General features: G+C 31.9%; 3 protein-coding genes across 7 annotated transcripts; 2 read left to right on the forward strand and 1 right to left on the reverse strand.

Annotated features, from left to right (window-relative positions):
* Positions 1-11577: 11577 nt before the first annotated feature.
* Positions 11578-59299, forward strand: LOC118197681 (uncharacterized). Of its 4 annotated transcripts, none has more exons than XM_035369216.2 (6): positions 11578-11734; positions 20151-20448; positions 27263-27377; positions 37722-37797; positions 46087-46211; positions 59201-59299. In XM_035369216.2, the coding sequence occupies exons 2-6, from the start codon at positions 20152-20154 to the stop codon at positions 59260-59262; spliced, it is 675 nt and encodes a 224-aa protein (XP_035225107.1). In that variant the 5' UTR covers positions 11578-11734; position 20151; the 3' UTR covers positions 59263-59299. The 4 variants fall into 4 exon arrangements, with proteins under 4 accessions (XP_035225107.1, XP_035225105.1, XP_035225104.1 ...); XM_035369214.2 differs by lacking the exon at positions 11578-11734 and adding an exon at positions 12014-12322 and having other exon boundaries at positions 37725-37797; XM_035369213.2 differs by lacking the exon at positions 11578-11734 and adding an exon at positions 12017-12322.
* A 384-nt stretch (positions 59300-59683) lies between these two features.
* LOC118197682 (uncharacterized) lies at positions 59684-95664 on the reverse strand. The gene is made up of 3 exons (XM_035369219.2): positions 95442-95664; positions 69743-69904; positions 59684-60100 (listed from the first exon to the last, which is right to left on the reverse strand). Exons 1-3 carry the CDS (start codon positions 95515-95517, stop codon positions 59892-59894), a joined length of 447 nt encoding a protein of 148 aa, XP_035225110.1. The 5' UTR covers positions 95518-95664; the 3' UTR covers positions 59684-59891.
* A 110-nt stretch (positions 95665-95774) lies between these two features.
* On the forward strand, positions 95775-121531 carry LOC118197683 (uncharacterized). Of its 2 annotated transcripts, none has more exons than XM_085818670.1 (3): positions 95775-95967; positions 107655-107819; positions 116992-121531. In XM_085818670.1, the coding sequence occupies exons 1-3, from the start codon at positions 95925-95927 to the stop codon at positions 117186-117188; spliced, it is 405 nt and encodes a 134-aa protein (XP_085674796.1). In that variant the 5' UTR covers positions 95775-95924; the 3' UTR covers positions 117189-121531. The 2 variants fall into 2 exon arrangements, with proteins under 2 accessions (XP_085674796.1, XP_035225111.1); XM_035369220.2 differs by lacking the exon at positions 95775-95967 and adding an exon at positions 103719-103897.
* The last annotated feature ends 22648 nt before the right edge of the window (positions 121532-144179 follow it).

Below are 144179 nucleotides of genomic sequence, written 5' to 3' on the forward strand. Positions count from 1 at the left end.
TGTAGAATGTTTTTCAATACTGACATGTAACGTTGAAAGCCTTGTGAACTTTCTTCTTCTTGTTGCTTTATTTATACAAGATAATCCATACTGTACAATGGTTTTATCTATAACGCATTTTATTTTAGAATTTCATTCCCTTCTCTATATAACATTGTAATTTGTAATTTACTACTCTTGGTATTCTGAATAACTATTTACAAGAAATTACTCTTGGTATTATAAAAATTTCTAAAACTATTAATCTCAATGTTTTTGAAAAAGATAGCTTTCTCCCCCCCCCTCCTTGAATTTTGCATTTACGGTAAAAGAATTTTAAATGCGAGTTTAATGCAAGACATACCAAAGTGTCATCAATTATAATACAGCAGAATTTATTTTACTCAGTGTAAATGACAGCACGTCTTATAACTCACAGGTAACCAGTGGCTGAGTGGTAAAAAATCACTGAATACGGGCAGTTCCTATTCGATTTCAGAAGAATTGGGTTGGCTGCATGGGTGTTTTCATGGTTTTCCCTACCTGTACCACGTATATGAGCTAGTTTCCCCGAAAAAGTCCTCCACGAAGGCATCCTCCCCTTAGAACGAGAACCCTAGTTTGCTTTGCAATAATCAACTAAACCAAACCAATTATGACTCACAGTTCAAAATACCTTTAATATATTAAAAGTATACCAAGTTTATGAAATGAATTTAGTTACATAATGTGAATGTGCCTAATTTCTTATTAACAGTTTCAGATATATACGTACCTTAAAATTTATGATATACTGAGATTTATAATAGCCTGAGATATCTCAAAAATTACTTTTGTAAAAATTAAGTAAGTTTAATTAATAAACTGATCACTAAAATTTTGAAATTCTGTAATAAATACACTTTTTTAAAATAATGAATGATAAGTAATAATTAAGCAAGTAATAAATGAAGGTCCCATTTTGGAAAACGTGCTCTGAAATGAAAATATATTTGAAAGCATAAGATTGTATATGCAAAATAAAGTGCGACTCATTAGCCAATGGTCTTGTATTTATCTTTTTCTATCATCGGCTGCTCTAGGAAAATTTTGCTTCAACTAGAACTTAGGTCTGTTTAAGCCAGATATTTTTAGCGACTGTGAAGTAAAACTGCCACCCTATAGGCAAATTTAAAGTTCCTCTGAATTCAGATTACTGTACATAACTATGAATATGATATGAAAGCACACATTGACTTATTTTATTGCACTACGATATGAAAGCACACATTGCAAGAAAGAAATTACAAGAAAATGTTTATAGATTACTTGCAATCAATGCGCATAAAATAAATACATGCCAGAAAGAATATGACATTCACGCCTTCTCTGAGATTTCATACATGAAACTGAACTAGGTTGAAGTGACAAATTCTGTTTGACTATTAGGATTATCTGGGTTACTTGTAGAAGGCTGACTGCTATCTTGAGGTTTAGATGAATCAAGATGACAACCTTTTTTTTTACTAGTTACATATTTAGTAGCATTTTTTGGAAGTTTTCTTCTGGCAATTTTAGAAAACCTTTAGGAATGAATACCTTCAGATTTTCTTCATTTATACCAGAAAAAGTATCTGGTTTCCTTTTAAGATGCAAGATTTCATTACTTTGTGTACTTAATTTATCTATTGTCAGGAAGTGTAGCCTGCTATAGAAATAAAAACCTATTCCTTTCATTGCATAACATTAAGAATTCTCCACTTTTTTTTGTTAAATATTTTTGGCAGTTTTCAAAGGTGAATTTATGCAATGATCAGTCTATGGAGACATACATAGTATTTCTTGATTAATGATTCCATACTCTGATCCAATTCTTGTACTACCACTTTGATAGTTTCAGTATCTATATAATTCAGTAGTATTCTTCAATAAATAAAGTATGTATCTTGTTATGAAGTATTCACGCACAGGCTCATTCCAATCAATATTTCCAAATGGAACAACATCACTCGCTGGCCTACTAAGGCTGAAACCTGAATGTATGATATATACAAGGTATGTCTTATTAATGTGTACAATTAATGATTTTTATGAAGGGAAACTGAATACTTTTAAACTGAATACTTTGCATAATAAGCATTGAGCAAGTTTTTAATTACACAAGTATTATTGGGGGCACACGTATGACTACAAAGAATTTGCAAAATGACACCACAATAGTCTCAATATCACAGCTTAAAAACAGAAAATAAGTCCATAACTGTTTCAAAGAAAAATGTAAAAATACAATGCAAAAATTTATTTCATCATAACAAAAATGTGCCCACCAGTGCTTGAGCAGTAAAGATGCTCAAAGCTGGTAGTTTGACCTGACTGCAATTCTAGGTAAACAGATTGGCTGCAAGTGTAATGAGGATACAAGTGAGTGTCTTTTAGAAAGTCCTCTATGAAAGAATGCTTCTGCTTATGCAAATAGCTCTCACATACTTTGCCATAAACAAATCATGCAGACCAAGCCAAATCAAATTAAAATAAAAATGAAAATCACAATAAAATAAGTCTAATAAGTACTAAATAAGTAAATTATAAAGTATGTAATTTGAGTTTAGCTGTAATTCAGTAAAATGTCCTATGAATTATATGTTTTTTTTTTCACGAAGGGGGGCAATTAGCTAATCTAGAATCAATATTATTGTTAAACATATTAGTTGAATAACTGTATTGCTCTTACATGAATAACAGATTTTACATGTTTCATTATTTACATGCCTTACAGATTTTCTATGCCTCGTTACTTACATAGCTTACAGGTGTTAAATGCCTCATTTTGTTTTTATTTGGTAAAAAGGGGGATAATAAATTTCATTGCAAAACATTTTGATAGGTAGTTATGTATATGACTTATGATATGAACTCTATATTCAACTATCATATAAATACTATTCCTAATATACAAAAAATTTAATTTTTATTTGCCTCTATAGTCAACCCTCTAAGGTATAATATAGCATGGCTTAAGTAATAATGTGGAGGACTTTCTAAGGGAAACTGGCTCATGTTCACATCACCCGTTAATAAAAGCAGGAAAAGATCTTTATTTAATTGAATGCAACGAAACGTTTAAGAAGAATGATGTACTCATAGAGAACTTTCTAAAATAAAATGATTTGTATTCATCTTACACATAAGGAAATCCACGGAGCTATCTAAACATTTAGATTGTTTGCCAAAATGGGCATCCGATTTGAACTAGTAGTATTCAAATGACGACTTATTACTCTGCTGAGCGAAAAATCTAATTGCTTTGGAAGTTATATTGCAATTCGAACAATCATTGTATTACAATTATTATTATTATTTAATTTTTTCCCCAAGGGCAGATTGGGAACAGTTACAGTGCAACACAGTCCATTAGTCTATACAAGGCCAGAAGTTGCAGTCACTTTATTATGGAAGCATCTAATATGTGGGCCACTATCGCCTTCTATGAAAGGACGAACAGTTATAACCATGCCTTCTCCGGGATTCGAACCCGGGCCCTTCGGTATCGCAGTCAGGCTTCCCTAACCACTAAACCATCTGGGCGGCACAATTACAATTATAACTGCATTAGTTGTAGTTTTAACTACAGAGTAACTACAATGAATTACCAGCTTTTCTCAGTCAATAACAGATAGCTTAAACTTTAAAGATAAATGGAAGGTCTTATAATTTGTCGAATGGCAATATTCTAAGAGAGTGTAGTCTCCAGGATGGTCGAAGTTTAATTAGAGTCTTACATTTCGTATACTTGCAGCACTTGCCCAAAGGCTGTTCCAAGATTATTTCTGTTCACCTCATCCATTAATTTTGGAGACAGAATCATGTCTAGAGACATTTTTTTCTGAGGACAGTATTTTATATAATAGAAAAAAAAAAATAATGCTTCTCCCTCAAGATGCAGGAAACAACGAGTACTGATAAATTTAATTGAAATTACAATTATAATTCTAGTTAATACAAATACAATGTTACTTTAACGGTTAGAATTACATTATAGTTCTAATGGCAAAAATATCAAATGAGTGTTATAGATTAGTATACTTTTACTTATCACAATATTAAACTTTTAATACCGTTTTATTTTATTTAGCTTATCACAATATTGAGCTTTTTAATACCGTCGGCACTGAAAAAATGTTTTACTACTGTCATGAAATGTATATTCGATAATAGTTTCTCATTGATGTTTTTCTTATATATTTTTCTGCATAATTCATAAATGTTTGCAATGGAAATAATTCTGAGGCTTTTATAATACTTCTAAATTTTCATGAAATAAAGTTCCATTAAGGTTTACTTGAAGGAGACTCTCAGTGCAAGCACTCGAAAAGAAGTTATGCTACATTTACATATTATGAAATGGTTGAATGTACAGTATTTACTTGTAACAGCGATGCTCAATATATCGCGTTTTCTAAAAGTATGCATATGTTGCCTAAAATCGAATTTAAATCACTATAATCAGAATAATTGGCTAAAGTATTAAATTGTAATTTTTACAGCATCAATCGAATTAGTGGATTTTATTGAAGATAAAAATGTGTTGATATTGACAAGCTATATTAGTTTTTGTACTATAATGAAGTAGCTATATGAATATAGTGAATGTACTATAATGAATGCTACCTAGTAGCTACTCTAGCTAATAGCTAGAGTAAAACTCAGGATATGGTAACATTAAATAAATAAATAAATAAAATTAAAAAAAAAAAAAAAGAAGCAGAAAACGAAAGCGAAAAGGAACTGAATACATTCGGAAAGAGAAGGCTTACTATGGTGAAACATTAGAAACGTGTAGACAAAGTGTTAATACTATATGTGAGAAAATACTAAGGACAAATTGAAATACATCATAGCTACGTTTGGTGCTTTCTATATTATTTGTATCAATATTAATATAAGTACCGAAAAATACTTAAAAAATAGGTATTTTCGAAAATTTAAAGGAACAAAATTGCAGTCTGAAAATTTATAGCAGCGGAAATTTTGAAGTAATTTGATGCCTTCTGAAGGTCGCCATGAACATAACAATTTATAACTGTCAGCTTTTACAACTAGGAATCAGATAAACTCTATTGTTTGATAAACCGGACTGTCTAGTAATGTTTTCGGTACTGTCTAGTTTCCGGGAATGGCGATGTATGCAAGCTTTTTCCTCTTCCTGCCGTAAGAATAAACAGCTCATAGGGAAATTCTGAAAAATATATAACCCTTTCATATATGTACTCATACCCTGATATTCACAATAACGTTTCTTTATTTAGATAGCTTTGAGCATGCAAATTCAGTAAAAATCAGAAAACAAGTACCATACTTATAACAAAGGAGGTTATCTCAGTAAACGAAGGGAATTAAGTACCGGCGATGGCAAGATTTTCCCATGGTTTGAAGACTAAGTAATTTATTCCTTTCAGAAAATTTTCTCGGAAAGCAAATCATCACTTACGGATAGAAGAATGTTCTAAGAACTACGAGATAAATTTATAATGGGAATAAAAGAATGAAAGAAATCGGAAACTCTTTTCTAGTAATCATTTTACTCCTCGAAAGTTGGTTTCAGTATCACCTTTTCAAGGAAATGACACATGAAATGGATTTCAGAAACTGAATCTCGAAATCATCAATAACTATCCAATATTCTGCATTTGTAAATATTTATTTAATTTGCATTTCAACCAAATGTTGAAAACAAAGCGGAAAAAAATCTCATTACAAAAGGAAAAAAAAAAAAAGATTCCCATTCTTTTACAGTGATATTCCATTAAATTATATCAGAAAATCATATCACTGTTGGATGCAATAAATACTAATTTCAGACATGTTGCCTGTTTATGTTGTTAACTCTCTTTTGCAACTGAACACTGATAGTTTTGCCTAAGTTTGAATTCCGGCGAATGCGTTCGTTGCTTGGTATTTTGGTGAATTTTAGGTTGAATATATCAAACCAGTTTCTCTGAAAAAGTCATCTACAAACGCATCCTTTTCCTCAAGCAGGTGCCCATCGTATGCTGCCTGACGAATGTGCAAGAATTTTTCTTCTTTTACACAGCTTTCATAATCATATATTACCCAGCAGCGGCCGAGCGGTAAAGACGCTGAACACTGGTAGTTCGGTCCGAGGTTCGAATCCCGAACGGGCTGGCTGCATGGTCGTTTTCGTGGTTTTCCCTATTTCCCCATGTGTAACGTGTATACGAGCCAGTTTCCCTTAGAAACTCCTCCACGAAGGCATCCCTCCATTTAGGCAGATAACCCTCGTGTGCTTTGCCTTGAATAGTACAATATCATAATCGCATATTATATTATTGAACATTTTTAATTTGCGAAACTATAAGTTATGGAAAACTCAATGACATATTTATTTAGATTAATAAAAAGATAAAAATTAAATGCGTCATCGGCATCATTTTGTTAGTAATATCATTATATAATGTATTGTAGTAGTTTTTTTTTTTTTTTTTTTTTTTTTTTTTTTTTTAGTGTACTGGGGAATTAAAGAAAATTTCTCAAAAGTATCATCATGTTTTCGCAAACTGATATATAGTGTTAAATTTCAGTTTATTATAGCAGAAATCGTAAATAGCTGCATTATGTATAGCTCTTGCTTCACTGAGCTTTCGGAAGTTAATCTGCGTCCATCCGCATAATCGAGAAGCAGGTCGATTTGTTTCTCAGTGCAATCGCTGTGGGATCTTAATTCTACTGACCGATGTTCTATAAATTTAAAATATTTTACCCTGCCTAAATTCTATAGCTCTCTACATTCTAAAACTTTTGCCGTTGTCAAGTGCCAAATTCTTATAATTTCGCCATCCCTAAATTTTCTTGTTCGATGCCTCTTTAAATTCTAAGAATTTTTCAGCCATTAATCTGCCTCCTGGCCAGATGTGTTTTTCGATGCCACCTATGTCACTGAAAACGGTTGAAAAATCGGAATTTTAAAAGCAAACTTCCTACTTTTCATCAAATAAATTTTATCGATTAGCAGTGCTATGAAAGCATTAAAACATTTATGTAATAAATACACAAATACTTCAGAAACATTTTTTTTTCTCTACTGAAGAAAGGCCTGTCTCTGACTACCTGCGAATTTGATTAAGTTTTATCCAAAATCTACGTCAAAGCGTTTCTTTTTGGCCTAATATTAAATTTTACATTGGCATGTTCCTGTCCCTGCTTGGTTAAATGGAAATCCTCAGCTTGCTTTTATTTATTTAAATAATAAATTTGATAATGTGAATTGAGATCTCTAAGTAATTTGCGTATTTGAACCCAAAAAAATGTTAAACACCAATTTTGAAGCTTTTGTTTTGGTTTGTTTTATTTTTCCTTCAAAGCACGCGAGAGCTATCTGCCTAAAGGGAGGACATTCTAAGAAAAACTTACTCGGCCCCACATTATGCACAGAGAAAACCACAAAAATTGCACTTTGAAAGGTAAAAGTGTCTAATTTTTAGAGCGAGATTTTCCTAACAATGAATTTTAGCAATTTAATACAAGTGCTATATTTAATTAAGAATTAAAACAATGTTCTTTTGTGATTTACGTAAGGTAACTCTTTCTGTCAAAAATAATCATATGAAAATGCATCGAATTTCAGTACCATGTAATTTAGTTCGGAAACTGAGAGGTATCTGTGACATCTTGTCTATAAGTAGAAAATTTTTAATAAGGTTATTATGACTGAAATTTGTTTCAAAATATTCAATATTTCATAACTTCTATCAACCAATAAATGCGATAAAGGTAAACTCCCCTTTTATAAATATGAAACAAGATAAACGAAATAAATTTGTGGTAAAATGAATTACAAACATTATGTCGAAATGACTGACACTGAGCATGTGTTTATTATTTTAATAGTAATTTAATTATCAATTACATGTAGCTTTCAATAGGAATTAGGTATTTTAAGCCTCTTATAAATTTTTTTCTTAGCGTTAAAGCTCGATAACATGAATCAAAAGCAGAAAATTAGTTAAACTACACTGTCTCACTAGTCGTAAGATTATATTACTGAAATATGCATATAAAAACAAATTAACATTCTATAAACGTACATTAAAATACCGAAACGCAATAAAAATCAATAACATTTATACTTAATAAGCTACAAAGCCGGGAAAAGGATCAGGCATGTGAATCACTAGAAGAGAGGCCAAATTGGCTATACGAATTCGAAAATTACTTTAATTATTAGGGGAAATAGGCTTCGTCAAACTTAAATCAATAAAACAAACCAAAACAAATTTGCAAGAAAACCTGGAAATTAATGCAATATGCATTTCAGTGTTATTTCTTATTTATCAAAAACGAATTTTTTAACGTTTTCATTTGAAAATTATAAATAATTGGCTACATTATTCTTTGAATTTATAAAACTACGATTAAAAAATACTTCAAGAATTATGGTATAATTATGCTATAAGAGTTATGACATTTTGATTTAATACAATTACTTTTGCTTAATACAAGTGTAGCTATTTTTATATTTATATGGACGCGCATTGACCTTTCTGCCTCAGATGAAAAAATATCTTGGCACGGCTCTGATAAGCAATTAAGATTAGAAATATGCACAAAATTAGTAACAAGGCAATACAAAACTTCCTTTTCTGTTTTGGATTTCCAGAAAAAAATATCTTTTTTCGTCTAACCAAAGCATGGACACAAAACGTGTTCCTTCCTCCGTAAGGGGCAAAAGCAGCCCATCTGCTTAATCGCCTCTAGGCGGTAATCAAAGGACAGTAGGAAACCATCACTTAAGTGAAACGACTTGTTGATCGCCCTACAAGGAGGGGGAAGAAAATCTAACAAAGGCCGTTTTCAGGACAATTTTGGTTCACTCTAAATGAAAAAAAAATTGTAAACATGTTTAATTTTTACTGCAGTTTTCGAGACGTAAATAGATTTGAATGCGAGCCGCCCGGTGGGTTAAAAAATGAAATACAATACCATTGCATTTTGTTGAATTTTGAACAATTAAGACTTGAGAGCATTACCATGTCTAACAGCACACAAATTTATCGCATACATATTTCTAAAAAGTTATTACTATTTCTAATTCGTACAATAAATACCAAAAATATTAAATGTGCTATAAACTAAATATCAGACTGAGGCTACAAGTGTCCCAGAACAAATATACTGCAAATATGTTTAGTCTGATAACTTAGGTCTGTTTAAGCCAGATATTTTTAGCAACTGTGAAGTAAAACTGCCACCCTATAGGCAAATTTAAAGTTCCTCTGAATTCAGATTACTGTATATAACTATGAATATGATATGAAAGCACACATTGACTTATTTTATTGCACTACGATATGAAAGCACACATTGCAAGAAAGAAATTACAAGAAAATGTTTATAGATTACTTGCAATCAATGCGCATAAAATAAATACTAAAAAGCTATACAATAAACCATGTTTGAACATCGATGAGTACAGGGAAGCATAACAAAGCAAATGAAAACAGAAAATAAAGCATTAAATAAATATTTACAGGTGCAAGACACTTATTTTTATATATATTATCAATATTTTATTCCATTATGTGCTATTTCTAATTTAATAGTGTGTGCTTGATAAGCAAACAGCAAACATACTAATATTTTGCGAATACCTATCCCGATCTTCTGCTACAGATAATCCCTTAGCAGGGAAAAAGTATCACGCAGTCCTCCTAGAAGAAGTACGTCATCGGATGACAACCATCAAGTGGTCTACCATAATAAGCTGTTTCTCCCCGTTTTGGCGTTAAGGCTGTTCTCCGGACCTTATCCGAAAGATGTAATAACACAGGTGCTGAGACATGCTACGTACAACTCCAGCATTCCATAAACCGAAAAAAAGCACTCCTACCTACATTGCTATCATATCATGAGCTGATGCTCAGCTGAAGCAAGGAGAACCTCCTTGAGCTGAAGGGTTTATTTTTCCGTGTATACCTAATATTTATCTTTATTGTAATGCGACCACGCTAATTATATGCAGTGTTAGTAACTGCCAATAGCTCGACACGTAGTCAAGCCATAAAAAAAAAGCACCATAAATACACTCTGTTGAAAAATGAACAGTCTTTTTCTGTATTTAATACCCCCACTGCTTCAGTAATTATGTTTGACACATTCACAAGTACATATAAACCACCATTACGAAATATCGGCGATCAAGTACCACGCTACAAAATACGACATATCAACACAATAGTTCGTCCACCTCTGCGCATGCGCTAGTCACACAATTTCGCCAAGACCTCGTAAATCGCCAAATTTAGTCGCGGGTTGTGTTTCCTAGGAAGGAAAGAAAAATACGCTTGAATCCAGGGGGTGCTGGTTTTAGCCGCCCGTGCTTATAAGCTGCTCAAAGCTTTGGCATATCCAAGGAGGTTAGAATAGAAGGAGGGAAGGTTCAACTCAAACGGTGAAGCTTGGCGGCCATCTTCCTGTTATCACCGTGACTTGTGCAAGGAAGTCTGTCATTGCAACATTTTTTTCTTTTCTTTTTGAAGCATGTTAACTTGTATTGCATATGGATGCACATTTAGATTCTCGAAAAAAATTCCGGCCCATTATTTTTCACACGTAAGTATTAATTTTCTTTTTTTGTGTAATATGACAACTATGTCAAAAAATATCACAATGTCATGTGGTTTTCTTTCCAGATGGGAAAAAAGGACTTAAAATAGGTTATTTAATATAACTATAATCAAAATATATTAAATACATTTTAATGTTTCTGTTTATAGCTGGTATCTTCGTTCCTTAAGGTACAATGCTATATGGTAGGATTTAAATTTTATAATTTGAACGTTTTAGTTAATTCGTTTTATAACTTTCATGAAAAGTAAGAAATCAATTGTTACTATTTTTATTAATTGTAAAGGTGTTAAATAAAGCAATGCTTTTCTTTATATATTAATTATTATTCATTTTCTTAGGTTAAGATAAACTGTTCTGTTGTTAAAAATTTTTTGCATAAACTTGCAAATTTCTGAGCAGTATAGTGATAAAATTAAGTAAAATATTTACACAATTGAACATGTGGAAAGATGTATCCAAAAACTTATATTTCTGTGTATTTCTGTAATTCAACTTAATTAAAGGCAGTTTCGAGATTAATAAATATGAAATGCGCATAAACTGAAATCAATGAATTCACATAAATCTGTTTTATTTTATTAAGATTTATTTTCTAACCTAAGCAAATCCGTGAAATATGCAGAAACATCATTTTTTAAAGGCTTTAATGTTATGCGCATGCATTTAGATTTCGAACTATTTCTTAATAATTTGCTGTGCATAGCAAATTATGGATATCATCTTTATTACTGTAAAACAAAAATTCAACAATAGCGAGGGATTTCATTATAAATTTAACATATTTTTACTGGAAAATAAATGCACGGAACAGGTTAGAAACACGTACATATCACTGCCGTAATGCAATGTTTTGAAGTCACAAACATGGACGCCGCTTGTTGGGCGAAGTTTCATTCCCCGATTGTGGAGGAAACCGCGAACGGTCCCTCCTTCTATTCTAACCTCCTTGGGCATTCTAACCTCCTGCCCAGTTAGATTACATGCTTGAAATGAAGTGAAGCAAATGTTACATTTGTTTTGATATTTCCGCGATTCACGTGTATTTTGCGTTAATAGTATTTGTTGTTTACTGTGTGAAGGTGAAGTAATTGTCTGCTGGGATTTTATCAGTTGAAGTTATTTTGAACTTAACGTATGTTGAAAATTTCTTTTAGTATTTATTTGAATTAAATGCTGATTTGAAATAAATCTAACTGTAATTTTCGTTATTAGTAATTACAAATAAATAACGTTGCTTTCAGTATGCAGTATCTGTCATTGCGGGCAGGTATGCAAATTATTCATCTGTTTAATATAATCTTCAGTACATGAAAAGCTATTGTCCTTTACAAGAAGAAAGGGGTTTTCATCCGCAGAGAACCCGTTGGCGCTTCGGGAGCGAACCCGTTGGCGCCGTTCCATTTTTACTCGCCAAGCTCGCGTTTCATTGACACTGAGGCGAGCCGTAAACGTGATACTTTGTAAACGTGATTTTTAGTGCATGTAAATTCTAGTTAGCAGACTAAGACAGAAGAAAGAATTAGTCGTTTACGTCATGATGTGAATCATTTGGGCAATAAAATGTAACGTTGTACTGGAATTGGGAGTTTTAGGGCATGAGGCTGGAATTCTGAAAAATGCCGTTTTGCTGTGGAATTGTATGCAATTATTATGAAGTTACTTTAGATAGGGCTGACCAGACGTTTCGTTTTGGAAGCACTTCCGCAAAGAACCCGGTAATGTAAACATCGCCAACTTTGTTAAATGGTTTAAATAAGTTTGTTATTTAAATAGGTTGTTCCCCCCCCCGCTTTTTTTTCCCCCTGCATTTTTCAGCTTTCCGTGACCTTGATAAAAATGACAACTTTATTCCATTTTTATAGAAACTGCAAATATGATTTTACTAAGGAAACATAAATTAATGTTCATAAACTGTAATCCTTTATCATATGTACGAAAATAACTGTGGAGTTGCATTGTTTGATTAGTATAGATATTTATGGTATTCAAAGAATTTTTAATATTGTGAAGTAGTTGAATGCATAGAATAAAGAGAACAAACCTATACATGATAAGTGAGTGCAGAATTTATCTGAAATGAGCAGAAGATTTTAGATTGTCAAGATTTTGGTTGATCTTTACATTATGGTAACTTGGCGTTTTTTTGGCGAAAATTTGGCGACCAACTCTTCTACAGCAACCCTCTATTTTTTTTTCCCGCCGCCATTTTGTCTTCACGAAGTAAAGACATGTTTTCTTTTTATCTACTGAACACTTCTTCCAACAATCTACTAGCTGAATTACACTTATGCTAGAAATTTTATCTAACAAAACTGCTTAATCATGACAAATATTCACTGCAAAATTGGGAAAAAGTGCACAATACCATACTCCTTACGCGTTTTTCAAAATAACACATACACATAAACCATGTACACGCCGACTTATTTTTACTTAAAAAAACATCCCAGAATTGCACAAAAATGGCATTGCGCAGACTCTTCACTATATCCATGTACACTGCTTTTTTCTCATAAATTAGAAAAATTTCACTAAAATACATGACAATTTAATTTTCTCAATCTTTAAACCCGGTAAAAAGAACATATATGAAATTACCTGATCACGAAAAAGTATTTACCCTTTCCAAATATGAACATTTCCACATATAAAATAAATAAAATATCCAAAAACTTTTACCTCTAAATCATCTATTATATTATAAACGTCACCAACGAATTCATACCGCAACCATTACAAATACTTAGTGTCAGATATTTAAATTTCCATGCACGTTTACTTCAACTAAAACGTATACCAAATTCCTACAAACATAAAATTCACAAAATAACTATCATTTCATTAAAATATAATTAAATTCAAAAACACTACTTAAAATATTAATGAGCACATACATTAAATTAATAAAAGTTACCTTACAATCCTAATTACTTTAAACTAAATCATTGCTAATAACAATTTTCCCAATAATACCAAATTCCTTTACTTCCACCTTACATTTAGAACAATGCATAAAAATAATATCCTCAAATAATTAAAAATACTAATTTACCTAATCTTCTTCAGAATCTTGATTACGTGTCCGATAAACTTTTCTTCTTTCTGTTTCAGGATCTTTAAAATCATACTTATATTTCACAGCAAGGTACCAGAATAAAGCCAAATACAAAATTTCCAGATTTTTTCCCGATTTCCCCCCTTTTCCGATTAAAGAACCGTAATTCGTCCATTAATATCACATGACATATCCCATGATCTCTCATTTCCCTCACACAAAGTAATGCGTAATCGGAACTGAGTACTGCTCACATTATTACCAAAGTCCCAGGTAGTAACCTTTATCGCCTCCAAAATGTCGCCAAGCTACCAGTTACCATATTGTAAAGATCAACCAAGATTTTTTACAATATTTGAATGTTTGTTCTTTTCAGAAACTTAGGAACTATAGTACCTGATAAAAAATACTATTTTCTGTTATTGACAGATTGTAGCCAAAAGTCATATCTCGGCTAAGCATTGAGACAATGAAAGCTTGTGATGCCAAATTAAGTTCTGGAATGTGAAAAGATTTATGATAAGGTATAAAAAAATCAAAATGTAATGCAAGAAAACTTCACTAGAGAATTAATTGGCCAAAGTGGAGCAGCAAGTCGCCAAGTGGTGCCAAATCCAAGCAATCTCATATTTTTATTGAATTTATGCTAACCTGTGAAAACTGTTAGGTTTTAGGGTTACCATTTATAGTATTTAATTGAGCTTTTTGAATATTCGTCATTTCACTGTCCTCATCGTGGATAATTGTGTGCTGGTGTTGAATTTATGGATTTTATTTATTTGAATTGATTGCAAGATAAGGGTGAAAGGTGTGTAATGGAATGGTTCAGGAATTATGGTTTGATTTTGAATGTGTAAGAATGTCATAAGTGCAGAAATAGTGTGAATTTAATTGAAAGAAGAGCCGCAACAGAATTATATGAGTGGTGGTGTCATGCCTTCCAAGCATGAGGTGACAAGGTGTGTGAGAAAGGCTCTTGGTTTTTCAAAGGACCTGCGAGTCTGATCCTTTAGCTAGCATGTTTGTGCAGTCAGAAATGCATGAATTAGTGTATTATGGATGAGTTGCTTGTGGCTGACCACAGTGTAGTAAATTAGAAGATGTTTTGCTGAGGGTTGGGTGTGGAAATGTGCTTACAAGAGAATGACATATTTGGAGGGCCCAGAAGTGTGGTTGAAATTGGTGAAAGTAAGTTTGGAAAAAGAAAGTATCACTGTGGAAAGCACGGAGAAGGGAAGTGGGTGTTTGGAGGTACTGTAAGGTGATCGAATAAAAGCTGAATACATTTATATCATAAAAGTACTTTTTGATGTCCATTTTTTTTTTTTTTTTTTTTTTTTTTTTTTTCTATTTAAAGTATGATCATCCTAAGTATCTCATTGCAGTATTGCTGTTTCAAAATTCAGTATGGCTAGTGCCCTTGCCAAGTTGTTGTTTCATTTATGGAAACCTGAGTAAAGGCTGAACGTTGGATTATCGCCAAGTTGTTTCATTTATGGTAAACTGAGTAGTTGAATGTTATGAAAACCCTATTATGACGTAGTTGGTCGCGTGAATTTGGCTGATGGAAAAGGATTTGTAAGGTCTTGTTTGTGTGTTGGATGTTGGTTAGGAAGTTGCTTATTTTGTGGTTTACACTATAAAATGGCTGAATGTGGTAAGATTAATTTGAAATTTCTATAGGATTTGGAATGAATGGGGGGGAGAGAAGCATTACTTAACTGGTGTGTAAATGAAGGTGGCTAATCTTTGGATTATGGTAACTTGGCAAAAATTTGGCGACCAACCCTGCTACAGCAACCTGCTAGTTTTTGTTTGGACGCCATTTTGTTTTCATGAAGTAAAGGCATGTTTTTTTTTTACTCAACATTTTTTTCTCACAATCTGCTAGCCGAATTACGCTTACGCTAGAACTTTTATGGAACAAAAGTGCTTAATTATGACGAAGATTAGGTGCGAAATTGAAAGAAAGTGCCGAATCGCCCACTGCTTGCCGCGTTTTTAAGAATTGAATATACACGCTATCATCCACGTACACATCGACCTATTTTCACTTAACCTGGGTTTGATCGGGTGTGAGACACCCAGTGACTCCTTTTTCGCAACCTTTTTTAAAAAATGAACGAGTTTTCGTGTAGCTGCCTCAAAGGTCATAAACTTGGAAGGGGAGAATCGGCGAAAGAATTCTAAAAATAGATCTACTTAAATCGCGGGGCTTGGGTATCTCACACCCAGAGCGACATTTCTGTAACTGTTCTCAGTACAGGCAGACATATCTAAATCGTTCTTTCGTTATGGCGCGTTACCGCACTTATGGCGAAGAAATGCGGTATTTGAAAAATTTACTGGATACTGTTTCTTCTAATGAAGAAAATATAGAGGAAGATAGTGATTTTGAAGAGCCAGATGACGAAGAATATTGTAGTGATCATGATTCTTCAACAGAAATTGAATCTGATTCTGAAAACGATGTTTCAGATTCAAGTGAAGATAATTATTTTATCGGAAGAGATAACATAATGAAGTGGAATAAAGAGAAATTCAAAGCTAATGTTAGAATTTCTGTGAAAAATATAATATCAAAACTCCCAGGAAATACACCCGTTTCAAAGAATGTAACTTCTCCTGTGGATGCTTGGAACCTCCTTATATCTTCTGATATGATAAAGAAGTTAGTGCATTGGAGTAACAGTTTTATAGAATCGATTCGAGAGCATTTTTCACGGGAAAGAGATGCAAAAGGAACTAATGAGGCTGAAGTTAAAGCATTTATTGGATTGCTTTATCTCGTTGGTTTGCATAAATCATCACATGTGTATATACGAGATCTTTGGGCAACAAACGGCACTGGAATAGAAATATTCCGTACAACCATGTCATCAACACGTTTTTATTTTTTATTGAGATGCATCCGATTTGATGATATACAAACTCGCCAGAGCAGAAAAGAATTATTCAAACTGGCCACGATACGTTAGTTCTTCGAAAATTTTGTAGAAAACTACCAAAAAATGTACAACGTTGGAGAGTATGTAACCATAGATGAGAAATTAGAATCTTTTAGAGGGTGATGTCCATTTCGCCAATACATGCCAAAGAAACCATCAAAGTATGGAATAAAAGTTTTTGTGCTCGTCGATTCGAGAGTGTTCTATACTTGGAAAATGGAAATATATGCCGGTAAACAGCCGAAAGGTCCATTTCAAGTAGATAATTCTTTCAGTAGTGTCGTAAAAAGATTGATGGATCCTCTGTATAATTCAGGAAGAAATCTAACAGTGGATGACTGGTACACTTCTTATCCACTTTCACAAGAACTCCTGAAAAAAAAAATGTAACAATTGTTGGAACATTGAGAAAAAATAAGAAAGAAATTCCTCCAATATTCTTGAGTGCAAGAAAAAGGGACGTTTACTCTTTCATGTTTGAATTTCAGAAAGAAACGACTATTGTTTCATATGTACCAAAGAAGAGTAGAAATGTTCTTCTGCTCTCAACAATGCATAACGATAATGCAATAGACGATGTTTCGAGACTACTGGAGAATCAAAGAAACCCGAAATAATAACTTTCTATAATATAACGAAAGGAGCTGTTGGCGTTGTCGACGAAATGGCTGCAACATATTCAACAACTAAAAAAAACAAATCGATGGCCTATGATTTATGCAATGATATTTTATGCAATGTTGAATGTAGCTGCTATAAATGCATGCGTTAATTTGCTATCCACTGAGGAACCACCAACTCAGAATCGAACACGACGTTCTTTTCTGAAAGTTTGGGATTTAAAGTAATCGAAGACTACAAAAAGATCAGAAGCCAGCAAACAATGCTCCTGCAAAGTTTGAGAGTAAAACTGGTAAAGAATGAGGACTCTCAACCATCTGCTAAGAAGGCAAAAGTAATAATTAAAAGATGTGCTGAATGTGGATCTAAAAAGAACAGAAAAACAAAATATATTTGTGAAAAATGTCAAAAATATGTATGTATGGAACATATGGCATGTATTTGCAGGAAATTTACAGAATAATTGTAAGTAATATTTTAAATATATGTTTAAAACTGTTTCGACTTTTATCTTTTTCTTCTGTTTTACGTTTTGTGTAAATTTTCTAGTAGAAAATAGGAAGAAACCACCCTGGGTATGACACACCCAGCGCGTGTAATGCCGGGTTAAAAAAAACATCCCAGAATTGCACAAAAATGGCATTGCACACACTCTTGACTGTATTCATGTACACTGCTAAAGTCCTAGCTAGTCACCTTTATCGCCTTACCAAAATGTCGCCAAAGTACCTGTTACTATATTCCAAAGATTAGCCATGAAGGTTTACTTAGTAGTAGTTATAAGTGTCCTGTTTGTACAAAAGGAAATGCATATGGTCGAACGTAAAGATCGTTCAGATGACTTTCAATGAATTTGCCGCAAGAGAGGTTCAAATGGTCACCATATAAAGCATTTCATTAGAATGGGAACATGGTTTGAGGAAAGTTTTGGGTTGCTGTTTAGGAATTTTGTGTGCCACAGACTGAAGACACACTGAGTAATTTCTAAATAAAGTAGGTGGCTATTTCCTTTGTGTAGTGCTTATTTTATGTTATTTCATTGTTTGATTTAAAACACAGTTTATTGAGATTATATATTTTTTGTGCGCACTGCCAAGTTTGTGCAATTCTGTGATGTTTTTTTAAGTGAAAATAAGTTGATGTGTACATGGATACTGAGTTTGTGCATTTCTTTGACTTGTTTAGCGGCGATTTTTGGCACGAAAATCGCTGCTAAACTAAGCTAAAATAACTAATCAAAGAATTGTATAAACTCTGTGTCCATGTACTGCTAAAAATCACCAAGGGGCACCGTCAAATATAGTTTTACCTTCAGTATAAATATATAACATTTTATATTTGTTTTCAGACATTTGTATTTTCAAACTTTATTTGCAAGGTAGACTGCGCACACACACAAAAAAAGGGGCAGATCTGTATCTCCCATTCTACTGGGCCAATTAATGAAATTCAACTTGCATTTTTCATGTCTCGAAAACATGACTTAGGATATGTATTAGATTTATCTATACCATTGTTTTAATATAGCTATTTTGATACAAAATCAGACTTTTCTGAAACAGCATACAATTTTTTTTCCCATATTTCCATTCTACGACTCAAATTACGCCAAGCTACCAAGTTTTGTAAAAATCGCACTAGAAATTTTTAAAAAATTAGCTCTCAAAATTTTAACTCCTGAATGTTAATTGAATTTGGTATATATTTATTATTCTATCTTTTTTTATTGAACTTATTTGATTCTTCCTTTCACATTATGAATAATTTTTTATAAATTTTTCAAAAAAGTTTTGAATTATAATCTATGAAATTTGTACCATCATCTTAATAAGAAATAACCATGTAACTATAATTTCCAGCATACATTTTGCCCACATGAATTTTTCATCAGTTATGTACCTCTAATTAAAAATTAACTAAACAATCTTTGTTGGAATACAGAATTGGGAAAAAATATATTTAGGGGTGTCCCTTGACGAAAAATGGCGATTTTTGGAGGTACATGGACACAGTGCAATTCTTTGACTTGTTATTTTGGCATTGTGTAATGGTGATTTTGGGCACAAAAATTGCCACTACACAAAGCCAAAATAAAAAGTCAAAGAATTGCACAAACTGAGTATCCATGTGCACATCGACCTATTTTCACTTAAAAAAAAAAAAAGTGGATTGCACAAACACAACATTGTGGCCCTTGACTTTATCCTCATAATCTCAATAAACTACATTTTAAATCAAACAATGAAATAACATAAAAAAGAAAATTCATCTTGTAGCATCTAAGCACTCTGTATCTTGCCACATAAATTCACAAAAATAAGAGTAAAAAATATTCTCTGTTGTACAGGACTGTCAGTGGCATTTCTTGTGATAAACCCATTCAAAGCCATCTGAATGATCTTTACATTCAACCATACACATTTCCTTCATACAAACAGGACATGTATAATGGCTACTAAGTAAACCTTAATTTACATACCAGTCAATTAATGCTTTTTTGCCCTTTTGCTCCAAATCATGCAGAAATCTTAAATTAGCCTTACCACATTCAGCCATTTTACCGTGTAAACCGCAAAATAAGCTACGTACTTCCTAATCGACATCCAACACACAGAAAGTCCTTAAAAATCTTTTCCCATCAGTCAAATTCATTGCAATCGCACAATTACATCATAATAGGGTTTCCATAGCTTTCAACTACTCAGGTTACCATAAATGAAACAGCTTAGTAATAATCCAAGGGGCATTCTTAAATATAGGCTAACTCAGAATTGTTTTTCAGTTATAAATTAATATGTTTGTATTTGATTTATTTTTTCATTCTGTCTAATATAATAATTATTGGTAGAAAATGTATTAAAATTTTAATATTTATGATATTACAAGACGAGTATATAATAATAAGAAGAACATGTCAATTTCAGAATGACTCGTAAAAAATTAATTGAAAATGAAGACAAAATATCTTTACCTTCATCATCAGAGGATGAACTACTGTTTGCAGGTAATAGTAGTGATGATGATATTTCATCTGAAGATGATTCTAAAGGAGAATCTTCTGACTCTGATGGTGCTCCTGAAATGGTATCTTTTAAATCCGCACTTGAAAACTCAAAGTTACTAAGAAAGCATACTGCTGAAGTAATAAAAACTCAAAAAGAAGAACGGAAAAGGAAGAGGAAAGAAATCCAGGCTAAAAATTTATTACAAAAAGAAGAAAAGGTATATTATTTAATTTATACTAATAAACAATGATAAATTATTAACCATACTTGAGTTATTTTAATCCCGCAAGTTTGAGTTACATTTTTTATTTCTATTTAATCATTCTGTACATCATGCAAATTCAGTTCTCTCTTTCCTTTTATAACTTATGTCATGTTAAATATAAAAACATTTTCAATACCTCGATTCATCTTCTTGTACAATAAAAAATCTAACTACATTATTATAGTTAACAAGTCTGTAGAAAATGCAGATATGTATGTATAATAATAAAAAAAAAATACTAGTACGGAGGTAATACGAGGGCCATCCAGGAAGTAGATTACGTTTCCGTCTGTGTCCGCTAGGGGCGGGGCTAGCGCGGCCATCTTGGGGTCAGAGCGTTGCGCAGCTCAGTCTGCATCTAGCCGTGCTAGTGAGAGGTTCGTGCTGTGCTCCGTTCAGATACTGTGACGGTTTGAAATGTCTGCGTTAATTGAAAATCCCGCGAGCTGCGAGGTGCGCTCAGTAATAAGGTTTCTGACTGCAAAAAACTGTAAACCGATAGAAATCTATCGGCAGCTTCGTGAAGTGTATGGGGACAACATTATCACTGAAGGTGGAGTGCGTCAGTGGGTCATAAGATTTCAAAATGGCCGAACCAATGTTCACGACGAAGATCGAAGTGGGAGACCCAGCATAGTGACCGCCGAACTTCTCGAAAAAGTCGATGCTAAAGTCCGTGAAAATCGAAATTTCACAATAACGGAACTTTCTTTGAGTTTTCCACAAATTTCGCGAAGTTTGTTGCACGAAATCATCAGCGAAAAGCTTGGTTACCACAAGTTTTGTGCAAGATGGAAGGCAAGAAGAGGTAACGAAGTGGTTGAAGGCGCAGGCGGCCGAATTTTTCGACGAAGGAATTTCCAAGCTCGTACATCGCTACGATAAATGCCTTAATTTGTATGGTGACTATGTAGAAAAGTAGTATTTGAGTGTGGCTTTCATCTGTATATAATAAAATTTGTTTCCTATACTTTGTTTATTTTTTTATTCCAAAACGTAATCTACTTTCTGGATAGCCCTCGTATATCCCTCGATTGTGAAATTAACTGGCTATGTCATTCTGAATTTAATCTTGGTAATTAGTGGGCTCCTACCTCTTGTTTTTCTATTGTCAACTGTAATTATGTTAAACATAATTTATAATTGTGAAACAAGTGATGCAGCTATCAATGAATACATGTATATGTTTTTATGTATTAACAGAGATTTACATTTAAACATGTTGTTTAAATGTAGTGTAAATATATAATTTTAAACATAAACTATATATTTATGTTTATACGAGGGCCATCCAGGAAGTAGATTACGTTTCCGTCTGTGTCCGCTAGGGGCGGGGCTAGCGCGGCCATCTTGGGGTCAGAGCGTTGCGCAGCTCAGTCTGCATCTAGCCGTGCTAGTGAGAGGTTCGTGCTGTGCTCCGTTCAGATACTGTGACGGTTTGAAATGTCTGCGTTAATTGAAAATCCCGCGAGCTGCGAGGTGCGCTCAGTAATAAGGTTTCTGACTGCAAAAAACTGTAAACCGATAGAAATCTATCGGCAGCTTCGTGAAGTGTATGGGGACAACATTATCACTGAAGGTGGAGTGCGTCAGTGGGTCATAAGATTTCAAAATGGCCGAACCAATGTTCATGACGAAGATTGAAGTGGGAGACCCAGCATAGTGACCGCCGAACTTCTCGAAAAAGTCGATGCTAAAGTCCGTGAAAATCGAAATTTCACAATAACGGAACTTTCTTTGAGTTTTCCACAAATTTCGCGAAGTTTGTTGCACGAAATCATCAGCGAAAAGCTTGGTTACCACAAGTTTTGTGCAAGATGGATTCCAAAAATCTTGACAGAGGACCACAAAAATCAGCGAATGGCTGCAGCGTTGAACTTTTTGGACGCTTACCATAAGGATGGTGACTCTTTACTCGATCGCATCGTTACTGGTGACGAAACATGGGTGAAACATGTGAACTGTGAAACGAAATTGCAATCAATGCAGTGGGGGCACACAAATTCTCCCCAAAAACCCAAGAAATGCATGCAAACAATGTCGGCAAGGAAGATGATGGCGACTGTTTTTTGGGACAGAAAAGGTGTAATTTTGGTGGACTTCCTGGAAAGAGGCACTACAATAAACTCTCAAAGGTATTGCCAAACTCTTCAAAAACTCAGAAGAGCAATTCAAAACAAGCGCAGAGGAATGTTGAGCTCTAAGATCTTGTTGATTCACGACAACGCCCGGCCCCACACAGCAAATGTCACTCGTAAAGTTCTTGAATCTTTTAAGTGGGAGTTGTTTCCTCATCCGCCGTACAGTCCCGACCTGGCACCGAGCGACTTCCACCTATTCCCAGCAATGAAGAAGTGGCTGGCTATGCAGCGTTTTGATGACGACGCACAGCTGCAAGAAGAAGTAACGAAGTGGTTGAAGGCGCAGGCGGCCGAATTTTTCGACGAAGGAATTTCCAAGCTCGTACATCACTACGATAAATGCCTTAATTTGTATGGTGACTATATAGAAAAGTAGTATTTGAGTGTGGCTTTCATCTGTATATAATAAAATTTGTTTCCTATACTTTGTTTATTTTTTTATTCCAAAACGTAATCTACTTTCTGGATAGCCCTCGTATAACTTTATTATGCAAAAAAGATAAGAAAGATTTGTAAGTATCTACAGCTGCCTGATTAAGATGATGTCTAATGAAGATGATGCAGTGTCATCTTCTAAATTAACACCACATCAAAATATCTTAGTATTACACACAACACACACATACATAAGTATCTCTCTCTCTCTCTCTCTCTCTCTCTATATATATATATATATATGCATCGAAGGGCAATTACATTATGGCCACTCTGTTAATAACATGGATGACCACCTTTAGCCCTCAAAACTGCCAACACGCAGCATGGCATTGACTCCATCAGATGCTGATATGTAGTGTTAGGTATCTGGTGCCAAGCACTCACCAACTGTTCCTGCACATTGTGAGGGGGTAGTGTGGCAGCACTAATCTGGTTTTCCAGTGGAACCACAAATGCTCTATTGAATTAATGTCAGGTAAATTTAGAGGCTAAGACATGACTTGAAAGTCACTGGTATGCTCCTCAAACCATTCCCTGACAATTTGACCCTTATTGACATAGTGCATTATCCTGTTGGTAAACACCATCCCCAACTTGAAATACTGTTGTCATGACTGGATGAACCTTGTCTGCAACGATGTTCACGTAGTGCACAGATATCAGGGATTGTTCCATGGTGATTATGGGTCCTAATGTACTCCATGAGAACATTGCCAATGCCATAATAACCCCCCCCACACACACACACTGGCTTGTATCCATCCAGTTGAGCATCCGGGAGCCAGGGTGCCGTTTGGAATTTGGGGTATTAGCACACGCCTCTCAACGTGATGGATCAGAAAATATGACTCGTCACACCATGCAACTTTTTTCCATTCTTCTAATGTCCAATTCCGATTTTTCTTGTCCCATTGCACACGCAGCTGGCAATGACATACCATCAGGGCAGAGACGTACTTCGGCCTCACTCTGCCTGTGTAAGCGCATACGCAGCAATGTACACTGCACAGTGTGTTGAGAAACACTGTTCTGGGTCACCACTGGTGGTGATTTTGGCTGATGTAGACCTTCAGTCATGGGGAACAATATGTAGCAATCTCCTCCGCACCTTCGATGGCACACTGCTACCCAGCATTGTTGTTTCACTATCCATACACCACTTTCAACATGTGTTAACAACAATTGCACATGAACAGCCCAATAAACTTGCCATTTCTGATATTGATGTTCCCAGTTGCTGAGCCCAAGTCCATTGTTATAGATGGAGGCTGGTCATAATGTAATGGCTCTTCAGTGTGTATATATTTAAACATAAAATTTAATGTGTGTTTGCATGCATTGATGTATTTAACTTATTACTAGTAAGATGAAGTTTCAGTTCTTTGAGTTGGTTTTGCTGAATACATTATTAAATTTATTTTATAAATTTTTGTTTTATATACATGCAAAGCAGAGCCATGCCTACGTATTTTTTTACCTGAGACAATAGGTAACCATGCTCCCCTATATGCAACGCTAAGTGTGCACCCATTTAAAAAGAAAACATAGTCTTAATATATATATATATATAGTCTTTCATAGAAAAAATATTCCTTTCTTTAATAGCAAGTTAAGAATTTAGAATTTCTTATAATTCAGCTTCATTTAATGAAAGATTTTGTTTTAGGATTAATTTGCATCTTTTTAATAAATTATCAATTTGAATAATGTTTTTGAATCTTTTCTGCACAGTTTTTCAAGGTTATCTCATTTTATGAGTATTGTTCTTTGTATAAATTTTGCGTTTCAGTTAAGATTGTTTTTTGTATTACATTTAAGTATTTGGGGCACATCAGGGTAGTTTCATGTCATTTTGAGATAAAAACGAAATATTGTTTAACATTTTTGGACAGTTAGCAGTGGTATGGTTGCATGCACTCCTGAGTCACTTAGAGAGGCTTTTACATCTCTAGAGGCTGCAGCCAGCAAAATGCATCTAGCAGTCAATCAAAATAAAACTAAATACATGCCGTGTGGTAATAACAGCAGCACTTATTTTGAAATTGGGAATTACAAATTTGAAACTGTTAGCAAATGTAAGCATTTAGGATCAGAAGTTAATACTCTCAATGATTTAATGCCCGAGATCCCTAATAGAGTCACAGATGCTAACCGATGGCTTTTGGTCTAAAAAAATACTTAAAGTCTAACTTCACTAGCAGAAAAACGAAGATTTTAATTTACGAAAACTTAATCAAACCCATTCTTACATACTCTGCTGAGACTTGGGCAATGACAGAAAAAGCTAAAAGTATCATTTCTGTCTTTGAAAGAAATATAAGGATTCAGATAATTAAATGGGCAGGACACCTGTGCAGAATGATGAAAATTGAGTAACTAAAAAGATCTTCTCGGCCAGACCATTCGGCACCCAAAAAAGAGGGAGACCTAAACTTAAGTGGCTCGACTGTTTGGAAACAGACTTGAGAATTTTAAAAATAACCAAATGGATGTCCATGGTCAGGGATAGAAGAGCTTGGAATTCGTTTCTGAGAAAGGCAAGGGTCCCTTCATGGGCTGTCTGACCATAGAAGAAGAAGAAGCAGTAGTATGGATCTCGAAATGACAGCAAGAAGGAAATGTGTATTCAGCACTCATTAATTATCCAGGTTTAATATTTCAAATGCAGAAAAATTCTATTTGAAGTATTAGAAAAAAGGATGATTAACCCTTTGCGGCACATCTAAAAATTTCCTTCTGTATGCACAAAAAAATTGAATGAAAAAGGATTTATAGGTTACTATAGGCTACCTTTGAACCTTCTTTATTTCTAGTAGATGGCAGCTCAACACAAACCAGTCCATATATTTTAGCCATGTTTAGTTTTTTAAGACCCTCATTTTTCAAAGAAATTTCTATGTTATTTTTTGGCTGTATTCTAATTTCTTTATTCTATATTAGTTTTAAATTTTTACCTTGAAATTTTGCTTAAAATCAAACAGCGAACCCTAGGTGTGCCCAGACCAGGCTCACCGATAATCTAAGACAACTGACAGTCTGCATTCTTTGTTTCTCCGCATCTCATCTGTAAGTTCATTGACAACAATGCTCGTTTCAGCACTCTTTTCGAAGCTCTATTCAGTGTGCCACTTTGGGCACACCCACAGAATTAAAGCGATAAGTGCTATCTTCACAAAATTTTACTTGTGTACTCCTCTAGGCCTAATTAGACTGCCTACCTTTTTTTTTTTTTTTTTTTTTTTTTTTTTTTTTTTTTTTTTAAATCAAAACTCCGACTTTAAAAGGTAGCGTTCCGGAAAGAGTTAATAGTTTTTATTTTCATTATCCGAATTTATATTTTTGACACTTTAATTACTTTTCCTATTTCCCTTTTAAGAATCGAATTTGCCAAATATTTTCCAACTTTAATAACATAAATAATAGCATAAAATAATAATGCGTTCTCACTTTTAATTGCCTAGTAGCACTTCTAATTCCTTATATAATTTCTTCTTAAGGTTCTTTTCTCCATGGTCAGTGTTATATATAGGTCAAATTGAATAATAAGATAACTATGCATAAGATAACTATCTTATATATGTTTACTTATTAATTTAAGAGAATTTTAAGTATTCAGATTAAAACTTCAGTAACTTTTCACTTCATATTTAGTTTCAAAATAAATGAATAGGCAAGACTTCAGAGCACTTTGTTCTGGATTTAGTTGTTAGCAACCAAATGGGCTGGCTTGTATGGGATTTTATGATTTCCCATCACATAAAATAAGTTGTAAATATCAAGACTGAATTCAAACACTTAAAACAAAGAAAAAGTGCCACATTTTGCTTTATTTGAATTTCATGGACTTTAGTATTTGATATTTGAGCCACTCTGATATCAAATACCACTTTATGCCACTCTGATGTTCAAAGTGGCTGAAAGCTAAATTCCATTAAAACCTTAACAAAAGCATTCCTTTCAAGGCAGAATCTACAAAGGTGTTGCCATTGTGGGTAACCTCAGCATTGATTTCAAAACAAAATCTTAAAAAAATTTAAATTCCAGAATTATGTTTGTTTCTAACAGTGTAAGACATAATGATAATTAATGCCTTGCATTATTTAATTGTAATAAATTATTATCATGTCTTGTATTAATTACTTTAGCTTTCCTTGTTGTAAGAGTTTTTTTCCTCCCTTCTTTTCCAGAAGCAGGCTATTCAACAGAAAAAGTTACCTGATGATGTTTTAGAAAATTTAGAAGACCACTCTGTTCTGAAACCTAAAGACTTATCTTTTGAAAATGAACCAGATAATTTTGAAGGTTAAAAGTTTACTTCATATTGTTATATCATATTACTCTCTCTCAAAATTGTTAAGGTTTTATTTAAAATATTTCATATAGTTTTAAAATGCAAAAATAATAGAGTTTTTAAATACTGTAGAAGTCCTAAAATGCATTTAGATTACTGTGGAAGTCTGGAAATTGCTCTGTAGTAGATTTTGTCACTAAGTCCTAGTATTTACCATAATGAAGTGTTAAAGGTCTGAAAAATGCTTTTAAATGATTCTATATAAATGTTTACCCAATCATTTTTGTAAATGATAACCAAAAGTAACAGTAAGAGCCCAAAGCACAAGGCAGATTATTATGGTATATTTGTTTAATGAGGCAAAATATATAATTTCATCTTGCCATTTTATTTAAGTAAATGTGATTACTCAGTTTTTAATTTTAAAAATTGATAATTAAATTACATGGACAGACTTTCTATGAATGAATACCGCTATTAACTAAAAATCGAATTTCGTTATGCTGAGTAATTGATTTTTGAATGTTTTAAAATTTGTATTTCCTTGCTAAAATGCACTTAATCACCGTTGTTCTTATCCCACTTGATCGACAGCAACATCTAGGTCAAGTGGTCAAGTCCATAAACCCGTAGATTTTTAAACAATGAAAACCCACATCTGGATTGGAGTACAGTTTGTTCTTCAGGAAACAAATGCATGATAAGACATGGGCAGGAGTGGCTTGGGTAAAGTTGCATTTTAGGCAAAAGGGCTAAACTTTAAGGCCAGACACATGTCACTGAGCATGAAGATGAGCACTGCAGAACCTAGCGAGAGCTGCCTGTTCACATCTGCTGTTTGACCCAATCATAACAGCACCAAGACTATTACAATTGTAAGACTCATGAATAGGGGCCTTGCTCCAGGTAGAGTTAATTTCTAATTTGACTCAGGAGGCGAGTTCCAAGAAAGAAAGACAGCCACCATCAGTAGAACTCTTAAGACTGACCTCTCTGGCTAGTTGATCTGCAATCTCGTTACCATAAACATCTACATGTGATGGTACTCACTGGAAGAAAATCTTAATATGGGCACTCAAGCAGCCCAAGTGTTGAACAATATTAACAGTCATACTGTCACCATGTTTCCACCATCCAGCCAGGTGCTGAATAGAATTTTGGTTATCTCTTAGAATCCCGATGTCAGTATTTGACACCCTCATTAACACAAAAATTCAAGGCCTCTTCAATAGCTATTCAGCACGGAAAACGGAGCAGTAGTCAGGGTTTCTCCTACGGATTCTCATGTCATTCCCCTGCTTGATAAACACTCCACTACCTGAGATAGTGCCATCACCTCACCTAATCACTAAAAGTGGCAATTTAATTACCCAGTCTGTAAATTGCAAATCTGAAATGTGGTCAGAAGTTGTGGTGATCATTTTAATAAGGACTGATTTAATAATTAATTTTAATTATCAATATATTCAGTGAATTATTAAAAATTTAAGCACGGATACCTATAATTTAATCGAATAAAACATAATTTCACTAGTTGGTAGTTGCTCATTTTTACTGCAGTCTAAAATTAAAGCATTTGCTAGAAATTTTTGGATCTATATTATCTTATATATAATAAATGATGTCATTTTATTGATTTTTCAGACTTTTATAATACTATTATATACAGTACAAAGTCTTTAATCCGGACTCGTTGGGACTTTGGTTTTTCCAGATTATAGATCAATAATTTAAATCTGGTAAGATGGCATGCAGAAATTATAAAATTAAAAATATGAAATTTTAATTTATGAAAAGAAGAGCAATTGTGATCTAAAGGGTGTCAAAATTTACAAAAAAGAAAAAGCTGAATATTTGTTTGTTTACTTTATTAAACATTTCTTTCAATGTAAGTTGTTTCGTTTTTTGTGCTAATGCTTTCTCTTTAATTCTTTCTTCTATGGATCTTATCTTTACAGCTGGCATTAACTACAAAGAGTTCTAACCAGTATCCTGAAAATTATAACCATTTAAACATTTGCTTGGTATTAAAAGAAATCAAAGATGTACTTCTAGTACATCATCGCACGAGGCGAAAGTTCAAAATGCGAGTTCATGAGTATGTAAAATAAGAACAAAAGGTGTTCTTTGTCTTGTGCTACGCTGGCGTGGAGGCAGTCAGAGGAGAAGTCATGTGATCTTGAGAAGGCACCTGGTTGATCGAAATCAATAAAGTTCATTAACAGTTCTTAATTTAACAATAAAAACACTTAATATGTAATAAATTTATGTATATTCCTTTAAAACATCTCTCTTCTATAAACAGTATCACTTCTCTTTACACGCATGCATAGCGAACACGTGCATTAAACGCGCATGAGTAAACATGTAATGTGTTTACGCATGTGCATAAAGTTTGTAGCTTTGACGTCCAGATTATAGATCATTCCGGATAAGGAATATATGTACTCTATATGTATTCTACTGTATATGCACATACTAAATAATAATACATACTAAATAATGCGCATACAGTATGCTCATACTACAGCATAGACATAGTGTATTATGGACATCCATTTTAAGCTTTCATTTTTTACTTCCTTGTACGAAGTAAAAAGGAAGTATTGTAATTGCGAAAAGTTTCAGGCAGCATATTTCAATGAAAATATCCTTTCGAATGCAATTTAATGATGTATTTGCATGATATCTGTACATAAGGACAGAATAAAAGTCTCTTTTCGTCCAAAAAAATTATAAAACTGCTTTAAAATGAATTCTGAAGAGAATTTTTCGTGACGTCTGTACGTACGTATCTCGCATAATTCAAAAACGAGTAGCCTCAGAGCGTTGAAATTTTGTATATAGGACTACTATAACATGTAGATGTGCACCTCGTATTTTGGTTGCAATCGGCCGCGCCAAACATATATAAATATATTTATATATCCACTCTGTTACCCGGCTCAATGATCTAAATTTCTTTACTCTTATATGTTTGTAAATTGTACATTTTTTGCTTTAAAAATGATTCAATTATGTTGTTCTTATCTTCTGGTTGAGGCTTTTATGCCTTTAGTAAATCTGTATGCAATATTTTTACAATTATCAACAATTTTAACGTTGTTCAAGTGCCGCTAAGCCTAATAATTTTTCTGATGGCGGCCATTGCTTGTTTACATTTGAAACAGCAGAGTAGTGGATCTGTTGCCAATCTAGAGAAACAACAAAGACAATGCTTAATCCTTTCTGGAATTTTTTTGAGGAAATAAGTGTTTAAGATTTACTTCGTAATTTTTAATACAGATACTTTGAGGTTTCATGCATTTTTTCCTTGTCGTGAAGTGAGAACTGAATTAATTAAATGAGAAATACTCAATCGTCTAAAAAAATTGTTTCTTTTTTGTTTTGTTTGCTTAATTTCTTTTATACATCATTCTAGCTTTATTATAGTATTTGAATAGAACATGTGGCAACGATTAGATAATTCTTTAAATGATATAAATTTTATGCATTCTGAATTATAATATGAACGAAATATAATACTGTTAAGTGAACCTAGCGCCAGAGTGTCGCTATGGTAAACAAATAAAGTAAATTTTAAAGAATGCATTTATTCTATTGTGGTTTATGCGCTGTCAGAGAAGTAGGTTTAATTCAATCCAATAAGTTTAAACGAAATGCAAGAAAAGATGCATATAATTTAATATTCCATACAAGGAAGTCGTGGTGTATACATCAGATTTTTTTCAAAGCAACAAAAGTCTGGAATAGTTCAAAATATTTGTAGATGCTTTTTGTTTTAAACTGCATACTGAAGATTATTTAAGTAATGATAAAATAGTATCCCTCCCCCCCCCCTATTAACATTTGTTACACACTCATCCAGTTTGAGAAAAAGGCTTCTGAATTATCTGTAAGATATTTACACTTTTGTAGATCACATCAGAAACTTCTGTAATTCAGTTTTATGTCATGGGAAATAAAATGCATTATGTAGATTTTCAGCAAAACATTTTTTTAACAAAGCAGAATATCAACATACAAAAGCTTAAAGGCTGGCTGTGATCAATGAAGTGTTACTTTATTGACATGCTTTTATATGATATTAAGCCTTTTTCGTATAAATTTGTAATGTCTGTTGCCATTCTTATTCTGTTTTGACATTAGATACGTCTATAACAGAGACTTCCCTAAGTTTTGGGCCATTTATACAATAAAATTCCAATAATCTGTGTACTTCAAAATTCCTTATTAGGCATTTTGTGGATTATATGTCATGTCTTTCTGACTTTAGTTTACTTTTCTTCGATCTTAATTTTTACATGCATAAATAACCATGTTATATGAGAGATTAACAAGCGATATGAAATAGAGGGATGCATGCCAAAAACTTAAAAACAAAGTACTTTTAATGGTTCTCACTGTTGCATCATTTAAATTAAGAATTTTTGCAACAACACAATACCATTTCTCCTTTTAACAAATGATTAAAAATTTGTATTTTCATTTTCAAAGAAATAAGTTGTTTTCTTACTTTCAGAGATAGTTTGGGACTGAAATATAATTTTACAGTAATTATTTCTAGAAATGAGAAAGGTAACTAGTAATACATATTCAAAAATGTTTTAAATATCCTTCCAAAATCACAATTGTATGATTCATGTAATCTTCCAACTGAAGGATTTTAACACAAGATACATACTGCATGACTTAGAGAAGAATTTCACTGTGAGAGAATGTGGGTGTTCCTGGAATTTATTATATTTTTGTTGTTTAAGTGAATAGTTGTTATTGTGTACTCTCACAACAGCATAAAATGCAACTTAATTTTGTAAAGGTTTAGAATAAAAATCATGTTTTTGAAATATGTACAGTGCGCAAAAAAAAAGTGGGGGACAGTTCTATATCTCCAGTTCTACTGGGCCGATTGACAAAATTCAAATTGCGTTTTCTATGTCTCGAAAGCGCGATTTAGGATATATATTGGATTTATATATAGCACCATTCTAACATAGGTATTTGGACACAAAATCGGACTTTTTCTGAAATAACATGCCAATTTTTTTTACATATTTTGATTCTACAACACAAATTATGCCGAAATATGAAATTTTGTAAAATTTGGTGCAAAATTTACAGAGAAATTCACAAATTTATGTTGGGACTTTTTTCAGTTGCGCCAAGAAGAGTTCACTTGGCGAACCTCTTAATATATGGCAACCTATTTTCCTGTTCCATGAGAAGAAAAACAATCACAATGTTCTTTCTTTGAAATAATGTTCTTTATACTATATTTTTATGTTATTATTTTAAATATTTTTTTTTCTTTTTCGAATTTCATTTTAATTGTTTAAGTTGCATGGTTTCTTTCGAATAACTGTTTTAAAAATTTCTATTTACCATTTCGAACCACGTAGTTTAAATATAAGGTGCATCGTTTATATTTTTCAAATAGTTTTCTTTATAATTATTATTTTTTTTTTTTTTTTTTTTTTTTTTGTTAACAGTTATTATTTTAGGCAATTTTTAAATTCTTAGACTTTTATTTTAATTGTTTGTGTTGCATCATCTCTTTAAATTTACTATTTTTTCATTTGAATTGAGCATTTTAAATATATTTATTAATATAAAATTTTCAGGATTTTATTTTATTTATTTGAATTGCTTTTCTTTCGAAAGGATACTTTGTGTCTCGGACTACGATGCATCTGAAAACTGAATACATTAAAAGAGAAAATACAGTAAAGTACAGTTAACACGCCTTTCAATGTTCCGTTCAGAAAAGATATATAAATGAGAAAGATATATAACCGACATTTTAACTTAGGAGGACTTGCATATATTGCTTTGCTGTAACTTAATAATCCAATTCAATCCATTTCCTCAGTACTTGGTCTGAGCCTTTATCAGTCTTTAGAGGCTAAGCATTTTAAGGCATGAGATGAAAGGAAAGACTAGTTTCATCAAGATGAAAAACGTCTTTAGGTGACATCCACATACATCACTGGATTCCTGAATATTCAAATATTTTGACTAGGAAATCATGGGATTCTCTGTTTATGATTATATGATGTTCTATAATGTAATTAATTTAAATTTATACAAACGTATAGTCGAAAACCAGTTGCTGTTCACTTTAATCTACAATGATATCGTTTTTGTTTTTTCCGTTAGTACTAACTCAATTGCTGCTATTTTCTGATGTGCACATGCAAGTGTTTTCTCTTTCACCCAACTGCCTTGAAATCCAACTTCCCCCCCCCACCACCACCACCACTAATTTTCTTCTTTACTTCTACATTTGTTTTCAGTTGACCCAAGAAAATTAAGATTTTTTGATTGTTACACTTCCATAAATTTTGCATTCTTGTCATTTTTTTTAAAAAACATTTGTTGCATCAAATGTGTTTCAGCTGAAGATAGCTTTTCATTTTCTAGACATTTTAACTGTAAATAAAGTTTTAAAGCAAAGTCCAAAGAATAAATATTTGAATTAAAAGATTTTTTTTTTTTTAATGAGGAAGAAATAAACCACTCCAGCAGTGCTTATCCTGTACCACGGAGTGGCCCGATTTTTATATCGATGCAAACAATCTAAATCGTTTTATTTAGAGTTTTTAAACCTAATAATTTCTATTTTAAAGGATATGTTTTTTATATAATCTACAACATGAGAGAAAATTACTACTTAAAACATTATTTAAGTGGATTTATATAAAAATTATATAACGGGTGGCCATAATTAAACTGACAGTGCTCACAGTGTTCTGTAGCGCGATCTATTTGCGAGAATGACGCCTCATTTTGTAGGAAGATTAACCAAGATGGGGGACGAAGGATTCTGAAAAAACAAATTAGTTCCAAAAGTCACCGCTAGGGGAATATTTGGCTCTGTGTAATAGAAAATATAGTGTTAACAAATGCAAATCAATACGGAAATTGCCTTTTTTTTTTTTGCATTCAAATGAGGTTCAATGTAGCTGCCGTTATTGTGGACCACATATTGCATTCTGTGCACAGTATGCACAACAGCAGAAAGTAACATGTCTGCAGGAATCTCCCATACAGTCCCAGATATGTTATCCTTCAACGTAAACAGGTCCTGGACCACTCCTTGATAGACCTTGGACTTAAGGTAACCCCATAGCCAGAAGTCACATGGGGTAAGATCAGGTGACCGAGGTGGCCATGCAGTTGGAAAGTAGCGGCTAATGTCTCTTTCTGTTGTGAATTTCTGTCATAGCATCTGTTGCACCCATACAGCAACATGTGGAGGGGCTCCATCTTGCATGAAAATGATTTCCCCCAGGCATTGGCTTTGATGAAATGCCGGAATGACAAAGCTCTTCAACATGTGGCGATTTTTCTCTCCGGTAACAGAACAGGTTTCTGGTCCTGTCGGGGTAATGTTCTCATAGAAGAATTGGACTTGCGATAAATTCCGCTGTGAACCCACTCCAAACAGTTACCTTTGGTGAATGTAAGGGAATCGCTGTGACTGCATGGTGATTCATCATCCCAAATTCGGAAGTTCTGGGTATTCACAGTTCCATTCAGGTAAAAGTGGGCCTTGTCTCCCCATAAGATTTTCCACGGCCAAGCATCATCCACCTCCATTCTGGCAAGAAAGGTGAGAGCAAAAGTCAATCACTTATGATGGTCAGGGTACAGTAACTCCTGTACACGACTGATCTTGTACAGATAGAAGTTGATAATCTTTCGTAAGATTTTCCATACCATACTGTAAGGCATATCCATATTCCGAGCTACTCCACGAGCGCTAGAGGTGGTCCTCTGTATACAATCGCCGTGGCAACTGCTTCGATTGTATCCTGTGGTACAGGTTTTCGTCCTCTGCCTGACTGAACCTTCAGAGAACCTGTTTTCTCAAACATCGCAACCATTGCTTTTAGCCCATTAACTGACACAGGACCGTTACCTTTACGCATTTTTTTGTGCGTTCTAAAAGCACGAAGAGCGGCTGACACATTGCACTGGTTGAGTTAAAAGAATCTGACCAGTAACGCATGCTCGACTAAAGAAGGAGACATTGCCCATAAACTTTCAATCCAATTGATTTGAAACGTAATACATTGCCTTTTAAAACCCAAGCAGCTGGCACTGTGTGAATGGATGTAACGTGAAATTTGAATAAAGAACTTCTTCTACTACTCAGCATACGTGATATTGCAGATCACGAGACTTTATTGGTGTGTATGTAGATTTTAGGCTTTTTTAAAAGTGTTGCCAAATGTGGATAATAAAAGGTAATTTTATTCCATATTAATTTGCATTTGTTAACACTCTATTTTCTATTACACAGCGCCAAATATCCCCCTAGCGGTGACTTTTGGAACTAATTTGTTTTTTCACGGAATCCTTCGTCCCCCATCTAGTTTAATCTTCCTACAAAATGTGGCGTCATTCTCGCAAATAGATCGCGCTACAGAACACTGTGAGCACTGTCAGTTTAATTATGGCCACCTGGTATATTTTTTAAAACTGGGACATGACCCAAACTTTCAATGTCCCATTTGCTTAAGAACATTGTGAAAATAAACATCAAACGGCCTTTCTTGATTTTAGACAATTCAATTTAAATGCAAAGTAAAGTAGCAGACGATAACACGGTGAAGGTAAAAATTTACTCTTACAAATAAAATTTTAAAAAAAAGAAAGAAAAAATGAAAAGAAAAAAAGGAAGTCAGAAAGAATTTTTTTTAAAAAATAGCTTTTCATAAAGTATTAATAAATATTTATTGTGCATCACTGAGGGGAAAAATTCATATAATTAATTCTGTAAAAATTTATTTGAAATTTAAAGTTAAAAATAGCTGTGGCAATTAACTGTAACAAAAATCCATAAACCACATTTGGTGTTATTATTGCTCAAAAAAAAAGATGCCAAATTTCAATACGCAAAAATAGGTAAATTATTGTATATCTTACAGAATTTTGAATAAAAAACTCTAATTTTTTGCAGATATGCTTAGAACTACACCTACTTTAAGATGATGGTAAAAATTTTATAGGTTATAATTCAAATTCTTTTTCAAAAAATTTATAAAAATTATTTAAAAATAGAAATTTTAAAAATAAAACTCAAAAAATGGCTGAATTTTATTTGGAATGAACCTAAGTTTCGAAATGTGAAAGGAAGAATAAAAAAAGTTTAATAAAAAAGAGAGATTAATAAATATATGCCAAACTCAATTAACATTGAGGAGCTAAAATTTTGAGAGCTAATTTTTTAAAAACTACTCGTACAATTTTTACAAAACTTGGTAGTCTGGCATAATTTGAGTTGTAGAATCGAAATATATAAAAAAATTGGTATGCTCACAAAAAGTCCTTATTTTGTGTCAAAATACCTATGTTAGAATAGTGCTATGTATAAATCTAATATATATCCTAAGTCACGCTTTTGAGACATTAAAAACGCAATTTGAATTTTGTCAATTGGCCCTGTAGAACGGGAGATATAGAAATGCCTCCCTTTTTTTTCCTGCGTACTGTACATTCATAAAGTGTTATAAGAAGGTTTATGCATGTTTATTAATTTGCTAGCGTGAAGGCATGTTGCCATGCTGTATGAAGGTTTCTGCAATTTTCTTATCGTGCAAAAGTGAAACCTTGCTATGAGAGATTTCTGCTTTGACCAATGTATTTAACATTGTATCTAACAATGTATTAACATATTTAACATTAATAAAAGTAGGAATTCTCCAGTTACCCTTTAATTCTTCTGGTAGATAAAATCTCAGATTTTCTTTCAAATTATATTAAATTTAGTCTTTTGGAATCCATACTAAACTGAGGTTAAAATTTTCCTTTTGTAAAGTCAGTGTATTTTATTTCAATGTATTAAATTATGAGGTGGCATAGAACAGCTTTCAGCTAATGATTAGAGATCCCTTTTAGATTTTATTTTGAAGCTCATGAGAATTTTTTTGAATATAGGTTGAATTTCACCTGTTTTAAAATGCTGAAACTTTGTGAAACTTCTTTTTCATTCTGAGGTGGAATATAAGGACATTTTGTATTTCAAATTATGATCTGTTTCATGAATGTCTTAATACAAAGGCAATTGTTATAAATAATTTATTAATTGCATATAGAATGTTACTAAGTTTCTAATTTAAATTGGAATAATAATTGTATGCCTTCTCTCCCCAAGCAGCCTAAAATTTTAAATGTGTAAAAATCATTCATTACATCAAAATATGGTAGCTGTTTTAGTTTTTATTAAGTTTTATGCCATTCTTTTATTTTTATTATGTGTTGATGCATCTCATTATAAATTAAAGAGTCAAGAAAATTATATTCATTTATCCATGACAAAAAATTTAACAACAGTAATTTTTTTCATGCAGTAGAAAATTACGAAGAAAGTGGGCTTGAAAAAAGTACAGAAAATCCAGGTGATGAGGATACAGTTGCAGTTCATGGGTAATTAAATTATTTTTCGTATTTTTACTGTTTTAAAATGTTCATATTTTAAACTTAAATTACACTGTTGTATTTTACAATTTATACATGTGTGAATATATTTTTCCTTTCACAGGAGTGAATATTAAACTTTTGTGTAATTTGGTTGTTTGATCATTAATATTGATCATTTGTATAATTGCATTATACATTCTATTTAATTATAGAAGCATTTTTATGTCTGTTTTTTTTAACTGTATATGACTTTTAAAAAATGACAATATGCTTTTTTTGTGCATTTAATAATCAAATAAATATTTGTGTTTACGTTCCTGTGTTAGAATGGTGCTGAAATGGATGACGTAGTTTCGATTTTAAATATACTTGATAAATTCAATCACTCTCGGTCTATTTAAACCAAACTGAATACATTTAGTAATAAAACATTATACGTAAACATTTAGTAATAACTCAGCAATACAGATAAGCATTAAAATAAGATTTACAATCATTACAAGTCAGCTACGCTTTTAGTGACCGTATTCTATGAACAACAAATCTCAAAAGCGTGTTGCCAATGCAGGGCAACAAAAAGGTGGAAATTAATTGGATAGGCGTGAAACTGAACAATTTGCAATAAGGATAGGAACATAGAGTATTTCCTTTTATGAAGCTGTGATTTACAAGGAGATTCAAATATGACCAGGATTGTTGCTGTTACAAATCAGTATACCCATGCACAGTTTTTTGAGTGAGTACAGCTGCTTTCCCCACCATACCTTCTATGCAGCTTAGAACTTGCTCACTCTTGTCTGGAAATTGTAAGAATGATGAGCTAACAATGCCTAAGGCATTGTTAGGCTTGGTAGACAGAACATAGCATCATGATCAAATTTTTCTTTTGTGAGATTCCCATTATCTGAATTTTGGCAAAAATCCAAGCATAATATGTAGAAGAGTGTTTTTCTAGAACCAATGTGAATTAAGTGGTGCAAGTGCTTCATGGAGATACAAGAGAGCTCTGTGAACATCTATTGATTTGGCAAACACTGACTGTGTGAATGTAGTTATTCATGAGAATAGGCACATCACTATAAAAAAAACCTTGTATCAATGCTTTCAGTTACTGATGATAGTGTATTTTAATTGAGTGTTCAAGTTTTAATAATCTTCGTCAGAAATATTTTAATAGCTGTGACTTACCTCTCGACCATTTAATCAGAAGAGAAGTCAGTTGTAATTTATTTTATTATTTAAAAGAGACTGGATTTTATTATCTAATGTAATCTGTTTTGAAGATTGTGGATTGTATTTTATTGTGTGCATTTACCACTTGTGTGCTTTTACCTTTTTTTTTACATTACTTCATCCTCTGGATTTGTTTGATTTCTTCAAATTAGAACATCCTATCTCGTGTTTGGCGCATTATAATCATCTTTGGTTCTGTGCCAATAATCTTTCTCTCACTCACTCATGGATGATAGTGTAGAAACCATTGTCAAAAAACATTGCACTGTACTAGGTGTATGCCTTGTGGATTTCACATAAGCTGACAGACAAGAACAAGTGATGCATATGTGAACAGTCGTTTCTTTCCTATGATGGTGTAAGATGAAGGGGATGCATTTTTTTAAGCCTATAGTGGCCAGCTACGAAATGTGGGTCCAGTATTCCAACTCCAGGTCCCTGGCTTAAATCATACTTGGAAGGCATGCAGTTGGTAGATAATGATGGCTACACCATCAGTGTTCAGGAGTGGTTTCACAGCCAACTGAAATACGTCTGTGAAAAGGGCATGAAAATGCTTCCAGAATTTGACAACTAGGGGGAAGTGTGTTAGAGGGACTCTGTTGACTCTAGAGGGAAATGTGTTAGAGGGACTTTCTGTTGATTCTAGAGGGGATTATGTTAAAGGGTGACATATTTAACTGTTTTATTCACAATAAAGGCTTTGGGAAATAAATTTAAAAAAAAAAATCAGCTCTGGTTATATTTGAACCACAGTGTATTTGCACTGTCAAGAAAGTCTTCTAAAACTGTATTGAAAATGTTTTAATTTTCTTTTCTTTGGAAAGGAGTACTTTATTTCTAAATATTCTCTGTAAGACATTTTGTTTAGAATAGTAAATATTTTCATTTGTATTTAGAGCGGTATATGTAGTCAAATGTATAACTAAGAAAGCATATTCGTTTTAAAAAGCAGCTTAGTTAAACATCTTCTGTTCTGAATATTGCAATATTATAAACTATTTATGTCATTGAATGTAATTATTTTGCAAAAATTAAATGCTGTATTATAACACTTTAAAATATGTTTTAATATAAGGCATTTTGATGCACTGTTTATGGAACATGTGATAACATTAATAATAAAATTATACTAGTAAAAAGGCATGCAGTAACTAAAATCCATATAAAAATATGTTGAATGTCAGTTTTTTATTCCTAAACTATTTTTTTAATATAAACCATCTATTTTGCTTACATTAATCTGTGCAATAATGCTTTCCTAATTCTGCAAACTGCACAAGGTTTAATCAGTAATTCTACATTTGATGTTGGATTAATGAGTAAAAAATATTGGCAATGATTTCTTTTTAAAATATGTTTATGCAAGAAATAACTTGCAAAATTTTTTCAGCAGTTGTTTCGTCCACATCTGTTAACATGCGATATTCTTTCTTCTTTGCTTGTTTGGAAATAACTTTGTTTTTAATGAATGAAAAATATTATTTTGCCAATTTGCCAAAATTAAAAGTATAATTCAGCGAAGAACATGCATTAAATGTTATTTATTTTTGTAATGAAATTTTTGCTGCAAAATTATTTGAAATGTTGTGAAAAGCCTTTAACAACACTTTATCGAAAACAGGACCTTTTTTTAGTGGTATAAGATATTTAACCAAGGCAGAGAATGCATCAAGGATGAACTATACTTATGATAGACCATCCATTGTAACTAATATGCAACAAATTGTTCAGATCGGAGATCTTGGTATTTAGAGACTTTTGTTAAACAGTTAGCAGAGGCCCCAATCTCTGTTCATAATATGCATGCAGCACATGCCTATAAATTTAAAATTTTGAAAAAAAGAATTTTGTTTTCTCACTCATGTAGAAAATCCTTATTAACTGCTTTTAATCTGTCGTTAGGCACTGAATCATTAATTTTAGAATTGAAATTTTTTTTTTAAAAGTTGTGTGCTGGGCATTAAGAAAATGCCCTGGACTGTGCATGTTGACAAAGTATAGCATCAGGTTAATGAAACATTTTACATGGGTCTTTCTTTCTTCATCTCCTTCCCTCTGTAATTGTGTGAAAGTGGGTAAATTGCATGTTGTCATGTTAAGATTCAAGAAGAGAAAGCCTTTGAATTTATCATAATTTATTATTATTTCTTGTATGTTAGAGACAATTTTTCTGCTCTGAGGTTTTTGTTTTACTATATATCTAATTTTAAGAATGGCTTATCCTTATTTTTGGGCTTTTGAGTTCCATATAATAGTGTGATCTATTTAGAGAACTAAGTATCTTTTCTAAAAACGTGAAGCATGGCTGAAAACAAAAGTGAGAGACTCATAAATGGCATAATTCAAGAAATATTTAGCTTTTTAATTTCTCTGAAATAAATATATTAAGGGTGATATACTTGTTCTCTAACAGGCATGTGCAGTAAATATAAAAACAGCAGCAGAAGGAATTTTCAAATTACATTATGCAAAAATATTAGCCATTTAGTAGCTTATGATGTTAAAAAACATTTTTTTGGGGGGGGGGATCTTTTCAGTCATTTAATTGTGACAGAAAAGTTAGTAACTTCATTGTGCTATTAGTGTCTAACTTTAAATACAAAAAATTTCACTGTTATATTAGGATAAGTTTAGAGCTTTCCGCACGTGAGAGATATAAAAGATATCTTCTCTTAAATCAGAAAATGAAGTACCTGCAAAGCTTTATAAATGTGTAGTATTAAAAATAATAAAATTTTTAAAAATAAAATCTGCCACTTGGTGATTTTGATTAATCCATTCATTCCACAATGAGGTAAAATTACATAAAACTGGTAAATCTAAATAAGAGGAGGAAAAATAATTGGACTTCACTGTGGATATTTCCTACTGTTCAGAATGATATGAATTCTAGTCCAAAGGTTTATGAATACCATAAAAGCAAAACAGTGATTTTTTTTTTTTTTTTTTTTTTTTTTTTTTTTTTTTTTTTTTTTAGTTTGTTCCAATTACAAAACATAGCCAGCACGTAATTGTAAAATGTATCCTTCCCTAAGAGAATTTATTATGAAAAATTTGAAGTTTGAATGTATTGTAAAATTACATTAAACAGAAATATCCTAAGTCTGATTGTTACAGTTCCCTAACTTTCTAAAGAAATGAAATTTTCTTCCTCAAATTTAATTTTCCCAAAAGTTTAATTTTTAAAATTTAGAAAATACTGAACTTTAATTATTTGTTAAATAAACTTAGTACTACTCCCTACTACAAAATATTTGAATTGATTCCTCTTTATTCTCCCTTCTGAAATGATCAGTAAAATATGAATGAAATATGCTTTTCACCACTAAGGTAAATCAACACTTGGTTAATATGAACTAATATATTATATATGAACATGTGTCATAATGCAGTGTTCGTAAACTAAACAAAATTGAATGTGATAAGCTGTTTAGCAATTGTAACTAATTTTAAAATTCTGTTGTAATGATATCCACTTTAATCCATAAAACATGCAAATTTTAAACTTTTATCATGTGCATTTCATTATTTTATATGGTATGCAATATTCAACAAAGTTAATGTGCAAATGATGCAGCCAGCTTTGACATACATATAATGTTAATTCCTGATAGCATATTAATATATATTTTGAATTTGGCATTAAGAAGCATGTTGTTTGTGGAAATTTAGGATACACCCCTGACAACTAGAGGTATTATAGAGCAGGTTCCTGTATCATTTAGATCTTGTTGGGAAATTTTGAATATCATTTGGTCTTGTATGCAATGCTGCTCAAGTTGTTTAGAAAAATATTGAATTTTTTCCCATAAACCAACAGATATATGTAGCAAGGAGATGCTTCCTCAGGGTAAGTTTTTTTTATGAAACAAATTATTACTAGCAATGAAACATAGATCTATTCTTTCACATAACAGCTCAATGATATTAATGGTCCTTCATATGAAACAATTTGAAAATGATTCATACTATGAACCAATAGTGCATCTGCTCACAATACTTTGTAGCCATCCTGTTTGATGTGGTTTTTAGTGATGCTGTTATGGTTCTGTAACATCCGGTATCATTGTTAGTTAGTGCCATATTTTAGAGCCCAAGTTTGAATCCTAGAGAAAGTATGGATGTTTGTAGTTGTTCTCTTCTCCCTTTTTGTGGGTGTAAAGTTAGCCCACACCCAATTGTGCATCCTCTGAAGTATTCTCAGTGATGATATGTCTAAACAACTGTCAATTCTGCCGTTCTGGACCAGTGCTTAACAACATGCATACAGCCATTGGGGGGGGGATATTCTTGTATGGGAATTTTTAGAATTGTGTTGGTTCTCTTTAAATGTCATCCACTGTAAATGCGTTGCTTCATTTTTCATTCAAGTCTGCTGTCATTCAGCAAAATACAAGATATTTATCTTTCATATTTAATCTGTTTGTTATTTAACCCTTTTGAGACAGTGTGCCTTTGTTTAAGATGTTCCCTCTGGACGGGTCAGAGTCGAGAGGAATCATCCCACAGGCCAGAAATTTTACGTTCACTAAGCCTAACTTAAGGGGGGACTGCATCCTAATGTCATAGGGTACTGTTTTGGATTATTACTTAAGCTATTATATATGTTTAAATTAGCATTTAATAAACTTTTCTCTTTATTTTACATGAAAATCTGTAAAAAAAATTGCTTAGTTTGAGAAATAATTTACAGAAGCACTATTCAAATTATCCCAGTTTTAATTGATAAAATACATTAATAAACTTTTAAATTAATAAAAAAATATAAGAAAGACTGTTTGCAAGATTGAATAATCTTAACAAAATCTTTCATATTAACTGGAAGACAGACACTCAATGAGCTCAGTCTCTGAAAAAATGTCCATGTGAGAATCACTAGAAATGTCATGTCTATGTCATGTTCAGAAATTAAATCATCACTTTCATTCATGTCACTGTTTGGCTCGCTTATCATGTGAATCTATCCTTCCTCTAATAAATAAGGCTTGCTCGCCATAATAAACTGACGTCAAGGATTTTTGAAATAAAAGGGAAGTATGTGAAATATGAGCAATACAAGCAAGGCAAATTATAATCAAACACCACATAGTAACCCTAAAGAACCCTATATAGAAGCAAAAAAAAAAAAAAAAAGAATTCGAAGGGATATCATAAACACAAATCATGTGGCGAGTTAAAAAGATGAGTTCTGGTTGTTTGCATTATGCTTCTCCCCCATAACAGCTGACACCAACATTACACAGAATATAGTCAAACTGAAGGTCAGAATCCTAAAATTATATTCATTTCAAAATTAATGGACACAGGACATGGTCTAGTGGTCTTTAAAATGTTCTAGGACACTGGTACAAATGTGTGATAGCTGGGACTGAATGGAAAATGCTCTGGCATGCCAGTCTGCCAGCTGGGAAATGAGTGCGTTTTTTGCTGGCATGTATGTGTGACAGTTGGTGCAAAAGGGTTAAAAGTATTTTTTTATTTTTTAATGTGATTGATTTAAAATAAAAATTCTTTAATTCAGAATATATCTAATTAAACACATTAAATATTTTTATAAAATTACATTACTTTTTTCACTTTTCAAATGTACAAAGATATGTAATTTCCCCTTATTAGTCTGAATGTAGATTCATCCTATAAAATTTTTTTGCTATTTTGTCTGGACCATCTTTATTGATGATCAGCTACATAAAACTTTGTAAGAAACCTTTTTGGTGATTGTGAAACCTGAACTCTTTCAGATTTTTTTTAAATTAAAAGCTTCATATAAATTTTATCTGTCATCAAATATAAAGTGCTTTTTTTCAGTCTGTCTTGAATATGATTCATATACTTTATGAATATTTTTGTATCCATTATATTTTAAAACCTTATCTATTGTTAGTTAATTTTTTTAGCTGTTTTTCTATGTGTAAGATAATAAAATTAATGTATGAAAAAGCAGTGCAGTGTATTCATTTTATAGTTACAGTTAATTTTTGTCAGTATTTACTGACTGTTTTCTAATAAATGTCCAACCACTCTTACATATTTTATCTCCATCTCTCTAAGTTGCTGTCAGTTCTGTTTTTATCTTTGTTGGTTTTCTAAAGTAATCATTCACTTTGCATTATAAATTTCCCATTATATTTACTGGGGGAGGGGGAAACATTTAATGTAAGTATATACATTACTAACATTTAATGTATGTACATTTTAGTGCATATATATTTGGCCTGATTTTAAAACAAATATGAGTAAGTAGTTCTAGGAATGAATATCCAAATAGTATGTAACCAAATTGTATATTATCTATTCCATCCTTGTGAATGATACAATATTACAAGTAATATTAGTTAAAGAAATGCATTAATTAAGAATTTTATATTTATTGAAAAATTATTGTCTAGTCATAAAATTACCTTAAGAATTGAAATGGAAACTTCTGTTGAAAGGGGTTTACTTTCAGATATTTCAGAATTTAAATACAGTTATTTTTCATTGTGCCATATTTAGGAATGCTGTTGATAAACTGAAAACATGGATTTTGATAATTGTTGTTAATTTCAATGCACGCACACAAAAAGGAGGTTATATATGTTTTAAAGGGAAGCATTATCTTTTGTTATCAACACTAAAAAAAATTTTTCTTCACCAAAGGGAAGCTTTTCCTCATAACATAATTAGCATCTTTATAAAAATTCATTCCAGTATAAAAGTTTCAGTTCAGTCATTCCAGTTGTCTCTGGTTTATCAAGAATTTCATTTCTTTTAAAATAAGCATATTATAATCATTATAAATCATATAGAAGTTTACAATAAGGATTTTTCTTTTTTTATGAGTAACTGAATCGAGAAATTGATTGCAAGCTCATAAAATTATGAATAATGGAAAATATTTTCATTATGCTTAAGAATATATTTATAGCAATATGCATTTCTTGTTGTTAGAATTGAATTGTTTTATTTTTAAAATACTATCATACTAGTTTTAATATGTACTGTTAAATATGTGTAATATGATATGTTATGAACAGTGCTGATTTAAATAACTTTTTTTTTTTCTTTATTATGATATAGCCCTACAGTGTTCAAATGCAAAATTCTATCTAAAGAATCAAAGAAGCCAAAACGTGTTTTTGAAGAAGCAATGAGTTTTAAAGAAAGGACACTATTTGATGGTCGTATTCGTCGTGAAAAAAGTTGTAAGTGTTGTTTTCTATAAAGTGTAAACGAATGCAGATTCCTTTATAAAATTTTCATAAAACTGAATATTGTTTTTTTCTGTATAAACTGTAAAACTATATAAACTGTAAAACTTTTCTGTATAAACTGTACCCTCTCCTAAATTTATTTTTACTAGAACAAAATCATGATGCATTTTCATGTTAGTGTAATCCTTGAACTGTTTTCCCAAATGTTCATAATGTATATCAATAATGCTTCCCTTTAAAACATATACAACCTCGATCAATGCAGGTTTTCCTCAGTATTTTTTTTTTTTTTTTTTTTTTTTTACTTTTTTAAAAATCTTTTGTTGTTTACTTACCAGAATGTTTATACCAAATGGGTGTTCAGATTTAGTTTTAATTTGGGTATTTGCCTTCCGTAGCAGTTTTGATAAGAGAAAATAGTGTTGACGCAGTTTAGGAAAATGTGATTTGTTGTGAACTTTGGCAAATGTGTGAAAATGAAACTGCTAAACTGCAGTTTTTTCTGTTTTAATGTATAATATAGAAGGAATTAGGTATTTAATTAAATAAATTGTAAAATTCTATTTATTATTTCATTTAATACAGTTTTGTTTAACTGAAAAATCCATTTTTATACAGAATCTTCCTGCTAGCCACATTTCAGCAATGCTGCAATGCTTCAAATATGTTATCACAGCTGACTTGGTGCCTGAAGGAAATGATTTCTTTTCCAGTATATAATTGCATATTATGCCGATTTTCACAAATTCTTTTTCTTTGTAAAATAGATTTTTGCTTGGAAAATTCATACCATCTTCAAGGTAAATTGAAAATAGCAAGCATAAAAATTATTTTCAGAATTTTCATGCATCAAATCGCTCATTACAGTGTATGCAACAAAAACTTCTCAGTTGTGCATGGAAGAAAGGGCATGTCAGTAAGCGGCATGTTTTTTCTCAAAAGCATAAAAGAACTTGGCACTGTAAAACTAAAGAAATAATGAATTTCTTCATAAAAGATGATAAAACAGATGCTTTAAAAGTGAATGCTATTTTGTTTGATTTTTAATTGAACATAATCTACCAATTTCAGTTTCAGATTATTCCAAACAGCTTTTCAAAGCAATGTTTCTGTTTTCTGCCACAGAAAAAATATTTAGTTGCAGCCATATCAAAACTGCTGCTATTGTAAAAACTCTTGCAGAAAGTACTGTTGCCGATATTATAAAATCAGTATGCAATACATCATTTTCTCTAAGTATTGATGGAAGTAATGATAACAACCCTTTGATTATAGCATATTGTAGCAAAGAAAGGAAGTGATAATTACTTCATTGATTTCTATTTTAGAATGCACGAACAATACTGGAGAAGGTATTTTTAATTGTATAAATTAAAACTTTAAAAGCAAAGGTTTAGAATGGAAAATTTGCTTATAATTTTCTTCAGATAATGCTAGTAATATGATGGTAAAATTTAAAGGTGTTGCATCATCCAAATATAATCATCCGAGGTTTGTACATGCCACTTCTTGCATACAGCTGCAAAAAAAGCTACTGAAAAATTTATTTGTTCAGAAATCGAAATGTTATTAATAGATATACAGTGGTACCTCGATATACGAGGGCCCTAATATACGAGTGTTTTGAGATGCCGCTGTCCGAGCGATATTTTGCTTTGAGATGAGAGCAAGATTTGAAATACAAGGAATCACACACTGCACATGACTGCAACATGCGCCCGCATGTTGGTGTCGTGTGCAGCATCTAACAGTTTCTCCCACCTCAGACTAGACTTGTTTCTCTGGAAAATCCATGAGTCTGGAGGTGGATGAGAGAGATGTGAACGAACTCGTCGAGGAACAGTCTCAAGAGCTGACAACCGATGAGTTTACATGATCTACCTTCGCAGCAGCATATGGTGGTTCAACGAAAAATTAGTTTTGAAGAAGAGCCAGAGATGGAGGAGGTTATCCCTACAAGAGATATAAAGGAGTTCTTGGGAATGTGGGAGAAAGTTGTAGAGTTCATGGATAAAAGTCACCCCGAAAAAGTTGCAACTGGTCCTTCATCGGAGTTTTTCAATGAAACTTGCCTAACTCATTTCCGCAGTATCCTGAAACAGAGGAAGAAACAAATCTCCTTGGACAGTTTTTTAAACGATCTGCAGGTAAAAATGAGCAAAGTGTGAGGGAAAAACAAAGACCTGTGACAAAAATTAAGCGCTTCCGTAAGCACTTCACTTTTTCTTTTAATTATATTTTTATAGAATATGTATTTGTTATTTATGTTTCTTCTTGTAAATGCATTTTCTTATTCAAAAACACTTGACAAAAACAACCGAGGTGATGTTTTGGGAGCTGGAACGGATTAATGGCATTTCAATGGGGAAAATTGCTTTGATATACGAGCATGGTTACGGAACAAATTAAACTCTTATGTTGAGGTACAACTGTATATATTTATTTGGAGAAATGTTGGAAACGAAAGCACAGCTTCAAAGCTGCTTAAAAATTTTTGGGACAGAACGCAAAATCTCATAAAATTTTTAAATACTGCAGTACAAGATAGTTGTCTCTTTTTGATTCTATAACAAAGATTTTGGAACAGTGGGATGCTGTGATTAATTCTTTTTGGTGATCAACCAGATACAGTAAGAATGAAGGAAAGAGATTGCAAAAGATTTTTTTTAAAAAAATGTTTCAATCACGTACCACCTTACTCATTATTTTTGATAAATACTTTGCTTATAACAATAAATATTAATGTGCAACAAGCTCCTTACTTTCATAAATTGAGAAGAGAACTTGTTGAAATTTTAATGAGTTTATTTGTCTGATTTGTAAAACCATCAGTAATATCTAAAGAAAATGAAGATGTTACTGTAACATCTATTTCATTTCAGAAGTGAAAATTTAGTAATTGGTGCAGAAACAAGATTATATTTAAAAAATGCTGAGTTAAATGAAAGTGAAGTGAAATTATTTTTCAATTCTGTGCAAGCTTTTTTTGTAACTGTGTGTTCATATATAATAGATAAATTTCCACTAAGTGATCCATTTCTAAAACATGCTGATTCTAAAACTTGAGAACTGAAGTTTTCATTTTCATCTGCTCTTTTCTTGATGAATATACTCCCATTCATTATTGAAGAAAAATATCTTAATGAGGCAGAAATTGAGTTTTCTATGTGTCAAATAGATGATTTGAAAGAAATTGTAGATTTGCATATTGATATAGCATGAGAAGAAATTGCCAAATTAAAAGATATGATTGGGTGTATTAAATACAAAGTGTTGCCTACTGTAATGCTTGCTGTTTTAATAATACCTCATTTAAATGCAGCTTGTAAAAGAATTTAAAAAAAAAAAAAATCAGACTGAATTTCGACCAAATTTAGGTCTTAAAACTCTTGAAGCAGTTTTGATTGGAAAAAATATACGTATATGCAGGCAAATAAAGAAATTTGTTGTATTTAAAAATATATATATATATATCAAAATCAGAACTTAAGCATATAAATCTTTGCGTTCATAATTTATAAATAAATTATAAGTATTTTTTAGTAGTTTTTTGTATTAGTCTTGGTTATCTAATTTTTTTAAATTTTATTTCCCTGTGGAAATCAAGTCCAGAATAAAGGTATATGATTTATGGATTTTGATGTTTTCTATGATTAGTAGTGATTTAAAATACTTGCTTCAATCATATATTAGTAGATTTAGTGATATATTTTGCATGAGGAGTTAAATGAAAATTTCTAATTAAATGTGCATATAATTTACAAAACATATTTTTAATTATTCAGTTGAATATATATATGCATTTTAAAGAATGTAATAAAATTGATTGTAATTTATGATTAATTAAAAATTAATGAATGGTTAATTAAAGCATAAGCCTTACACATACACTGAAGTGACAAAAGTCATGGAATACCTCCTAATATTTTGTTGGTCCTCCTTTTGCCCAGCGAAGTGCAGCAACTTCATGTGGCATGGACTCAACAAGGCATTGGAAGTCCTCTGCAGGAATATTGAGCCATGCTGTCTCTATAGACGTCCGTAATTGTGAAACTGTTGACGGTGCAGGGTTTTGGGCACGAACTGACCTCTCGATGATGTCCCATGAATGTTCAATGGGATTCATGTCGGGCGATCTAGGTAGCCAGATCGTTCGCTGGAATTGTCCAGTATGTTCTTCTAACCAATCGCGAACAGTTGTGGCCCGGTGACATGGCGCATTGTCATCCATAAAAATCCCATCGTTGTTTGAGTACGTGAAGTTCATAAATGGCTTAAATGGCTGAAGGTATCCATTTCCAGTCAATGATCGGTTAAGTTGCACCAGAGGACCAAGTCCATGCAATGTAAAAACAGCCCAGACCATTATGGAACCACCACCAGCTTGAACAGTGCCTTGTTGATTGTTGACAACTTGGGTCCATGGCTTCGTGGGGTCTGCGCCACACTCGAACCCTTCCATCAGCTCTTACTAACTGAAATCGTGACTCATCTGACCAAGCCACGGTTTTCCATTCGTTTAGGGACCAACCTATATGCTCACGAGCCCATGAGAGTTGCTGCAGGCGATGTCGTGCTTTCAGTAAAGGCACTCGAGTCGGTCTTCTGCTGGCATAGCCCAAGGAAGACAAATTTCGCCGCACTGTCCTATCGGACACGTCCCTCGTACGTCCCGCATTGATTTCTGCAGTTATATGACGCAGTGTTGCTTGTCTGTGAAACATTGTCAACTCTACGCAGACGTCGCTGGTCTCGGTCGTTAAGTGCAGGTGGTCGGCCACTGCGCTGTCCATGGTGGGATGTTATGCCTGAAATTAGATACTCTTGACACTGTGGATCTGGGAATGTTAAATTCCCTAACGATATCCAAAATGGAATGAACCATGCGTCTAGCTCCAACTACCATTCCGCATTCAAAGTCTGTTAATTCTCATCGTACGGCCATACTCACGTCAAAGCCTCTTCACGTGAATAACTTGAACACAAATGAAAGCCCTGCCAAAGCACTTCGCATTTATACATTTTCTACGTGATACTACTGCCATCTGTAAATTTGCATATTGCTATCCCATGACTTTTGTCACTCCAGTGTGCATTTTTAAAGTTGTAAAAATGTCGTTTGCACGTTGACTACTGACAAGCCTTGCTGCAGGTTGAAGTCTATGACTATATCATAAATTATTGGTCTGAATGCAAAAACTATGGCTTTAAATTATTAAATCTGCAAAAAAAAAAAAAAAAGGGCCAAACAATTGTGCAATTTTTTCAAAGATATTATCTGTTACATGCATGAAATATACATTTTTATTTAGTATGCAATTATTAATTAATCAGTAAATAATATTTTAGAAATTAAAAATATTATGTACTTTCTCTTTTATTAAAAAACAGCTAAGTATTTTTTTTTTAAATTTTAATTTTTGGTGATGCCGGTTTTATGTTAAAAAAGTATAACTTCTAACATTATTATCAAAGAGAAAGAAAAAAGAATCTGTATCTGTTCTGTTTGGAAGTCACTGGTGTATCTGAATTACTCCCACTTATGGTAGTCTCTAAATCTATATTTGAGGTTTCATTTGGATTTCAGTTTTCTCCCGAAAAGTCTCATCTTCCTTTAGAAAGTCCTTTACACATGCATTCCTTCCCTTAAGCATTTAGTCTCATGTGCTTTTCTTATTTAACCTGAATGGTCTCGTTATATAAAGCTTTGTATGGCCCCATAGTTGTTACACATAGACTCCAACTGCTATGGATTCTCCATAATTTCTACATAAATTTCCTAAAAGCTATAAGTTATGGAAAATGCTGGAAAAAAAACTATGGATTTTAATGAAGGGAAATGGCAACATCATGTCAACTTGTGACATGTTAAGCTGATATTTTTGCTGGATTTGAAGGGTAGCTAATTATGTAACAGCAAATTCCAATCCTTATCTTTCCAATCAAGCAGCTTGCAGTGAAGGGTTTGTTTATCCCACAAGTTCCATTCTGTTCTATAATAATAAGAAAATGTAACACATACTTCTTGTGAGCTATGATTAAACCAGATATTTTTTAATTTCGTGAATTACATCACCTCAGAATAAGAGGCTAAAATTATGAAGTCAGAAAATTAAAGTTTCATATTCAACAGAATTTCCATTTATAAGTGCATCTAAAGTTTCAGCAAATCATGCATTTTGCACTAGCAACAAAGACTTTTCTGTTGTGTATAGCTTAAAAGGTGACTTGGAATGGCATGTATTTTCCAAAAAGCATGCAGAAATTAATGCTATAAAATCAAAAGAAATATCAAATTTCTTCTTGAAATATGAGAAAATGGATGTTATGAAAGCCAATTTCTATTTAATTTGGTGTTTAATTGAAAATAACATACAATTTTAGTTTTGGACCATTGGAAATAGCTTTTAAACACAATTTCCAGATTCCACCATAGCAAAATAATACCTCATTCAGTGAAGAGAAGCAGTCTATGAAATAATTTTTTTGTGTTGTTGAAAAAAAATCGAATTGTATTTCAACTAAATTTAGGTGCAAAATCTAGTGAAGCCATTCTCATTGAAAAAATAAGCATGTAAGAAAATGAAAAACAGTGCTATAGAAAAAGATTATCTAATTTAGAATTTAAGCTTATTAAGCATGTCATGAATATTTACGTTCACATTTTATAAATAAATTATATGTATTTTTGTTGATGATTTATGTATATTTCGTATGTCTATCTAGAAGTTGTTATTATTATTATCAATTTCTAGAAATAAGAATCCAAAAACCTCATAAAAGTATGTTTCATGGATTCTAATTTCTTCTACTGTTATTTGGGATTTAGATTATTTGCTTCATTAATATACTAATAAATTTAATGATATTTCAGCTTGAGTGATAAAATGAAAATTTCTAATTAAATATTCATATAATTTACAAGATTTTTAACTTATGTAGTTTTTATGTTTATGGATTTTAAATTAATTACAGTTAATGGCTAATTAAAAATGAATGAACAGCTAATTTAAAAAATATACCTATATGGGCATTTTCAAAGCAAAAATACCATTTACTCATTGACAGTTTTGCTGTAGATTGTATGAATATGGTGTTAGACGCCATTGTGCCTGAGTTTATTGCCCTGCACCTAATCAAGTAAAAGTTTCCAAATTATTGATAAAACAAATCTGATCAAATATCTAAAGTAATGTCTTTATGGTTTTCATCACATGTAATGTGAATATGAATCCATCTCCTCTTTGAAAGATTTGTCCAAAGGAGAAGATTTCATATTCTTTACTATTACAAGTGAATTTTGTTTTTTAATGTTAATTCATTATTTATATTCTTTATTCCAAGCTAATTTATTCTAATTTTAATATTATGTTGTTATTTAATGGTTTGCAAGATAAATTATTACTGTTTCCTCTCTTATTGCTGTATTTCTTATGAAATAAATTTTTGTCTAACTCTATATAATTTCTGTAATTTTCAGCTTATGAATAGATTTAATCTTAATTTCATGCCAAATCATTTTAATTTATTCATGAGTCATTCATAATTTGAAGTTTTATTCAAAATTTATTAAATTGTAATTGACTATTTTATAAATTAGAATTATTTAGTTTGTGCATACATAGATCAGTCGTCAATAATATTTACATTTTAGCATTGTGCTAAGTCTAATCTTGCAATTTATGTAATTTTGAAAGAAAAAATCTGACACTTTCAGAGTGTAATATCACTAATTTCCAATCTGCATAAACAAAGTTAACTAAAACTTAATTTTCATCTCAATTCATCTTGCAGACATTATCTGCTGTTATTGCATGCATTTTCTTTCTTTTCTTTTCTTTTTTTTTTTCCTTCAAATTGAAATTTATTTTTTAACTGATGATTTATGACAGCAATTTTTCTATCATATTGCAGTAAATAAACTTCTATTTAGATAAGGCTCAGTTGATCTGGTCTTGGTTAGTTGGGCATTATCAATATCTAACTGATGAGGGAACTCGTTATGCAGTCAGTAGATAGTCTGCACACACTTACCTAACCTTATGTGCTTTAAAAGCTGAAGCCTACAAGTACCACTCCTCACTGCATGTGATAGCCCGTAATATCATGCATGGCCTGCAGAGCTCCATTACTAGATTATCGGCAACTGGAAATAAGTGTGATGGAGTCTCAGGGGATTAAATTTAAGTACTTACTGCATCTAATCATAGACTAAAAATATGGCATCAAGAAGCCATGGATATAGCTTGCGAAATTAGGTCATGGCAGCTTGGTGATGATTTGGGGCAGTGGTGTAGCGAGGGGGGACAAGGGGTGTATGATGCCCCGGGCGCCGCTCGCAGAGGGTCAGCAAATGGTCTCCAAACAAGATTTTCATCATATCACTGTGTTTTCTCCAGAAAGGGGGCCGCCAAAAAGGTATTTTGCCCCAGGTGCCAGTTATGCTTGCAACTCCACTGATTTGGGGATTCTTCTCTTGATAATAATTGGACCTAGGATACTTGTACCCTGTGCATTCATTGCATTTAAGTATACAGAACTGCTTTCTACTACTTTCGGATGATCAGTTATATTTTCTCATGCTCTCGTACAGATGGTATTTCAAAGCATCTGTGTGGAAATGAAGTTTACAACAAGACAATTGCTTCTGTCAAAGATTGTGGTTGTCTGCTACCTAGTTCAAGAAGCATTCTGCTGATTTCTGCCTGCTAGTGACTGAGAAGCTCATGTTTAAATAACAGTAAACACCTTTAGAATACACCGGGAAAAGATGCACATTGTTGTGCTCTATCTGACCTTAATGTATTTATTGGAATTTCTAGAGGAAATTAACCAAATTTTGTAACATTTATTGAATATATACCTGACTGTGTGACAGCCCTAGGTAAAAGGGCAGAAACTGATTACTAATTCTAACACTTCAGCTCAGTGCATTGATAAAAGAACAAAAGAGGAAAATGGCACATTACAAATTTTAAATTTACATGACTAAATGAAGTGGAAGTACCTCATGTTATGTCAACCAATTTCGTCCTCCTGACCGGTGAACATGATAACAAATTGTCAGTTCCATGATTCTCCAAGCTAGATAAGTTCCTCAATTTTTCAGTTGTTGTGCAAGGAATTGAAAAAAATAGATACAGTTTTATTTTCATGATTATTCATCCAAAATCTGCAATTCAAATTTTAAAGTTTCTCAAAATAAATTAGACAAAGAAAATTAATTGATTTTATAAATTTGAAATAGGATTTTATATATTTCCTATTGAGCAAAATGTCTAATTAATAAAAGGTTTGTTATGCTTTCCTAAGTTAGATAACAAAATATTCTATATACAGAAGGTCTCCACTTTATGAGCGAGTTAAAAAATGAACAGCGGACCATTCATGAAATGTTACTAAGTCACTATTCTTATCTCCTAATAATATTTCTGAGATAGGAGCTATAAATATTACCAAATAAGTAATGTATTTTAAATTCAATGCATTACAAATAAATCATAAAAGAAATAAACATGAAAAAAATTTTGAATTTTTCAGATTTTATTATATACCAAAGGGGCGTTTTTGTAACATTTTATGTGTTATTTATTTATTAAATATCACGTTCTTCACACTTAAACTACATAAAATTCAACTGAACAGCGGTATCACAAAATATTAAAAAACAGAAAAATATTAAAGTATCTTTAGAATTTCCAATAGGTAATCTCCCACGATGGAGATAAAAATGTTTTTTTCCGTACAGTGTTGCCCTTGCTCGCTTTGAAATTGTTGAGTTTCTTAATCAAAAATTCATTGAAGTCTTACAAAATATTAAATAGATAATAGAACAAATTCGAAATTCAAAATTTGGGCTTCCAGGTGACCATGTTTGGGTGTAGAATTACGTTATTCAGAATTTTATGGCTCTAGATACTGTTGTTTTTTCACAATGCAAGAAACATACGTAGATTGATACAGATTTTTCATTATTTTATTTCTTTAAATGTAATACAAGGTAATAATATTTGATGGCACCAATTTAAAAAAGTGATATGCCATATATAGTGAAACGACGCAAAATGCTGTTTCGAGACCAATAGCCCTTATGGGCTAATAAAGAATGTCTCTAAATCTATATCTTAAAGAATGTCTTTATATAGTACATACCTTGGATTGTAGTTTTTGAGGCATGTGTGGAAAGGATAGACTAGTAGATCTTTAGATAGATGGGGGTGAGTCAACATCTGACTCGCCTATTTTAAAGACTCATCAACAGTAAAGAGGACATTCGCAATGAAGAGGCTGCATGACAAGTGGAAAGAACTAGCATGTTAGATGCATTAGCAACACGGATTTCTGGTGTCGTTCATAAGCAAATATGTTTCTGAATTTGTCTGAATAGGTTTAATTTCCTTTCATTGTAAATAAGATAATAGTGCTGTATGGCATAGGTGATTTGACTTTAGCAAACCTCTCAGAATTTGGGTTTTGGTTTTTCAAAAATGTGAGGCATCAAATTTTTCTAGATTCCACACAAATTTCACTCTGAGAACAAGTTTGTTCACATTGCAAAAGTTCATAAAGTAAGGAACATCTGTATTCATATGCAAAATTAAATTATGTATTTGTTAGTTAACAGTTTAGGAGGCCCAACCAGAGCTGGATTGACCATTATGTAAAATAAACACATTTTTAGAGCATCAAGGAAAGGGTGCACTACAAAATATTTTCATTGCTGGTTTTATCATGGTGTTGAGCAGCTAAACCAAGACAGAAAGAAGAAATGGGGGGGAAGCAAATGTATGTGGAGTACCAAAGCAAATGTATGTGGTGTACCAAAACTTTTTAAGTGCTTAAGGGCTGTAAAAATTTAATCCATTCCTTGATATATTTTTAGTGATTGCATTATTATCTCATGAAACTTTGTTAAGTGAAAGAACGTATATAAGATATAGCCATATTTATAGAAATAAAGCTTTTGGTTACCTTCTTCAAACATTTTCACAGTGTCTAGTTAGGTGATACAAAGATTAAAATTCACTATAACTGTTTATTTTTAACCATTAAAGAAAGAAACAAGGTTTAGTAGTGGCTAACTGTGAGATGGCAGAGTAAGCAAAGAATTAGTTTGTGTTACTGTAAACAGAATATATTTTCTGAGACATATCATCACTAACAAGTAATTAAAACTGCATGTTAAGACTGTTACTGCTTTCATCCAGTCATAAAAATTTGTCATTTGGGTTATAGATTGCTTTGTTATTTTAAATTTTTGCTTTTTATTTTTTCCTTTAGTAATAAATGCCATCTTTATGAATTGAATGTTCTTGGGGGGGGGAGAGTAAAGTAAATAATTATGCTGATCTAGCTATTCAGTGTTATTTAAATACAGTTTCTCATCAGCAGACCCAAAAGGTTATGTTGCTCAGAGGGTTAAAATGAGAATAACAGAAATAAAATCATTGGACAATGTGAATAGTTTCCAGTGCCATAGTCAGTTTAGAATTCTATAAATTTTATTCACATTCAGGAGAATTATTGATTAAAATACAGTATATTTTCTTATGTATCTAAATTTTAATAAAAAAAGTTCATTGTAATTAATTAAGTTAGTATGCAGTCTATTTAATGAATAATCATAAAAAATGATATGATTTATGAAATCAGATATCCCTGCAAGAAAATAATGCAACATTTTTTAATTCTTAGTTCATACTCAGTAAAACCTATTGGTATTGGTTTTTAAGAAAGAATCTTAAGAAGTGAACGATTAACGAGTAATGAGTCGTCTTATATAGTAAAAGGATTTGTATTTCCTATCAGTATGTTAATTAAATGATAGTGAAAAGAATTGGTGTCACTATTAAGTTTGTTCTTTTTGTATCATTTAAAAAAAATTAATTTTTTGTCACTGTATTTCAAATGAAAGTATTTGAGGTCAGTTTTACCACTTTTTCTATGCTTCTATGTGAAGGAGAAAATGATAATAATAATAATTATAATAATTGAAAGATAACTAAAAAAATTATTAAAGTTGACTCAAGTTTATTTATTATTTTAGATGTAAATAAGTTTTCTGAATTTATTTGGTTTTAGGATAAAATTAATTGAAGAATTAGAATCCTATGTTATATATGAATTAATTTAGATTATGTTATTCACTGTCTCTTACCCCAAAGATATATTCAGAGCACAGCTTCATTATGTATACTCCAAATAAATATTCATTTGAAATGTAAAATTGAAAGCATTTGGATGTATTAATATTTATCATAATTATAGTATATACTAAAAGAAAGTGATACTGAAATCCAAAATTTGTTTTAATGGATCAGTAATAATATGCATACATTTAATTAATTACAATGTAAAAAATCATTTTAATGGTGTTAAAATGAAATTAATTGTTATCCAAATATTTGCCATTGTTCTGTAAGATATGTATCCTTTATCTAACAAATATGATATGCTTTTGAAGTTATATGATCTTTTTTTTAACTACTATTTGCAATTTTTTCATGCTTTTTCGTTCAGAAAAACAAATGATCTCCTAAATTTTAGGTTTTCATATAAATAAATTCCCCTAAAAAAAGTAATTTTATTTCTGTAATTTCTAATATAATTTTTATAAAACTTGGATTCATTTTTAAGAAGTATAATGTAAAAATAAACGACAGTTGATGACAAATATTAAAAATTCCTTGGTGCAAGATCTAAGGAACTGAGCTATAGAGTTTTATATAAAAAGGAACATAACTTTACAGTTTGGTCAAACTAATACCCTTGTAATTTATTTCTCTAGCATTTTGTTTTGATAAATCTACAAGAGAATACATTTAGTATAGATAGTATAATTAATATTTATTTTTAATATAATTTGTCTGTATTTTTATGTGGCAAATATGCTGTGAGAAATCTCATCTACTCTCATGTTGTATTCTGTTTCTAAAATATTATAATGATTGTAAAATTTTGTTTAAATCTTTTCATTTCAGCTCGAGAGGCCATGTTAAAAATTTCAAAGCAAATTGCTGGAGGTCGTAGAAAAGCTTGTTAAATTTTTCATTGTTGTAAAATAAATGTACTTACTTTTTTGTCTGCATTATTTTATTTCACAGCTAAGTTATCAAATGAGTTCTTTTTTTATTAAAAAACCTATATATGCAACAGAAGTGTTTTTAGCTTTATTAAACTGCATACGTGATAGATGTGTTGCCTTACCCTTTCTTCTTGAAATAAGAAACTTTGGGCATTTATTGGGGTGAAATTACGTAGCATTATCAAACTTGATTGGTATTTATATTTCATGTTTAATCAAATTTAGTTCTTTATATTTATCTAATGAAAAAAATGCACTTCAGGTTGAAATATGATGTATCTTTCTGCTGCCTGAATGAGATTTGCTTTCTTCTCCTTTTTTGTTTAAATGCTCTAAGGTATAATATCGTTACACTAAGCAAAAGTTTTATTTAAGTCTGTGAATTATAAACTTCATTTATTGGCATTCAGAATCAGAAATTAAGTAATGGTAGCAATTTAGCAATATTTTGCTTTGAAAACTAACTTTAGAAACATGTAAAAATATGCGTGTTAAAAGTTTTTAAATACTTACATTAAATTCATCTAAAATTAATGCAAATATTAGTAAATTGTGACCCGTACATCATTTTTCAAGATATTATTCATCTATGTAATAATGAATGACAAGAAGAGTCCAAATATTACAGTACAAAACGATTGCATTGTAAACTGTAATGTGCTGCCCTCATTGCAACCGTCTTCAGTACATTCACAAGTTGTACCTTTCAGATCGATATTGGAAGAGTAAAAGCAAGAAAATCTGGGATGCTTTTCATATCCACAAGTACGAAATGTCCTCTGAGTGTTCATTCCAACTGAAAATATAATAATTATTTTTCAATGCATAAAGATTGCATAATTTTCCAGTATCGAATTAAATATTATTCAAGATTAATGTATAAAGAGTAATCAAATAAAATATTGCTGATCTAAAAATATGGTTATATTTTAAATATCTGTTGCTGTAAAATTTATATAATGCCAGGAAAACTAAAATGAAGGATGTTTGAAAATGTAAGTATGATTAATTATTTTAATTAAATATCTAACCTGGTATTTTACAATATAATTGCCTTAATATCTGATAAATTTTAACATGTTTTGTAATTACTTCTGTTAAATTATATGCTTTTTGACAGTCATATTGAATACTTTCTTTTGATTCAAACAAAAAGAAAAATTCATGGGGGTATCAATAAACTTCCATTTGATAGGTTATGGTAATGTACAGGGTGTTTTTTACTTCCTTGTACGAAGTAAAGGAAGTATTGTAATTGCGAAAAATTTCTTGTATCATATTTCAACGAAAATATCAATTTTCACCACTGTCGAATACAATTTAACAGTGTTTTTGCTTGGCACTTCCACGTACGGACAGAATAAAAGACTCTTTTTCCCGACACAGATTTTAAAATGGATTCAGAGATTTTTTTCATTATGTCTGTATATACACATGTATGTATCTTGCATAACTCAAAAAAGAGTTGCCTCAGAATGTTGAAGTTTTGTTTATGGTACTGCTATAACATGTAGTTGTGCACCACTTTTTGGTTGCAATTGGAATGCAGCGCGAGACAAATTTTAAGCTATGCTGGAAAAAGTAAGAATATAGGGGCACATGTATTTAACATTGAGTAAATGGTTATCTCGGTAATTTATATTGAAATTGAGTAAATGTAATTGACTTTCTGGAAATCTCAAGAAACAAAATGTACTCGAAATTTCTCGTAATGGTTGAAAACTATAAAAGGCTGGAAAGAGAGCGTCTGAGTTCCCCAGTCTAACGTCACCACCTGGGCTCACAGTGGAACACCACTTCAAGACAGCCGGAACACGTCATGCATTATTTGTATGACAATTGCGGCATAACAATGGTAGTTGGAGTTGTCTGAGTTCAGTGACCCTTCTGATCACGAATACTGCACCATCTAGACTTATTTAGCTATTTTGTATATTTTTGTACATAGTTATTTAATTTTATTATTTTACTATACTTTTTAATGTGTAATGCATCGGCACTTACATTCATACTGTTTTATGCAAAAGTGTCAGTCCCTCATGTGACCAAGGACTTTGACCTTTTTCTAATTATGACACAGCAGTATTACTGATTCACTATTGAAAGTTTTAGAATTATTATTGATGAACATTTCCTGCAACTTAATTATGAATTATAATCAGTGTGTAAGACATAATTTTCTATAGTGGCAGAAGCGAATGGAGGGGATTCCCAAGCTGAGACCTGTCATTTTGCTGCTTTTTAAAAAGCAGATGCAGCGGATATCCTTCAGACTCTTCCAGAAAACCAGTGGCTAGACTTCAAAGCTCTATCCAGCGCGTTGGAGCTGCACTTTGGGGAGAAATGTTTGAAAGATTACAACAGGCTTCAATTAAAATCCCGTTAACAGAAGCCCACGGAAACTCTCCAGGAGCTCGCCATGGATGTTGAAAGGCTGTCCCATCTCGCATTTTCGGAGTGCCTGACAAAAACAAGGGAAATCCTGTCTCTGCAATGCTTCATCGATGGCGTTCGGGATCCTCAAATACTGAAGGCTCTGTGAATGGGGGATGTCAAGGACTTAAAAAGCGCTCTGCTGTACACTGTGAAATTCGAGGCAACCCAGCAAGCAACTTGTACACCGACACACAATCAGATCTGTGCAAGTCCAAAAGCCAGCAGATCAAATGGCTGCTCGTCTAGACGATTTAATACAGTGACAAGAAACCGACCCTAAAGTGTTGGAAATGTGGTATTGAAGGTCATGTACAAAGGAACTGCAGAACACCTCAAGGCACGAAAAATGAGACAGACCATTTAAACAGATAAGTCAATGCGTTGAGACGAAATAAAGGTGACAAAAAATCATCCCTGAAGTGCTGAAAATGCGGTGCTGAGGGCCACGTATGAAGGAATTGCAGAACACCCCAGGGCACAGAAAATAAGACTATTCTCCAGCAACAATGCAGAAAACAAATTAATGGCCATATCATGAAGTGAAGTTTGAAGGATAATTAGAAACCCCATTTTAAAGTGCTTCAGATGTATGTAGTGAGTGGTTGCAATAATGGACTCTTCATCATGGGACATATCAATGGAGTTGATTGCAATATAGTCATTGTACAGGGGCGAATCTTACCATAATTTGGAAAGATTTAGCTCAACAGTTTTTGGACGCCATCCTGTGTTACCATGCAGCTGGTAATCAAATCGAAATAGATGGGAAGTTAAACGTAAACATCACGTTTGGAAGTGGCGCCTACTATGACATGGCATATGTGTGCAGATATTACTGATCCTTGTATACTCGTATTGGACTTTATAAGGAAATATAATTTTTCCTTGGACTTTAACGAACTACATTCAGGCCCTGAGACATAACTATCCATCGTCAGAAGGTATCCTCACCTGGAAACGCCAATGCTTTGTCTGGAACACTCTGCTCGGAAAGCTGCCGATATCGTTCCAGGATCGAAGAGAAACCAGAGCTGCTGAATCCGGTCGCACGATAAGTTACCATGTCAACATAGACTGATCGAGACCAATGGAGTTACAAAGAAGTCAGGAAAGGACCAGTTGGAAGATGGCATCATTAAACTCATAATTGATTAAATGGATTCGTCAAACAGAAAACCTACCTAGCAGGCCATTTCGATCTGTAATCCGACAACAAGACAATACTGTGCTCTGTAAGACTCATTCTGTATTCTAAACAACGCTTTGTACCGGAAATTCGAATCGGATGATGGAAAAATATTCCGATGGCAGATGGTACTTCCAAGATCTCGAACGTTCTTAAAGAACTACATAGCAGCCTTATAGGAGGCCACTTCGGAATAATGAAGATTTTGCAGAGAATTCGAGAGCGCTTCTGTTGAAGTAATGCAAAGGATGATTTGCAAAAGTGCCAATCTTGCGATACCTGTGCATGTGGAAAAGGACTGAGGGAAGCTGCAATGTCTAATTGCCTTTGATATACTGGGACCTCTATCACAAACTGCTGATGGTAACAAATACATCCTCGTTGTCATTGATTACTTCACCAAGTGGACTGAAGCATATCCTACTCCTGATCAAGAGGTTGTCACAGTAGCGGAAGTAATGGTGTTTTCCAGGAAGCAACAGGACTGGGACAAGAAGATGCCTCTATTTTTACTGGCTTATCGCAATGCTATCCACGAGGCTACCGCTTATTCCGCATCTCAGATGCTCTTCGGTCAACAATGATGTTAACACATTGTACGTCGGTGGCATCTGAGAGAACTAAAGTCTGAGCGTCGGCACCGTGTTAACCGCCTAAAGCGTGGGCGCCGTCATGATTCGTTTGTTGACATGACAACCATGAATAGGTGAAGAAAATATTTAAAATTTTATACATTATCGTCAAACATTAAATTTGGTTTGCATATTCGTTATATGCAATTTAACAATAACGAAAAGTAAAAGCAAAATAAAAAATTTAACTTATAATTATAAAAAAATGCACCTGTTTTATTTGATGATTGATTATTACATATATATATATATAATATAAACAGAAAGAAAAATATTAATATTTAAATTTATGTAATAAATAACTTAGCATCGGCTGAATCTTCTCGAGCTTATTAGAAACAGCTGTTGTACGATTATTTTAAAAATGCTATGTGCCCCAAATCTGGCGAAATCTGTTACGCGATATTACCGTGGAGAAAGATGGTGTTTTGGTATAAAACTCTGAGGACCAGTAATCATCCTTTTGATCATTCTTTACTTGGCCCATCAATATAAGCAAATCAACAAATTTCTTCATGTCGGCTAGAGAAAAATCATTCCACTTAGGCATTTTTTTACCTTTACACATCTTGTCCTTATTTTGGTGATAATAGATGGTTGATTCATTTACCATCAATTGAAATAAATTATTGCCAATAAACATTTCGACGATTTCGTTTATGCTTTTCTTATTAGCAGGAAGAATCTTTGGACCAGATTGCGCAATAAAATCTGGTACATTGGGAGCTTTATTAACATCTGACCATGATTTAATGTAACTATGTGATTCTGTGAACATTTCACTATCACTTAGATCATCAGAATCATTGGAATACTGTAATGGAACAGCTATTGAACTTCTTCACTATCACTGTCCTCCACCCCTATATCAGTCTGATTGTATTGAATAATTTGATAGAGGATCAGCAATATAGTCAGTAACTTCACTCATATTATAGGGATAAAAATGCACAGAATAAGATTATTCTTATTATGCTGTTCAACTAAAAGCGTAAGGCTATGAAGGATGTACTGGCTACGGATTACGACACTCAAGAGTGACTCTTGTTTGTACTTGTTCCTGACCCATCGTATAAATTTTGTTTCGACGTAATAAAAAGTGCAGATCGGCGAGTCATGACGAGAGCAAACTAATCGCCAAATAAAAGAATGTTGCATTATCGCAGGTCGAACGCTGAAACGAAAACCTCGAAACCCACGTTTTCGCGGTGAAGGCGTACAATGTGTTAACAATGGTGCCATCATTTTGTCCCCATTTAACAGCTTGTCGGAACCAATTTATTATTTACCTGTCGGTGCTTCATTTTTACACTATGTAAAGTTGTTTCTTACAGATGAAATTTGTGAATTAATTCTCATACAAATAAATATGCTTAATTTTGTGCAAGAAAGCGTGGCGATGTTTGATCGTTACTGGGAAAATTTTATTTGTAAAGGAAATACGGGCATTGGTTACAGTTCATCGTATAATGATTATTGTAGCACATTACCAAGACAGCAGAAAAAGATTTTTACAAATGATGCATTTTTTTTCATTGGGGGGGGGGCGCTTCAAATAGGGAAACGTTAAAAATTGTGAAGATAACTTTGCAATTGCACAAAAATTACAGCCTGTCATTTCATATTTACGAAACAAATTTCAGCAACATTTTACGCCTTATGCTGAAGTATAAAATGACGAAACGCTAATTAAATTTAAAGGTAGATTATGAATTGTGCAATGTATGGCTATGAAACCAGCTATGCATAGATTAAAAATATGGATGCTCTTTATACCTCATTTAGGATATACTTAAACAACTTTTGAACTTTATTGTGATAAAACCTTTCCTGACCTTGGTATCTGATTTTTTTTTTTTTTTTTTTTTTTTTTTTTTTTTTTTTTAAGGTTATGATGTAGTTATGTATATTGCGCTTAATAAAACCACTTGCAAAATAAAGACCATGAAATCTATTTTGACAGATGTTTCGACAGCGTAGATTTGTTGTCTGAGTTATACAAATCTGGGCAATCATCATATGTAACTGTGATGACAAATCGGAAAAACATGCCTGAGGGCATCAAGTAAATGAAATCAACACGACAGCGTAGTTATACAATGAAAAAGTCTGCCGAATTTACTTTCTTCATCTTCGCTTGATAAAAACATTCATACGTATGATTTCCACAAACTGTATAAATAAACCATGTTCTACTACAAGAAGAAAATGTTTCTGAAAAGATATAATACCATGCCTACCCACATTTGTAAAGTATAATAAGAATATGGGAGGTGTAGATACAGCAGATCAACGTCAAAAATATTACTCAATTTCTAGAAAATCCTCGAAGTAGTGGATGTACATATCTTGGTTCCTTTTAGACAAGTAGTGAATAACGCCTTTATAGTTCATAGAGGCACTGATTATTCAGTTCTAAAGCGACCAAAGCAGCTATACGACTTCAAATTAGAATTGACTGAAGAATTCTCAACGTAAAATTCTTTTCGAAAACGAAGCCCAGGCATATTTTCGTCTAGTGCATTTCATAATTACAAAAGTGGAAAAATTAATGGTCGTAGACGGACTTGTGTTCGATGCAAAGAAGTAGGAAAAAAGGCAAACTCCGAGGCATATACTGAAAGTTCTTGGGAGTGTGACATATGTAGGATGTGACTGTACAAATTATACTTTTAGGCTTCGAATTTCAGTTACTGAAATGCAAATAAAAGGCGCTTTTCAGGGCCATACAATTTCAAAAAAGAGAAAACTTTTTTGCATCATCACGAAAATGTGTATAAATTTGCAATGAAGACTAATATGCATATATATGGATACATTTGTGCATGCGTATATATGTTCCTGTAAGCATGTAATATATAAAAATTTATATTTAAGATCGATAATGTATATACATTCTAATACATCTACCTACAAATTTATTTAAATGATAATATGCGTAAATAATAATGTACATATATAAACTAAATAAATGAAAAAACAATGACATTAATAAATGTGCATATCACTTTGAAACTCGTACAATAAATGAAGTAATACAAAAATACTATAAATTAAGGTTTAATCCTGACAAAGATGGGATCAACAAATGCAAACGCCTCCATTATTTATGGAAAAGGAAAAACTAACGCATCACTATATCTAAAAAAATAGCAACTTAACGGGCAAGTAAAGAAAGTACATGAAGTAAAATCTTAATCCCCCATTCAATAAATAAAAAAAAATTCCTGTAAAAATGAAAATTTTTAAAAAGAAAATTATTTATTTATATTACATTCATCACGGGGTGCTAGGGTAGGCTATTGTATATGGTAAAGCACAAGAGGGATCTGCTTGAGGGTTGGCAAAGGCGTGGAAGTGATTTTCCCAATGGAAACTGGCTCGTATTTACCTTACACGTGACAATAATAATATATGTATTTTGTTTAGCGGGGTGCATTTTTATATCCTTTATAAAAACCTGGAAATACTTGCATACTTAACAGAATTTTGATAAAATGTCTACGGTTTGAAAAGGAGCTGTTTTATCATGAATTTTCAATCAGCAAAAAAATTGCTGTTTAAAAATTTAAGGATTATATTTATTTTTAATCAACTTACTCCTTTGTATGAAAATAACTTAAATAGACAAAATCTTAGTTGGGATCATAAAGCCAGAGAGGCTTGTTGGCCTGATCATCAGAATAGGTTTATAAAGAATGGGCTAAGGGCTAATGGAAGCTTCTTTGTTAGCAAATATAAAGGATGTCATTTGAAATCTTCACATCTCTTTGTGTTATTGGACGGGGAGGAGAAGAAATGCTGTGACTTCGAAAGAAATTTTGGGCGTTTCGGTATTTTAAGCATACGGGTTAACGAAGGCTGCAGTTTTCTAAGGATTAAGGCAGAAAATGCACTACTGCAGAGGGTAACAGAGAAGATATTTCAGTGCATCATAGCACTTCATTCAATAAACATGTTTTCTCGGTGAGAGCATAGACGTCAACACAATGCAATCACCCTTCTTGTGGCTTACACATTCTCGAAGGTCGAACGTAACATGTTACCAGGAATCCTCAGCACAACCCATGATATATTGTCTTTTAAGGTCGCGACCTTACCAAAAGAGACCTTTAACTTCAAATAATCCCACAGGAAAAAGTTACATGGGATTAGATGTAGGGAGCAAGGTGGCCATGCCAGTGGAAAAAAGTGACTTATACCTTTTTTTTCTGTAAAGCGATGGTGCAACAGATGCTGTACCGATAGACAAATATGCGGTAGTGCTCTAAACTGCAAAAACATTTACTATAGCAACTGTGTGTGCTGAAGTTGTGAAGTGACAAAACTGTACCTTTGCGTGGTAATTCAACAAGAGTGTGTTCTGTTAAAGTAATGTTAAAAAAAAAAAAAAAAAAAAAGGTCTGCTGATGAAATCTGCTGTGAAGTCACACCAAATAGTGATTTTTGGTGAATGCCGTGGGATCTCCTGCACTGCATGGATGTTCTGATGCTCAAATTCAAGAATATATTCGTTAATAGTCCCATTCAGGTGAAATTGGGCCCCCATCTTTTTACAGGGTTCTCCACGGCCACAAATCACAAGGAAGAGTGCATGAAACATTATTATGCAACAATAGAACGCAGACAATAGATATAACTACTACTCGGATGATCAGTCGCAAAAATGGTCCTATAATTTTAAATGAAGCCTCAAAATGATAGAATTTAAATATCTTAAAAATCAGTTTGCTACTTAAATAAGTGATAAAGTTGGTACTAAGTGTCGTAAATTCTTATATAATTATTCCTGTTTAACAACTGGTTCGCCGACCCAATAATATTTGAGCAAATACTATGAGCTGACTGAATCTTACCGCTGCAGATCTCCCTACCCCCCCACACACACAAAAAAAAGGGGGGGATGGCGAGAAGGAAAGTATTATTACAACTATTTTCCTTTTGGATTCATTCTTAAGTCATAAAATCAATTCGAAGTAATAATTTTTTTTAATATCTTCCTGTATGAAATTTACAGGACTTCATCTTTTCAATTTACGAGGGCTAATTGTTTAACATTTTTTATCTAAGCCTTTCAAATCAATAGCTGTTATAAGTCGATGCATTTACTAAACATTATGAAAATCATAAGAACGTAATGAGCTTAATCCATCGTAAACACAATAAACGATAAAGCGCGTTGGAGGTAAAAGAAAATTGAAAACACAGGATAAATCTTAAAGGATCGCCTGAATTTTACTATGCCATTATACTGTAACAGAGGGGAGTAGGTGAGGAAACATAGTTAATAGAAAGACAAATGCTCTGAATTTAATTTAATTACGGATTTCTGATATTTTTACAAGCTATGGAATCATTGATGTTTTTAAGTAATAAGACCCGATAAGCAGGAAGAAATTAACATTTTGTTATTGAAAAACTAAATAATTAATGCGCACAGCACTATAATAGCTGGAAATAATTCAAGGAGAATGTGGATATTAATCAATTCCTCCTTAACAATTTCATTGTTGCATCTCATAAAACAGCACATGTTTATTCCCGTGTTCCATTTCAGCGCACACGTCCCATGTTTCTGCTGCTCCTGAGTAATAGCCATGGCCACTCAGGAAATCTTCAAGTACAAATGTCATTTTTTATAAATGATAAAAAGTGTGGTTATTTTGTGTATAAAAAGTTTATAAGTGTAGTTAGTATTTGACATAACTATTTATTCCAAAGCTAAAAATTAGAATTCAAGCTAAGATGTCATATTAGTTCCTCAAAATCAGTACAGTGTTACGACCTCAATCGCATTGGAATTTCCGTAAAGAAATGTTCCTCTCATTAAAGCATTGTCCTGTTAATTTGGAATTTTGCCTTAAACTGTGTACTAAAGTAATTTTCCCCGTTTAATAAAGCAGAACTTTTCGTTGTTGTAGACTGTGAAGCAAAGTAAACACAGTCTGTTAATAAACGGTAATCAGAAAAAGTTGTTAAAGCAAAAAATGTTGCAGGATTTTAATGATGATAATTTGAAAATTAAGGAGAATATTGGAGTAACTTTAAATAAGCTAGGTTAAAACTATTCGCAAGTAATACATATTAATCTATTTATATTTCTGAATATCACATTTTATTTATGCTAAAGATTAAAATGTTAAATTTTAATTTATTTATTCACTTTTAATCCCGAGGTACTTACATGCTGCAGAATACGCAGAAAAAACTTCCTTTCTGCAATTACTGTGGTTCCTTTCTGGATTACTGTTGACTGTGTAACAGTCCACCAAGAATCTGTTATCCTTTAAGTCGTCGCATGTTTCATTATCTAACGAGTTGCAAACGTGGCATTTTAGAGCAGAACCTGATTTAAAACAGGAAAAAAAGAAAAAAAAAAACTTTCTAAAGACATGGGAAATACAAGCAAGATAACAACTGGTAATGTAATTACTACGAATAATACATGAATTATATGTTTTAAAAAAAATGGAAGAGAGTTCATCAGATCTACTTTATTGCATTTTTAGTTACATTTTATTGCGGAATTTCATCTAGTGCATTTGCAAAATTAAAACTGTTAATTGCAATATTTATATTTAAATTTTTAAAGTATTAATGTTTTTAAATCGTGCATAAATTAGAAATCTGGAAACTGCTTGATATGAAAACAAAATAGTTTTAAGGTTGAAAGCATAGTGCCTAAAACATCTTCGTCGTAACAGTAAACATACCTCAGGCTTTATATTATAAAATATATTATAAAATTAAGGAAAGTGGATTCGTTTGCATTTTTAAAACAATATATTTACTAAGCAAGGCACCCTTCCTGAGCTCTGATTTATTACTAAGTCGACGCAAACACTATAATAGGCATATAGAGCTGAGAGAATTTTTATTTGTCCCAATATTCAGCTCAATGATTTTACGCGCACGCAGCATAATAGTGTCTTCGGTCCAAAAAAAAAAAATTTTTTTTAACATTTTGTTATCAATTCGCGCTATTGTTAGCAATATCACAGTGACGTCGCATTGTTTTGATACCTATATAATTACTTAACTTACTGAAGACTAGTGCTATCTTATAATAACATCTATATGGGAGTTAAGATCATCATCTTATACTAACTTTCTATATAGGAATTAAGATCATCATCTTATACTAACTTTCTATATGGGAATTAAGATATTCCTGATGAATTTTGGAACTGTGATTAAACGATGTTCACTATTTTTATTGGTAATACGGAATTTTGGCTTTCTGTACTTTAAGCTCAAAAGCTTATCACTTTTACTACAGAATGATCATTATTTATTGATATAGCTGCGAATATAATTAAAGTATAACTTACAAAGCATGTCAGAATGTGTTTTTTCAAATATAAAAAATAATGGAATTGCAAATAATTCTGAAAATTTTCACAAATTTAGGATATATCTTCCACTTGGTGCGAACAAATATCACCAACTATGTCCATATTTATATTTAAATGTTATATTGAAAGCAAATTTTTGTTCCACTAAAGTAAAATATCATGTTTCACTAATTATTTCCTTCGTAACTGTTTAATATTTCGCGCAAAGTCTCTAATCTCGCCTCCACTGCTGAAGATTAACCAGAAAATGCGTTAAGGCTTCACGGTCTAAGATTCTTTATACCCGTAGACAAAAAAAAAAAAAAAAAAAAAAAAAGTCCTGAAAATGGGAAACATCGCGTAGTTTTACGTAAATATCTTCAGAAGTACAGTTATTTCGATAAAAAGGGTGGAGAGCGCCCTTTTTAATAATTATTAATAATTTCCTCTTTTTTTTAATGATTACCATTCATAAGATAAATACTGTTTACTTATGTTAAGATGATCCCTGCATTGCTTCTGAGCATGAACGAAAAAAAAATTCAATCCATTTGGAGAAAAGAGTAGAAGTTTTGCCGAAACTCGTCGATTTATTTTATGTTTTGGTAAGATCTTACAGCAATCTTATGTTTTTTAAATATTATATGCCCCACGGGGAACCAAAAAGCGTCCCAGAGAAAGGAAAAAAAGTTGAATAAGTGTTGAAAGTTTCCAGTAAATAATAAAGAAATAATGTCAGTGTTCACATGGGAAGAGAAATCTTAGAAACTCTTATTTTCTCCTCTAAAATTTTAATCGAACTATCCTGGCATGCTTTCAGGAAGACGTTTAGAATTGGTGCGTGGCGTAGCCATTCAACCATTAGAGGAAAATATTTATGCCAAAATGCCTCGCTTAAACTTTAAGATTTAATTGCATTCTCGAAGAAATAGAACAAAATTGCATTTAATTTTTTAACCAATGCCATCTCGAAACGACATATTTCGTAGGTTCACTATAAATGTCCGTTTCACTTTTTAGATTGTTGCCACCAAATATTACGCCCTGTCTTATATTTAAGGAAATTAAATAATGAAGAATCTACATGAATGTATGTATGTTTCTCGCATTGTGCAAAAACAACGGTACCTAGAGCTTTCAAATTTTGAATAACGTAGTCCTCCACCCGAAAATAGGCACCTGGAAACCCTAATTTGGAATTTCGAATAAATGAAAAAATCGCCCCTTTGGGACGTATTGTAAAATATGAAATATTTCAGTTTTTTTAATAAGTTTTTTTTTAATAACAGGAATTGGTGATGCAGTTTCACAACCATTATGAAGACAACTTATTCTTAATTTTTATTATTTTTCAGTTAATTCTACATTTATGCTGTTTCTGAGTTGTCTCAGTCGACTGCTGTCCTCACATTACCGAGGAGGTTTTAATTTTGGAATGACTGCTATTCGTATATGTTATTCTAAGATTCGCAATTAAAACGTCTTATAGCGATTTCATTTCTCATCTGGATTTTGTTCTGTTAAAGTTTTCGGGTTAAAAACAGAGCGCGAAAATAAAGAGTTACGAAAGAAATTCTTGATAGATGATGGTGATATATTTAATCGCAAATTTATCTTTGTATATGGCTGTAAATATGAAAGTTTATGACACAAGGTGTGATTGGTTGAAATCCGATAGTTAATGGTTCACATCGAAGACACATGGTTCCATCGTGATTGCATCTACATTTAAAAAGTCCTATGAACTTTTATTTTATTGAAATTAATGATATATCGCCTGCATTCAGTCCAGGTTTGAAATTAATACAATTTTTTACATAAATTTAAATGTACACTTTATGAAAAAAAAAAACAACACCTAAGAATTTAAGAAAGTTTTTAGACCTAATTTCTCTTTTGGAAAGTAAATATGTAGCTCATATTTATGCTCTAAATAAGAAGAAAAACCTGCCAAAATGAAACATAAAATTAGCAGAGCAACAACCTTGTATTTGACACAGATTTAGTCAATAATTCAAATTGACTAAATCTACGCCAAACACAATTTTGCTGCTTTGCTAACTTGAATTTTATGCTATTACGTAGTGAAAACACGAATAGCAATAGTGATTTTAATATCACAAATATGAACTCGCTCAAATTTTGATGAAAGATAATTAAAATCGGCCAAATCGATTGTCTGTTATATAGATGTATATAAAGTTTTTTATATGCAGAAAAGTTTTTTTAAGCATAAAATAGCTTTTAACGTATGGAGCATCATGAGCTATATAATTAAATATTTATATTTTATTTAAATATAGCAGAATTGATTAATTTTTTATCATTATTTTATATAGGTGAAAAGTACTTTAATCAAACCGTATCTTACAAATAAAATATTGATAATGTTAGATGCTGAGAAGTGAAATAATGGAATGTGCAGCGCAATTTTCAGATTATTGATTATGAAGTATTTATATAATATGAAGTATTATACATAGTTCTACATAAGGTCATACTTTCAGTCCAACTTTAGAGGTAACATATCTCATTACAAATAATTAGAGATAATTACATTCGGAATCTCCGAGATCGTAATATGCATGTTTTTACTAAAATACTTAATTATTCTATAATATAGAACGTTCAAGCTAAAAGTGAACAGTAGAGACAGTATGTGTGTGTGTTACCGCTAAAGTGCGAAAGTCGTTAATGTGCACATTATCTAGCTTCTCTGCAGATAAACTGATTTGCTCCGTTAAAGTGCAGAATCAAGAGTTTTCCACATTTTACCTAAGTAATGTGCACATTAACAGCTTCTGTATTATTCAAATTCAAAAGTTTGTGTGTGTGTCTCTCTCCAATTTGCACATTAACTACTAGGACTCGCTAATCTGCATATTGGGTACTAGGCGCTCGTTAAACTGAAAATAAGATCTTTGTTGGCACAACAGCAACGTTTCTGGTCGCTTAAATTAACATAGTGTTATTTATTTATTTTTCGATACCTGAAAAACCAAGTTAATACAATCAAACAATCAACAAATTAGTTGATAGAATCAATCATCAATCAGTTAAAAAACTATAATGCAAAGAATAAAACGGTTTACAATATTATTAAAATTAAGGAAATGAATTTAAAAAACATATGTTAAAATTATGTTCACGTATTAGTCAATCTAAAGCTTGGGAACACGTTTAATTATATAGCAGCTGGATTTTGCTACAAGCACACCTATTTGTTGTACATTTAGATTTGCAGCATTACATTTTCTGGCACCCGGCTCGGTAAACAATTTAAAAGTGTAAGTGGCGGCAGCGGTATAGAAACGTTGCTGTTTTTTCAACAAAGATCTTATTTTAATTTTAACGACTGCATAGTAGGAAATGTGCAGATTACCTAGGTAATTTGAGAAATGAAACAATTTTCCGCACTTTAGCGGATCACCCTAGTTAATCTACTGATTAGCTAGATAATGTGCAGAATAACTGATTTCCGCTCTATGTGTGTGTGTAGAGAGAAAGAGAGAGAGAGATTTATAAGAAAAAGAGAGAAAAAAATTAGCTAGAGCCGTAAAGAACATTTGAACTTCCTAATTCCTGATATTACATTTAAAACAAAGTCAAAACGACAAAATCTAAGTTAAAGCAACAAATTGTACGCGAAATAATCTACTTATTATACAAAAAATTTAGAATACCTATACAACAAAATCAAAGTTGGTACGTGGAAAAAAAACTAAAAAATTTACATAATACTGAGAAAATGTACATATAAAAACACGTTCAATCTTCTCTGTTCAAGGCTTCAAACAGAACATATCAAAGCAAAATTGCTTGAAGCCCTCAACCAAGTTGATGACCCACAAAAACAAACAAGCACGTTTCGTCGAACAATTATACTGAGAATGAAAGCGGCTTTTCTAGCTATTAATTTTTTATTCATCTATTACTAACGATGTCGCAAACCTAATAAACAAGCACGTTTCGTCGAACAAATATATTGAGACTGAAAACAGTTACTAACGATGTCCCAAATCTATGAATAATCATGAAAATGAAATCGTAAATCTCACGTTTTTATGATTTACTACTTATATATATATATATGCTGTATATGTCTTAAAGTGAACTTTTTAACTGATCATAGCCCCTTTTATTCTTCATTTTAATTTTGTTGCTTCCCTTTTCTGTCTTCAAAATAGGACACAATTTATAACATATAAATCTAAACTGCGTCTTTTCAAAATTAATTCCCATAAGATCTTACGTAACGCGGCAATGCAAGTACCTTTTGGCCAATCTTTGCATAAGAATTCAACTGAAAAGTAAACTTTCTAACATGCTCTCTCATTTTGTTCTGAATGCGTCATCCTTGCTTGGCTGCTGCTAACATGCCGCGGTTAATTTTTCTCTTTTACCCATTGTATGTCTTCCAAAAATTGTGGGTGCATATTGCGCCTATAATGATGTGTCAGTAAGATTATAGACCCGCCCAGGCGGTATAGTGGTTAAAGGAGTCTATTGTGGTACCGAAGGGCGCGAATTCAAATATTGGAGAAGGTATGCTTGTAACTGTTCGTGCCCCCTTCATAGGAGGCAACGGTGGTCACCTATTAAATGCCTTCACAATATAATGCCCACCACTTCTGGCCTTGAATAATTTTGGAAAGTTGCAGGGAAGACTTATTCAGATTAATTCAGATTTTCAGGACTCCATTTGTAAATTTTTAGGGTTTGGAAGGAACTTGTTTTGAAAGTTAATAGGTTAAAAAAAAGAGACATCATTGAAATTTTAAAGAATATCACTAATGTACTGATGTAAGAATACTAAATAAGAATTACTAAGTAAATAGCCTAACAGTTGACAAATGGGTATTGTAATACATCAGTGTATGAAAATTCGATATTTTCCATGACATGTCAGTTGAATTCAAAATGCGAACCTTTAATTATTATAGCATTTTTATTGTTAAGAAATTAAATTTAGTTTCTTAACAATAAAATGCTATAATAATTAAAGAGGCATTTTTATTCTTAAGGTATTGTTTTTTATTGTGGGCATTATTTCAGTATTCATATTACACTTTTGCTTGGAGCATAATTCAGTGATCTGAAATAAATAAATTAATAAAATACATTTCTTTACGTTACCTGTATTAATAAAGTCTATGTTTATTAATACAGGTAAATATTTCGTCAATTTTTTCCTTTTTTATGGCAGTTTATTTTTGTCAAATTACGCCAACGTATTATCAAAAGTAATTTTAAGTATGAAAATTTCCTTTTAATTCACTTATTTGCCTTAGCCATATTTTTTATTTTGCTTGAAAATAATGTAGTTCCTTCAAACGCCGTATGAAAATTTTCAGCGAGTTTTGGCAGAAAAATTGCCGAAATTGTCTAATGAATCTTGCTAAACATCTTATCAAATTTTTACACTGATGTAAATTTCAGGCAAATATTATTTAAAATCATAAATATCAGACTTCCCCCGCAATGGCGGACACTTGTCTATTCAGCATTGAGTGCCACTCCTAAGGCCAGAAGCGGTGGCCATTTTTATTGTGGAGGCACCATGCTTTCTCCGGCATTTCATTGCACTGCATTATCACATTCGTGCAGTTGTCCCAGTCCAGTAGGCGGACAGCGAAGTTGATAGTTATTTTTGTTTAAAGTTTTATCGTCCCCCTTAAGTACCCCCGGGTACAAGAAAATGTCCTTTTTTGGGGCAATAGATGGAAATGACGACAACTACAGTAATTACGCGGACTCAGGATGATCAACGGTTTCTCAGCCGGTTATTTCAAGAAGAGAGGAGTTTCTGAAAAGCCTGAAACTGAAGATAGGAAAGGTTAAAAAGACGAAGAAGTCTCAATCTGAGGAACAGTTAGAACAGTTACTTGGCAAAGAAACAAACGAGGGGAGAATTAAATTTATCAAAGGCATCATCGAGGATATGGCAATAGTCGAAGCAGTCGACACTCTACAAAAATGCGGATATCTGAATAGCGGAGAAGGCAAAGGGAAAGAGGCGAAGAAACCACGCACAGATGACAAACCTACGGAAGATATGGAAAGCGATGGACCTTCGATTACCCCCAAGAATGCAGTAAAACCCCAAATTAATTCAGAACAGACGGAGATAAAGAAAAGCAATAGATTTCGGACACTATAGTCGAACATAACGAGGCGAAGCCGTCCAGCAAGAGACGCCCCCACCGATTGTTATGCAGAGTCATGCCACGGATTGGCTGAAAACTGAAGAATTAATACGTCAATCATACGTGGAGGAATTCCAAGCAGATGTGAAGGCTAAGTCGATTTTCGTTAACGTAAAGACGATTGACGATTTCAGAATGACCATTAAGATGCTAAAAGAGAAGAATATCCCATTCCACACTTTCCAGTTGAATGAAGAAACAACTGAAAGTGTGCTAAAGAGTATTCCAAACATCACAGAGGAAATGATATTTAAAGACTTAGAGAGAAGGAAATTTCCTATACTAAAAGTCAAGCAATTCTGCAGAAGTAAGAGGAATAACTCGGAAAAACTTCCTATTATTTTGCTCAAACTTCAGAAGAACAAGTCAGAATATGCTATTCATAAATTAAACAATATGTTTAGCGTAAATATACGGATTGAGAAATACTCTCCCAAGAAACGCCCCATCCAGTGTTACCGATGCTAGGAGTGGGGACGTACACAGCAGGCAGCTGTGTACGAATGCAGAAAGATGCTGCAAATGCGGAAAAAATCATCGGAGCAACAAGTGTGAAATGAAACCGGACGAGGAACCGACCTGTATATTTTCCCAGGAAAACATGTCTGCAGCTACAGAGGTTGTAGAGAATATAAAAAGAAATTTGAAAGAAAGGTTTCTCCACCTAAAAAGGTGATTTCCCCACCAAAACTAGCCGACTTTCCGCAGCTAACTCAAGAAACAGATGAAGGAAAGCAGAATAACCCCAGGAAATCTCTTTACAGCGAAAAGTTCCAGTCTAAAGTCAAACCCCTCCCAGCATAAACGAACGAAGCCCTGAATTGGCTGAAAGATAGGAAAATTAGTAACTTTCTCAGAACAATCATTTCACAAGTTGAAAAGATACGATCAGCAAAATCTACCGCAGAAAAACTATCTGCAGGCTTCCAGGCTGCAATGACACTGATGAAAATTGCAGAAGCAGAAGATTAAGAGAATACTGATCAAGGAACTTACTGCCCCTGCCACGACAGCCTGCGAATGCAAAGACCTTCAACAAAAATTTTTAACTCTCACACTGAATGTATGCCCTGCATATTTGTGCTTTTCGCCTTCGGGTGGTGATATGTAAAAATTACATGCCCTTATTTTCTCACAACCGTGAACGGTCGCTCTGATACGGCAAATCTTGGTTCAACAGGTCAAAACTCTTAAGTAGTTGATGCCTGCTGTGAAAGGACTAGCATAAGCATAAGCTTTCTCCGGGATTCGAACCCGGACCATTTGGTGCCGCAGTAGGCTCCCCTAACCTCTACCGTCTGGGTGGCTAAAAACCAGAAAGTGCTACATATTCTTAACAATTTTGAGATACACATAACAATATAAAGCTATATTACTGTCGAATTAATTGGGATGAGAACTCCTATTATTCAGTCTTGAATATTAACCAAACTCCAATTTTTGGAACTTTTCGAAGTAACAAGTATTTGTAATTCTTCTGTGTCCTCTGAAAATTTATATTTCTCTACGTTAGACTCTTCTTAACAAAATTATTTCACTACTAATATAGATGAAAGGGTTTTGCGAGATAAATTTCAAGCTTTGTTCATAGTGAGACTTGAAAATATTTTTAATAATATGTAAAAATTTTTACAGAAAAAGAGTCAAATCAGAAGTAAAATAATATTGTAATAGAATGATTATCAGAAAATATATGTTTGATATATTAAGATAAATTTGGCAGCTTGTTTTCAAAAATCTTATGCATGAGGGAATTTGTTATGCCTTCTTCTAAATATATAAACTTTTTTTCAAAGTCATTATTATTGATGATAAATTCTACTTCAAAAAATATAAAAGTGGGATAAAAAGACAAAATCATTGACCTAATCAAATTAAATACTTCAAATCATTCATAAAAAGAATGCAATAAAAATATAACCCCCTTTTTTTCATGTTGTTCTCTCTGTATCATTTCGGAAGCGGCTAAAACTGGGATAGTGAAAAGATTCAATTTGAATTAAAATAAATTCATTTATAAATTATCTCATTCCACTTCCAACTGAACTGTAAAGAAACTGTCTATGCTTGAAGGAAATAAAAGAAGTACTATAGATCACTGCAGTAATTTTAGAGAAATGATTTAAAGTTGAAAACAATTGAACATAAATTGCTCATAGCTGTCCAAGACTTTGGTATAGATGTCATTTGTTTCTAAAATTCCTAGAAGAGAAAGAGTTCAAGGTGAAAGAATAAAACCTTTGCTATAAGCAAAAGATGGCTTGAAAAGGTTTTATGCCTCTGGTCCTTTATAGGAGGATTTATGTACTTTCATATATTGCTTTAATTTCTTGAACATATTCCAAAGATGCACATATATTTTCTTAAAGACGTCACAAAAATATTATAAGCTTTATGTATACAAGGCCTTGCCTGTTTGCGGGTTTTAAAAAGACCTCTGTCAGCTTTGTCTTAATCAATTAACCAATTAAAATGTCAATTAAAATGTCAAATTAACTTCAGCTGTAAAACTACTTTCTTATGTTTTAATACTGTTTTTTAATACAGTAAAAAAAAAGATCACAGACAGATAAAATAAGACACGAATGGTTGAATAATGCAACACAGTTGAAGAATGATTACGTAAATATAGCGTGAGTAACTGATACATTTGGAATTTTAGAATGAACCATTACAATGCTGGTTTTAAGATGTTAGAGTTACTTTGGTTCTAAAACATCAGGCTATAGAATTTTAACTCATTTAGATAGTGTGATGAAATCGGCAATGCGATAAAATTAGTTTATAGTCTGACTGAGAATTTGGTGGCATATTAGATAAAACGGAACGTCAAATAATTTGGATTCTGCCGCGTAATTTTCTGAGCATTTAGAGTTTGAATTACTAAAAATGCCTGCTGCGGAAATTGCACGTAAATGTTCTTGACAAGTCAGAAAAGATAACGAATGATATCCTTGTCCGATTCCAATAAACAAGCCAATTACGTTTTTTAGAACAATGTTTTTAAAACAGGCAGAGTGTCTTATTAACGATGATAACCGAGTGAGTTCTTTGATTGAGTAAATTACGGCTGAATTTTAAATGGAATTTACAATGTTCTTTAACACTGGCATCTTTGTCTTTTAGGATGGCAAATTGGATGTTTGCAGCTTGTGCCAGAATCGATATCTTAGAAGCACTTGTTTTTAAGAGCTTTTAAAAGTGATTTTTTTCTGTAAAATTTATTACAGGGTTTAGTAGAAAGGTTTTCCTTGTTTAAATCAGAAATATATAGTGCAACATAGATCATATTTCAAACTTTGTTTTAACCATCACATAAAATGTCTGCCATTTTGGCATCACTTTATTTTACATGTAATATCATCCAAAATCTTATCGTTGCGAGCTATACATACTACTCGACAAAAACAATTCCACTCGGAGTGCAGACGGTATTTTTGACGTTTATTATAATATTATAACGGGGTGAACAATTTATTTAAACTAATTTTTGATGTGTATGGTATTGCATTAATCATAATGCCCCGGGCAGTCTTTGGTATAACCAGCTCCTTAACTCAGACCTGCCTATGCAGTCCTGAAGATGCCTGAACGAGAATTTCTGCACTGTACTGCTGATTAATTCTGGCAGAAAATGTTTGAGCTAAAGTTGCAAGGGAAAAATAAAAAAATTAACAAAAAGTAGCATACGACGTCAAAGAGCGCATGTTTTTTTGTCCTGTTTCTATTTCTCTTTGAGCAATAAGTTTTATTAAGGATTCTGCAATTTCAGTTTCTCACTTTGCAGGGTTCCCCTTATTTTGCACAACAAATTATTTTAAGTTTTGGTACCTTTCCTGAAGCTCTCATTTTCCTCTCGCATTTGTTCGCCAGGATTCAAATTTAAAGTTAAATGAAGTGAGTATTTAAACGGACGAATCCTGTAGTTTATTCAGAGCGTGGCTTTAACTAGCCAGCATACGTTACTAATTTGTCCTCGCTGTTACGCGGAGTTTAGTCTCGTTTCGGTTCTCCTGCATCTTTGGTGAACTATGAGGTTTGAACTTTTACTCGTTACTCGAGATATGCCATAATTGCTTTCTCCACGACTATGTACTTCACGAATCACTAACTTACTTATGAACTCATATGTGTTCGAAAATCTTCAAGCTAGTTACACTGGGATAGCGAAAGTCACCGCGGGTGCCCAAGCAAGCGTTTGCATCACGCCTGAGCCGATATCGAACTCTTCAGCAATATCTGTTAGTTTTCGCACTTCTTCAATCGTGCCAATAATACTGATAGCGTAACATTATCCAAGTAATGTCAGGAAGACATACCAAAAATTGCAAGTTCGTCATCTGATTCTTAAATTTTGCTTTTGAACAACAAAGGTGAATATGCACCAAATTCTTTATATCTTTTACCAGCGCATCACGTGACGAACAACTTCGGTTATCCAAAATTTGCATATGCGCAACACATCTTACTGTAGCTCGCACTTATGATAATTTTCACATTTTCCTGCCTTCCATTTTGTGGTTGCTATCGTTGCTACTGTCATCCGTCCTTAGCAAATGTCCACCATTGCATTATTAAGGCATGCTTTTGATAAATGTCCTGATTTTCCTAGTTAAAGAAACTTCTTTCATGTTATTTCAATTTTGGCCAGTTATCTTGTGCTTTAGAACCTACTTCTATTTCTTTTTATCTCTGTTTATTTTTTTTCCTTTTAATTCCTTGTATAATTTCAGCTACATCCTTTTCTATGTTATTTTGATCACTTTGCCATACAATTCATTCCGAAGTCCTTCTAATATGAAGGAAATTAATTCTTTACCTTTTATTACATAATCCACTTGATAAATTTTAGTTTTCAGGATGTAAGGTTTATCCTAATTTTCTAACAGTTATTTTAAGTTTAATTAACCTTTCCTATCTCTTTTAGCTTCAGCTTACAATTCCTTACTAGAATGAGTTTTTAGAATTGCGTTAAATGCAAATGAGAAGCAGAGTAATATTTAAGTCGAAGTTCCATTGACTTCGAAAGACAGATCGCCAAAGCCTGGACGCTCGTCCTGAGAGAATCAGATTTCCTGAACAGCGCGCATTTGCTTTTTGTCTACATCTTTCTAAGCTGTTACTACGCTCGGCCATATTACGTGCCCTTGATAGCTTCACTGGCTAATTTAATATTACGGGGCAACTAGTTTAGAAATTGTGTTAGGTTCGGCTAAATCTCTTTAGTTAGTCATTAGTTAGTTTTTATTTCTTATATTTTTGAGTTTAAACCCAAGTGGAGGCTTTATTATACGTCCTGAAAAAGGGGCTGTCTATCAATCTTTATTTTGAGCAATAAAGCTTGATTCTTTCTTCATTCTATCTGGAGTTTGATTCATTATATTTCTTGCTATTGCACTATTATCGTTCCATATCTTCCAAATTTTCATATCACTTTCATAGGTAACATCGCCTCTTTTATATGGTTTTATTAGTTCCTCATCTTCTATGACACTTCTCCATGCTTTCAGACCTCTTAATTCACTGTCGATTCTATTCGTCCATATAAGGTAAATATCATCAGTTAATTTTCTATGTGAGTCAAATTTATCATAATTGTGTGCCATATTTTTCTTCTTTTCTAACTTATATTCACAAATGGTTATATAAATGAAATTTACCTCTCAAAGATATCAGCGATGTTCTTAAGCCTAATCCACATCATTGTTCCAGTTGTTGATGATTTCTAAAAGTTACATTTTCTAAGCAATAGCTACTACAAACAGAAATATTGAAAATTAATGTTTAAAAAAAACTGCATTAAAGAATATTTTATCATAGAAAGCACTACCACATTCTCCAAAATCGTAACACCTTTACTGATGCCAGATGCATTAACTCAGTCTTTTACAATCAAGAAAAACATTAGTGTTACCAAGTATTAACCCTCAAAATTATACTTTTATAAAAAAAATACCATTGACCATGGAAAAGAAAAACACATGGATCTTATAAGAAATAGACCAACCCAAATGGGTTTTCTCCCTTGCCCTGCCGCTTTCCCGGCTGTCACCTTGACCACATCCGGAGGAGTAGGGACGACTTGCAGAAACTTAACAATAGTTGGCTATTGCAGCGCGTATAATTTTCAAGGAAAGGCTAGTGATAGCGCCTCATTTCACAAATTAGAATTTTTATATATTTTTATTTTTGAAACTGAGATTGATTTTTAAAAATTTAGTATGTTTATCAAGCATAATTAATGTTTTAAATAATTATAAAGCTGTTGCATGCTTTCACGTCTGGATATTTTTTTAAGCTTTTCTTATACTGTAAGGAAATTTTTATCTACTTCTTTTAAAAAATAATATTTTAAATCTGAACTAATAGAAAAATTCAAATAAACAATTTTCTTTTACAATTTTTATGCTTTTTATTGGTGTAAATAAGTAGAAAATACTAAAATCCAAAAAATGGATTTTTGAAAGTTTTTGTTTAAAATTCTTAATTGTTCTGCTATTTAAAATTGATATCTGAATATTATAGCATAATATTCTACCAAAGAGTTTTATTTCAATAATATTTCATAACACATTGTGATAAACACTTTAATAATTTTTATGCATTTATTCTAATGTTAAAAATTGTATTTAACTGTAATAATTAATTGTGCTAGTATTTTATAGTAATTATTTTTTTAATTTATTTCTAGTTCTCCATTAGTTTTCTTATTTATTGTGAATTTATTTTATTAGCCCAAAAGGGGCAGCAGCTCAGAAAAGCTATTAGTTTCGAAACGGCATTTTGCTTTGTTTCACTATAAATGTCCCTTTCACTTTGCAAATTGTTGCCACGAAATATTATCGCCCTGTATTATATTTAAAGAAATTAAATAATGCAGAATCTGCATGAATGCATGTATGTTTCTCTCGCACTGTGAAAGAAACAACGGAATTTAGAGTCATCAAATTTTGATTAACGTAATCCTCCGCCGGAACATGGATACCTGGACGGCCTAATTTCGAATTTGTTTTAATCCATTTCATATTTTGTAACTGTAACGAAGTTTTGATTAACAAACTTCAAAGGAAGCAATGGCAAACCTGTACAGAAAATAACATTTTTATCTCCCCCGCGGAAATTCTAAAGATATGCCATTTTCAAATATTTTGCGATATTGCTCTTGAATTGAATTTTATGTGGTTTACTTGCGAAGAACATGATATTTATTAAATAAAGGTAACACACGAAACGTTACAAAAGACGTAATATAAAATCAAATCTGAGTGCTTTCAGAGTATCATTTTTTCCCTCATTGCACTAAGGAAAGTTTATGCTCCGAATTTTATGAATTGCTAAAATAAATAATCACCTTTTAATGGTAATAATTAATGATCATATAATCAAATAAATGATCGTCTTGTTATGTTGAAATAATTGTAAAAACTACTTCCTGAAGAGGCTCGTAAAAATCAAAGAAAATTATCAGATCTTGTTTAATTTTACCTTATTTGTTTCAAATCATCATGTGCTATCAATATTATTTAATTTTACTTTATTTGTACACAAAAATAAGTTCGTATGTTTTGCATTTAGAATTTTTACCGTTTTACTAAAGTAAAGAAATTTATACAAAAAAAAAAAAAAAAAAAAATGCGCAAAATGCAGCAAAAAGTGCTTTTATGAGATATATTAAATCTTATTTGCAAAAACTGTGACTTTCATAATTTCATCACTTATACAACGTATCACATTTAGTAATTGAAAACAGTTATGTAATACAAACGCCATAGGTTTCCGTGTTAAAGTAAGCCAGATCGTCCCTACTCTTGCGGACATGTGGATGACGCACGCTCCGTCTACTGGGTTAGTATATCTCTTATAAGGTCCCATGGAAAAACATTACTGACGTATATGCTGACGAAGTAAAAAAGGTCTTTATAACTTAATTTTGAAATTTTTTATAGAATTTTATTAAAGAAATAGTGTAAAATATGATGAGTTTTTAGAAACAGTGAGATAGTTATTTCAATTATAAAAAAAAAAAAAAAAAAAAAAAAAATTGATGCTTCTAAAATTTTGTCTTGGTTTTGTTTGGTCTCTATATAAGTTATTCTAACAACTTTTCATTTGAATTAATTTTTAATTAGTAGTATTTGAAATAAAATGTATTATAAAGCAAACACAGTGAGCACTTAAGACAATCATTTATTTAATCTTCACACATGCATTTCTTTTAAACAATGAGATACATTTGAAAGAGAAGAGGAAGAATGACCTAGTTTGTTTGCATTAGGTATAACATTAAGTTACATGATCTTTGAGATAATCTAACTTGTTTGTTTGCATTAGTTATACATAGGACACGTGATCTCTGAGGTCATCGGATAGTATTTCATATGTACCCTCATTTCATTCACACTTACACAGTTTGCTATAAGCTTTTGTTTTGTCTGTTTTCATTCTTTCTAATCAATTCATTCTAAAATGTAGAGCTGAAATTTTTTACATTACTCATAATTCGCACTTAACGTAGCAGCTTTAATCTGACCTAAACTTTACAATACTACTGACATATAAAGCAATAAATTAAACTCATATAAAGCAATCAGTTAGTGACATACACACTGAAAATACCAGAAATTACTGGTAAAATTTGAGCTCACAATGTACTCATGAGCTACGATCGTAGGATTGCCATTTGCCGACTTTTATTTAAACCTAAATAAATTCTTACATTTGATTACAAATTAATTGTAATCGATATGTGTTATCAACACAGACGCTTTTACAGTATTATTAAAAAAAATGAACCAGCAAAAAATAGTACGTGAAAACAATGGAGTAGCTAGAAATTCGCAAAATCCCATAATAAATTTTAGTAGCATAGATTTGTTGAAAATTCAACATTTAAGAAAGACGTATGAATTTTACAGAAGCAGCTGGCCACTGCCTCCGCCATTACTATAATTTCGGAAGGAATAGTATCTTTCAGTTTCTGAATTAATCTCGAAGAAAATAATCTGAACAGATATGGTAAAATAAGCCGCCCATGCTACGTAACTACATTGTGAATTGATGCGGCCTGAAGACATTTTTCGGAGGAATGCCTTTTTCTTTGGGGATCCTGAAATCTGGAGATCTTTCTATCGGACCCTGTATAAAGTTTTTTGTCAGAGATTCGAGGAAACAAATGCTTTATTAAGGAATATTCAGTTGAGGAATAACTTTTAATTATCAGTATAATATAAGGTTCCTCTTATAATAATATTATTTCAAACTTATAACAGATATTATTATTGTTTTAGTGTTTAATGCTGATAGAATTGTTAAGTTAAAATAAGAATAATAAATGGATGTTGCAAATTTTTTTTTTTTTTTTTCAGTCCTTCGAATAGCTTTGTTCCAGCGCGCCAAAAAAAATCTCGTCGCCTATTCTTAATTCAAATGTGCTCCTTAATGACGGAAAAATCTCTGCATTTGCTGCAGCTACAAACACGAAGGAAATTAAACGAGAAATTATTTTCCTTTTCTTTTCTTTTTTTTTTTTTTTTTTTTTTTTTTTTTTCAGCATGTTACAGAAGCTTTCATTAAGTCTCATTATGCAATCCCATGAAGCAACGCGCGCGACATATTTAGGTTGCGTTTCTCGGAAAAGAAATGTATTTGTGTCTACAAATATGTATTTCGAAATCTTTTGCAATCTTCGACGCGAGTTTAATTTGTATGTGAGAATGAGCATATATTTATTCTTGCTTTGGCTATACCAAACAATAAGCTATGGTGAAAAAAATTAAGTAATAGCTAAAATTTTGAAACTGAATAATTTTACATAAGGATAAATTTTGAGTTTTTCCACTTAATTAAATAAGCTTTCGAAAATTATATTTTTATCAGATAATAAAATTTCTTCATTTGTAGATGCCATCGTCACTAGAAAATTCTTTTCGAATATTACTAGAAAATTCTTTTCGAATACGCGTCCTTTAATAGCATATTAGAAATCTATGTATTCATTTGGTTACAAAACATAATTATAAAACACATAACATGGCACTGTTATAACTAGATTTTTTTTATATCATCATTGAATGGCTTGAAATGTTATATACCTTTTAACTCGAAAATATGACTCATGTTAAGTAATAATATTAGCATAACAAGTAAATAATGACAGTGCATTTTAAGATAATTAAAATCGTAAACTGTGATATAGTACATTATTAGAATATAATATTTTCGCGTATATGCAAGCAGTTGTTGAGATCTGTTTTGGGTATAGCTTTAAAAGAGCGAATGTCACAGTACTTTGTATCTCTTCAATGTCGGAATGGGGAAGAGATTTTTCTCTGAGAGGAAGTTTAATTTCGCGTAGAGAAAATATTAGCAAGAAGACAAATCCGGAGAATAGGTTATATGCTTTACTTCACACAGTTATTTTCGGAAGAGAAATTGTGGGCCTACTAAACAGTGTAAAGGAACGTTCGCCGGCAATTATCTGGCTGAGAAACGAACGCACTTGAAACAGTTGCTTTCGACTGAACGATGTAAAACGCTCAGCGTTAAAAATTGTTTGCTTGGCTTGGTGAAAAATTTTCAAAATGCGATGCGTTATAGGTATCGTTATAACGTTAGTGGGATTTTTTTTTAAAATGCAGACTTATAATTTAATTTCCGCATCGTTCGTTATACGTTAAATTTCCTTTTATAAAAGAATAGACATGATTTCTAGAAACGTTATAACTTATTTTCACTGCGAATGCATTCCTTTCGCCCTTCGCTCTTGTTTTCGATCAATTTTGAGATGAAACTCAGGCACAGAGCCCTCTTTTACTTTTTATAGCTTGAGTCCATGGTATGTTCTCTCTTTTTAAATAGCGTATAGCTATAAAATACTTGAAATTCTGAATTTCATATTGTTTCGTCACTTCATCTTTTACATATAGTTGAGTGATATTTATGACACATTCTGTGAAGTTGTTCTGCTTCGATATATGAGTTTGAAATTTATTATCGTACAAAGGAAGAGAAAAGAAAGTAGGGAATTCATAATTAAGCAGTTTGAAACATATGAATTTGTTCAGTGCTTTAACAGAACATCAGTACTATTTAATCAGTACTGCGGCACAAATTTCCGCAGTTTTTTTCCGACTTTTAGACATTTTCTAGATTTCGTAAACATCAGTTTTTTTCACCAGCGTTGAATACAGACTTCTCCTTCCCCTCATTGAATTTCCAATTTATAGATTATTTTTCGCTTGAAAATAAAATTATTACTATCTTCCATCAGAATTTATGAGAAATCTTATAAAATTACATTTCAAAGTAATCTTATTCCAAAATCCAAATCAGAAACTATGAACACTATTATTACCCTTAAGTTTTGCTAGGCTCCTGAAAAGGAAAGGTCATTTATCAAAGTTACATAAAACAACCTTCCATTGTCTTTTAATGTCGATAAACAGTTCCGATGTATTTTTTGCATTTTTTCGAAGTTGCATTTTTTTCTAATTTTAAAAGTATGCAACATGATGCAGGAGTTTCATACATTGTTATTTATTTTAATTTATGTGTAGCCAAATTTTTTACCTTTTTCATTACCCCTTACCCCGAGGGATACTAGCATGAATTCTTGGCGACCGCAAAATAATAAACAGAAATCGCTACTTAGAGAAATTTTGCTATTTCTTGCATAGAAAAATGTATTACTTTTATTAAGATATATCCATGCAAAATGAATTCCGTAACAAATATGAAATTAGTATCCTTTTTTTTTTTTTTTTTTTTTTGTTTTATTTGTTATTAGTTTCAATGTAAAATTCTTACGCTATGTTATGCTATGTAAAATTCTTACGCTAAAAGTTAGAAATTAATTTGATTCTTTAGCTCTGGTTCAGCTAAAATGATCTGATGAATTCTTTTAAGCGTGACGACAGACAGTTTCTTAGATTAATACTTTAAAATAGAGCTCAAATAGCAATCTGTTCTTAAAGACTGGGTTAAAATATTAACAATTATAAAATAATATATATATATATATGTCGCTTAACACTGGTAGTTTGGTCCAAGGTACGAATAATGGTGAACGGGCCGGCTGCATGGGCGTTTTCGTGCCTTTCTCCATGTGTAAAGCGTATTACGAACCAGTTTCTCTTAGAAAGCCCTCCAAGAGGACATCCCTTCACTTAGGTAGGTAGCCCTCGAATGTTTTGCCGTAAATATTTTGTTTTTGTTATGTATCGTGTTCTGTAATTTTTTTAAAAATTTCAGTTTTATTATTTTAATTTTCATTTAACGATTCCGTTTTTTAAAATTTCTTTGATTTGCATTTATTCAGTTTATCAACTTTTACCTAGAGAAGAAAGGTTAGACCTTCATATTGGACAAACAGAACTTCATTCATTTTCGTTCCGACCTTTACTTTTTGACTTTTATCATTTTCAGTCTAGCAGCATACTCGCAGGTTCGTCTCTTTGATTTTAATTTTTAAAACTTCAGTAATGAATATTAGGAAATATATTATATATATATATATGTAAGAAAAATAAAGAATATGTAGAAGATTAAATTAGCAACGTAAATTTCCCTTCTCAGTTCTAAAAATAGTAACCTCTCTCTGCACTACGTCATTTCTAGATTAATCTATGTCATATGATTCTTACGTAATTCTGATGATGTAAATGGAACTAAAACTCAGACATCCAATAGTAATTTTACAGCAATATTAAGTATCCAATGAAAATGCATTGAGAACCCTAACTATTTCTACGCCATCAAAATTCTGCTCGCCATTACTTCTAAGTTTGTTTTTATTACATATGAAGATTTATTTCAATTTTACTTTGAATATAATTTTTCGGCTGCACAATTTTAAGAAAATATATATGCATTATTTCAAGAGTATGTACAAAGCTAGTAGACCTTGAATAACCCTTTTAAGAACTCTATGAATTTGGAGTTACGCATTTTCTTATCTAGTTAGTTAATTAAAACTAATTAAAAAATTAACTTCTTTAATTAAAAAAAAATCGATGTTTTACAGATAATGTTAGAAAATATTTATGTTATTAAATAGAAAAATCCTAAAAAAAAATACGCAACAAAATAATTAAATAAGTAATGGTTCAATTATTTGCTTAGTTATTATGTAGTATTGTATATTCTATATGCAGAAAAAATTCCTTTTTGTAGCATGACAATAAGCCAAAACTTGTTTTCTTTAATAAAATCTTTTACTTGAAAGATGACGACTGCAACCGAAATAAAAATATACTTCTGATATTGCAAAAATTGTTTTTCTTTTCTCGTAAGAGTAACCAACAAAAAAGGACTGGAATATATTCGCAAATATTCTATCTTAAATAAAAGTAAAATGGGAATTTTTTAATATTCGTGACTTTTTTCAATACGAATTGCTTAAATGCCAAAATAACCGGGAAAATACTGCATAAAATTATAGCCATGATAACTATTAATCCTAATTATTAATTGCATCCTCAGAAAGTGAAATAATGCGATGAAATATTTTAATGTAAATTTATATTGGGGGAGAGGTAAAAAGAAAAGAAAGGGGAAAAAAAAGCAGAATTTCACGATTGATATAAAAAATGTGCGTTAATTTAGCAGTTACGAAGGCACACAAATATGTAATGAGCATCAAAATGGTAGTTCATCACTGGAGCGAAATATGTATGTTACCGGCAATGTATGAAACACCGGCATTCTATAGAATGCCTAAGCATTGTATATAGTGCCGGACGATTTTAGGCAAAGTATGAAATAAGAGAATTATTACATACTTTACTGTGCATTTTATAGACAAATGCTCTTTAGGCAAAGTAACAAAAAAAAAAAAAGGTTATGATAAGGCTTAAAAAAGGTTAATTATTAAATTTTAAAAAAGGTTATTATTAAATTGTTTTTAAATTTATTTATAAGGGTATTATTTATTTACGTTCAGTCCTCGAAAATACAAATGTTATTTTGAAAAATTAATGAAAGAGTGCCATTAAAAAACAATTCTTCGAAATATATATATAAAAAAAGATAGTGTTGATCTTGATACGGCGTAATAAATTTGTATTTTCTATCTGGCTGAGACTGGGAATCGGTAAGATCTACTCGGCAACGGAAGTTAAATTCAGAAACAATCATAAGTTTCACATCAGTGCCCTTTTTAATAACTTTTTGTTTTTTCTGGCAGGGCTCACAAAGGTGGTTGTTAAAGTTCAATATCATTACGTGTAACGTTTTTGTAATTGGTTGAAAGTTCTTTCGACATTCTGTCACGTCGTTCCTGTGCAGGACTCAAATGAGTTTTCATGAAATACGGAAAATAACTCAGCGAATGTGACGCAATATTGCATAGTACTGACGCTTTCTTTAACGGGATAAATGAATGTACTTTTGTTTTCCACAAACATCACAACTTAGCGATTCGGCGACCAGTAGTCCCGTGGTTCATTCTTAGTAGTCATTTTGGCCTTTTTACATCATTTATTAATTTCTGGTAAGTAGTTTCGGTTCTTCGAAACGAATCGGAAATGTATTTTGTACTTTGCCAGTTTGTCATTGTATTCTATAGAATGCCTAGGAAATGTGTAAAATGTGAATCGTTTCATACATTGCCGGCTAGTTTTAGACATTATATACAATGCCTAGGCATTCTATAGAATGCCAGATTTCATACTTTGCCGGTAACATGTATAATGTTTTTAAGTCTTTTCATCAACATATTTCTTCAGCCCATTTTTTGCCTATCTTCTAGTGCCAATTCTAGAATTTAACCGTTAAGAGAAAATAACATATTATTTAATTTTTATTATCGTCTAGAAGAAAATTATAACACGCGCGACATTTCTGTGTGTTTTCTTTCCCGATATTTGTTTAACACTTCAAGCAAACTCTTATTTAATGCTGCGTGGAAGGAAAAGTGAGAAGATACAAGGCCGTTCGGTACATTGGGTACAACTGTTACGAAGAGATATAAGCATTTCACCTTCTACAGTGTAAGATATTTTATAAAACTAAATCTAAACCGTACTGAATTTACAATTAAATTGTTTTTAAATTTTAAATTGTTAAATTTTAAAATTATTAAGTTACAAATATTAAGCATTCATTTATGATATATATGTTTGGGAATCATAATAAATTTTGTTTTCCTCTTTCTAAATTAAAAGTTAAAAAAATGGTGAAATCTGTTCCACGAGGAAATTCAAAAGACTCTACGAAACTTCTGCGTCTGAATAAATTCGGAAATAAATGAAATACAAGGGGGAAAATATGCATTCTGCTCTTTTAGTTTTCACTCAAATGCTAAAAAGCTTTTAAAAAGGTTTGGTACTAAACTTTTGTTTTTCCCTTCCTAATTAGCGTACTTTAGCATACTTTATATTAGCATACTTTTTATATTCTGTCATGTAGACATCCCATGCTAAATTTCTAGATTTTGTGAGTTCAGATGATTAATATTGTTAATGAAATACAGTTCTCCATTTAATAAATACGGATTTAACGAATTTCTCGATTTAACCAGTATCTTTCATATTTCCAATAAAAGTTAAGCAAAATATTCAGATTTGACGAATATTTTATCTCACTTTAATACGCTATCAAAAAGTTCCAATTTTTTTAGTTTTGAAATTTTAAGTAGTTATTTTTCCTTAAAGATTGGGTCATGTTAGTAAACCTCGTTCGTGTGTATTTTAGTATTAGCATTTCTTCGGGTTAAAAAATAATCGTTGAGTTTGTTAATCAGGTGGAAGATTACGTTATTCAAAATTTGAGGGCTCTAGGTACCGTTGTTTTATCACAATGCCAGAAACATACATATATTTATGCAGAGTCTTCATTATTTAATTTCTTTAAATATAAAACAGGGCGATAATATTTGATGGCGATAATTTGAGAAGCGAAACGACATTTATAATGAATCAACGCAAAACACCAAAACGAAATTCAGAGCCCTCCTGAGCTAACGCCCTTTAGGCTAATAATAATATTTTTTTAAAAAATCAAACTGCGCAAGTAGAGCTTCATAATACTGGAATAAACATATCCTATAAAATGATACATAACAAATTATTAGTCGAATATTAATAGATTTGGAAAAAACATTTAAAATTATAATATTTGAATTACTCAATGCGAGGAATTTTGTCGGACATTCATAGAACGAAATGACCCTAAATCATGCCGGTTACTGATTATAAAATATTAATTCTTACTGTAAAATGCAATAAAATGAAACCCAAGCTATTTCCTACAGAAGATAATTATGAAGGCAATAAATTAATTAAAAAAAAGTTCTACAACGATAAACTTTCTGTATCGAACAGCTTTTTTAGTAAGATTTTTATACTCATACGAGCGCGGAATTTTTCTGTTTAACTGTACTATCATTATAAGGGCACAGCCCGATGCTCCTAGTCGGCACAAGCCGACCGTATAATCAAAAAATGCGACTGGCCAGAAAAAAAAAAAAAAAAAAAAAATATATAAGAAAAATTTTTTTAAAAAGGCAAAAATCTGAGTCTTATTGCCGAATTACAATTCCTTCTGTTTAACTGCATATTTGTGTATCTGCTTTCGTGTCAAAGAATATTCTTTATTAAGGGAATTTTATTGAAGTTCTCAGATGATTTCATAAATAACAATTATCTTGTTGCTGCTAAAAAGTATTTTCTGTTCATTTTAATACCCTGATCATAATTTTTTTGATAACGTATAAGGTGAGAAGGATCTCATGATACATGAAATAGCAGTATCTCTTCCAGGTGTTAAAAATCACCACCACGAGGCATGTGTACGTGTAGAATAATGAATGCGCGTTCAAAATTCTATTCCATCGCACTCGCGTTCAACTGATGCTCGTTATAAATAACAGGTCATTAACCAAGCTTTTCACCCGGCTGCACCGGTCCATTTACCTGGCCTATTTTTGACCTTTTTTCAAGTGACATGATGCTGCTGATAGTACTCTTTATTCACAATGAATCTGCAAGTTCGAAATGGGACGCTTTTTATAAAACTCACCTCAATGAGTGATTCTCGTAAACATCTTTTAATACTGAAGGGGGGCATAAAATATAATCTTTCAGTTAATTTTACAATATTTGATATAAAATTTTCAGATTTTATGATCTTTACTATCCGCTTAAAATATTTTTAAGTAAGGAAATGTGAATTACGATGGGTTTTAGTACAGTAATTCTATAGACTATTGATACGTAGTCTAAACTGTTTTCAAGTTGTTCATTTTCAAAAAGGAAATTTCCTTTCTTTCCCTTTTTTTTTTTAAGTAAAGCAATTTTGATTTCCTTTTCAATGCTTTTCTGAATTCGAGCGGACTTTTTTTTTTTTAATTCTGAAGTGAACTAAGAGCAGCTCTTTAAATTATTGAGAAAAATATATGCGAAGTACATATTACCAAGTAAAGGATGTCATTCAGAAAATTTTAACTATGCCCGCCTTTAATTTATTATGAAGTTATATAAGAATAAAAGTATATTCTATCATCATAATAAAATCTGATGTCTCCCAGTGTTTACAAAACTGAATTAAAAGCGGGCCATACAAGAGATCATGACGGGTACTTAAAAAGAAGACTGATAGTGAAATTAATACTAATCTTTAGTATTAATTTCACTATCAGTCTTCTTTTTAAGCGTTAATACTGAGCTTGTGTTTAGAAAATTAGGTCTTTCATTTATGACAATTCCTTAGCTAGCTAAAGTAATCTAAAATCTAACTAAATAAATAATTTTAAGTAACATAAACATAAGTAAATGTTTAATTTAATTAACTGTTGAAATAAAGATCAGATTAAGTCAATTAAATTATTTATCAATAAAGCATTATAAGTTGAATCAGTAATCGATATTTTAATCAAATGCCTTTTAAATATTAGAAATAAAATGTAATTTTACGTTAGTGAAAAATAATAAGCTTATCATAAGATTTATTTAGCACATAAACATAAAAATGTTGTTAACAGTATCGATAATAGCTACCTCACTGATTGATTGATTGAAATACGTTGTTCTCAAACTTTGCTTAAAATTTGAGTCGAATTACTCTTTTCTTTATCTTTACTCTAAAGTTTTTAAGTACGAAAATTTTTACAAAAATGAAAAATGATGATGAACTGATTTTAAGCTGATTTAGAAGATAAACATGAAAAATGGCATATCGGTAATATTTTGCGTATTCACTGAAATTTTCGTTTACGTTATCTTCAAGCAAAAATTTGATAGCAATCTAAATTCGAACAGCTTTTTTCTAAACTGATTCCTTTTCACTGAAGCTTTAATCAACTTAATCGAATTCAAGACTTGTAATGAGTGGTTTGAAAAATATTTACCTGGTGTAGGTATCCATAAACAGAGAATCACAATTATACATGCTGCACAACAAGTAATTCCAAAATTTCGGAACATAACCTTTTTGTTATTTTGCCTCTGTTTATTTCCGTTTTTTTTACCGTTTAAAACGTTCTAGGGAGGAGAAAATGATGTCTACGTCGGAAGAGAGTCCTTAGTAGAAAGAAAGGTTAACTCATAAGAAGTGCTCAAAATAAAATATCCAAAATTAGTACCAATCCCTCTGGTTGATGACGTACCAGCATAAAAAGCCGCCTTCGAAACGAAATAGCGAAATGGCTTACGATACATATGTCTCAAGAACAAATAATCATTTTACTGGTTATTCATGTCTCTCACCTGAGCCTGAAGTGCATGTGTACGAATTAAAAGTACGTGAAGCTGCGTCTGCTCTTCTCATCATCTCAACTTTCCAGATGTCCTTCTGTGAATATCTTAAATACATTCCAAAGAACGTGTCATAGATGTCTGTTGTCGGAAAATTACTCTTTATTCTTTATTTAAGAGGTATGTATGCAAAGTCATGTTATCAAAATTGAACTTCGTAATATTTTGTGAAACTCACGATTTACATATGAATATTTTTTAAGATATATTTTCACAAATGTTTGAACTAAGAGCAGCTCTTTAAATTATTGAGAAAAATATATGCGAAGTACATATTACCAAGTAAAGGATGTCATTCAGAAAATTTTAACTATGCCCGCCTTTAATTTATTATGAAGTTATATAAGAATAAAAGTATATTCTATCATCATAATAAAATCTGATGTCTCCCAGTGTTTACAAAACTGAATTAAAAGCGGGCCATACAAGATATCATGGCGGGTACTTTGTTTAATGTGAGAAAGGAAATTGTTATTAAATTATTATACGTTATCAAATGTTTTAGGCAACACTTTTCTCAATTCTCTAGAGTGGAAAGTAAATGAATAAGAAGGAAATTTTTCTTCCAATGACAGCTTGCATTAAAATGCACTATAGTATTTATTATCTTAACTAAATCTGTAGTTATATTATGATTATTATAATAATCATATAATACTAGAATTTATATCGTGCGGCTCTCTATTGGATCATTAGACTTTAAGATTATCTTCCTTTGGCTCTAAGTCTAGCATAGAAAACTTGATGATATTTTTCCTTGATTTATAACTTTAAAAAATTTGTATTTCCTATAGTTATATAAATTCCGAAGTGTTACATGTTACTGAAATTAATTCCCTGTGTCAAAATTATTTATTACAAACAGGAATTTCATAATTAAACAGGAAATCAAAAAGAGTTAAGAACTTTTCTAGTACCTTTCCTTGGTTCCATTAGTAAATTCATATTCTAAACGATTGCTTATATCTTTTAAAAAAAGTTAACAAAAGGTTCATTTCTGTTTACTTTGGTACATAATAGAATTATGAACTCATAAAGCAAAGTGGTATTTTTTAATGAGTTATTTTGTTTTTTCCTTCTTGCTTGAATGGCCCAGTGTGTGTTCCAGTATTCTTTTCTTTTTTGATGAATTTCTATTTTTTAATTTTTTTTCAGCTAACGAAGCATGCACATATGTACTTGAAAAACGCTGGTTGAGTAACAAACATGCTTCAGTTTTATTGAATGCGCATGTTTCAATTTTGGTTATGTCCTCGATATGCCAAAGCCATGACATATCTTCAAACCTTTTAAAGTACAAACTGTAGATAAACAAGGAAAAAGAATGAGCAAGACTGTTAACCAGTTTTCCACTATTATAAGCGAAGTAACTTTTTCTGCTCTGACGAAAACGAAATATTTCTTATACATTTATGGAGTTCGCTTTGAAGTGACATCATAAACGAAATATTATCTTTCTTTCAAGTTTTGTTTTAAAAATATTATTAGGCAGATGTAAAATATTCCTGACTGCGCATTTAAATGTGTCTTGAATTAGTAAATATGAACTGCGTTTTAAGAAGCTTGTAAAGACATCAGGTATTTTTTTTTTTTGGAAGAAGTGAAAAATGAGCAACGCCTTCGCCGGGAATCCAACCGCGAATCTCTGGAATATGCGCCCAGCATGCAGACCACTACACTAGAAAGGCATGCTAAGAAGGCGGGAGAAATACCTTATATACTCCCCCTTTTAAAGGGTGACAGTGATTTTAGGGAACTTAATCGCCAAATTCTGGGTGAGGAGAATCATCATTCACCACCCTTTTAGTTCGAGCGCCACTGTAGAGACATTACGTTATTTCGAAGCAGGAGAGATGAAAAATGAGCAACGCCTTCTCCTGGAATCGAACCACACACCTCTGAAATACACGCCCAGGGTGCAGACCACTGCACTACGAAGGCATGCAAAGAAGGCGAGAGAAATACCTTATAAGCTCAACAGTGGCCGAACGGTAAAGTTACGGAATACTGGTAGTCACGGGACCTGGGTTCGATTCTAGGCAAATGGGCCGCTGCAAGGGCGTTTTTGTAAATTTCCCATCTGTAAAGTGTGTCCGAGCCAATTTTCATTAAAAAGTCTTCCAAGAAGCCATCCCTCCCCTCAGGAAGATAGCCCTTGTGTGCTTTGTCTTAGTAAAATAGACAAAGCCGACCTTTTAAGAAATGAATCAAATAAGGTAGACCTTCAGATTTCGATAACTTTTGTTACCTGATACGTTTTAGCAAAAATATACTAAGCTTGATTGTTTACAGAGGCAGAGTATGGCTGATTTCATCGCTTCTCCCCACAAAGTCTTTTCTCGTGAATCAAAATTATTCGAGATAAAATTAGCTCAAATTTTGTGTGACCCTATACAAATATTAGTAAAGATATGCCAACAGGTTATGCTTTTAAATGCGAATTAAAAAATATATAGTAGATCCTTTTTTTACATTAGAAAAATGTAATGTAGAAGCATTGGTTTCAAGCTACGGCTTGTTGAAATGAATTCGAAAAGCTGCATTTAATGCAGTTTTTAACTTTATATAACTGCTGAATCGATATACCTTTATTTGATTAAAAGTTATACAATAAAAGTTCGGCATTCAGTAAATTCGTCACATCCGAAAACCCAAAGTTTCGTTCACAGACTGACTGTTAACTGTTGATTGTTCACAGAAAACACGGACACTTTCTGTTTACAATAGGTTAATCGATTTATTCCTACACGACCATCATTTCATTCAGTGTAAAACTCGAAACTTGCTATGCGCCTTTCTGTCATTTCTCAGTTAGATTTTTGCAAAACATTGCATTTATATTTCATTTGCTTCCTTTATCTTTATTTATTTAAAATGTAAATAATAAAAAAAAGGAATAATTTTTGTTCTTATTATCCTTTGAGATAGTATATTATATGGTAACATTCAGAACTCAAATTGAGCCGGCAGCCGACTGAGTTATCTCTCAGTGATGGGGAATTTTATGCTGCTGAATTGCAGAGCGCCTTTCTAGCGTCTGCAGGAACTAAAAAAGGTACGCTTTTAGAAGATTGGCAAGCAGTTGCGCAAGATTGATTAATACTTTGGTAAATTCTATGGCCGACCAGCCGACATAGTGGTTATTAACGCCGCCATAGTGGTTAGTAACATAGAATTTTCCTTACCAATGGGCCCGTCTCGAATCTCGGAGAAGGCTTGGGCATTTGTAAGCTTACAGAGGCAGTGTGGCAAGGGGACACTCAAAATACACGGTGATCCGAAAGTCCTCTCGAGAGATTGTTCGTAGAGGAAAACCGATGGGACACCCTCGGAAAGCCCCCGTGTCATCTCCCTTTAAAATGAGGGCGGAACTGCATAGTTAGATCGGCCAGACTATGCCAGTACTAACTAAACTTTTCCGCTACATTTTTGTATTATTTTGAATTATGCAGGCCTGCTATCGTTTTAAAGCAAAATATGTACAAACAGTCAAAAGGAAATGAATAATAATAAACATTTGAAACGAAATGAATAAAAATAAAAAATATATGTTTGGATTAAATATATATAGTATGATGCGCATTTAGAAATAAATATTTGGAGTATGAGTTGCAACACATATCTGGAAGCCCTATGAAATTCTAGGTATTTTATCATATAATCATATTTTGTAATATTATTTTTTGTAATTTTATATTTTGTAATATTATTTTTTATTTCAATGGAAATTTATTTAAATGCATCCTTCGGTATTAATTACGATTTATTAATTCAGATCAAGCAGTTTAAATTTTAATCTATAAAAGGTAGAATGAAATCCACGAAAACTGGCAGTGCAGAAAGCAATTGACTTTTTCCACCTAACCCTTTTTTCTCTATATAAATGCAATGAATCAAAGGTTCAAAAACAATAATATTAAAGAAAAATATCGCTGTTTCCTGAAACTGCATTACGGAAATAGCATACTGCTTTTGATGACGTTACGATGACGTCAAACCTTACACAAGGTTTAATTGGAGAAGCACTGGTATGATATTGACATATAACAGGCGATTTTGTATGATATTGTAAAGGTAATTTATTAGGATTTTCCATATGTAAAATTCAAGTCTGATGTCAGATTATAGCGCATGCTCAAAAAACGAAGACAACTTTAGCGCTTAAAATATATGTGCTCAGTGCTTGATATTCACTTCGGGAAAAATTGCGACAGGGCGAAAAGAAATTCTGACAGTGTGAAACATGCGATATTACACAAAACAAGCTTAAACGTTTTTATTTTTTATTCAACTCTGTTTACTCTTGTTCGATCCGAGTTAATCACGATAGCTAAACTGCGAAGCAAGCTTTAAAGGTTTAGATTGAACTATTCAAGTTATAGCAAATAGTTTGAATAGGAAGGCATTAAAACTGCTTAAGGGTGGACGCCTTCACGGTATACTTGTAAACGAAGTTGCCTTGTATTCATATTTTGGTATAAAGAAACAAAAAAATAATTTAAAAAAAAAAACTTTGCAGCAAAAATATTTCAAATGTTTGAGCGGCCAGTTCCGTCACCTAGGTTGGTTACGTTAACTGAATGCAGCAGAGTTCATGAAAGCTGTTTGCTTAATACGGAGGGGGGGGGGTAGTATGCGGTAGTAGAAGACTTTTTAAGGGACTGGATCATATTTACGTTTCACATGGGAAAGACCATGAAAACTAATCATGTAGCCAGCCTATTCGCCTGGGTTCGAACTGCCAGTTTCAGTGGTCTTAAGCACTCGGATATTGATAGGCTGATTTGAAAAACAAGCTACATATACTTATACATAATTATGAGTAACTATTTTTTTATTTAAAAAAATTGTTTTAATTTTTTGGCAGGCTGTCAAATTTACTGCTAAATTGCTAGTTTATATCGGTTTTCATGTGTTAAACTGGAAGCTAACTAAAGTTACCCGAAACACATCTTTTGGAGGTTTAGGAGGAAAGTTAACTGCTCATTATTTTTTTGGTGCTACCTCGATCGTCTTCTCGTTTTGCGAAGATAATCGATTTTGAGATTAGCTCATGCCTAACAGGAATTTTGTTGGTACAATTATTGGTACAATTATTATAAGTACAGGAGTTCAATCAATGATTAATCTAACTCCTCATCTTACCATAGAAACATTAAGGAAATGAACTGCTTTTTGAAGAATAATTCCAGTTAAATTTAGTCTACATTATTAACCTTCTTGAGGTTTAGTGAGTTTACTTTTCGCTATGGTTTCTATTGAGTACGTGACTATTTGAATTTAATGAGAGATTTGAACTCTCATGCCTTTCAAATCTGCAAAAACTAGAACCTTCATGATTTTTTTTAATCATTATAATTTTTCGAGGCCTGATTTAAGAAAAGCGTAAACATTTTAACTCAAAACTTTTGCAAGATTAGTTTTATTATTGTCGAATAAAAAATGTGTTCAAAAAGGGGATAAGGATAGAAAATAATTGCTACAATTTCAATGAAATCTGCATCACCAATATCCTGCCGTAGAGACCCTGAGTGCTACATTATTTCACCATGTCAATACGAGAAATCGGCCCAAACTCTTAAATAACTGGTGGGTTACATTTTCTCGAGAGTTTTATTACTGTCGAATAAAAAAATGTGTTCAAAAAGGGGGTAAGGAAAGAAAATAGTTGCTACAATTTCAATGAAATCTGCATCACCAATATCCTGCCGTAGAGACCCTGAGTGCTACATTATTTCACCATGTCAATACGAGAAATCGGCTCAAACTCTTAAATAACTGGTGGGTTACATTTTCTCGAGAGTAACTCAGAATCTCTCTGAGTAACTCTCGAGAGTAAGAATCATCTTCATAATCCTAGACATATATAATATGTTGTACAGCGTCTAATAGAATTTTTGAATCAGGAAACATGAAAAATCCGCTATGATCTCCCCGGGGTTCGACATCCAAATCTTCCAACTAACAGCCGAAAGTGCTTCTAGTTCCCCGTAGACATGCGATGAGGAAGAAGAAATATATTGTATATGTTTTCAGCAACTTCACAGCATGCAAACATCACATCGAATACACAAGTACTTGCGACATGACTTATTTAGTCGTGGATTTTGCACTTTGAACTGTTAACCGAATTTTAAATTGTTGCGCAAATACGTTTTGTGAAATTTTTGTAAGAAAAGGAGTTGTAAGATTCAAGAGTTTTAATTATGTGCATTTTCCTATACCAAATTTCATTTGCTTGTTTTTAACACATAAAATTATAATTTTCATACTGTATTCTTAGCTTTTTTTTATTTTAATGAAATAAAAAATTTTTGATATTATGTAAAGTTTGTCCCCCTTTTTTTTAACCCAAAGGCCGTTAACCCAGAAGGGCTATTACATTCGTTTTGGCATTTTGCATTGATTCACTTTCTCCGTTGATTTGCTGAAAGAATTTTGTATGTTCTTTTATAAATGCAACATGAATGTTACTAAAATAGGCGTACTCAATACGACGTTATTCTTAATTTGATGCGTTACAAGCGATATTCGTGTCTCAGTTTTGATTTAAAGAATATTTCTTATGTATCCAAACTCAGTTAAACTTACACATATCTATTTATATACATCTGTATTACTACGGTACCCTCTAATTCTTTTTTTGAACATTATTGCATTCCCAAATGGCTAACAATGCGCTAGTTTCTCTGATACTCCAGCGAACAGTCTGTTGTATGTCAGACATGTTGTTTACTGTGCTTGTTTGTCATGTGAATGGGACACGTTAGAAAAATCGGTTTCTGCAACCTATCGAATCTGCTCTTTTCAACTGGACTTTAACTGTATATAAATATATTTTAAATACATTTATGTATTTTTACGCAAAATTGCAAATCTCAAATGAGTCTCTAAAATGTCTCTAAAAACACCCTTCAACATACACAATTTATTATATCATTTGATATACCACTCATTTATTACATCATTTGATGTGAGGAACACTGAGATTTTATAATAAATTCATTATATTACAGTTGTTTAACTTGATGGTCCAAAAGTTGTGAATAGTGGAAGGATCTGACAGCGTATCAAATGTAATGAGACCAGATGTATTCCATTTACACATCAATGCATGCCAGCGCCATTAGAATGGGGTAAGGAATGTCTTCCGAAAACAGCGTGATTTATTGTTCTACTTTTTTCTTGGCAGAAAAGTTACTTTACGGAGAATTTTCTAATATCATTAATCAAACTAATTGTTTTCGATCTTAGTGAGACTTGATTATAAACTTTCCATCATGTGTTAAATTTTCATGACGTCCTCATTTCTTGCTTTAAGGTTTTTTTTTTTTTTTTTTTTTTTTAGGGATTTCTTCAATTTCTCCAAGTCAAAAATTCCCCTGGAGACATTTTTGATCGGTCGTTGCAGTCAATATTATTTATTAAGCTTCTCTGGTCGGTATGGTGATTCGCTGAGCCGGCTGCCATATCTTTGAGTCCGGTTTTGAACCCCATAGAAGACATATTTATAAATGTGTAATGTTACTGCGGTATGGGGGGTGTTCTTAAAAATCCGTCGAGTTGAAAGTCTCTTCGAGAAGTTTGTATAGGAATGCAACACCAAAAATATTATTTATTGAGAAATTATTTTAATTCTTCTGAACAACAAGAGAAGTGTACTGGTAGAGTTAATGATAAAAATAATGTTTGGTGTCATAATAACTTTATTAATCACAAAATAAAACAGTTTTTTTAGGCTAAATGCTATGTTACAGTGTTGTGCAACTTAGCAAATCATTTTAAGCGTGACATCGATAGAAAAATTATCGATTTATGGCCTCTCAATTTTGTTAGGAAATTTCCTGTTAGAGGTCGCGTCTATGAAGGACTTTTGCAATGCAGTAAACGTTCGAATAGTATGAGGACGGAGGGTAACTGAGTTTATCTGTTTAGCGCAAATTTAAAAAATTCTGTAATTTCGTTTATATTTCTCTTTTCGTCAAAATGAATAGCTTTGTCAGTTTTGCTTTAACTGTCTTGGTTTTTGTAGTTTCACAAATAACTGTAGGTAAGAATAATTTTGTTTTTATTCAAGTAGTATTATTGTGATACTGAAAATTAAGAGAGCGGTGCTCTGCAGAAATACATTTTTATGCAAATTTTTGTGTTTGCAGTTAAATTTAGCAATTTAACTTCTCTGTGCATTTTTAAAATTTGTTAATTCAGTGGCATATTCCAGAAAATGCATGTCCTATTTTTATTTTTGATTTTGGGTTTGCTTGTTTGTTTTAGCGTCAATCTTTATGCAGATAGATAAATATGATGTTGATTTTAATAAGCTTTTCTCCTGCAAAGATGAATATGTTATTATAAAATGATTCCTCCTTTATCATATACCACGATATTTGACTGGAACTGCTCAAAAATCCCATGAAAATGCATTCTCTTAATATAATCGAAAGTTGTAATCTGAACTACTTAATTAAACTTGAACTTTCCTTTGAATTATTTTCTTATGTGATTCAGAAATAGTGTTTCAAACTTCAAAGAGGAATAGGAGATGATTTTAAGAGAAAAATTGTTCTGAAAGTTATCTTAAATATTTTATTGCAGTAATTTTTTTCTTGGATGAAAGTAATTGATGTATATTATTTAAGTTGTGTTATGCAATCATTAACTTCCTTTGTAAAAAATAATATATTCATTTGATATGCTTGTTCATCATTTATTCTGCTGAGCTCTTCCTCCCCCCCAATAAGACGTATACTTTTTTTAAATACATAATTTTATGAAATTTGAATACTGTATGAAACAGTTTAAAATTTTTCATATTAATAAATTAAAAAAACTTTATTTAAAATATTTGGTAAAATCCTAGTATACGGCGCGATTTTGAAAATTATCGCAAACACCAAAAATTACTAAAAGAACGTCTATGTATATATAGTGATAGTATACTATACACTATATACTATCACTATATACATAGTATATACTATATATAACTATATAGTATATTCTTTGAATACTCGTTTACTGCTCATCGTATATGTCCCTTTTCTACTGCTCATCATAAAAGTCGCCAAAAGTAGCCAAATCCCATGTGCACCAGATACAAGGATTAAACCAAATATTTAAGGAATAAATTATTTTTAATCTTAATAAAAATGAATTGCTATTAATGAAATACCATTAAGGTTACTTTTAATTATTTTCAACTGAAATCATCTTAATTAGACCCACTTCTTAATATAAATTATATTGTAATAGTGCTTTGAAATGTACTTATATTTTAACTTTTAGTGTGGACTTAAAAGTGTTGAATAGATTATGCGGAATGGAAAGTTTAAAATCTTTTCCTACTTATAACATTGTATGTTTTATAATCTCTAAAGTATTTGGCTTAATCCTTGTATACGGTGGATTTTACCAAGTATTTTGAAAGCTTATACTAATAGCTTAATAATTAAAATAAAATTATTTAGGAAAGATTGTAAATTTAGAGTTAAAATAAGCTTAGCTTAAATATTAAGAAGTTGCTCTAGACCAGCATTTCTTGAGTCCACAAGACAAAACATTATACTTTTGGGGCTCCTGATAAAATGTTATTCATAAAATAATTGGCTCTAGTGTAAAATCTTCGATTAGCGACAATTTTTTTAAAATTTTGGCAGTGAAACCTCACTTGTGGTTACCATGATAGTTTTAACTTTGTTTTAGCTTCCTGATTTTATTTAAATGAACATAGATTGATGTGTACATGGACAAATTTAAGGCAGTGCACAATGTCTAGTTTGTGCAATTTTATGATGTTTTTTTAAGTGTAAACAGGTCGATGTGTACATGGGCACAGAGTTTATGCAATTCTTTGACTTCTTATTTTGGTTTTGTATAGCGGCCATCTTGAAATTGTGCCTTTCTGGTGAACACCATTTAAAACTACAGAAGGTGATCTTGGTGTCAAAAGAATCGCCAAAAAACAAGGGGCACTCTATTGTAAACTTTTACCAAATAATTTAATAATAATAATAAAATTAACTAATCTACAGTGAGCAGGGTGAAATAATTTAATCAGGAGTGAACAGTGGTACAGCCGATTTCCCTCCATAAAATAAAACTACTAATCTTTCAGTCCTGTTTTTTAATATTTATTTTCTTTTATTTTTTAAAACTTTTACTTCTCAATTTCCTTTTCATGTTCAACTTTAATACTTAAAGTTAAGTGTACAAATAGTAAATAATAAGATTACTCTCATAAAATCTGAACCAGATATTATTATGCTAGTAGCAAAACATCAGTCCCAAAGATCTCATTAGTAGGGATGACTATATTTATGAATAAACTTGCATATTAACACCATCACCTTGGCACAATTTGGCAGTCTTTTACAGATGCCAAATTATTTATTAGGTCAAAATTACTTATTAGATGCAAGTTGGCGATTTTCACAGCTTTTTTTATTAAAATTCCCAAACTATTGATATTTTAATTAGTCGGCAAACATTATCAACATGTGAAAAGAAAAAAAAAAATTTTTTTTTTGAAATCCAAATTTTATTAAATAAGGATTATATGCTACATTAAAAAATATACACACACACAATTTTCTTGAAATCCTTCTGTAATTTAAAATGACGTTCTTCCCATATACATAGTGATCAGTTTTTTTTCCCCAAAACATCAGAGAGTGCATAAACTCAGCATTGCACACCTCCTGTCTACCAGACTCATTGCATCTTTAGCGATTTTGTGGTAAAATACTGTATTCCTGCAGAATTTTTACCACAGCTTCTATCATTCCTGGCAAGTTTCACAAACAATATTTTAAATTTGAGTTGAGAAAGGTTTGAATCTTGTTTGAGATTTGGGTTAATCTTTGGATTATGGTAACTTGGCGAAAATCTGGCGACCAACCCTGCTACAGCGACCTGCTAGTTTTGTTTTGGACACCATTTTGTTTTCGCGAAGTAAAGGAATTTTTTTTTTTTTTTTTTTTTTAAGTCAACATTTTTTTTCAACAATCTGCTAGCCGAATTACGCTTATGCTAGAACTTTTATGGAACAAAAGTGCTTAATCATGATGAAGATTAGGTGCGAAATCGGGAGAAAGTGCGGAATCGCCCACTGCTTGCCGCGTTTTTAAGAATTGCACATACACGGTATCATCCATGTACATGTCGACCTATTTTCACTTAAAAAAACATTCCAGAATTGCACAAAAATGGCATTGTGCACACTCTTGACTTTATCCATGTATACTGCTAAAGTCCTAGCTAGTAACCTTTATCGCCTTACCAAAATGTCACCAAACTACCTGTTACCATATTTCAAAGATTAGACGAGATTTGTTTATATGTATGTGCCATTAGGTGCTATAATCCGTTACTTTAAAATAGGTACTTCAAGGTTTTTCTAACTCTTCCCATTTGTGATTGCAACATAAGACATCATTACAGCATAACATTTTTTTCTGCACTTTATTCGGAACTGTAGTTCAAGTCAACCAGCATTTGTGCACTTTTGACAGAGTGAAACAGGCTAAATGGAAAGAGAAGGGGGGAAGAAACAATTCAGCTGTTGAATGTCTGCTACATTTGTCATTACGGTTGTTAATGGTTATGAGATGTTTTTCTAAAGTAGCAGAGTAAAGTAATGTGTGTAATATAGTAATGTATGATGAAGATTTTGACCTGTAGATTATTATCATGTTTATTACATCATAATTAATAGCTTAATATAATTAATATTGTATAATTTTGTCATCTTATTTACCATATAGTATGAAAATGAATTATCTTGTAACATCAGTTTTTTAAAATTTTAGGAAATAGCATAGAATGTTATCACTGTCGATCAGAAACAGATCCAGAATGTGCTGCTGGAACACCTGATCCTAAATATTTGACAAACTGCAGCTCACTCAAGGGTGGTCCACAGTTCGTAGCTTGTAGAAAAATTGAAAATTATGTTGATTTTCAAGTACTGGATCGTAAGTATAGTTAAAATAATCTTTTGGTTGTTTGTAATATTGCAGGTTTTTCTGCTTAATGTAGGTAGAGTTATCTTACATAAGATGAGATGATATTAAAAAAAAAAAAAAAAAGTTTATATCATTTTAATATGGGAAATATATTTTTTGCTTCCATATCCGAAAAAAAATATTTTAAAGTATAGTGAATAATGCATAAAGCACTAAATAATATATAAGGTAAATACTGTCTCTATATAAATGGAAGTAACCTATGCAGTATACACTGGTGTGCAAAAATTAAGGACGAGACGGTTTTTTCAATATAACTTTGTACAAAAGCTTTCCAAATCAACACATTTAATACCGTAAGATCCCCAATACGTAAGGACATGAGTAATGTAAGCAACACTTATTAAAAGAGAAATCAGAGGGATAAAAAGAAGCTTTATTGAAAAAGTAGCATGGAGCGCAATGCAACTGAAGGCCGAAACATCTCTGTGATGGGTGTCCAGCAAGAAACATCCGGTCTTTAATAGGGGATATGATCTCCCCTGACTGCTAGGCAGGTTTCACAGCATCTGCCCATGCTGAGAATGAGGGTGTCAATGAGTTGTTGAGGCATTGCTGCCCATTCGTCTTGCAGCACCAATCGAAGCTCCGGAATCGTTATTGGTGGTAAGGTACGAGCTGCCAAGCATCTGCCTAGAAAATCCTATACATGCTCGATGGGATTGAGATCCGAAGATCATGCCGGCCAATCCATACTTTCAATATCCTCACTCTCTAAGAGCTGTTCAGCAGCTACTGTGCGATGACATGATGTATTGTCGTCCATGAAAAGGAACTGCGGACCCATAGCGCCTCTAAAAAGACGCACATATGGAAGAAGAATCTCGTTAGAATAACGGGTCCCGTTGACTGAACCTGCGTCGAAGATGTGAAGGTCTGTACGACTACCAAGCATGATGCCTCCCCAAACGAGAACACCGCCACCTCCAACCTGTCCCTTTCAATGATGTTCGAGGGATGATTGCGGCTTCCCCGCTCTCTCCAGATGAGTATGCGATGAGAATCGTTACTCAGACTGAATCTGCTCTCATCTGTAAAGAGTACTTGTCCCCATTCATTGTCTCTCCAATTCCAGTGTTCCCGGCACCACAGAGAACGCCTTCTCCGATGGGCAGTCGTTAGAGGTACACACCGTACAGGGTGTCGCGCAAACAGACCACCACCGTGCAGTCTTCTGGCCACGGTAAAACGCGATATCGGTCGTCCAGTCGCTTGTGTCGTGTGTCTAGCGATTTCTCCCGCTGTCTGCCGCCTGTTTCTTCTGGCTTGTAAGGCAATATACTGGTCATCTGCGGGTGTGGTTCCTTGTGGACGACCACTACTAAACCCCCGGATAGCTGTTCCTGTAGTTTGAAATTGTCTCCAAAGTCGTGAAACGATGCTGTGAGCAATTCCGAACTCTGCAGCCACACTTGTCACACTGCGGCCTTCCTCCAACTTCCCAATGATTCGGCCTCAGGTAAAAGCATCCAGATGTCGTCTAACATATTGATTATTCGCCATTTCTCGCTGAGGCAGCAACTCGGTATGATTTTAACTGCTATACGGCGTGCAATCTCTTTGCCAGAAATACTGATCTTACACCGACAACATGCTTTATACTACTCAGACACTCCCCCATTACGCGCATGTGCTACTGTACATCACCTTACTTAATCTCCTGATTGGTCTTTCTGTCCGCTCTGCCTCTTCGTTCAGCTGATATGCTAATTTTTCTACTTCGTCTTTAATTTTTGCACACCAGTGTAGTTTCACCTTCATGAATTGAAACTATTGTAAATGTACTGAAAGGCTTAAAAATAGTGACAGAGATGATGGGGGTTTAAATGAATCACGAGAAATACAAGAGAAAGAGGATCACTGAAGTCACTGCCCCTGTAGTGCCTCTGTATTCTCGACTTCAAATTATAATATGATTTTTGAGTAATATAGATAATTGCAGTATGGACAGTTTTTAAAATTTTTCTGTGTTAATATATGCAATATCCAACATTTGAAAGCAGATGCCATATGTTAAAAGGAAAAGCTTGTACATAGTGAGAATATATATATTTTAAATTTGTGTGTAAGATTTTTTAATGTTAATCACATTTTGTGAAATATGAAGTAATAAATGTGCTCATTAGAAGTAATAATAATGTAAATTCATTTGTAAAAGTCAGTTTGCAGTTCTGATGAAAATACTTTTTTGAAAAATTGGCAAGTAAAAAGGTTATGTTTTAATATTTAGTACAAAGTCTAAAATTTGAATGTGCAACCTTCTACCCCCTTCCCTACTTTACCCATGCATTTATTATTTTTTCATGTTTGGGGTCCCAATTCTTAATTTAACTTCTTTGTAGCTACCTTCTTGTTTGGCATATGTCTCAAACTGAAACATCATCATTGATTTTACACATACTGAGTAATTTATATCAATGACCCTAACCTTAGGGAATCATTATTTATTAGTTTTTGCTTTCATCACCCCTAGATATCAACACACAACAGTTTGAGAAATGACTCATAGCAATGTCTAAGCAATTTTTTTAAAAATATTAGTAACTGAATACCAAAGAGCATGGTGACCTTTATGTTACCATTACACATGAGGATGATTTCAGACCTCAGCAAACTGCACTGTAAAATGTTGAATGTGTTGACAAGAATTTTAACTGAACTGTATTTTCATATGTAAAAAATAGATTTTGTAAATGGTACTCATAAGCCAAAAGATTACAGGTAATGCTGTTTGAATTGAGAATAAATGATTTGTCATACAGATAAGCCCAGGATCGGCGCCAGAGCTGGAGCGGCTGCATTAGGTAGGGGTGGCAAAATGTTTAGAACTTGGAGAAGCACCGAGGAGCAAAATTAAGGGATGGTAAAATCTTAATTTAGGAAATGCAATGGGATGCAAAATTTAGAGGCGACAAAATTTTTAGAATTTAGTGAGGTACTTGGCAATAGATCCATAGAGACTGCACTGGGCCACAAAACATCTAGTCTCAGCCCTGGATAAGCATTAAGTGTATGTGGGATATTATCATTTCTGCATGTGCAGAAAATAGGCATAAGTATAATAAATAGCTAAACTGATATAATTCAGGTCTGTTATCAGTGGGCAATAGAAGCAAGACAAAATTTACTGGAATAACGTGCTTAGTCATCAGTCTCATGATACATCGTCAGTAGTGTATAGCGGATGCTAGCTAAGCTTTATGATGATAGCCTTGAATTTGAAGGTTTTCAGATATTGCAAACAAAAAGTGAAACTTTTCAGTTAATGGAATTTATGGAGCATTGGTAATAAATGAAGGTGTGATGTAACAAATTATTTTCCATTGCAATTACCATGACCTAATCATCAATTAACTAACGGACGGCGAAATCTATTGTATGGTTCTTAAGCCAGAAAATATCAGTATCTGTAATGAAGAAACTGCAAGAAAGGTTATTGAGAACCAAAGATTTCAATTTACAATTTAATGGGAATACTCAACACAATAATTACAGGACTTGAACAATGGAACTTTTGGATAACCAAACAAGATATTATGTTAATCTGTAGAATTAAAGAGACAGTATTAGCCCAAAATGTTAGGCCTCTTAAACAACTTACTTTGAAAAAAAGTTTAATAAAGCAAACAAATATTGAAATTTTTTTTCCAAACTTTGATTTCCCTAAGCTCATAAATGCTTCATTATTCCATAAATCCCTATTTCATATTTTTAATTTTATGATTTTCTACATGTTATCTTACTAGATTTAAGTTGATGATTTAATATCTGGAAAAATCCCTAATCCGGAATCGTGGAAGTCCTGATGATTACAGATCTTGGACTTAATACTGTAGTTGAATGTTACAAAATATATATTAGATCAGTTTTACCTAACTTATTCTGTTCAACAGGAAGAGAGAGCCCTATAAGCACCTGAGTAGTAACATTGCTGAAAACTGGTAATTCGATCTGTGTTTAAATTCAGATGAACAGGCTGGCTACATGGGCGTTTTCATAGTTTTCCTCATGTATAATACAGATATGATCCAGTTTTTTGTAAAGCGTCTTCCACAAAGGCATCTCTTCCCTTAGGCAGATAACCCTTGTGTGGTTTCCTGTAATCAAATAACCAAAACCAAATCAACTGTAAGAGAAACATAGCAGTGTAAAATTAAAGTTGTTTTTTGGGGGGAGTAACCTTACAATGGCATATCTACTGCAGGCTAAGATTGTCATTTTGTTTAATTTTTGGTCTTTGAACATCTTACATATAAAAGTTTAAGAAATTTTACATCATGTGCCAGCAGTATGTTTAAATTTTACGTCACATAACTTGACTGAAAATGATTTTTTTAAAGTAATATAATGAAACTGTGCATAATTAGTTTAAAGCTGCAAAAAATTATTAAAATCGGTTAATCTTTGGATTATGGTAACTTGGCGATTTTTTGGCGAAAATTTGGCAACCAACCCTGCTACAGCAACCTGCTAGTTTTTGCTTAGAAGCCATTTTGTTTTCACGAAGTAAAGGCATTTTTTTTTTTACTCAACATTTTTTTCAAACAATCTGCTAGCCGAATTATGCTTATGCTAGAACTTTTATGAAACAAAAGTGCTTAATCATGACGAAGATTAGGTGCAAAATTGGGAGAAAGTGCAGAACCCCCCACTGCTTGCCGCGTTTTTAAGAATTCCACATACATGTATATGTTATATGTATATGTTATATGTACATGGTATCCATGTACATGTCGACCTATTTTCACTTAAAATAACATCCCAGAATTGCACAAAAATGGCATTGCGCACACTCTTGACTTTATCCATGTACACTGCTAAAGTCCTAGCAAGTAACCTTTATCGCCTTACCAAAATGTCGCCAAACTACCTGTTACCATATTCCAAAGATTAGCCTTAAATTCTTGTCTATTTAAAAAATGCATGATTTTTATAAAATTTATGATTTTATTAGTCCAAAGGGACAATTTGCTCAGAAGAACTATTAATTTCGTTTTGGCATTTTGCATGTATTCACTTTCAGAGTTGTTTCACTTTTCAAATTGTTGCCACCAAATATTGCCCTGTATTACATTTAAAGAAATTAAGTAATAAAGAATCTGCATAAATGTATATATGTTTCTCGCATTGTGATAAAACAATGGTACCTAGAGCGATCAAATTTTGAATAATGTAATCTCTCGCAGAATATAGGCATCTGCTAGCCCTAATTTGGAATTTGTTTTATTATCAATTTCATATTTTGTAAAACTTTAACCAATTTTTTATTAGCAATCTCAAGGATCTCGAAGCAAGCAATAGCAATGTTGTACAGAAATTTTTTTTTTATCTCCAGCGTACGAGACTATGTATCGGAAATTCTAAAGATATGCTCATTTTAAAATTATTTTGCGATATTGCTGTTGAACTAAATTTTATGGTTTAAGTGCGAAGAATATGATATTTAATAAATAAAGGTAACACACAAAACATTACAAAAAATGCCGTTTTAGACATTACTTAAAATCTAAAACCCTTCAGATTTTTTTAATATATTAATTTTTTTATCATTTTGTCTCTTAATTTTTAAATAAGAAGAGATATATGTATGGGTGTCATCTTTTCAGTCTATGCCAGCTTCCTTTTAATTTTTTGTTTCTTTTTTCAATTGTATCAAAATGTATCATGAATTTTTATTTTCATTTCCTAGACATAAATATTAAGTGCAGTGGCGTAACTAGAACTCTAGGGCCCTTATGCAAAAAAAAAAAAAAAAAAAAAAATCTTGCCCACTTCCCTATAATTTTACAGTACTAACCCACCTAAAAAAAAGTTTAGGTTTCCAGGAGTTAACATTTTGATATTGATTTTTATCAGATGAGGTTTAATAGTCAGAAATCTGATATAGACACGCATGACTTCCTTGTGTCGTCTATTAAATTATACACTTTTTTGCTGCATTTCATTTAAAGTTATTTCCTCGAATAATTTTAACTTAATTATCCAATCAATTATCACTGCCAATTGCAATAAAAAAGATAGTTCACAAATGGATATTATAGCAGCCCCATGTGCAAAATTTCAACGCTAATCGTTTTTGAGTTGTGCATACATATGTACATGCGAACATACAAATGTTGAGGGGAAAAAACCCTTTTGAATCCATATTACAATCCTTTTTGGAAAAACGAATCATTTATTCTGTCTCTATGTACAGACGTCACACCCTCCCCAAATGGATTCGGTTTATGCGATTACAGCAAAGCCTATCTTCCTATGGGAAGGGATGCCTTCATGGAGGTCTTTCTAAGGGAAACTGGCTTGTATACACGTTATACATGGGGGAAAACTACGAAGACCCATGCAGCCAGGCTGTTCGGGGGATTCGAACCTCGGACTGAACTGCCAGTGTTCAGCGACTTTACCTCTCGGCCGGTGGTGGGTCCCAGATGGATTCGGGAATGGTCAAAATGAATATTTTCTTTCAAATGTGACAACCAATGTGACAAAGTTTTTTGCGATTACTTTGTACGCGATATTCGTCAAAGAAATGAAAAACAGAATTTTAATTTCATCTAAAAGCTTTTTCAAACAAATACTACTTAAACAATCAATTAACTCATTTTATGTTGCAGAATTCAAATACTTAACAGTGGACGAACTTTTCGGATAAAAGGAAGTTTCTTAAAATGCTTTATGCAAAAAATGTACTTTTGGAATTTTTCAACTTTCGGTTCTGTTCATATAAAATTTGCGAAATTTTCAGCTCGCGAAATCACCGATATATTCATTTTCGCGAAAATAAGGGCCTTTACAGTAATTAGAGCTCCCAGAAAAGGTGCATAAATGATGCCAAAATGTTTATTTATCATGAATTTAAACGTATAGGTGAATTGACAAATGGGCATTAATATTCAGACAGAAAGCTATCATACAATTTTAATTAGTTCTATTCCATACTGAAAAGATTTCTTGTATATGATACAATTGTATCTGTATGATCATACATACAGGGGTTGGACAAAAATATGGAAACATGTTTCTTTGCTTAATATGGTGTAGGAAACCCGTTGGCATCCAAAACAGGTTGCAGTCTTCTCGGAATGGATAAATACAGTTCCTGTATGTTTGCCAAGGGAATATTATACCATTCTTCCTGCAAAACGGTGGCAAGTTCAGATAACGATGTTGGCGGTGGATAACGAGAACACACTTTCCATTCCAATGTAGACCACAAAGGTTCGATAATATTCAGGTCTGGTGACTGTGGTGGCCAGGGGAGATGGGACAACTCATCCTCGTGCTCAGAAAACCAGTCCTGGACAATGTGAGCTGTGTGAACAGGGGCTTTGTCGTCTTGGAAGACACCACCATCATCATCGGGGAACAAAGTTTATACCATGGGATGAACTTGATCGGCCAAAATGTTCACATAAGTCTTGGCAGTCATGTGCCCTGACACAGTTATCATGGGGCTAGCAGAGAACCACGATATGGCTGCCCAAACCATAACAGAACCCCCGCCATGTTTCACTCTTGGCAACAAGTAATCTGTATTATAGGCTTGAGATGGCGTTCTCCAGACGTAAACTCGGCCAGAAGTGGGAAACAATGTGAAAGAAGACTCGTCAGACCATATTACTCGCTTCCACTGCTCTATAGTCCAGGCTTTATGACTTAAACACCACCTTTTCCTGTTACGGGCATTAGCATCACTGATGAGTGGCTTCTCAATTGCAGCACGGCCAGCAATTCCCTGTTTATGAAGCTCCCTTCTAATTGTTTTGGTACTCACAGGGTTCGGTAACACAACATTCATTTCCGCAGTAACTTTTGCAGCTGTGGTCTTGTTTTTCGTCACAATTGCCCTTAATGATCATCTGTCACGATCACTCAGGACACACTTTCGTCCGCGCTGTGATTTAGCAGATGATGTTTTTCCGCTTTTCAAATATGTGGAATAAATCTTCGATACAGTACCTCTTGAAACACTAAACACCTCGGCTACCTTGCTTACGGAAGCACCTACCATACGTTCTCCAACAATTTGCCCACGTTCGAAGTCTGTTAACTCTGACATAATGCAATGACAACCTCACATAACAGTACTCCGACAACAACTGAACTGTTTAGCACATTTACAAAGTTGTATAGGTGGCGTCAGTAGTCAAAAACGCCAGCGCCACCTACATATTTCATTAAAATCAATCTTTCTTTTCAAACATGCATTTCACAAGGTGTTTCCATATTTTTGTCCATCCACTGTATATATCAAACAAGGTGCATTTTAAAGTAAAACTGATTAGAAACTTTAGTATTAAAAATAGTTACGATGTATTTTAACAGAAGTATTGGTTGGTAGGGTTATTTTAATATTAAATGTTGCTTAATGAAGAAATTCTACTTAATTGTATACATTTAAATTAATTTTATTGTTCTGCTTTAATTTGAAATGGCTTTTATAATCCATATTTCTTTGTTACTTTTATGTAATCACACAGAATTATGGTAATTTTTCAGTTTTCATGTGATTTATGTTTATTTTGAATTTTATTTGCAGCTGAGGTCTGTTTAAATAACTTGATAATTTTTATAATGGAAATAGTCCTGAAGATGTACCTTTGGTAACTGTATTACTGCCTGAATGTTTTGCTTTCTTTAAACAAATACAACAACCCTCCCCCCCAAAAAAAAAGCATAAAGAAGTTTAAAATAAATTTGAACTACCTGAATATATATTTTTTAAAATAAATAACAGAACAACTATATAAAGGAGTTTAAATTATGTTTGAATTAAAAAAGTTGGCATTTGAAATTGAGATTGTAAATGAAGTGTTTGTCATATTATTTTTATAATATTATGCTATTATTTGTGAATTCTTTAATAAATATCTCATAGCTTTATTTTTTTTTTCAAAATTTTCTTTCATTAAAGAGAGTAATACAGCTTTATGATTTTATATTTATTCTTGTCTCAATTAATGTAATCATAATTAATATTCATAGTTTAAATTTTTTAATATTTGTTTTGTTGAAATTGCTTTAGCAGAATATTTTGAAAATTTAAACTACTCCTTAATCTTAAAAACATATTTAAAAAGTACTTGCATAATAAATCCCTGAATATTTACATTTTCCACAGAAAAACCAACAAAACGAATCATCCGTCAGTGTGCAAAGGATGTTGACACTGATCGCCCCTGTTATTACAGAGCTGGGTTTGGTGGCCGAGCAAATGTATGCGACTGTTTCGAGAGCAGATGTAATTATGCTTCCACACTCATCAACTCAGTTATCACTACTGCAATATGTGTGTTTGCAGTTTTCATATTTCTGTGATATTTTAGATAAGTTACATTGTAGGGATATCCTAAGTCAAATGAATTCACAGTTAAAACCCATCCTCTTAAAATATTCACAACTATTTTGTAAGGAAGAAATTGGAAAAAGTTGCTTTTAGAGAATAGTTTATTCTTTTTATTAAGCTTTTAAAATAATATTTTGTGCTTACTTCTAATTAAAGCTTTTTTTTTTTTTTCATTTAACTAATAATGAGTAAATACTCATTTATAAGAAATTTATTGTAATTAAGTAATTTCGTACTTTCTTGTTCTTTAGTTAAAATCTATATTTTATTCAGTTTTATAATTAAAGAATCAATTAAAAAAACTTTATTTTGAATAACCTGTTGCATAACTTATTATAAAAGTTCCCCCCCCTTGGTAATGCAACCTTTTTTTGAGAAGGCCTTTTCAGAAATTTTAACTTTGAATAACTTTTATAATGCTCTTGAATGTCTTGTTTTATTTAAATCAATTAGTGCAATATGTATTTTCGAAATTACACAAAAATACATTTATAAAATTATAGCTCTTATTCTTAGTTTTAAAAGTTATAAATTTTCTAGAAGTGTAATTATATGTTAATCTTTAAAGTTGATTCACTTGTATTTTGCAATGAAAAGAAATGTATTTTAAAACATTATATACTTAATTTGTATTTTTGTAATTGTTTTTATTGACACGAATAGATTTAAGGGATTAGAGATTTTCATTTCAAAAATCATTAAATTCTTGTTTTGTATTTTTGTAATCATATTGATTGACAGAATTAATTTATGTCATGAGCTTTCCTTTTCTAATATGAAACATATTTTGATTTTGAAAATTTGATCTTGAAATGTATTCTTACATTTCAATAAGTTATGTACATATTATGTGATGTTTATGATTATAAGTAACTTTTTAAGTTAAGAACTGGTGCTTTGCATTTCACTAATAGGTCAGTTTTAGCACCAGACAGATTGTTATTCTGCTGGTTGCTGTACAAACTACTAAAAAATAATTATTTGTACATGATGAAATACTCATCATGCTTGGATCTTCTCCTTGTAATGTTTTTGCAGGCATTGTAAGGAGGTGGCTTTTGTTTAAAATTTTTACATACCCCCATTTATTAGTTATTTTCTTTGTGTTTTTATTATCTTATGTTTCATTTAAAAGAACCAATTTTCAGATTTAAAAGTATTTTTTCAAGCAAAATATTCATCTGTTTAATTGTTCTTGGTTATCCGAAAGTGAGCTTTGTTCATGTTAATGCTGCATATTTCATGCAATATTATGAATAGAGTATAGGATTTTCTGCTTGAGTCTTATCTTTTTGTTGTGATAGTCCTCATAAGATGATAGCCATTTCGTTGAATACCAGTGCTGTTACGTTTTGTCCCCCCTTTTTTTAAGGTTATAATCTTTTGGACTTGTGATATCTTTTATGTTTGGAAGTTAAAACTTGTTTCCCAGTTAGAGAATTTTGTTAAGAATAAAATATTCATATTTTATTTTAGGATGGTTGGGTTTTTGAATTTGAATTATGAATTATACAAATACTTATTTCTGGACTTAATATTTTTTTCCTGACATATTTAATAAAATTATTCCAAATACTTAAACTTTCCATGACTGTGCATATGTGACATTTTTATTTGTTAATTGTTAAGTTTATAAATGATAGAATTTTTCTTTTTTAGATAAAATATTTGAATATATATATATTTTATAATCTTTCTTTACCGTGTTATTTCTTTCAAGTTACTTTTCATTTCAAAATCTGAATTAAAAATGCATTTATATAAGAATAACATATGCAGCTGAAATGGTTTTATATTACTTAGTTTTAGTACTTAAAAATTGTATTGCATAGTACTTATACATTCAGAACTAACTACAACAATTTATCTTTTTTTTCTCCCGTATACTTTTTTAATGTAAAGTTTCTGCTTTTAATCACTGGTTAAGTGAACCACTAAAAAATTTTCATCAGTTATCCTTCCCCCCTTCTTTTAAAGAAACAGGATCTGATAGGACAGTATGTGAAAAAAAAATTGTTTAATTATTTAAATATAGTATTCATTGGAAAAAAAATTTGCTCTTTTTAATTAATATGATCTGTCACTAATAATTATTATACAGGCATATTAAGTACTGTAAATGCTGGACTTACATACATTCAATTAACATTAAAATTTAAAATGATTTGGGAGAAATGCATTTAGAGTTATTAATTAAATAAGCATATTTTATAGTGGATTTTATATTTGTTTATGGAAGGTATATAGCTAATAGATAAATCAGTGCACAAATGCTACATAAATATAATGAGATTTATTGATTGATTTGGAATTTTGTGATTTATTTAAAATTCTAATGAGTTGTGATATTAAAATTTGATAATCTTCACTTCTGTTGATCATCCGTCAATATGAAAAGAAAATCTAAGTGTTCAGAATAAGTGCCAAATAAGGCTGATTTACAAATTAAGGAAGAGTTCACTGTCATTAATATATTGCAGTCGCATGAATATATTCTTGAAAAGGAAAATTTATCCTTTTATGTGACTATCTTCAAATTCTTTGTAGTGGTTTGATGATTTTGAATTATTTGAAGTAATCTTTAATGATATACATCTGTGTAGATAAAGAATTTCATTTCATGTTTTTTTTTTTTTTTTTTTGTTAGATGTGTACTAGTGCAAGTTTAATGATTAGTTGTACTTTAGTTTGGGCTATGCTGAATTTTTTGCTATTTGCAATTTCTATTTTCTAATTTTTTGTGCATTTACAGTTTTTTTTGTATCTGTTGCTTAAAACATATATTACAACTAATGGGAATATTAATTTTCTCTAGATTAGAAGTGTTATAAGTATAGTTACCTCTTATCAAATCTTTTAAACTTTGCTGCATTTTACTTTTGACAGTACTGTTGTTTGAAGTTTGTGATTTCATCTATAATTTAAAATTTGCCTTTTATATGAAAAAGTTTACTCTGCATCTTGTATCTATTACTGTGATGTACATATCCTGTAGATGATGTTTTGGTATTAACATTCCTTTATATGCATAGTCAGTTTTCACATCCATAACCATAGTTATTTTTAATTAATGTATAGAAAGAGGTTGATTTTTCAGTTTGTATTTTAAAATTTAATTATATATTAAAATAAATACTCATCCATATTTGATATGAGCAAATAAATTACTTTCCCTCTTTTTTCGTATAGTTAAAGCAAATCTGTTTTTGTTCAAGTTACATTTCTTTTAGTTATGCTGGGGCCAAAAACGATTTCAGAGATATTTTGAATTTTATTCCTGTTATTTGATGAAAGCAAACTGGTGTTTTGATTTGCATATTTTATTATGTTGGGGGCCAAACATTTTCATGGAACAATATATGTATTTCCATAATTTGCATCGCATTCATGTAGCTGTTACTCAAAAGAGCATTATAAGCCATATATCCTGAATATTCATTCCATGAAATTGAATTATTGTTACTGACAAAGTCTGATATATTTTGTGATGCTGTTTTAAGCAATTTTGAAAGTGGATTTTCTTGTGTAATTGCTAGGAAAAGATTTCTAGATACTTGATGTACTCTGAGGGCAGTTAATATAACTTGCACTGCTGCATGCATTTTAAACTAAGATCTGAAATGCTAAACTTTTTTTTTATGAGACTATAGTATGTATTTACAAAACTGTACCATTTGTGTTCCTTCTTATATGAAAAATATGAAATCATTCACATTGGATTTATGGTCAGTGTCTATATTAAAAAGCTGTGGAAACCTCTTATCATTATCATGCATATGAATTTCCCCCTCCCATAATTTAGTGTGCAGCAGTACATAGTTGCTTAAAATGTTTCATTGGTTTTGAGTGGCTAAATAGCTAGCATTTGTTCCAATTTGAAGTGGCACACTTAACTGACTACTCCATAGCCATATATATTTTATTCATATATTATTTATATATTTTGTTTTATTTTATTAGAGATGATTTATATTTCCCAAGTTCAACACTTAATTTTGATAGTTATGACACGTTTTCTAATTGTTAGCATAGTGAAATTTTTTTAGAAAGCTAGTGTAAAATAGGCATCAATTACCTTATATAGACAATATGTTTGTTTCTAGTATTTGTGTAAAATACATTCAAAAGTTCAGTAGTTAAATATTTTTAATATATATGTGAATGCACATTTAAGGTAATTGTTTTATAGGTTTGTTCTATAGTTGATTTTTTGGAAAATATATTGTTATGTAGAGCATTTTTTAAGTTTGTACATATCTTCTATGAAAATGTGCTTATGCTGAAATGATTAGTAATAAAGATGTATCAAAATGTTTCTTCTTGTTTTTAAAACTTTTATCATTAAACTGTTATTAAATAATTTTTTACTCAGCTTAAATGTGAATTACTTAGAACTCAGTTTCATTTATTTATCTGCTGTGGCAGTTGCTTTGGAGTACTGCTCGCCAGATTATACCATTTAGTGTCAGAGTAGCATACAACAAACAAGGATATCCATGGCTATAATTAACAGTAATAGTATTTCCATTAACATTATTCACCTATGAATCATAGTATATTATAATACACACATACTTACACAAATTGGGCAAATTCAATCATATATTTTTCTCATGTTTATATAAATATGATGAAATATAATAATATTGTTAATAGTATATAATATTTATATAAAATAATAATATATAATATTTAATGCAGGTAAATTGATAATTTACTATGATAATTAGCAATTTTAGCTTAAGAAATTCTGAGAACTATAAAATTGATGTTCTTGTTTTTTGATTATTAGTTTAACTATCTTCAGGGTGATACTCATTGAGAGGTAGCAGCCATGAGGGAAAGTCTGAAAGAGACTCACATACCAGAACTAGGACTGATTAGTCACAAAGCAATGGAAAATTGCATGTGTAGGTTGTAATGCTGAAAAGTATTATTTAAATTTTTTCCATTTAATTATTAAGCATTCATAAGTTCTTAATATCAAGTCTTGAAGCAGAATTAATGCTGTTTTTTTCATAAATGCAATATAATGGAAGATGAAATGCTTCTCCTTTGGCATATGTTTTTTAGGTTAAAAATATCTTTTCAAGTCTCCAAAACATTTGGATTTTTGTATAATGTTATCTTCCCATGTAAACGCCATCCACTGCATTTAAAAATGTTGCCATGGTACCACCAGTCATAGTACTAGAGCTATAGCTAGGATTTTCAGCACCTGGGGAGAGCAGAAGATCTCACACCCTCCTCCTGTTTGCCAAGTTCTAAAAATTCATAACATGACGATGTTCACTGAAAGCTGCACTGGGAGACAAATGTCTCCCTTGCTCCTTTTTAGCTGTGCCTCTGCATAATACTTTAATTCATCTTTACGTGCCTTTCTCGTAATCAGATTTCAGAGTAATGCCATTCAGTGACCCATAATGCATAATCTTTCAAATTTAATCAATCTGTAATTACTCACTAAACTAAGTGAATTAAAAGCAATACATGCATTTCTTAGTAATTAAAATCATTATTTTAGTTTTAATATAATATAGCTTATAAATGTAAGAATTCTAATGCAGATATTACATATCAGTAAGGCATATCTATAACTTCATGTTTTGGCTTCTTTGTACTATATTTTCTGTAGATTGATTTTGATGATTATATTTCCTTACTGCTATCTTGAATGGATTTCTGGTTTCTATGCTGATTATTCCCTGCACTTCTGTTTTGACATTCAGTTCATTACATTTCCAGTTCACAGCTTCTGCGTTATCATTACAATCCAATGCTTTGACATCTAACACATACTGCTTCTTAAGAGTCCAGTGTATTAAAATTCATAAATTAATTTAAAAAAAATGTATTGTATGTGTATAGAGCAATTTTTCCAGATTGTAGATAGTCTTGTAGGAATTTTTTTTTTTTTTTTAAATATGAAAAATCAATTGTACCTTTGCGGGAATTGAATTATGCATCTTCCAGTTGCTATCTGGACAGTCTACATTCTCAGAACATGCTTAGGAGTATGCAAAATTCCTTACAGGCTTCCTTCTGCAGTTATAAATTTTGTAGTTGATGGTAATTGCAGAATCAAAGCAGTACCTATAAAGGGATCCCATATATTTTGTACTGATTTTTTTAACATCTGTATGAAATGTTTAGTTTAAAATGGTCATGCCAATTTTTTTATCAGAGAAAAAATAATTAAATAAACGGAATTATGGCACTAGAATGAATCATTGCCAGATATATTCTAATTTTAATATATTTCAAATTGTGTTGTTTCTAATAACAAATACTTGGAACTTCATATGTTAGTCTAAATGGTCAGTATCCATCAGTCATTTAATTATCTCATCATCGACAGCAATTTCCAAGGAGCGCAACGGGGGTCAATAAATTTTAATTTTGCGAGTGGTATGAATCTTGAAAGCTTATCCCTGGCACAGCATGCTTTCTCTTTCAGTTTTATTACTTTATCTTATTTTAATGTTCTTTTCTATGTACACTGCAAGAGGGAGAAAAAAACAGTTCTAAATCTCCCGTTCTACTGGGTCCATCGACAAAAATCAGTTTACAATTTTCATGTCTCAAAAGCGTGACTTAGGCTATATATTAAATTTAAATATAGCATTGTTGTAATATACGTATTTTGACACAAAATCGGACTTTTCCTGAAATGACATGCCAATGTTTTTCTATATTTCGATTCTGCTACTCAAATTAAGCCAAACTACCAAATTTTGTAAAACTCGCACGAGTAGTTTTTAAAAAAATTAGCTCTCAAAATTTTAGCTCCTCAGTGTTAATTGAATTTGATATATATTTATTAATATCTCCTTTTTTTTATTAAACTTGATTTGTTCTTACAGAATTCAAAATTTAAGTTCATTCCAAATAAAATTTGCCAATTTTTTATGATTTATTTTAAAAATTTGTATTTTAAAATAATTTTTATAAATTTTTTGGAAAAAAAATTTGATTTATAACCTATAAAATTTTTGCCCATCATCTTAAAGGAGAAGTATTTTTAAGCATACCTGCAAAACGGTAGAGTTTTTAATTCAAAATTTCCTAGGATATATGTGAATTTACATTTTGGTGCATTTTGAAATTTGGCGTATTTATATAAGCGATAATAACGAAAATGTGGTATACGCACTTTGTTAAAATTATTTGACAGTATAAACGGCAACTTTTTACCCCGCTCATGCACAAAGAAAAACAGGTGAAGGAAAATAGGTTGCTATAAATTAAGGTTTTCGCCAAGAGAATTATTCTTGGCGTAAACTGAAAATTTGCCAAGATAAATTTTTAAATTTCTCACCGAAAATTATAAAATTTAATAAATGGGCATAATTTGAGTCGTAGAATCGAAATATGGAAAAAAATTGGTATGTTATTTCAGAAAAAGTCCGATTTCATGTCAGAATACTTATGTTAGAACAATGCTATATATAAATCTAATATATATCCTAAGTCGTGCTTTCTATACATGGAAGACGCAATTTGAATTTTGTCAATTGGCCTGCTAAACGGGAGTTCTTCTCTTTTGCGCAGTTTACCTATAATACGAATAATTCAAGTCTTTTAAAACTACTAAAATTATATAATGGAGCAATCAGTGGCGTAGCTAGGGTGGGGCAAAGGGGGATAGCTTTTCCTGGGCGCAGCATCCAGGGGGCGCCAAACTAATGATACAAAATTTTAGAATGAAGTGTTTTCCATTCGTGGCACACAGAGAGAGGTGCAAAATCTTCAGTTGCCCCCGGGCGCTAAAAAACGGCGCTACGCCTCTGGGAGCAATTAAAAAATGCTCTGCTGGAAAATTTAAAATCTGACAAATTTCTGAATTTTTCATAAATATAAATGGCTTTTAAATACATATTTTGCAGACGGCTTGATTTATGGGAATTTTTTCTCCCTGTTCAGTTGTAATCTGACGGAATTACCCTGTAAATTTTCTCAAAACGATTTGTTAACTTACAAAATAGTTTTTAAATCTGGTGCTTGTTTCCATTCCTTCTGTTATTAAAGTGTGGAATTAACTCTGTATTCACATTTCCGAGATTAAATGCAACTCAGCCTATTTCGTGTCACTGGAAATATGAGAATATAAATTAAGATTATGCAAACTGTTCCATACCTATAGCACAGTCTTGTCCTACATTGCGGTCCGATTTACCGGTTAACAGTGACATAGCTAGGGTGAGGTAAGCGGGTACATCTGTTCCCAGGCGCAGCATCCAGGAGGCACCAAACTGATTTTGGGAAATTTTAAACTTAAATGTTTAGCATTTTTGGCATACAGAAAGAGGCGCAAAATTTTCAGTTGTCACCGGGTGCTTTAAAACCTAGCTACGCCTGTGCGCCGGAAGTGAAAGTAAAGTTTGTAGAAAAGTAAGATTTTCAAGGGGGAAAAAAAAAGACCCATCGGTAACTAAAGTTTACAAATATGTGAAAATTTGCTGAAATAGCCGTAAACATTGCACGTTTATTTCTCAGTCCAAAATGTGACAATTATGCCAAACAAGCTATAAAGGTTGCACCATTGCTTTTTCAATTTCCTGCCAAATAAAAAGGTGCAGATATTAGTGTTTATCCATTTAAAACATTCAAAAATTTAGTTTAATTGAAATTTTGTGTTTAATTATCCCAAATCAAGATTCTAGAGAAAATGAATGCGGCAGGCCTCAGCCACAACAGTTTTATCTTCTTTAGCCGATCACATGCTATCTCTTTTTCTCGTAGGCAGAATAGGTAGGGGCGGATGGAATTACTGGAAATTTTTTTTTAGAGGCGCTGGTGGTTTTAGAGGTCTGTATTAAGACACTGTACATAATCATCTTTTATTTTTATAACAAGATTCTTGCTGATGGTCAAAATTTTGGTCTAACTATATACTCAGTAGAGCTTGTAATCCAAGATACAAATATTTCAGAGGATAATACATGATCAATTAAGTCAGTATGTGTCTGGATATTTCCAATTATAACTTACTTGAGATTGCGCAAGTCAGTAGTAAGCGGGCGTTCTCAGCGGACGGAAGTGACGTCACAGAAAAGGGGTGTGGTCGCCGCCCTCTTGGATAACGGGGCAAGCGAAAGTGACGTAGATGAATTGATGACGTCATGCGTTGTTTCGTTTTTATTCTGTGGCAACGACCGTATTTTTCAAAGTTTTTATTTTTTGTGACAATGACAATATTTGTTAACGACTTCTTGAACCACGTGTTTGGAATAACATCACTTTTAATTTATTATTTTTAATTATTTGACACGTGATTAATTATTTAGTATGTCATTAATTTACGCTTTTTAATAAGTATTTGAATTATTACCTTTAATTAATTTTTATTGAATTTAATATTTTTCCTGAATTAACCACCATGAACGGGATTTGAATTCGCCATCTCTTGCATGGAAGAAAAGAGCGTTACCGCAAGGCTATGCTTTTATCTATTCAAAACTGTTATTTGTTAGCTTTTCCTCCCTTTTTGTGCATTTCACATTGTGTACCATGATGTCACGAGGCTGAAAGTCTGCGCATGCTTGGCATGAAAACGGCGTCACACATTTGTTTTTTCATGACGGTGAACGAATACGGACTAAGATTTCTTTTGGCATCTAAATCATTATATTATTCATTGCTGTTTTAAATGGAAGATTTTCCCACATTTTAAATTTTATTGGGATATTTTAATTGTTTTTTTTTTTTTTTTTTTTTTTTCCTACTCGTTCTAACTGAAGTTAATTTATTAATTTTTCATTCCTTTTTTTTTTTTCCCAAACATAAAATTTATTTTTAACTTTCGCAAACTGACGTTTATTTCTACGAAATTGAATTTGCATTTTCTTTTTACTTTTATTTTGCAAAAGATTTTTTTTTTTTTTTTTTTTTTCAAATTTATTAATTTTTGTATTTTTACTTTAAATTTTTTTTATATTTAACTTTCTTTTTTTGGTTTTACAAAAGTAATATTTTATTTTTACGAATTTATTTTTTTCTTTTTCACTTTTTAATTTTGCAAAAGTTTTTTTTTTTTCCCTCAAATTTATTTCTTTTCGTATTTTTACTTTATTTTTTATTTACATTTAACTTTTTTACTATAAAAAGTTTTTTTTTTGTTTAAACTAATTTTTTTGTACAAAAGTAATATTTATTTTTACAAATTTAACTTTTTCTTTTCGCTTTTTATTTTAAAAAAAGGTGTTACTACACTTTATTTATTTTTCAAAAGTAATATTTATTTTCATAAATTTAATTTTTTGTAGTTTTTGGTTTACACAAATGCAGTTTTTTGTTTTTTCTTTAATGTATTTTAATTCCAAATGTAAATTTAAGTTTTTTTCCTTTAAAATTTTTTTTCTTGTTACATTTTTATTTTACCCTTACATTTTACTTTTACCCCTTGTGTTAAATACAACATTTACACTTCCATTTCTCCAAAAGTAAAGTTACCTACATTTCTCTGTGTACGAAATTTTAAGCTAGGATTTACATGCATATAACTTCACTCTGGACGGATAATATTTTCTGTCACTTTAAACCAATACGCACAATGTTCATTCTATATAGTTTAACTGGAATACTACATTTCTTATTTTTTATACTCCTAAGCTAGAGATACTCAGAACTTTCTCTTCTAATGTATTGCATTAATTACTAATGACTATACTAACGTTTTGGCCAACTATACAAAACTTCGCGAGTCCTCTTTTACACGTCTTACTTTTATTCAAAGGATTCTCCAAACTATGTTTTACAAAAGTAAATTTTTCCATTTTCCATTTACACATTTACTTGTATATTTAATTTATAAAACATATTCATGTTGTATTTCTGATTCCTTTTCCCAAAAAAATTAAATACAGACTTACACAAATTTCGTTATCGCAAGGACTTACTGACTTTGAACAAATCTTGGAGTAATAAATTTTCATGGTATGAAGTCCACTCAAACCAATGCATGGGGCATTTCTACCCAGTTAAGTTTAGATACGTAACAATAGTACTTCATTTCATGTTATTTTACTCTACAGATATTTATACATATATATTCAGAACACTCCTTTTTATTCAGTAAGATTCATTTATACTACTAACACAAATTTTGTTAACTCTGAAATATTTTACAAAAATATCTTAGATTTTCTTGTACTCATCCTACTTAAATCACCAAACATACACTGAACCTTGATTTTCCTTCATGTGAAAACGTTACTCGGATTCTTTTGATTCCAGCATTTACCGCAGAACTTTATAAACACTACTATATTTGAACTTATCACAGCCTTACTCTCTTAACAAGGTATAGAAGATCGAATTATTTTTAACTACAGAGAAGAATATCCACATCGTAAAGTATTATTTTAAATTTGAATTGTAGTCACATTTTGTGAAGGAGAACTTAAAGTCTATAATACACATGGAATTAATATTCAGCTATGGAAATTAAACTTTGGCGTTTTTTTCCCAACTTGGAATATAAAAATTTGTTAACTTAAAATATTTTTAACCAATTCATTGTAACTTAACTGAAAAATACCCTTATTACATTGTCAATAATTTATTTTACACTGAACTCTTACAGCCTTTTGAGAACGAAATTTAATTTATCATACCTGACAAATAACTTCTACATAGTTGTGATACATTACACGAAATATTGAGTAGAGTTCCAAATAATGATCCAACATAGTAATAAAAAGACTTAACGCAGTTATTTTAAGATAGAAATTTCAAACTGGCATTGCTTAATAATGAACTTTTACAGCTTTTTTGACATTTAACTTCTCATAGATAGTAAATAAAATTACACGCACATAATTATACAAAATAGGTAATAATGACAGAAACTCCGTATAATGATCTACTATAATCATCAACTTTAAAAATTTTAACGCAGTATGACTTATCATTAGAAAGACCACACTTTCAAAAAAGCATTATTTTAATTAAACATTGGAGTCACACAATCCTGCACACATGTATAACATTTTTATTTATCATAGGCATGACGCATAATAAGTAAATAAAATACATTTCACAATATACGAAACACATTTCTCTTTTCACTGGCTGTAGCCTTAAGAAAAGATGCAGTATGGGAATGCTTAGAACCACTTGGTGCCACAATTCCTCCTTTTCCCATGCATTGATCAAAATATATATGTACTTTAAAATCAGTTAAACAAATTCAAATGCAAGTATTCAAACAAGAGTACTTCACAAATTAGATAAAAGATAGGTATACAATGAACTTAAGTGATAAATACAGAAAAGCATGTAAGGACCAAGAAACAAAAATGCATTCGTGAAGAACTTTTTCAAGATAAACTTACTCTATTTTAGCACATGGGTTGCATTTTTCGTTTCAGATTAAGCAAACATTCAAAATAATACCTGTATAACTAGAGATTTTCACTTGTTAGTTATGTAATTTATTAGAACAGTGGCAGACATATAGGAGAAATGTGCCATATCGATGGGGGAAAAAGTTTCCCAAGCCAGACTGTAACAGTGAAATATAAAAATGGAATAAGAAAATGCCATATTTCCAACAAAATTAGTATCTAAGTATGCAAAACATGAACAAGAAATGAATATTTTTTCTCAAAATGTTCCCGATGTGATAAGTCAGGAATAAGAACCTTGACTAGTTTCATGAACACAGCAGGAAAAAATAATGAATTTTTAATTTTATTTTGTCCGTAGTACATTTATTTATACTAAAATCTTCTATTTGGTTGACTGTACTGTACATTTAGGCAAAAGTTGATAAATCAGATTGATTTTGTGTTTTAAGAGCTTCAGAAATAGTACGACTTCTGAAATAATAGAACTGTAAAGGAAAAAGATTAAAACGACAAGAGAGTATACTATAAGCAAGGTAACGTCATAAATGTCTTTTTTTTTTTTTTTTTTTTTTTGTTGTTGTTGTTGATTTTTCATGAATTTATAGATCGGGTGTAAAATTTTAATGCATTGTATATGAACTATGATTTTTTTTTCGAATTTATTACAATCACTGTTTTCCATTTACATGACTTTAAGAAAACATTTCATGTTAATTTACCCTTTTTCCCTGAGACTTACCTACGTATTTACTTAATTTTTGCATTTTGTTTCCAATTATAATACCGGTCCATATTTTTCCCCCAAACGTTATTTCTTTCATAGCTTTGGAGTAACCTATTAAACATTTAGTTATCTTGTATTGCCCTGACAGCCGTTGGTCTTAGCAATGATTGAGGGAAGTCACGAAGAGAAAGATTTTAAGTAATATTTTATCGATACGCAGAATTTCTTACTGCGTTTTTGATGAAAATTGACCGAATTTAGTAGTTCATGACTAACCTAGAAGCATTTAACTATTTTTATTCGAAACAAACATACTCAAAAATTATCATCAAGATTTTCTATACAGATATATTTTTTCTACTTTTCATACTATTACACTTCCAGTGTAATTTGATTCATTGTCAGATAGTTAAATGTTTATTTTTTCGCACAGGAATGCATTTCATGTCTCACATACGCTCATTACATATGATTTAACAAAATTACAAACAATTTGGAAGTTAAATGAATGTTTCCTGAAATACTGTACATTTTATTCCGTAAAGTTTACATGAGTATCTTCATTTTGAAACCCCTAATGTTTCTTTTCCTGCATTCAAAGTAAATTTTGAGTATAGAATTTTCAGTTTTCACGGAAGTTATTTGTGGGTGGCTGTGATGTGTTCGTGTTTTCATAAACCGTTTTTGTGCAGTACCTTATTGGTAACCTTTAGAACACTTTGAATATTACCGTTTTTTACATTACTGCCACTGCAAATCATTGAATTTTCCTATTTATCGTTTACAATGCCTCGTAAAGTCTTGAGAACAAATTTTTACTAAATAGTTATATTATTTCGTAGACACGTATGTTCCCTATAGAAAATTTACAATTCTACTTAACTTTTGTAAAAGCAAAGATCAGGTGCTCACTTATAGTTTTAAGAGACTGAAATTTTTTGGAAAAAGCGGAAAATAAATAATCCTTTCTATACTTCACTAGAAATCACTAGAATTGATACTTCACTAGAAGTGTTATAGTTGAACAACGATTTGAAGATTAAGCAAGAGCACAACGAAATACATATATAAATTATATTGCTAATCGGCTATGAACTTTTAAGTAGGCTATATCCAGAATCTTCAAAATTAGTAATGAAACGTTCAATTTAACTCTTGAGATTTTACTAAAGAAGTCTCTGTAATAGTAAAATGCTGGTTAAAATTGTGCTAACAGAAGGAAAAAATATGCCTTTTTTAAAATATTCGCATAATATGTAATAAAAATGAAAGCATGGCCCCGGTTCCGCAATGCCTACTAGGTGTTAAATAAAAAAGTTTCTAAACTGAGATTTTTTGTCACGTACGAAATGTATTGAAAGAGCGAAAATTAGTAATATATTAGCGGTGGAGTAGGAAATAAATTTTCAAAGATAATACTGTGGTAGGAAAATTAATCAAGAAGTATAACCTGTAAAAAATTTTTTTCGCAATAAGTTATAAATGATTTCGTTTCAGTAGAATGAAGTTAGAAAGTACAAATTTGGTAATGAAACACTCATTTCAGCCTTTAAGTTTTTATTAAAAGGTGCAATAAACACATTCACTTGAAATGTAATGCAGTAAGTTAAAATATAACTCTGGTTCATCAATACAATATATTAGTTATGTCTAGTTAATTGTTCATTTCGAATATGATAAAGAAGAAACTTTTAAGTCAAACAGAAACATATTTGCAAAACAATGATTCTTATTTTATTACTAGTTTAAATTAAAGCGCTGATGTTTTTTATGAAGATGAGGTATTTTCTTAGACATGTTTCTAATGAAATTAGTATATAAACTTTTAAGAAAGAAAGAGACTTCACGAGAAAATCTATGACATTGCAAGTCAGTGGTCGTGGTGACTTAGAGAAAATATTCCAAGTCTATATGAACTGCGTTAAAAGTCTCTGTTAGCTACATACAAATACGTCAATGTCAGAGAAAATTAATCTATCCCCATAGAATACTAAGATAAAAATTCCATTTCTTTCCTTAACTTCTGGTTTAGCATGGTAGTGTCGTTGAAGTTAAATCTTCCAAACGTGTAACAAAATTATTAAATCAAATAATATAACTATTTAGTAAAAATTTGTTCTCAAGACTTTACGAGGCATTGTAAACGATAAATAGGAAAATTCAATGATTTGTAGTGGCAGTAATGTAAAAAACGGTAATATTCAAAGTGTTCTAAAGGTTACCAATAAGGTACTGCACAAAAACGTTTTATAAAAACACGAACACATCACAGCCACCCACAAATAACTTCCGTGAAAACTGAAAATTCTATACTCAAAATTTACTTTGAATGCAGGAAAAGAAACATTAGGGGTTTCAAAATGAAGATACTCATGTAAACTTTACGGAATAAAATGTACAGTATTTCAGGAAATATTCATTTAACTTCCAACTTGTTTGTAATTTTGTTAAATCATATGTAATGAGCGTATGTGAGACATGAAATGCATTCCTGTGCGAAAAAATAAACATTTAACTATCTGACAATGAATCAAATTACACTGGAAGTGTAATAGTATGAAAAGTAGAAAAAATATATCTGTATAGAAAATCTTGATGATAATTTTTGAGTATGTTTGTTTCGAATAAAAATAGTTAAATGCTTCTAGGTTAGTCATGAACTACTAAATTCGGTCAATTTTCATCAAAAACGCAGTAAGAAATTCTGCGTATCGATAAAATATTACTTAAAATCTTTCTCTTCGTGACTTCCCTCAATCATTGCTAAGACCAACGGCTGTCAGGGCAATACAAGATAACTAAATGTTTAATAGGTTACTCCAAAGCTATGAAAGAGCTTTGGGGAAAAAATTTGGAAATTTTTTAAGAAAAATATTTTATTATGTTCTTTCGGTATTATAATTGTAAACAAAATGCAAAAATTAAGTAAATACGTAGATAAGTCTCAGAAAAAAAGGGTAAATTAACATGAAGTGTTTTCTTAAAGTCTATGTAAATGAAAAACAGTAATTGTAATAAATTCGGAAAAAAAAAAAATCATAGTTCATATACAATGCATTAAAATTTTACACCCGATCTATAAATTCATGAAAATCAACAACAAAAACAACAACAACAACAAAAAAAAAAAAAAAAAAAAAAAAGACATTTATGACGTTACCTTGCTTATAGTATATTCTTTTGTGGTTTTAATCTTTTTCCTTTTCAGTTCTATTATTTCTGAAGTTGTAATATTTCTGAATCTGAAGCCCTTAAAACACAAAATCAATCTGATTTAACAACTTTTCCCTAAATGTACAGTACAGTCAACCAAATAGAAGATTTTAGTATAAGTAAACGTACTACGTACAAAATAAAATTAAAAATTCATCATTATTTTTTCATGCTCTGTTCATGAAGCTAGTCAAGGTTCTTACTCCTGACTTATCACATCCGGAACATTTTGAGAAAAAATATTCATTTCTTATTCATATTTTGCATACTTAGATACTAATTTTGTTGGAAATATGGCATTTTATTATTCCATTTTTATATTTCACTTTTACAGTCTGGCTTGGCAAATTCTTTTTCCTCATCAATATGGATATTCGTCAATCAGAGTAAGTTGCGCTTTTAAGGTATTGAATGAAAAAAATGGGTTTATTTTATAAAATTGAAAATTTATTACTAATATTTACTTATTTGGTTAACATAAGCATATATTACATTCATATTAAACTAAAAATGCAATTAAATATTATACGTATACAAGTAAGAATTTAAATTCCTGCTGTGGAGTGATATTCAGCGAAACAGGGGAATATACGATTCCCATTGTGTTACGATTATTATATATACACAATGGGACTTTGCAAATCGAACACCAGTAACGCGATTCCTTGCTGATCGTACGTTTGTAGCAATGCGAACACCTTCGCGTAGAGTTGTTTTTTTTCCCTGATGTTCCGGGTATATAATTCGGAACATGATTTACCGTCTATTTGGCTTATATTAGGTTTAAATGGCCGAGTTTGTGTCGATTTCTTTCTTTCAATTGGATACGCCGCAAAAGTATCTTCAATAAATTTGAGCAAAAAGTTGATACGCGATAATGTTCCATTATTATTTTTTTTTATATAATATGAATGCATTCCATCACATAATGTCTTAAGAAATGGAGAAATATCTTTTTGTAGTACTTTCTGAGTCGTTTTCTTGCTGTGGAGTACGCTATGATAATTCCATCGCTCATATCCACTCCACCCATTTTTGTATTATAATCAATCCCTAGCTCCGGTTTCTTTGTTATCATTTTTCTTTTCTCTGTTTCTATTACATTGCTTTATACGCGCGTTGCTTACACTGCTTTATACGTATGACTGGATAATCAATATTAGTTCGAATTCCCTCCGTTCGTTTAAGGATAGAAGCCCGAAAACCTTTCTTTATTCCTAATAATTCTGAAGAACCTAAAATAACTACAAATTTTGTTTAGTTTCACATAATTATTTGCCAGATTACGAGAGAGGTTAAACTAGAAATGTTTTCTATTAGTGCAAAATTAAGGCCTTATAAACATTTTATTTCTTTGACATAGTCATTGTTATTACTAGGTTAAAGAGGCTGTTCGTCTGGATACTGCATGGCCTCACAAAGGAGGTCTGAGCCATAACATCTAATTTTACACGTAAAAATGTCATTGGCATCCAGTCCGCCCTATCTGACATTAGGCGGGTTGCATTCAGAAGGCACTGGTATGTTTTCACTGGTATGATCCTGTAGGCTCTTGTATGAAAGCAACTCTGTTTCTCACGAAAGGTTTTGGTAAGGTGCGGTGATTTTCTAATCCAGGCAAAAAAAATCGTGGAATCAAAAAAAAAAAAAATTCAACGATGATATTACCTTATCTATCAATTTGGATAATAGCAGATAACCTGACATTTCCAATCTAGGAATCGGTAAGGTTTTTAGAGATATAACTCATGATTTACTACACAAAAGTCGAGCGGTTGGCAACTCAGCAACTGGAACACAGGATTAAGAGCCTTAAGATTACTTAGTTAAGGAAGTATACGAAATTAATCCACTCCTTGGCCACAGAATTCGGCACCGTATCGTTCCAGTTGAGTTTAGAGCGCCAGAGCATTTGCAGGAATATTTCGGCCCTTTTGATGACTGGCCCAATTAAGCGAAGTGGATCGAACATCTTGGAAATTAGTGCTATAACAGTTAGAACGAAGAATGGTCATTGTAAACAACAAGCAGACAATCTGAGGGTTCCATAGAACACCAAGAGTTTTTACTAATGAACATTCTTGTTGCTCATCAAAAGTGTAATCTGAATGAGCAGTAATCTTTTTTTGAGACACAAGCATGTTTGGATGATTTGCACACCATTTATGTAATTCCGTTTTACGTAGTTTCAGAAAATCTTTTAACTGGGACAATCGAATTGTAGCCTTTTCGAGTGACGATTTTTCTGGTAAAGTCTTTTTTCTGCTAAATTTCTAATCAGTTGGATGATTCATGGGCATTCAGTCGATCCTCAGCAGTTCGATAATCAGTCGCATTAAAATATTTTTCACAATTTTTTTCAGTTCTAAATGCTGAATCCGGAAAATTAATAGTTTCTACCTCCTATAAATTTTGCAATGATTTTTAATTTTTTCATTTTGTGAAAGCAGACCATAGTTTTGTGATTCACGTGGTGAATAATGCACAATACCACTAACTACGAATCCAAAAGTCGTTTCCTGGAACAATAAGTCTTTTGACTTACTGCGAACCCGAGTTTAATTAGAAATATTCTGCACCCAGTAAAAAATCGATTTTCTCGGATATGTTGAATCTGTAAACAGCCATTTAAGTATCTTTGGGTATATCAGTATTATCTGTGTGTATGGGTGTAAGGAGAGTCATTTCTGTTATTTTTTGAACAACAAAAAAATCAAGTTCTCTATAGAATTTTTTTTTTTTTTTTTTTGTTTTTGGCAATTGAAGTCCTCAATTTGTAATTTACATTTAGACCAGAAATTAGATAGAGGTAAGGAGCCAAATTTCCTCCCTGTGGGACTCCAGCAGTAATCTTTCTTCTAGTGGAATAATTTAATTCTTACTTGGAAGAATCTATTTGAGAGGTAGTTATTGATAAGCATGATGATTTCCGACGGAAATTTGTGATAAATTAATTTATAAATTAAGCCAGTGTGCCAAACTTTATCAAAAGCCTTTTCCACATCGAGGAAAAGAGCGGCAACAGTTTCTTTTTTGTTAAAAGCTTCCCCTACCTTTTCCACGATGCGGGAAACCTGATGAGTAGTAGAATACTTCTTACGAAAACTGAATTGGTAAGGAGATATGATATTATTATCTTGAGCATATTGACACAGACTTTTTTGTATGATTTTTTCAAAAACTTTGGAAATTGCAGGTAGAAGTGAAATGGGTCTATAGCTGGCAGTATATTTTCTTTCCTTTCCTGGTTTTTTAATAACAATTATAGTGGCGATCTTCCAGGCCTGTGGGATGTAGTTATTTCTCAGACATGCATTGAAAAGATTTACCAGATAGATGACTGCTTTTTTAGGAAGGTTTTTAATAGCATTGTTAGTAATGTTGTCATGTCCGCAGGCTTTCTTTGGATCAAGGGATTTAATAATTTGATTGACTTCCATGGGACTGGTGGGGGTGTTGACTTTACTCCTATTGGATTGTATGAAATTATTGACATGATCTTCAATGATATTATCTGCAGGATGTGGGAGGTTGTTAGTCTGAAACTGCTCCTCGAAGGCATCAGCAAAGGTGTTTGCAATTTCAGCAGGATGATGGATATTTTTATTATTATGTTCTATAGGCCCAATTTTATTGTTAGGATTTCTAAGTTTTCTGGCTAATTTTCAAATAAAATGGTCAGTATGAGAAAGACTTTCAACATAATCATTCCATCTGTCTTGCTTATGATCTGAACAGAGCTTCTGAACATGGTAATAAGCACATTTATAGTTAACATTGTCTCTGGTTCTCTGCCAAATTTTTCCAAGTCTATTCTTTTTCTTGATTTCTTCTTTTATATGGTGAGGTAGCGAGTAATCTTTTTTATCAATATTTGAAGTTGCTTTATTAATAGCTTCAAGAACTTTATTATTTAATTTCTCAGTGGTATCTTCAATTAAATTAGTAGTAGTCATTTGGTGGTTGCAGAGATGCTATTGTCGAGGATATATTTGAAATCCACCCAACTGATTTTGGTGGGGTTGGGAGGCATGTAATGGATGAGATTATATAAGGTGAACATGATGGAATTATGATCAGAATCAAGCTCTTTTAAATTGGTTAAGCCAGGAATTTGTGGAATATTACAGGTAATAAGAATGTCTATGACATCAGGAGTATGATTGTAGTGAGAAGTAATGTGAGTAGAATCAGTGGTAGCCAGGATATTGATTGTAGAATTTTGCATGTAATTGTAGAGCCTGATACCATTGCTGTTTGTAAATCTGGAGTTCCAGGCAGAGTGCTTACAATTCCCCAGCTATAATAGTTGGATAACCTAAATTACAAATATATTCTATTTCAGCAATGTTGAGGATTTTCTGAGGCGGTTTATACACAGAGACAATTAAATAAGGGGTATGGTTATTACTGTAAGCGAGACAAGCGCACGCTTCAATACTATTGAAGTCTGGCAGTAAGTATTCTGTGTACTTAGTTGAATTTTTAACAATGATAGCGGTGCCTACACCAATATTATGAAGCCTATCTTTTCTATAAACAGAGTAGTTTGCTATTTTGAACTTTTTGTTGGGTTTCAGATGCGTCTCGTTTAAGAGCATGAAATCAAGATTTTTGTTAAAAATAAACTGAGTAATTTGAAGATGTTGACGGAGAAGGCCATTGCTATTATAAAAAACAAATTTGGAATAGTTGAGTCTATTGAAATTGTAGTAATTACTCGTCTGGTTTGTACTATTCATGATTAATGGTATATCTCTTTAATTCTTCAAAAGCGACCAACGTTTTCTCTGTTCGTGAAGACGCTTTTCAAAAGTCATCGTATAATTCATATATAGATGACATGAACATAATAAATTGATTTAGATTTTCTTCTGTGCGTTCGGGTTTTCCATTATTTCTTCTATTCATATTGGGTTTCATAGTAATATTGTTAGGCTGGTTGTTTTGCTGCTGTTTAGTTGTATTTCTTAAAGCTGCAGAATGCGTACTAGTATTTTCTGATTGGCTCGCTTGGTCACGTGGTCTATTTTCTGTTTGTGGTGCATTGGCATAATTAGTAGGTCGTGTGTTATTTTTAGCAACATTTTGCATTTCAGAAAGTTGAATATTCTCAGGGTTTATAGTATGATTTTCATTATTTTGGTTGTTGCCTGGCCTTCTAGGGCAAGATATAAAGGATGCTGGATGTGATCCATGACATAGGGCACATTTAGCATCATAATTTAGCGTGCCTTTAAAAGGGCAGAGATGCGAGCGATGATTCTGGGCGCAGCGTACACAGCGAAGTGCATTGTGACACGCACGTTGTGTATGGTTATAACGCTGGCAGTTATAACACTGCGTAGGTCCTGGTTTGGGTTTATATTTTATTATACGGACCCAGAGTTCAATAATTTTTTCAATATGCATTATTTTCTTACCGTTCTGAGTGCGAGGAGCTTCAATATAGTAAACTGGGATGTAATTAGATTTTCCCTCTGCTATTTTTAGTTAAATGCTTAACTTTTATAACTGGTATTCCCTGAGCTTTAATATCCTCTTCTATCGCATATGTTTTAAGTGAGGCAGGTTAATTTATATAGCATACAAATACGTAATGGCTCGCTGTTTCCCTTTGATTTTTGTTACACCGTTTGCCCGAACACCATAGTCATTCAATGTTTTGGGTATGCATTCTTGTATCCTGGTCAGCAAACTTACATCAGGGATTAATTTTGAGATGTTCACATTTTGTAGCATTCGGTTTTATAACCCTTTCATGAATCCGAATAAACTGAAGCTTCCTAGATATTTTATGCTATTGCGTGCAAAAGAGTAATCGCCTTCCTATCGAAAATTCCCACAATAAATCATTCGTACATCTCCTTGCAAAATTTGCCGTTCTATTGCTCAGGGAGTATGCTACCTGCTCGGTTTTTTCCGATCAGCAAAAATGTTTCCGACGATTTCGACAATGTAGTTAGGCTTACCTATTTTTTCCTTCGTTCTTGATAAAAGGCTCTATGCATAAACTTCCCTTGGGTAATTATTATTCTTCTCCCCTTTCAATATTAGATAATTCTTGGTACCAGTTTTGTATGAATTTGAATGAAGTCAAAAATTAAACAGTAGAACCTTCGAAACACGTACCTTTTCGAACCGATATTCGGTTTTCGTTAGTTTTAACGTTGCAACGTTATTGCTTGTATATTTTCAGGTAAAGGGCTATATTGCCCGTTAGCGCAGATTTTGGATGCCGGTAGAATTCCATATATTTGAAATATTCTACTGCATTCTGTTCTATAGTCGGCAAGTCCCGAATTTCCACCTCAAAAAAGAAACAAAAAGGGGGTGGAGGAGAAAATACAAAAAAACTAACAGCTGATAAAACTTTTGTTTAAAGAATAAAATTATACAAAATTAGGTGATTTTCAAGGCAGGCTTTTCCACCCTTTTCGCCTTTTCTTTGGCGAGAGTGGTCAATGGGGTTTTTGGCATTAGTACACAAAAGTTTATAAGATGAATATGTTATTCATGCTCCTGAGAAATTCGAAATTATTCGGCAGTTGACTAAGGAAAAATATTGTCTTAATGGTTAGTGCTGCCATCTATTGTTATATGTGAAGATAATTTAAATTTATGAATGAATGTTAATTATATAACTTGCTTATAGTTTTCCAATATCTTAAGCGTTATTTTCCCATTATTTATTTGGGAAAAGTATGCAACGTTACATTTTAGGGACTGTTTATTTTTAAAGGTTTATTCAGAGATTGCGGTAGGCTATAAAATAAGCTAAGAATTGTTTTAGCTATTTCAGAAAGTTCACGGTTGTTTTGAAATTTGTATATCTGTTGGCAAGATTTATTTATTTATTTGAGATTGATTTAAATATTCCGAAATTTTTTCGTATTTCTAGTAGAGTGATAAGGAATATTTTACATTGAAAAATCACATTCTGTTAAAATGTTATATCTTTTCATATTGAAAATTTAATACGTGCAAAAAATTAAATAGTTGAATTAAATATTAATTATGATGCAACGAAAATTTAATTTCTTTATTATGTAATAATGGAATTAATGTTAACGACACTGACTATAATTAATCCTGTCATATAGCTGCAAATGTGTATACAGACATGTTATTATATATATAATGTTAATTATATATATAATGACATATTGTCCAGAATTTCATGTGAAATTCACTATATTCTATGTTAACGAGTCCATTAGACATGTATCTAATGCATTATTTTGGCGAATTATGAAACCGAAGTTTATTTTTAAAGCTTTGCTGAACAACCAAAATTCCATAGACTTTTCATTTAAGAAAAGCCATGCTCGCTCAATACCATTGCATACATTCTTTCTGACTATAAAGTATATAAGAACATAGATTGGATCTATGAAGATAGAAGTTCTTTCTGATTATGCAACGTGTAAGTATTGACATGGTAATTTAAGTATTTATCTTAACTGAGTGATCAATCCAACAGAGTGATGTCATGCTTTTCTATTTAAAATTTCTGGATTTGCTTTCTGATAATTGATTAGCAGATCAATTCAGCTATTTTTGAAAATTATATTATTAGCGATGTCTTTGACATTAACCATGTCAGTTATCAATGCTTCCTGTATGTGTAGTTTACCTAACAGTGTGCTATATCTAAATTGCTATACATAATGTGTCTAACAGAATGTCATACACAATGTTTACATGTAACGTGTCTAACAGAATGTCATACACAATGTTTACATGTAACGTGTCTAACAGAATATAGCTATATTTACTTATTTAGAAAGATCATGCTTAAACAATCTATATATTTAACCTGGATAATTTTATCCTTAAAATGAAAATAGTTCTATTTAGCACATATGTAATAAGTCGGGGTTTCTAAACATATAATTTTGGGAGGCACCGTTAAATGTTTCATTATTTTTATGAGGAAGAAACAAGATCATGAAAAACTATAGCATGATTTTAAGATACATGTTTAGCAGGGTTTTCCTGATTTGTCTTTCATATTTTAGGCCTCTTAAATATTGAAGCACTGAGCTTGGACCTCGTGAGACTGGATGGTAAACAGATTATGTGTACATGTTAATTAATTAATAAGTTTTATATAAAAATTAAAAACTGAGATAATGTTTTGAGCTCATTTTGTGACTTAATAAGAGGCAGATTTCTCATTGGAAGAAATCGACAAAATACTACATCTAGTACTCCAAAAGAATCGCAGGGTATTCATTATTGCTGTCAACATTTTAAAAACGTAATTAGTATTCAGAAATTTCCATAATTATTATTAAAATAAATTATTATTATTAAAAATCTAAATAACATTTCTGGAGCCTCTGTAGCTTATTTTTACGGGCGAAAACTATCAAATGAGTTGTTTATGCGGTTTTCTCTTATAAAGCGGAACAATATCTTACACTTGTGCATACTTGAAGGAGAAATTTAAAACTTATACAGGAATAGAATAATTTTTTAAATATGATTTACATTTTTAAAAACTGTGGCTAAACACACACACACACACACACACACACAAAAAAAAAAAAAAAAAAAAAAATAGATTGTGAGTTTGATTATTAGCATAATCTTTCCGATGCTGACCTTTCAGTGCTAAGATTCGGTATTAGTTATTATATGATAAACATCAGAAATTAACTTTTATGTAATTTCACATTATTAATTCAGTCCATAAATAGTGGCATATGGTGTTTTTTGAAGCATAACTGTCGCTTTTACTTTATGATGTACCTTCTGAATAAAGTTAATTCGGCAGACCAATATGTAAATTTCTCAGGATTTTACAAGAAACACGAGGTTTATTATTTTTCCAATGCTTGTAAGTCTGTAGAGAGCTCACATTAAAAAAAGAAAGAGCTTAAATTATTTTCTGCATCTGGTGAAAACAGATTTGATTTTTGGGGAACTAAAGACTCCATAGAAAAAGCAGATTATTGATCATAAGTTGACCTACTTAGTCCCCGTTCCTTAAGAGCGAGAGAGACTGACGTCTATGTGGGGGAATGGTTAAACGTGAATTAAGATGCGCCTAATGTACGATAAATATTGCAGCTTTATAACTGAACAAGAAATAATGAATGTTTTCAAGCTGTCAGATAAATTATAAGGAAAATCAAGAATAAATGAAATAATTCAGTTTGGATGGTACATTGTAAAGACGGCTGGAAAGCGTAAAGCTGAGGGATCAGTGTTTCAAAATGCAGTATACTTAATGTCTGCTGTCCCAAAGTATTGAAGATGATGAAATTTTCGTTATTGTGTAATTGTGTTTCATTTATGAAGTGGCACTGATGAATTTTCTTATGTAAATTAACATAATTACCGTTGACCTTTATTTTACCTGTGTTTTGTTAAATGTTTGCTTGATTTTAATTTGTTTTCTGTTTCTTTTATCGGTCAACACGAATTAACAGCGTTATGTACAAGTAAATGAAGTGTTTAGCTATTGAATTAAATATATTGTACTGTAACCATACCATTCATTTCATTCATTTCTCCTACTTCAAAAGTAACGATAAATGCAACCGACAGAGCTTTTAGTGATAGTGTACTCAAATGCAACAAACGGCTAAATTTTCTTCTCAGTGACATCAGAACTTAGGCATTAAACTTTTTAGGGTGCAACAGTATTTCATGAGACTCAAAGGAATATTTTGAATTCTAAATCTTTTTTTTTTTTTTTTTTTTTTTTTTTTTTTTAAAGTTTGCCTGATAGTAAAAATATAAAAGCTCTCTATAGAACACGTTTGCAATACAGACTACAAATAAGAATAAACTATAAGGTATTATTTCCTCCCTCCGTTTCGCATGCCTTTGGGGTGTAATTGGAATACTAGATGTGTAGTCGAGAGATCCAGAGTTCGAGTCCCGGTGAGAGCGCTACACATTTTTCACGTCTACTGCTTCAGAAACACGATTACAAAACAATATATAATATATAACTGAAGTTAGAGAAAAAGTACACGATTCTAATACTTAGTGAGTCCTTCACGAGAGTATAGAACGACAGAAATTCAACGGGGCATAAACTTACGAATGCGTAGATTTAGTCTGCAGACAAGGAATACCATGTATCTTATTGAGTAAGTTCGTGAATTTGTTGTATTGTGGGGTTTAGTGATTCTGTGTTTCATAGCTCTTTGCAAGGCGTCCCAAAGGTGTTCAGTGACATTGAGATTTGATGACCTAGATGGATCGCAAGACTCCAAACTCATATGAGTATTCCTGCAATAATTTGGAGTCTCTAGATTTATGTGGCTGCGCCTTGTCTTGCAAGAAAAGGGCAAATCCTTCAGTATGAAACAGTCAGGGCACAAATGAACTCATTAAAAAGGATGTGCTCTCAGCGTTCACATGTAGCACGTTTATAGACGCACCAATAATTCACCTAAACCAAACCTATTCCGTCATGGAGCCATTACTCCATGATAGAATAGGTTCTTCTGTCATGTGGAATCAATAGATTTGTGGAATTTTCACATCACTGTGAACCCTTCATTTGCTGTAAACAACCAGAAAAGCGATCGGCCAGACCTTTTAAGTCATCAAGTGTGCGGTATCTGAATTCCCAAGCCCAGGTAGGCTGCAAAGCTCTGGGTCGTGCAATCGTCAGACACACTGTTGTTGGGTAAAAAAAGCCCACTGAATTT

The sequence above is a fragment of the Stegodyphus dumicola genome, chromosome 6 (assembly GCF_044657685.1).
Source record: "Stegodyphus dumicola isolate Sdum_Otavi_A_Nest chromosome 6, ASM4465768v1".
NCBI classification, from domain to species: Eukaryota; Metazoa; Arthropoda; class Arachnida; order Araneae; family Eresidae; genus Stegodyphus; species Stegodyphus dumicola.

What these genes read in the sequence shown, in the direction of transcription:
- LOC118197681 (XM_035369213.2), top strand. Translation starts at nt 12,219, where the DNA reads ATGCCGTTTTGCTGTGGAATTGTATGCAATTATTATGAAGTTACTTTA. An exon ending in TCCGCAAAGAACCCGGTAAT is followed by an intron (nt 12,323 to 20,150) that starts GTAAACATCGCC and finishes TGTCAATTTCAG; the next exon opens with AATGACTCGTAAAAAATTAA. An exon ending in TATTACAAAAAGAAGAAAAG is followed by an intron (nt 20,449 to 27,262) that starts GTATATTATTTA and finishes CTTCTTTTCCAG; the next exon opens with AAGCAGGCTATTCAACAGAA.
- LOC118197682 (XM_035369219.2), bottom strand. Translation starts at nt 95,517, where the DNA reads ATGTTCCGAAATTTTGGAATTACTTGTTGTGCAGCATGTATAATTGTG. An exon ending in TTTATGGATACCTACACCAG is followed by an intron (nt 69,905 to 95,441) that starts GTAAATATTTTT and finishes GTTTTAAATCAG; the next exon opens with GTTCTGCTCTAAAATGCCAC. An exon ending in TTCTGCGTATTCTGCAGCAT is followed by an intron (nt 60,101 to 69,742) that starts GTAAGTACCTCG and finishes TTATATTTTCAG; the next exon opens with TTGGAATGAACACTCAGAGG.
- LOC118197683 (XM_035369220.2), top strand. Translation starts at nt 103,834, where the DNA reads ATGAATAGCTTTGTCAGTTTTGCTTTAACTGTCTTGGTTTTTGTAGTT. An exon ending in AGTTTCACAAATAACTGTAG is followed by an intron (nt 103,898 to 107,654) that starts GTAAGAATAATT and finishes TTAAAATTTTAG; the next exon opens with GAAATAGCATAGAATGTTAT. An exon ending in TGATTTTCAAGTACTGGATC is followed by an intron (nt 107,820 to 116,991) that starts GTAAGTATAGTT and finishes CATTTTCCACAG; the next exon opens with AAAAACCAACAAAACGAATC.